This window comes from Salmo salar, chromosome ssa02, assembly GCF_905237065.1.
Source record: "Salmo salar chromosome ssa02, Ssal_v3.1, whole genome shotgun sequence".
Lineage (NCBI taxonomy): Eukaryota > Metazoa > Chordata > Actinopteri > Salmoniformes > Salmonidae > Salmo > Salmo salar.
This window is the reverse complement of record NC_059443.1, coordinates 52434514-52545034: the sequence shown is the minus strand read 5'-3', so window position 1 is coordinate 52545034 and position 110521 is coordinate 52434514. Positions and strand designations below refer to the sequence as shown.

The 110521-nt window shown below is 41.6% G+C and overlaps 4 protein-coding genes, 1 long non-coding RNA gene and 1 other non-coding gene across 10 annotated transcripts; 2 read left to right on the top strand and 4 right to left on the bottom strand.

Moving 5' to 3' along the window:
• Positions 1-15227: 15227 nt before the first annotated feature.
• Positions 15228-19524, top strand: LOC106585998 (ewing's tumor-associated antigen 1). Of its 2 annotated transcripts, none has more exons than XM_014172774.2 (5): positions 15228-15573; positions 15950-16281; positions 16519-16628; positions 16740-18473; positions 18729-19524. In XM_014172774.2, exons 4-5 carry the CDS (start codon positions 16745-16747, stop codon positions 18851-18853), a joined length of 1854 nt encoding a protein of 617 aa, XP_014028249.2. In that variant the 5' UTR covers positions 15228-15573; positions 15950-16281; positions 16519-16628; positions 16740-16744; the 3' UTR covers positions 18854-19524. The 2 variants fall into 2 exon arrangements, with proteins under 2 accessions (XP_014028249.2, XP_014028259.2); XM_014172784.2 differs by having other exon boundaries at positions 15228-15649.
• A 6073-nt stretch (positions 19525-25597) lies between these two features.
• Positions 25598-40287, bottom strand: LOC106586010 (calcineurin subunit B type 1). The gene is made up of 6 exons (XM_014172791.2): positions 40019-40287; positions 33710-33749; positions 28992-29168; positions 28545-28604; positions 28074-28258; positions 25598-27791 (listed from the first exon to the last, which is right to left on the bottom strand). The coding sequence occupies exons 1-6, from the start codon at positions 40019-40021 to the stop codon at positions 27744-27746; spliced, it is 513 nt and encodes a 170-aa protein (XP_014028266.1). The 5' UTR covers positions 40022-40287; the 3' UTR covers positions 25598-27743.
• Positions 40288-40832: 545 nt separating this feature from the next.
• Positions 40833-44847, bottom strand: LOC106586019 (CB1 cannabinoid receptor-interacting protein 1). The gene is made up of 3 exons (XM_014172803.2): positions 44403-44847; positions 43706-43850; positions 40833-41788 (listed from the first exon to the last, which is right to left on the bottom strand). Exons 1-3 carry the CDS (start codon positions 44582-44584, stop codon positions 41624-41626), a joined length of 492 nt encoding a protein of 163 aa, XP_014028278.1. The 5' UTR covers positions 44585-44847; the 3' UTR covers positions 40833-41623.
• Positions 44848-47565: 2718 nt separating this feature from the next.
• Positions 47566-49302, bottom strand: LOC106586031 (uncharacterized). Its single transcript, XR_006761422.1, has 2 exons — positions 48175-49302; positions 47566-47963 (listed from the first exon to the last, which is right to left on the bottom strand). It is a non-coding gene; the product is annotated as an uncharacterized protein (transcript).
• A 45-nt stretch (positions 49303-49347) lies between these two features.
• Positions 49348-81572, top strand: LOC106586040 (uncharacterized). Of its 4 annotated transcripts, none has more exons than XR_006761419.1 (10): positions 49357-49506; positions 49652-49761; positions 58132-58201; positions 64530-64699; positions 67758-67949; positions 68391-68526; positions 70641-70828; positions 76768-77051; positions 77801-77933; positions 78370-81572. It is a non-coding gene; the product is annotated as an uncharacterized lncRNA (long non-coding RNA). The 4 variants fall into 4 exon arrangements; XR_006761420.1 differs by having other exon boundaries at positions 49358-49564; positions 49669-49761; XR_006761421.1 differs by having other exon boundaries at positions 49348-49761; positions 68395-68526.
• A 131-nt stretch (positions 81573-81703) lies between these two features.
• On the bottom strand, positions 81704-89938 carry LOC106586024 (prokineticin receptor 1). Its single transcript, XM_014172817.2, has 3 exons — positions 89592-89938; positions 88280-88763; positions 81704-84838 (listed from the first exon to the last, which is right to left on the bottom strand). Exons 2-3 carry the CDS (start codon positions 88732-88734, stop codon positions 84148-84150), a joined length of 1146 nt encoding a protein of 381 aa, XP_014028292.1. The 5' UTR covers positions 88735-88763; positions 89592-89938; the 3' UTR covers positions 81704-84147.
• Positions 89939-110521: the final 20583 nt, after the last annotated feature.

Below are 110521 nucleotides of genomic sequence, written 5' to 3'. Positions count from 1 at the left end.
TGGAATTTGAGGGGGAAAAAAGAGATTTGCGTAAATCTGCCCCAAACACTTAAATGGAGTGATTAGTTCCTGCTCACGCTCTACTTCTCCCTTTCAATAGATGCACTCTCCCAATCCTCTGGGAGTTCCCTAGATACACCTTATTTCAAAGCTGGTGGCCACAAAAGGAATAATTTATCTTCCTCTTAAAATCAATTACTAATTTGGTTTGAGGACAGAAGGATATTGTGGAATTTTCAGTTGGTTATCGACTTTTATCAAGTGTTGAGATTATGGGAGAATGAGGCTGCCACAAATCTTATTTTTTTGCCACAAATGTAAAAATTTTTAAAGAAAAAAGAAAATAGCACCATAATGTTTATGAAAATGTAACTCTTTCTTGTCAAGATTCCCCCCTCATCTCTCTGCTCCTCATGATTCCACTGCAAGTCTCACATTCCCGAGTGACATGTCTGTCTACTCCGATAAAGCCAATGTGAACTAAGTCCCATGTTTGACTGCCATCTTTAGGGGATTTTGGAAACTGCCTCCATCTAACTGTTTTTCCCAACTAAGGTGGTGTTCCAAATGGCACCCTATTCACTACATAGTACACTATTACATAGTACACTAGTGCACAATATAAAGAATAGGGTGCCATTTAGGACGCTACCTAAATGTGTGATTATAGATAAGTAGCAGATTTCCTCCAGCTGAGGATTCATCATGCCACTTCGTAACCACTTCATTAAATATGCTTAAAGTGCCGTGTAAACAACAAATATAAAATACATAAAGTTTGTGTGGGGCCACTTTAGGGATTATGGTGTGTGGCAATTTCAACTGTTGACTTATTACTCTGTAATAAATGAAGAACTAAGCTAAAATCAATCAACAAAGTAGTGATATACAGTGCCTTCAGAAAGCATTCATACCCCTTGACATTTTCTACATTTTGTTGAGTTACAGCCTGCATTTGAAATTGATTAAATTTAGATGCTGTGTCACTGGCCTACACACAATACCCCATCATAATGTCAAAGTGGAATTATGTTTTTAGAAGTTTTTACAAATTAATTAAAAATGAGTCAGTAAGTAGCACGGCTGACCCATTCTGTTTCACTGACACAACTGACACCCAGTCACTACAAAAATACAGGCGTCCTTCCTAACTCAGTTGCCGGAGATGAAGGAAACCACTCAGGGATTTCACCACTTTAAAACACTTTAAAACAGTTACAGAGTTTAATGGCTGTGATAGGAGAAAATTGAGTATGGATCAACATTGTAGTTACTCCACAATACTAACCTAATTGACAGAGTGAAAAGAAGGAAGCCTGTAGAGTATACAAATATTCTGTTTGTAATAAGGCACTAAAGTAAAGAAATTAACTTAATGTCCTAAATACAAAGCTTTATGTTTGGGGCACATCCAACACAACACATCACTGAGTACCACTCTTCATATTTTCAGGCATGGTGGTGGCTGCATCATGTTATGGGTATGCTTGTCATCGGCAAGGACTAGGGAGTTTCTTTTTAATAAAACGAAACGGAATAGAGCTGAGCACAAGCAAAATCCTAGAGGAAAACCTGGTTCAGTCTGCAATCCAACAGACACTGGGAGACAAATTCTCCTTTCAGGAGGACAATTACCTAAAACACAAGGCCAAATATACAGTGGAGTTGCTTACCAAGACGACATTGAATGTTCCCGAGTGACCTAGTTACAGTTTTGACTTAAACCGGCTTGAAAATCTATGGCATGACTTGAAAATGACCTTCCAGCAATGATCAACAACCAACATCACATTTTAAAAAGAATAATGTGCAAATATTGAACAATCCAGGTGTGCAAAGCTCTTAGAGACTACGCAAAGCTGTAATCACTGTCAAAGGTAAATCTAACATGTATTGAATACTTATGTAAATGAGATATTTCTGTATTTCATTTTCACTACATTTGCAAAAATTTCTAAAAACATGTTTTCACTTTGTTATTATTAAAATCTATTTAATCAATTCTGAATTCAGGCTGTAACACAACAAAATGTGGAATAAGTCGAGGGGTATAAATACTTTTTGAAAGCACTGTATCTAGTCCATCTAATCTATCACAATTAAGGTTCATTTTAATTTAGAGCTATTAACAAAGTAATTTGTCACAAAACGTAAAACAATGAAACCCAGATTTAAACAGAATAAATCAAACGCACACAAATAATGCTAACGGAAATCAAGATGAGGACTGGCGATATCTCAAAGCCAATATGTAAATAGCCTTTGTATTTGATGCAACTAGGATAAGCAGTCACCCTGAAACAATGGATGGAATCAACAGGCCACGACCCCTGGGGCCCTAGGGGCCCGACATGCAGTGACGGATGACTTGGTCTCCTGAGGAGGGTCACTGCTCTGGGTCTCTATGTGTCAGGGTGCTGCAGGGGCCAAGGCATGGCCACCACCTCACCTCAGCCTGGACCTACCAGAGGAAAGAGGAAGAGGAGGAAGAGGAAGATTTCCACTGACCATGTAAATACTTTATCTGGGGAATATTTCATTTAGTTCACTTCAGATAAATTAAATTGTATGAAATTAATTTATGTTAATTTCAATTTCAATTCACTAAAATTCAATTAGATTCCATTGAAATGCATATCACAAGTTCAGAGCAACTGCAAACCAATGAAAGCTACATGACTAGTTTTGACTTCTGAATTCTCCGTATAGTCACATGCAGCGATTTCACAAGTCTTGACTAGTAAGGTCAATATCTCATTACTAATGTTGTAAAGTTCAGAAGTGAACATTCCGTTAAAGGTACAGAAGATTTTGACATAAAAATTCCTTGCAGACTGACATGCAACTATGGCATGCTGGTACAAGCAGCAGAAACTTCCAAAACATTGAGAGATTGTTAGGTTAAAGTTGTTATCGGGTTCCGAGTGATAGAGTGAGTTAGACTGACAATGTTATCTCTGTGAGGACAGATAGAGTGGCTTATATCTGTGCTGGTTGGCTACCCAAGGCAACTAATACCTTTATGCCCTCAAGAAAATAATTTGGTCACTGTTTCAAACATGCACAAAAACAATCAATCACTCTTGTCTGTGTTACATGTACTGGGCCCGTTTTTGGAATTAAATGTAAGGAAGGCTAAACGAAAAATGCAAAAATTATGTTGAATGTGGTGCTACTGCGAAAAAGGTCCCGTACAGTCAGATCACTGTTATATATTTATTAAAAAAAGAAAATGTATCAAATAAAGCATTTTCCTTAATGATGCACTCTCAAATGTTTGTATAATTTCGGACAGTAGGTTTGAAAGTGGTGCTCACGAGCCAAAACGAACCCTGTTTGTTTGTGTACTACAATATTCATTTCGTGCGACGCGTTAAAGCTACATTATGTAACTTTTTGGGCCACCTGACCAAATTCACATAAAAAATCTGAGTTCTAGATCTGTCATTTTTATTAAAAGCAATTCTAAGAAGCGGTAGATCTAACCCTAACCCTAACCCTAACCCCCCAACCTGAATAAACAAGGATGCAGTGATGGATAAAGTACTGTATTGTCATACTTGAGTAAAAGTAAAGATACCTTAATAGAAAATGACTCAAGTAAAAGTGAAAGTCCCCCAGTAAAATAATACTTGAGTAAAAGTCTAAAAGTATTTGTTTTTAAATATACTTAAGTATCAAAAGTAAATATAATTGCTAAGATATACTTAAGTATCAAAAGAAAAGTACAAATTATATTAAGCAAACCAGATTGTGCCATATTATTGTTTTTTATTTATTTACGGAAAGCTAGGGGCACACTCCAACATTCAGACATCATTTACAAACGAAGCATGTGTGTTTAGTGAGTTCACCAGATCAGAGGCAGTAGGGATGACCAGGGATGTTGCCATGATAAGCATGTGAATTGGACCCTTTTCCTGTCCTGCTAAGCATTAAAAATGTAACGAGTACTTTTGGGTGTCAGGGAAAATGTATGGAGTAAAAAGTAAATATAAAAAAAAACATAAATAGTAAAGTAAAGTACAGATACCCCAAAAAACTACTTAAGTAGTACTTTCAAATATTTTTACTTAAGTACTTTACACCACTGCAAGGATGACAAGTTGAGATTAATGAAAGGCTGTTGGTGACAGGGCCAATTCTTACGAATTACTGAGGTATAATAGCGGACGATATTGCCACTCCTATTCACCATATTTTCAATTTGAGCCTACTGGAAAGTGAGTGCCACCAGGCTTGGAAGGAAGCAAAAGTAATTCCGCTACCTAAGATTAGTAAAGCCCCCTTTACTGGCTCAAATAGCTGACCAATCAGCCTATTACCAACCCTTAGTAAACTTTTGGAAAGAATTCTGTTTGACCAGATACAATGCGATTTTACAGTAAACAAATTGACAACAAACTTTAAGCATGCTTACAGGGAAGGACATTCAACAAGCACAACACTTACACAAATGACTGATGATTGGCTGAGAGAAATTGTTGATAAAAAGATTGCTTTACACCCCCTGCTATATTGTGGATAAAGAGTTACCTGTCTAACAGAACACAGAGGGTGTTCTTTAATGGAAGCCTCTCCAAAATGATCCAAGTAGAATCAGGAATTCCCCAAGGCAGTTGTATAGGCCCATTATTTTTTTTAAATCTTTACTAATGACATGCCACTGGCTTTGAGTAAAGCCAGTGTGTCTATGTATGCAGATGACGCAACACTATACGTCAGCTACTACAGAGACTGAAATGACAGCAACACTTAACAAAGAGTTGCAGTTAGTTTCAGAGTGGGTGGCAAGGAATAAGTTAATCCTCAATATTTATTAAACTAAAAGCATTGTATTTGGGACAAATCATTCACTAAACCCTAAACCTCAACTAAATATTGTAATAAATCATGTGGAGATTGAGCAAGTTGAGGTGACTAAACTGCTTGGAGTAACCCTGGATTGTAAACTGTCATGGTGAAAACATATTGATACAACAGTAGCTAAGATGGGGAGAAGTTTGTCCATAATAAAGCGCTGCTCTACCTTCTTAACAGCACTATCAACAAGGCCCTAGTTTTGTCGCACCTAAACTACTGTTCAGTCGTGTGGTCAGGTGCCACGAAAATTGCAATTGGCTCAGAACAGGGCAGCACGGCTGGCCCTTGAATGTACACAGAGAGCTGATATTAATAATATGCATGTCAATCTCTCCTGGCTCATCACTACTTGTATTTCTGCGAGGTATTGATATGTTGAATGCACCGAGCTGTCTGTTTGAACTACTGGCGCACAGCTCGGACACCCATGCATACCCCACAAGACATGCCACAAGAGGTCTCTTCACAGTCCCGAAGTCCAGAACAGACTATGGGAGGCGTACAGTACTACATAGAGCCATGACTACATGGAACTCCATTCCACATCAAGTAACTGATACAAGCAGTAAAATTAAATAAATAAAAAACGGATAAAAATACACCTTATGGAACAGGGGGGACTGTGAAGCAACAAACATAGGCACAGACATATGCATACACACACGATAACATACGCACTATACACACACGTACACATGGATTTTGTACACATGGATTTTGTACCGTTGATATGTGGCAGTAGTGGAGTAGGAGCCTGAGGGGACACGGTGTGTTGTGAAATTGTATAAACTGCCTTAATTTTGCTGGACCCCAGGAAGAGTAGCTGAGGCAGCAGCTAATGGGGATCCATAATAAATACAAATACAAATACAACTATGGTGCTATTCTGACCCTTTTTTGTACTTATTTTGATCAGAGCCCTATGTAGTGCACTACATTTGACTAGGGCCCATAGGGCAAGGGTGAAAATAGTGCATTAGATAATCATGTGCCTTTTCGGACACACCTCAGTGACTCTAGAATAGTGTCCATGGAATAGCTTCAATGTAACGTCATGTCTTCCAATGACTTGGATTAACCATACTCACGCTACACTTACTTTAGCAAACTTTTTTCAGTTGGTTTTCTAATCCTCTGGTAATGCTGTGGTATGGAGGCGTGTCGATACAGGCAGTCAAAACATCATGCAGTGTGCCTCCCAAATGGCACCCTTTTCAAAATATATAGTGCACTACTTGTGACCAGAGCCTATAGGGCTCTGGCCAAATGTAGTGCACTATATAGGGAATAGGGTGCCATTTGGCACACAGGCCACAGTGTGTACATTGTAAACCTATAGTCCTCTCTAACAGATAATAAGTCTCTGAGAGTTGATGGGGTGTATGATGGGATTTTGTCACCCTTTCGCAAGAGCGCAATCGGTAATGCACACGTAACCACTGGCCCAGGAGGTATGGAGATATTTTACTAGTCTCAACGTTGGAAAAAAGTGTCACGGGACGGATAATGAATAGGTTTGCACTGTTTTCCTTTTTGGCGGCTTTTCCGGTTACGCTAAAGGCTAGTGCATTCCAGAATTCTCTCCATAAGGCACTTTCCCTCCACAAGTCCCCCAACGGCCTCTTGTCTGACAGGTCCGTCGTACTCAACAGGCTTTGGGGTGGAGGGAGGGAGAGAGGTGTGTGTATGTGCACGTGTGTATGTGTGTTCATATGTGCACATGTCAGTGTGTGTGTGCGTACTGTTCATGCATGTGTGTGTGTGTGTGTGGTGAACTTTTGATTTGAAGCAACGCTCTTAGGCCCTTCTCCCCGCATTGTGCGTTCGCTCAATAGGAAAGAATGCGAGAGACACAGACAGAGATATATATGCCTTCAAAATGATGGGAGTAGTGAGTGCCCACCCCTCTCTGGCTATAGGCGAAGAGCCCAGAGAGAGGTAAGGGGTTTATATAAACAAAGCAGCTCCTAATTTGGACTCACATAACCAACATTAGTCTGAACATACCCAAATTCCAGCAAGGCATCAATCTAAAGAGCAAGGTTTTCCCCTTCCACTCCTCCAGGTCTTGGTCTGGGTGCGTGACCCAGCCCATCAATAGTCTGCTTTAGAGTAACACATGAGCTCATTCCCACTCTTGAAAAGTGTCCAATATCTTTGTCTCTCTGAAAGTCTAGGACGTTTCCCGGCCGCCCGCAGAATCCAAGTGCGTTCAAATAAAAATGGGATAATTTATTACTCTTAATTACATTCTTGATTTAAGATGGGATTAAATGTTGTACCGCCTTGCGCTAGTGGAGAGGGAAGGTATTGGATAACGGACAGAGGATCAAGGAATCCAGGGAGGCATGGATCATGGTTACCCCCGGGAGAGGAAGGCGGGAGGTCGGGTTACCCCAACGGGAGACATTGACCCAGTAGGCAGGAAGTCGCTGCATTTAAAGGAACAATTACAATGATTTACCCACCAAAGGCAAACATATCAAAGATGGCTGCCATTCCTGTAGGGCATACAGAGGGCAGCGGTACAGAGTGTGGTTTGAAATGAAGAAGTTCTAAAGCTTATAGACAAGTTGGTTGTTTAGCAACAAAACCGACACCTGTGCAACTACGGGGCAAAACGGACAGGGTTGGATTAGATTGTCAGCCAACCCGTCTTTATGAAGAATTTGTATATTACACATGTAATATATAATAGTTTCAGAAACCATTCACAAGCTACCATTATACTTTTTAAGAGTGTTATGGCACACGATGTTGATGTTATGCTTGTCTAGTGTGTGTTACTGTAACCTAAGTTTTAGTGTTTATGCCTATGGAAAAAGGCATTACAGGTTTAAAGAGCTCACATGAAATGTGCAGTTCAAAATGGCCGCCATTCATTGGCACTTCTAAATCACCATCCCTTCCAGTTAATGATTCCTCCTTTGTTTGCACTCCCAGTCTGTCTAGACTCCATTCATTTTTCCTGTTTACCAATACACCTAATGACACCAAATTACAAATAATCAATAGCTAAGAGGAAAACTGGCATGCGGGGAAACTCAAATTAATCTTACTAATGACACTGAGTGCCTTGGCCCAACGCTTGTCCATTTACCTTTAGAGATGGCTCAATTAGGGAAGGTAGTTAGCTCAAAAGCAAGTTGCTTTGTCAATAGAAACCAAATATCCCAGAAGAGTATTCATCTTTTGTCGCCTGCAGTGTAATGTGAGTTAAGAGATGTTTGATATCATATATGCGGAGAATATACTACTCTTGTTTGACGGTACTAATTTAAAGTAGGTGGGACTGGGAGTAGTAGGCCGACATACCGCCAGTGAGTTCAAATAGCCACTCAACATGGGTGAATGAGTGGAGGCAAATAGAAGGGGGCAGTGGTGGGGGGTGACTGTAACACAAGCGCAATATAGAGTGTATATAATAAAGCACTGCATACATAAATAATCACCAGAATCAAGGTAATTAAGCTAAAAGCTCATAGTGCACACACACACATATGGTCTCGCAAGTACCACTGATCAAAGGCACATCACCCCCTTCCCCCATACTCCTCTGGACACCACAACAAAGAGCCATATCGGGGCTCAACGAACAAATGACCTTGGGGCTGATCACGTGCCGCCGAGCGGAGTAGAGAGAGAAATTAAGCCATTAGCCCGGTGGCAGCCAGCCTTGCTGTAAATCAAGCCTTTTTCCAATAAGACTGCCTCGCTTTGTCATCCATCACGGGAGTGGGCGCAGGCGAAGCATGGCGACACAGGAGCTGGGCTGGCCCCGGGATGGAAGAGACATAAACAGTCATAATGACCCCTGTCGAAGTGGGTCACTGCCTGCCGCCGCCGCACCCTCTGCAGGAAATAGAAGCACCGTGGTGGGTTCTGCAATCTCTGATTGCGATATAGAGGTGATATATTGGAAGGAGGAAAGCTTGTGGAGCCTTTGACTGTATCAAACAGGGGGAAAGGCATGTAGTACGTATGGTTTTAGCAAAAGTTTTATGCATATCAAGGTAGATCTTTGCAGCTTTGATGCACTATCCATGTTAAGTTGATCGTATTGCTTGTAATTTATTGGATATGTCATCACATGTAACCTCGTGCCCAGGCTAATTGCTATTCCAGATAGAGATCCGGCTGGTGGATGAGTCGGCACAACATGTACAGTACTATTAGAAACCTAAACCTGTTGCAATAGCATTATGCTGCAAAATGTTTGTAGGCTATAGCAGGACAACACCCCTGTTCTAAAAGTCATTCTTTCTGTAAAGAAAGTTCATTTCCATTAACTTTTTACATCTCTCTGATGGTAGCGCACTTTACATTCATCTCTCAGGGGCGCAAGCAAGTGGAGAAATAGTGTCCATAAAAGTTTCACAGATGGATGAAACAGTCTTATGAAGACCAATATGACATGTGTGGGAAATGTAATATCTCAAAGCTGTGCAGTCAAAATAAAAGCAACTATTGCCAAAGACGGGATAATCTCAGCTTTTCATTGCGGCGCAGTGATTGCAGGCTGGTTCCCGATAGTCCAGTAAAGCTTCTCCATAAATTGAAACAGCCCTTGTCCTGGAACAGCCAAGCAGGCTTCACCTTGCCTCCGAAGGAAGTGTCCCGGGAACCAGATATGAAATTAGTTTGGGAAACAAGTCATGCTGTTGCACAGACACAGTGCTCAGTGGAACCTCTCAGAGTAGATCTGGGTCTGTGTTCATAAAGCAACTCAGAGTAGGAGTGCTGTTCAACACTCAGGTCTCCCCTGTAATTTCATACATGATGATCTAAAAGGCAAAACTGGTGCTAGATTAGCACTCCTTTTCTGAAATGCTTTATGGATACAGGTACTGTAGGTGTTAGAACATCACATCACAGGTGGTCTGGACGTTGAATAATAATGGTGCTTCATGAACATGTTTTAGTGCAGACCCTTGCTATTACAGTGTTTGTTATTTGTAATGAAGCCCTAACAAGCTAATTTGATTGAAATGGGTTCTGTTGCTATACTGTAATGTATCCTAGGGTTTACATGTTAGGAAATGAAACAAAGCCTAAAATAACCAGGTTCTCAATTATCCATCACATGTAGGACCTATGTGCTCTGTTAAGAGTCAAGTTTGGACATTTCCTGCTTGCAGTGGAGGAGTACTGTTTTAGCCAAACTCAAACACAATAAGGAAATTCCTGTGCATGCAATATCCTTTGCTTTAAGCATAGTTTAAGGATGGTTGAAGATCTCACTGGCACCTCTTGACATGACTGACAAATGCTGCCCTTTTCCCTCAGGACACACAACTTTATTGAGTTGTGCTCTGTGTCTCCCATTCATATTTCTCACAATACTAGGAACTGAAATCCATATGACATGCATTACATTGCATTACATTGCATGACATTACAATAGAACACACCAGTCAGTGGCAATAAATGCTGTATTAAACTCAACCTAAACACACGCATATTTTTACAATGAAGCGAATAAGTGGGCACATTTAGGGGTAACTTTTTGGAGCACTTTCAGTTGGATCTGACTGAGCCACTTATTACATAATTTATGGTCCGGTAATGAAACTGTAGTCAAGAGTCAATTGCACACATTAAAGTGTGTGTTGAAGTGGAAATCTAAAGGGGGCTCTGGAAACATTATATTTCAAGTGCAGCGTGCGTAAACGGTACTCCAACGCTCGGGGAGACTTAACAAATGTGTTTATTGATGAAGCTCCGTTTCAAGCGTGGCCAAGGGTTTAGCTGCACATCTCCCACTATTAAAAGTGATTCCTATAGTCAAAGGAAGATATTCAATGCGGTTGTGACATCGTGTCTGCTCGGTTGATTTTTTTTTAGCTTCATCTGGCTTCTTTTCTGAGTCAAGTGCCAACACCCATGTTTCATTAAGTTAACTGTTTTTCGATGAAAAAGTGCTTCATGCTTTCTCAGGCGACATTCTTTCCAGAAATATCCTTGTCTATCAGTAGTTAAGCAATTACTCCACTGTTTTGAATGAGGAAATCTTTATTTCTGATCACTTTGAAAATATTTTTTATTTCTTTCTGGATGACATAATTTCGGGACAAATGTTTCCATGGAAGTAGACATTTTCCAGTTTGGGGGAATTCTGCGATTCTCAAAGGCAGCAAACCGCAAAAGCTGCCTTTGCTAAACTGTATTTTTCTTTCTACAAAGCACCCCATTTCTCATAGCTGTTACATTGCCTAATTTCTCTCATTTTATTCTTCAAATAAATGTGGCCGAAACCCATTGACAGTTTCTTTGTGCCTCGGTTAAAAATACCAGGAAAAACTAAAGTAAACCTGTTGCAGCTCCCCGGAATAAATCTTGTCCACAGAGACTGTTACGTTGATAGACTTTATGAGACAATCGTTACATCCCCACGAGCTTTGGGGGCCCCCAACCAAAAATAAAAATATATTTTTGGGGGGGTTGGAGTTCCCATAGAGGTCAGGCCCCCCAGATAGCATGTGAACACGTCATAAGCAATGAAAGACATTTTTAATTACAGGAAATTAGCTTTAAAACGGCACATTTTTCTCTTAGCCTGATGGCAAAATGTGTAGAATTGCAGGAAATTAGCTCAGATTCTTGAAAGTCGGAACAATCCTTGTCCGGTAGGGAAACTTTACAAATGAGATTTTATTGCATTATTTGAGCTTAAATTTCACGTTTAGGAGAATTTTGTAAGGGAAAAGATTTGTTTGGGAATTTTATAAATGCTATTATTATTCACTTCCATGTCGTCTCTATGCCTGGAAACTCTCCCAAAAGGTGTATGTTAACTGACAAATTATCTTAAATAGTTTCTTGCAATAGCCCTCTGTGACTTTAAAGAATATTTCTCTAAAAACTGTGATTCCTAAAAGACGTGTCCGGATATTTGTGAACTCCGTCAGATTTGTCTAAAATCCTAAATTACACTGAACAAAAATATAAACGCAACATGTAAAGTGTGTTTCATGTTTCATGAGCTGAAATAAAAGATCCCAGAAGTGTTCCATTTGCACAAAAAGCTTATTTCTCTCAAATTATGTGCACAAATTTGTTTACATCCCTGTTAGTGAGCATTTCTCCTTTGCCAAGATAATACAGGTGTGGCATATCAAGAAGCTGAATAAACAGCATGTTTATTACACAGGTGCACCTTGTGCTGGGGACAATAAGGCCACTGTAAAAGTTGCCGTTTTGTCACACAACACAATGCCAAAGATGTCTGAAGTTTTGAGGGAGCATGCAATTGGCATGCTGACTGCAGGAATGTCCACCTGAGCTGTTGCCAGAGAATGTAATGTTCATTTCTCTACCGAAGCCTCCTCCAACGCTGTTTTAGAGAATTTGGCAGTACGTTCAACCAGCCTCACAACCGCAGTCCATGTGTAACCACGCTAGCTCATGACCTCCACATCCGGCTTATTCACTTGCGGGATCGTCTGAGACCAGCATGTAACTGAGGAATATTTCTGTCTGTAATAAAGCCCTTTTGTGGGGAAAAACTCATTCTGATTGACTGGGCCTGGCTCCTCAGTGGGTCGGCCTGGCTCCCAAGTGGGTGAGCCTATGACCTCCAAGGCCCACTCATGGCTGCGCCCCTGCCCAGTCATGTGAAATCCATAGATTAGGGCCTACTGAATGTATTTCAGTTGACTGATTTCCTTTATAAACTGTAACTCAGTAAAATCATTGAAATTGTTGCATGTTGCATTCATATTTGTGTTCAGTATATAATAAGGAATGAGCAGGGTCAGCTATACCATAAGGACCCCTTATTCATGTCCTCATTACATGTTGTATAAGAAGACCACTCATGGTCTGTAAAGTTCTCTACTTTAGATTTTTTTTAAACAAACAATATGGTGGTTTGGGCTTTGCTCAGAGTGGGGCCTTGTCCTCTATGTAGGGTCCTTCAAAGAACCCATATGGTACTACCTAGAACCCTCTATGAAGGGTTCTACCAAGAACCCTTTTAACTTTGGAGGGTACTTCCTAGAACCCTTTATGAACAGTTCCACCAGCCTTATTATCCTTTAAAATGTGATTATTTATGACAATACATTACATATATTATAAGGCCTTTCCTTGAGGGGCCTAGTGATACCCTAACACAGTGGTGTTAGGAATCTCCTGGTTTACAGGCCACACCAGGCCTGCAAGTCACATTATGCTGGCTTGCAAAGTGATGTGTAATTCCATTTGGAATCCAGCCAGAGTTAAGATATCCAACAAGTGGAATTGTTAATCACTCGCAACCTGCATTCAGAATGACTGCCAGGGTAGGAAATATTAAATACAGAGACTACCTCAATTATCTGAACTGGAACAACCATCTCAGTAACGTGTGCAATAAATCCAACAGATTGGATTAGTTTAGAAAACTCTATGTTATTTATCTTTATGTAGCAAAAAATGTATCAACCTATCAATGCACATGCAAAAACACAGATACTACAGTAAAACAAAAAATTTGGAAAATCTCCCTGCAATAGAGCATGCTGGGAAATATTATATATTGTTCTATGTTGAACCCTTCTTGCCTTCCAAAGAATCATCAAAGAACCCTTCCTTGCAAAAACAGTTCTTAGGCTGTTAAAGATTCTAGATAGAACCCTTTGCCTTACAAAGAACCCTTGTCTTCCAAAAAGGGTTATTCTGATCAAAATGGTTCTTGGTAGAACCCTATCCCTCTGCAAAGAACCCTTTTGGAACCTTTTTTCCCTAAGAGTGTAGGACTAAGTAAACAATGATTGAGGAGAGATTACAGAACATCATCTGAGACAGCTCTAAAGAGAACTGCTAACCTGAAAACTATTTTATTAGAGCCTGGGCCATTGACACGGCTCACATTTTAAATGTTTTTTGGGGAAACATGTATTTAGCCTAGCCACTCTAATGGAAAAAACAGGTAGGTACCTTTTTCTCTCTGACAGCACAGCGATGGATTATTTTTCAGTGCATAGAAACACAAAGTTTTCTTTAGCACAGCAGGGTATTCTATTCCAAGGCACCCTCCATGAAATATCGTGCATATCTGTCTTTGGACAGGAGCCAGTTGCTGTGGTATGGCATTTCAAAGTGAAGGGATGTTGATGAATGCTAGGGTTTTCGTCACAGTCCGGAATCACCAAGGGATACATAACTAACTCCACCCTCATTGGAAGCTCAACAGTGTGTAAGCACACAAAATTAGCCTGGAGGAGCCAGCAAATATTTGGCATATTCTATGTGTCCAGAATATCACCCATTGTTGCCTGCAAGGAATGACATTTATCTGTATGCTTACATCTTGCCCTTCGAATTTAAGGCCCAGTGGTTTTTGATGAACCCCCACACCGCCAGTGGCAAAGCACTCAGGCACCAGAGGAGCAGGCGGTGCTGGGGTTCTCTCTGAAATTCCACCAAACTACCACAGCTGTTACTGTGATCTGCAATATGCTCCATTCACACTCAATGACATTCCCCTAATGAACTCACCAATTAGGTGCTTCGACATTAGGTGCCATATAACCACCTATGGCTAGATAAACAAATGAAGTAAGGACAATGTGTTGAGGTGTGGGGCTCTGTACAGTCATGGTATTCCCTCCAAGGCAAATGACATTTTGGTTTTGAATTTTCCAACAAAAGAGGCCACCAAGGCATCTCCTGGCTGCGGGTTTGACGCTTCATACCTAAATTGGAAGTGACGGGCCTATGGCCCCTGCTCTTTCATCTCACTATCATTTGGGTGGAGTGTTCACATTTGGTGTGACAGAGGGTGTTACTGTGACTTTTCACCGTGCTGCAGCAGCAGCAGCAGACATTGCCTCCAGTCTTTTCAGAGAAAGAGCCTGATGAGGTGCCAGGACAAAAATGGGAATACAATTCATACAATACAATTTCTCATAAGTTATTATTTTTTCAAGAACAAAAAGGAATGTCCATTCTGAAAGTCATTGCTTGTAAAAAAAAAAATAGACATAATCCATTTACATTACATTCAAGTTACATTATAAAATCTATCATAATAACAGTAGGCCTAGTTAGTTAAGGCAGCAGGTGGGATGATAGGCTTGATGATAACCTGGCACTGGTTTCAGAGAAAGCTGTGCCATATTAAGATCTAGACCACATAATAAACATGGACTGTGCTATTGAATATATAGATACATAATAATAATAATAATAATAATAAATAAATAACAATTTCATGTATCCTTTATTTAACCAAATTGTACAAAATAATTCCTAACAAAGCTAACATTCCAATTCGGAACAGGAGCTGTTTTAGTTGTATGTTGTCCTTGTATCTCTATGCATGCTTGCATGTGATGCGCAGCAACAACGCAAATTGGATGCCCTCGAAAAAAAAAATTTCTGAAACGGAAGTGGAACTGAATCATGGGAACAACATGGCGGAATGTTTGAATCTCTGATGTTGTTCCAAAACAAGTTGTCTATATCTCGCTATTACACGATGTATCTAAAGACATTCTGGTACCTACATATCTTTATATAAAGTTTCATTATAAATGTCAGTTACTATCCCTGCGAACAATATGACAGAATGGCGAAAATATTGTGATACGTCCGCGTCGGGAATGACAGCTGGTTCAGACGAGAGCCAGCAAGGTGGAGGGAAACCGAAAACAAACCGACTGAGGAGAAGCCTCAAACAAACGCAGGCAACTCCATCTCTCATTGATTCTCCAAAAACCTGTCGAGGTCGGTAGCTTGCAAGCCATGAATGATGTGTTGAATTGATCAGTCACCGATTCAGCTAACTAGCTCTTCCTGTAACGTAAGCAATGAAAACCGCTTATTAGCTGTGCACCGTACCTAGCTAACTAATGTGCAGTGTTGATCTACAAACGTTGCTAGCTAGTTATAACGTTAGTTATTTTCTAGTTAGATGGTCCCTAAAGCCAACTAGCTAGTAGTGGACTAAACTCCGCTCCATGTTGAAGGAAGTTTAGTCCGCTGACTAGCTAGGAGTTAATGGCATGTAGTTAGCTACTTTTTTGTTTTGTTTAGTTAGTTAGCTAACTGTTACCACGTGAGCCAATTACAATTACATAATCATTCACATATCTACCATCAGATTTCAAGAAGCCAACTCGTGTGACAAGATCAAGATACAACAATGTATTCAACAAAGGAGAGTCGCCAATTAATGAATCAGAACTTCAACAGGATATCGTTTGGGATGCAACTTCCCCTTCACCCCTTAGGACAGGCAATTATATTTACATGTCAATATAACTATACGTGTTGCCAGGCTAAGCAGTGATAATCAATTTTTAAAGTTTGCCTCACCTTATCTGTCTTAACTTCTTTTCATGTTCTTTCTTAGTTAGCAAAAGAGGCAAGAAGAACTCTGCAAATGTTGGAATTGTGGACATTTCCGAAATCGTCAACAGAATAGCTCCCAAGGTTGGTAACACTCTGGCTAGCTAGCCACAAGTGTGCCGTCAAATAAATGTATTAAAATGTTCAAACTAGAACAATGTTCATTACTAGACCCAGTGATGTGGTTTTCTCATACTTCATCATATATCCACTCTTTTTCTTTGGGCTCTTTCTTAGTATAGTGCTGTTCAATACTCACAGATACTATGTTATTCTGAAATATTTACTGTAGTAATATTATTATAATTGATCTTATTTAAGCATGGGAGACCTGTAGTTCCAGAGTCATCCTTGCTCCAGTGGATTGGAGACAGTGCTATACCCTGCACCCCAGAGATGCAGCAGCCCAGGGCCAATAAGAAATCCCCAAGGTAATCCCCAAGACAATATAACATACTCCCCCTCTCTCCTGCATTGTACGGTTATTAGAACAGAGCTTGTCACTTGCAAATAGCTAAAAAAATATATTTATTTCCGTACAGGACAAATGGAGTGGAGCGACCTTTTAAAGTTGGCGAAACAGTTTGATTTCAACATGTTTCGGCAAGACGAAGAACGAGTCAATGATATGCACAAGCAGAGTTTGGAGCTTCGGAGGACAGACTCGGAGGACATATTGGATTTAGATGGCAACGAGAACCAGCCTCCGCCCTTACTGAGTAGTGTCACACCTGAAAGCACACAGTCTGCCCTTAAAACAAACAGCATGAGAAACTCCAAAGACCAGATACTACCTGACCATGAGATGGAAGATGATTTGGATTTTTTATTTGATGGACCAACTCAACACATAAGTCTGAACTTAAGTCAGAATTCATTGCCACAGTCCTTGGAGGTGAAGACTGCTCCCACTGTGTCCTCCAAAGTAATTCCTGGAAAATATCCTGATTCCATACATGGCCACACTTCGACTGTCTCTTCATCGCATCCTATCAAAAGAAGCTCAGCAAATAATAACTTTGACGACGACTGGGAAAAGGACATTTTGCTAGATGACTCGCTGGTATTTGAGATGACCCAAAACCCAGACCTCTTTGCCGCTCCTAATCATTGTTCGACCCAAAGAGGGTCGAATGAAACAAAACATGAAAACAACAACCCCTCAGCCATTTCCAAAAATGCTCTTCAAGGAAGTAGAGACATAAAACCAGCTGTGTCTAAAGGACAGAATGAAACTGTGAAAAACAGAAAAACATTCACGCTTGAAGCAAATCCTAATGTACAAGCAAAAAGTATCCTCTCAGAGGCATTACCAAAAGTAGGGAATGTCCCCGACACTGTCAAACCAGCACCACATAGGAACGTACAGCAAAACCAACCAAGTCTCTTTCCAATCAAAGCTCAGTCAATGGAGTCCAGTTACCAACTTAGCCAGCGAACGCAGCACCGGTCTAATGGAATAAAGACTTGGCCGCAGGTGCCTCTTTTTCAAAGTACATCGATCTCAACCAGCTCAAGCACATCAACCTTCACCAACTCTTATTCAATGTGGCCCCTTCAGGTTGAGAATAGCTCTTACCACAAGCCCACAGAGAACAACAATATGAAGGGAACGGGTATCATCAAGGATCTAGCTAGCCACAGCATCTTCCCAGAAGACGACTTGGACTCTCTCTTTGCTTCTGACTCCATCTGGGATGACAAAGACGACGACCTATTGTGCCAAGCATGTGATAGCCTGGAAAGCCAGGTACAGAGCATGGAGGACCCTGTTATCACACGCTCCCAATCCCTGCCCAGTAATCAGACAGAAAGACAGAAGTTTGTCCCTGTCTCTGCACCTTTGAATAGCAGCAGATACGATGTAAATCAAACGACTGAGACCACACAATCCAAATATCCCAACATTTCAGTTTATTCACAATCGGCCCCCTGGAACGGTAGCACTTTCACCCACTCTCTCAATAACAACAAAGTACCTGTTACTGTGGTCTCTGGTTCTAAAAGACCGAGTTACAGTGCCTCAGCTGGAAATGCTAGCGCTAACTCCACGTATAGGCCACAGAACCCTGCAGCGGGAGAAGGGCCATATGAAAGTACTCGGGTCAAAAGCACTTGTGTAGCTGGGAGCACAGCTAATCAACAAGGCACTGGGAGTGGAGCGCGGCCGTCATCATTCCCGTCACCTGTAAATGTGACTGAAACCCGCGCTCAGTTCACCTTTAAGAGACCGTCTGGCTGCGCGTCCAACCCCGTGATCCCTGTGACCAACAAAGGTAAGCTACCTTGAGTTGTCTGAGACGGCAAAGAAATATGTTATGCAGCTGTGAAAAAGGATGGAATCTCAACTTGAAACGTATTGTCGTCAATGCATGTTTTATGAGGTCCATGCATTATTTTATGTGGACGTTCGATTAAAGCATCTTCTATTGCTGTGATAAAATAGTAAGTCATTCATTAGACTTGTACTTCACTGAGAGTCAATGATGGTGTAACCCTTCTCTGACTCATCTGCCTATCATTTTTTTCAGCTTTCGCTTCAACCCAAGCAGCTGGGAAATGTTCTGTGGTGGAGATTGAACTGAAGAAACAGCAGGCCATGGAGAGGAGACGGCAACGGATGCAGACGGCCCACAACCTAAGGGCTCCAACCTGAGGCTGGTACAGTGCACATATACAAGAAGATTCAGAATCATAGTTGGACAGTGTTGGCTTACTCGAAACGTTGACTTGTGCTAGACTGACCATACAGAGCTCTTGAAAGTAGACTTACTATAGAGTTGTTGTAGCCTCGTACTACCATCCTGATCTCGTAGCCAAACAGAACGTAAGCTCGCTAGTCCAGGATGGTTGTACGAGGCTAGAGCTGCTGTGCCTGTCTGTGTTCAACTCATAATTTACGTCACTCAATCCATTCCTGAATAAGATTTTAATAGTTTTAATATAAATGTTCTTATTTACATTAATCTATTAACTGTTAACAAAGGAACTTTTTTGTTGTTGAAACAATAACCTATTTTCAGGGAGTATGCTACCAGTTGTGTTTGCAGAATTGGCTAAGCCTGTCCTGTCACTTTTTCATTATATTGTTCATTATATCAGTTTTGTAAATTAGCATAGCATTACAACATGAGCGGTTTTCTGATATAGAGCACAAGGCGACTCGTGTTTTGTCAGAAAAACGATCATATGTTTGTATATTATGTTTATCTTGTATTTTAAAAAATGTTTTACATTGTTTATATGTTTGTCATTTGCACAATAATGAAACTGCCTGAAAAGATGGCACATAGATATTAAAGTTGCGAAAGGATTCCCACCCACCCCTTTCCAGACAATACTATCTTCTGTACAGCAGTGACATCTAGTGCCCTTTTGTTTCTGTGTCATGTAGGGTCACTCTTTCTTTAGCATACCATCATTTATTTTTGTGGAATACAACAGAGCTACTGTCACAAAGCACAAAATAACCAGTCTGATGCAACAGTCAACACAGTACGATGAGCTCCTTTAGGACCGGCACACATAGTAATAAGTAGTGCTTTCAAGAGATGGTCTACGTCCCAAACGGCACCCTATTCCCTGTGTAGTGCACTACTTTTGACCAGGGCCCATAGGGAACTAAATAGGGAGTAGGGTGCCCTTTAGGATGCACTGATTGTTTAAGCCTTGTTTATACCTGGTGCTAGCATCTATCCTTTCTCTTGATCCTATCCACATTCTGATTGTGCCCACATAGCCGTTGCGTCTACACATGGCAGTAAAATGTGTGTCTTGTCTGTCCACATTGTGACCAGATATCCTGGTTCCTTCCTGTATGCACATTTTTTGACAGATATTCTTTCAAAATAATGTTAATTTATTAATAAATAAACATTATTTTGAAAGAAGACAAATGATGCCATAAGCCAATGGCGCTACCTGCTAATTAATTTAGAGACCTGTATAATGATGATTTCAATAGTTTGATTATCCAGATCTGTATACACTTGATTGATATCCAGATACAATGGGTCCCCGACTACCTCCGGAGTTGGTCAGGAAGATCTGATCAAAATTAGATCACAATGCATCTTTTAATTGCCTACACCTGTCTAAAAATGTGGGGACAATCAGTATGTGGACAAGATAAGAACAAATGATGCATGTTAGAACCAGGTATAAACAGGGCTTTAGAAAGGTTTTAAAGTGGCTTTGCCTTCGACTACACCACACATGCAGTCTGGTAGAGCGTGTGAGTAGAGACCTGAACCCTTTCAGGGTCCTGTAACTTGGGATCTTATGAATCCTTCAGCCATAGTCGAATATCAGTTTGCACCGTGGGAGCCTCAGGATCTGGCCCTGACTGAACAGTCCGCTCGTTTGGATTTGGCCCCACTTCAATCACACCATGTATCACTTTATTACATAGATCCTTTACACTTGGTTATTCGAGGAGCTGTGTTGGTCTGTCTGCAAGCTCTGCTCACCGTCTTGATGGGACAAACCATTGACATTAGAGACAATAAAGGAATCTTACTGTAATGTCTATGGTTAACCCTTCAATCCAGCGCAGACACACACACACACACACCACTCAATACATTAAGGGAATCTTACTGTTAAAATGATGCTCCAGGGATTTTGTATAATTTCACACAGTAATTTTGAAAAGGGTCCCCAAAATGTATTATTTTTTGTTGCAATTCGTATATGTTATAAAGTTGTAAGTACTTAAGATCTGGGACTGCATCTTTAAGTTTATGAAGATTGGCAAACCATTCAACCCAGCACACACACCACTCAGTGCGTTTCAGTTTCATCCGAGGAGTGCTCCGAAGCACCGTGTTCAGCAGCCCAGCCTATGCAGTCAACCCATCCGGACGGACTCGTCAGGTCCCTTCATTAGTAGGCTGGCAGCTGTCTGATGGAGAGATAGGCTTGCTACCCACTCTGGCTGGGGCACATGTAAGGAGAGTCGCGTTATCATCAGACAGGTGTGTAACTGTACCGGTAGTCTGGGTGCACAGCATTGTTGCTGCAAATCAGTGGCACCAAGATGCCAATCTCCTACCTACCGGACTTAATCACAACGCTATTGTCTCACAACGCTGTTTAATTTGAAACAATTATCTGTTTGTAAAGGAATTTGACTAGACCCTCCCTTGCCAAATGTAAATAATAATTCACAGTTCTCTATTGCAATGTTTGTTGTTGTGTTGATATCACCCCCTACACGACACACCTAAGTGGAACAGTTTGTGGTTTTATGGCCCACCTGACACCTAGAGCAAGATGGCCCGAAAGTGTTTACTGACGATAATGTTTCAGGTGAAATTACGTTATCTGAGAATTGCAATGAACTCCCAATGACCCCTTCTTTGCCCCAATTGACAGTGTTCCATTAATTAGTCTCATCCCAATCAGTGAGGACACTGATACTTCTAGGCTTCCTTCATCCCAAATAGCACCCTATTCCCTATAAAGTGCACTGTTTTTGACCAAGGCCCATAGGGCTCTGGTCAAAAGTAGTGCAATATATGGGGAATAGGGTACCATTTGGGGCAGACGTACACACGTTGTACCGGGTGGTTGGGCACGAGGAAGGAGAGGGAATATTCACTTTAGGGTCCTCTGTCTTGATATCCTGTAATCTCTGTCAAATCACATCTTCTTAACATAACTCTTTGTTGCTTTGCCTGAAACAACTGATCAGTCAGTTCACCCATCTCAGGGAAACCTGAAAGCTTGCATGTCATTTGAGCAATATCAAATCTCATTGACATGGGATGCTGATAGTGTTATTATCTCACTGGATTAATATTAGGATGGATGCCGAGACCAAGTTTATTCTTGATAGATGGTAGTTCATTTATTTGGTCTCTTTAAAGCTGCATAGTCAAAGAACTACAGACTTTTGGTACAACATTTGCTGACTAAACTCAACTCCATGGTGCTGGGTTTCTGATTAACTCCACCAATGGAGTTGAGCAGAGACCAGGCTTTGTGGAATTCATCTCAGAATATATTGATTCGGCCAAGGTCAATAGTTTAAAAAAAATGTAAATTACGAAATGCTTACCTTGTACCTATGTTTGAAATCCATACTTTTTTTATTAAACGGTAATCAAATACAAGCGCAGACTTTGCTCGTTTCTGTTTCTCGAGGATGGCAACTTTACACCATCTGTAGAACGTGTGATTTTATGAGTATTTGGAGACAGACCTGCGTTATCGGAGGTTCAACTGTCACATGCATATTCACACTGTTGCCATCCTCGAGAAATAGAAACTAGAAAACGGTCGGTGGTTGTATTTGATTAACGTTTATTTAAAAATAAAGGATTTCAGCAAACAAAAAGGCACGCAACTACAAAGGACAAACATAAGTACAAGGGAGGCGTTTCATAATTTAAGTATTGACCTTTGTGCAAATCGATATAGTCTGAGCTGTATTCCACAAAGCCTGGTCTCTGCTCAACTCCGGTGGTGGAGTCCATCAGAAACTTAGTCGGATAATCAAAAATAAGTATTTTGGATATTAACGACCATGGTTCCCATGCGAGGTGAAGAATCTTGAACGCTCAATCAGTAATTCTTATTACCCAACTTGTTGATTTTATTGTACAGCAAACAAATATACAGGTCATTTGATGAAAATGGCTTTTGAACACCCATAGGGCACAGGCAACTTACGAGCGAACCTCATTAAAAAAGCTGGAAAACCGACATAATCACTAAATAAACTATTGGGTCGCATGACATTTAGTGGAACTAAGTAGCCCAGAGTAAATCAGACCCACATGAAGCTCAGCTGGGAGATCAGTCAGAGAGTGGTTTTCATTAACAGGGAACCTATCACCAAGGGAGTTGGGTTTTTGGAAAGCTATACATTCTCTTTTTAGGGGGGAATTCCATCACACGATTCAAGAATGACAGACATTGATGAAAAAACTACTTTTCTCAAAGGCTAATATTTTTTCCCCAAATTCAATGTCAAAGCTTGAGAGATGTGTCCATTACGATCAACAATTTGTACTTCACCACATTTCAATTGTAATTGACGCCGATCCTGTCAAGCAACTCTCACCAATCTCTTTCTATATTCACACTCCAAAGCCAACCTACAGTAACTCTCTACTGCTCGGCAGTTTGCTTCAGGTTGAGCTATGGGTTCTGGTCTAGAAGTTCTGGTTTAGTCGTTCACACCTCAGAGAAATTGATTATGACATCTGTACAAATGAGGCTGGTTTCCCCCCCATGCTCGTGTAACTGTAGGATCTGGAGTTCATTCCAACTTGTGCTGTCCCTTTTCACATTGTGGCATTTTCAGTAACCTGAGCTACTAAGCCTCCCAGAGGTTTTCCTTACAGTATAAAGGTCCTCAAGATCAACCAGAGGTTCAAATCGAGTACGGTTTCCTTTCGTAAGAATAAAGGTGCAACCGTTGGCGCTTCTTCCACAGGATATTTATCCAAGGCCATCCGGACTGCTGGGAATTACTAAGAACAACTGTGGTCTTTGTCTAATGTTCAATGAAAGCTTTTAGATGCAACATGTTTAAATGTTCAACAAACTGTGTTAGTATGAATAATGCATAAACTACATTTATTGTACCTAAGGTCAATTTTCATTGTATCCTCCATCTGAAGAACCACGCAATGGAATCGACTTCACACTTGTCCCAAAAAAAAAAACAACTCTAGACCTGTTGAAATCAAAGGAAATTCGCCCCCTCAAATAACGTCTGAAATTACCCATTGGTCGTAATTGTATTTGTGTAGGGTTCAGCCATTTGGCGAGATTATTTGGAGGGGCCAAAATGGCATTTTTGAAGTTGGCTCTTGGTGTTTTTCATGTTGGGTTGTGTAAAAATAAATCTGGAGACTCGCTGAAAGTCCAAATCACAAACAGATGAGCAGGTTCCATGAGAATGGCAGTCTTTCGGAGGTCCATGTGTGGCTCGGCTGAGGAATACAAATGGGAATTTTAATTGGCAGTGACGGGCACAACTGGCCACATTCTGCATGAGCTCAATTAGGACCGTTCAGGAAACCGACACGTTATCTGAGGGAAGGGGAATCTAGTTCACTGGTGAAGTATGATGAATGTGTGAGCGCACACATACATGGGTACTTTTGGGGGTGTAAAATAAAGGGTATCTGATTACAATTGATGGTTTTCCAGTGGCCTTGAGCTTGAAATCAAACCCAGCTTCCGATACATTTTCTGCCTCTTCTTTCCCCGTTTTTTTTAATACTAAAAAAGTAGGGTGCAGTGCTTGCATGCAACAGAAGGCAATGTGAATTGAAGATGCAGCACTCAAGATGACACTGCTTTAATCTTTCATTAGTAAGTCTAATTAATTCTGATCTTATTCAGAAAGTGTGTCAAGATATTAAGTCCGAGGCAAGCTCGTGATTAGCCGTTCAGTAACTAATAATCAAATCAAATTTGATTTGTCACATGCACCAAATACAACAGGTGTAGACTTACAGTGAAATGCTTACTTACTAGCCATTAACCGCATTGTTGGTTTAGAAAAATACCTAAAAAGTAAGAAATAAAAGAAATAATTAAAGAGCAGCAGTAAAATAACAATAGCGAGGTTATATACAGGGGGTACCGGTTAGTCGAGGTAATATGTACATCTAGGTAGTTATTAAAGTGACTGCATCGATAACAGAGTAACAGCTGTGTAAGGGGGGGGGGGCAATGCAAATAGTCTCGGTAGCCATTTGATTAGATGTTCAGGAGTCTTATGGCTTGGTGTTAGAAGCTGCGCGGTAGCAGAGACAACAGTCTGACTAGGGTGGCTGGAGTCTCAATCTTTAGGGCCTTCCTCTGACACCGCCTGGTATAGAGGTTCTGGATGGCAGGAAGCTTGGCCCTGGTGATGTACTGGGCCGTACACACTACCCTCTGCACTACTCTGAAGACACGTCTTTTCGCCTCCTAAAAACAAGGCCTGAGAGAAGGAACCATTTTGAGGAGACAAGGAGAGGACACAAGGAAAATATTTGAGAATCGCCCACACTCAATAGCAACATTTTTAGTTCTCTTATGCTGCCATCTAGCGGTCAGTTTAGAGTATAACAATAACATACCCATGACCATCTGTGCATTCTGCTCCTGCTTGGTTGAGTGCATTTTTCAGTACAATAGAATTACGGTTGTCCTATTAATGAAAACAGTGTCATTCATGTGGGGATACTAATCATCAATATAAAACACATTTCCCCCACTTTCATAGGACAAATATCCCTTTGCTGCTGGTCTTTAACAAATCGGCTGGCATTCTATCAAAGCGCATTCACAACTGCCTTAATTCTAATTTAAGCACCACCTTGCAACAGTCATAATGCATAGATACATAATGCACACAGCACATGTATTGTCACACAATTAACAGCCTCTTAACAACTTTCAAATAGTTTATTTCTCTTTTTCATGTATGAAGTTTAAATATTTCCCACAGCAGATGCAGCATGCAGAGATGGATAAGAAGAAAAGTAAAACCTAAGACTGAAACTGTTTTTTTTTGCCTCCATCCTATACCACCCCATAATAAAACACACACACACACCCTATACAGATCCCTTTCCTCCAATAGTGGACACATTTAGCACAAACCTAAAAAAAAACACTAATACTACCATGTTTATAACAAATATCTGTAAAAAAAAAGATATATACAAAAACAATAAAACATCTCGAATGGTTTCCCCCTGAAACAGAGCTGGTAGTCTACTCTGGGGCATAAGTGAAGCTTTGCTGGAATAGAAGTGACAGAGATATCCAAAAGATTATAGTTGTTTAGAATAACAGTTACATGTAGTGGAGTTACTTTTAGTCATTTCCATATTTATTCAACATTTACCAATCATTTTTTTGGCAACATCCATATATGTATACATGTCATTTTCACTTGTTATAATATATTAACATTAAGATTCATATGTAAACATAGAGATTTTCAAAAAATGGATCTACATGCACAAAGAAAAAGAGAACCCTCCATGTCATGCAGCACGCCATTGAAGAAAACAGCGGTGCGAGGCGGGCGCATGCGGCACAGGATCACGCACTCGAACACCCGCCCTTGGTGCATTCAGTTGAGCAAAAAAGCAGAGCCACAAACTTAAAATACGTTTAAATTCCATGAAAATGTATAGATACAAATAAAACCTGTTCTGTCTTGTCCCCTCTCTCTGTGTAAAGAACGTTGGTAGCTTTGTAATAAAATGCCCTTGTTGATTGCATCTTCTCAACAAAACTCAAGAGGAGAAAAAAAGGATGTTCAGGAGGTAGGGAGGAAGAGGGACAGCCCACCTGTGACCTTGCACTATTACGTCAAATCACGGCAAGAGTCCATACAATGTTTGAGAAACCGAATTAAAAAGATGTTCATGAAATAGATGCAAATGACATTGTCAAGAAGGCAAAATGTGTACGTTGAAATTAACGCCTCTCATAAGCCTAACCAACTTAATAACATCCCTCAATGCCCCAACTATAGCCTACTTACTGTAAGTTACCTCAGCTCTGCCTGCAGTTAAGTTGTTAAATGCAACCCCCAAAAAAGCAAGATTTACCATATCACAAGCATTTAAACCAAAAGCACTCATCTCTACTTCTATTTGATAGTCTGTAACCAATCCATATCTGTAACTTAACATGGCTGACAAAGCAATAAATACAAAACACATTAACGAGAATATTCTAATGGGCTGCGATGTCATACCGTCCAGAATGAAGACGTGCTTTTTGTTGGAATAAGAGATTAAGGTGAAAAGTATTCGCATAACCAACCAGTGACTCAAAAAAGACTTGTCCTTGAAGTAAACCGTAAGCTTGTACGTGCAGAAATGTAAATATTATTTTCTCTACTCCACTGCATCTTCAAAGCAAGATGATAGATGTCCCTGACAATATAAACATGTATAGTGCACAATCCCCCTTATTAAAAAAGCTGTCTTACATGATCTTAAAAACTTAGCTGTTCAAAATATTGAGTGAAAGTAGCAGGGAAAGCATTTGCCCTGAAAATGTAATTGGATTGTTTGAATCGTGCAGTATGCACACTGAAATAAGCAATTCTACCGAATGTTGATAGAAGATGTATACCATTATATGTTCTGATTGGCACTTCATGCTCTATTTTTGTGTTGTGTTGAAATCAAGTACATCAAGTTACATCACAGCTAACTACACCCCCCCCCCCCCAAAAAGCCAAGACCAAAATAAATATGAAAAAATCCCAACTGCCTCAAAATGAAAAAGTAACACACTAACCTTCCTCCACCAAACTGAAATACTCGCTCATTGATAAAAAGCTGTCCTTCAGGCTTTTAAAGTGCTACACCGGGTTATTGAGAGAATTCATGTTCAATAACACTTAAAAATGGTTGGCTTCAGAAGGCTCGGGTTGGAAAAAAGGTGGCTTCACAGAGAAAAATACTTCCATTGAAAAATACACAGAGAGCGTTGCTGGATGACTCCTTGAGCAGATCCTCAGAAATGGAGAAGAAAGCGAAAAGGGATTTTGATGGGGCCCGTGAGGTCAGTCACACGTCCACAACCATCTTTTTGTGTATGTCTAATCCTCCCACCACCTAATGGAAGACAGAGGGGCAAGAAACTGTCACGGACGCAACAGACACATTTGAATTTGAACAGAAGTGATGCACCGCGATCATGGGAATATGATTGCAGCATTTCAGATAAGTTGAGTTTTTTTTGCAGAAATCCTTGTTGGAGGATTTCCTTCCTGATTATTTCCCTACTGGTTTCGGAAATCCTTCAAATGGGATTTCTCAAACTTGTGAACATTTTATGGATAGTTTCAGGAACTGTGCAACCCTATCACAGAGTAAAACGTTGTTTTTTCGACTCACCGCACAAAACTCCTCAAAGGATATTCTCCCATCGCCGTCTTTGTCTGCGTTGATGATGGTTTTGTCAACAATCTGCTGAAGCTGGGTGTCCTTTAAGTTGTTTCCCACCATCATCTTGAGGACCTGGAAGAGTTCTCCATTGGATATGTAGCCATCCTTGTCCATGTCATAGATCCTGAAGGCGACTATAGGACAAGGGGAAGACGGAAGATTGGGTCAGACCGCTATTTGAAGAGGTTTTCATTGCAGCGTCATTGGAATGATCTGCCAATATGCATATTTTGAGAGATTTAAAAAAAGAAGAAATTCTGAACATCCAAGAAGGTGGATCGTTTTTCATACAGAAAATCTAAATCACAAACATTTGCTCTATGAGCTCAGCATTGGTGTACCAACAAAGGTGGGTAATCGTTTTAAAATGGAGGAAACTTTACAGTGAAAGCAGTTGAGATTTGTTGGCATTATACTTACAGCGCAATTTCATCTCTTTATCACCTTTGACACTGAACTGGGAGACACCCTCAATGAATTCTGTAAAAGAATGTGAAGCCATTTTGAGTCAACCAACAATTAAAAAGGACAGTAACAAGGACATGAATACACATCGGATCGCTATTTCATTCACTCAGTTGTATAAAAGCCAGAGGGTGCTTGAGGAAAATGCCCAACGGCCCAAAACTGTTAAGGCATTTTCTGATTTAAGTTGGTCAGCATAACATCATATTGCAGGCTAACACTTCCTAGAAAAAATAACATTATACATTTAAGCATTTGGTTGATGATTTCACTTCAAGGTGAAACAGCACCGGTCAATATCCACAAGGATAGCCTACACAAAGACACCAGACTAAAACAGACAACAAAGGCTCTTTTGAAGTTATAATTTAAAAAAGGTGAACAACCCCATATCAGTCTTACCTTTGAAGTCGACTTCCCCATTGCCATCTGTGTCAAATATATCGATAACTCGCTGTACAAGGGGATTCTGTTGGAGTTCCGGTAAGGACATAAACTCTTCCACGCTCAAGGAGCCAGAGTTATCTAGGTCGAGTTTCTTAAATCTCTTTCCTAGCCTCTTAATCTCATCAGCATCAACTGAAATAGAAAAGGAGAGAGCGAGAAGGGTGGCGTTAAAACTGACCTATTCACATACAGGGGGACAAAACTTCCACAGCAGGCTCCATTTTCTAGGGTAGCTACCACCACCACCGTGTTTCGGAAGCACACTTTCAGCACATGGGGAAAAGAAAAACGGGCCGACCTGGGTCACTTACATCTGGTGTTATGGTCCTTTGCTGCCTTTAGAATCGATTCACGCGTCCCCGATTGATTCTTACCCGATTTCTTGCGAGCGCTGGCCATAGCATAGTCGTCCCAAGTTACCGCCCACCTAGTGCAGTTTGATACTGGGGGCCAACATTGAGCTACAGTAGCAGCATACCTCTCGGTTCCCCACTCTAAGCTCTTTCACCGTGTCATGTGACGCCTCCTTTACACACTAATCACTGGACTGATATCCATTAATCGTAACGTGGACACAACAGCATGAGGTGGACTTAAGTGAGACTAAGTGTGAGCCGTAATGGGGGCGGGATTTCACAAAATGAACCTTTCCCCTGCTGCTGATCTGTGCACAATGCTTGATCCAGTTCTCTATGTTTAGCAACCAAAGACGATCAAATATGTATAATTCTACATATATGATAAAGAATATTCCAGTAGTTTATTAATATGATCAACCTCGCACTAGTATTAAGTCACCTACAGAGTCTCACTGTAAATAACAAGCTCTTTTTATCAGTCGTAGTGGCACAATTCATATCTACAAAGTACTTTGCATCAGCTTTATTTGACAGTTACAGGCAATCCGGAGTTTCTCTGACCCGATATGGCTTGGGTTTGCTGAGGCGTTCCTCTGGGCACCTCGACGTGGCAGTTGTGTTTTAGTCAGCAGTGTTGTACCATGATGACAGGCTTAAACAAGTAGGAACCAACTGCTGCCATAACCGAGACCCACCACTAGATGTACCACAAAACAAGTGAGTGGGCTGTCACAAGAACTCCAATATTACTATGGCGGCTATACATTATGGGGTGCTGACAATACAGCACTACTGTGAAAATTGATGCCCTTTTACATCTATTTGTGAGCAACTCTCTGCAAAATGTGTCCCACCAAATTGGACAACATAAAACACGCAGCGCCTTTCTACAGGCATGTGGGGGAGGGTTCTTGAAATCTAACATCCAATCAAAATGTAGCCGCTTAATTAAGAGGCCCATTCTAGGCATTTTGACCGATAGAACATTTTGGATGGCTACGCGAGACTACCTGGCAACAGGTGCTTATGCATTGGTAATTTCATATCTCTACATTAAGAACCTTATTCATTATATGGAAAATTAATTGAAGACAAATCAATATAAGCCGGAAAGTGATGCCGTATGCACTTTGTTCCAGCCCCCAAAATCCCTTCAGTAGTAGTCCAACATGGAGACAAGGAAGGATGCCATTGAAAATAATTTGGATATAGCCAGCCCAATGATGATAAATCAGTTTAACTCAAATTTACTTAAAACTTAATTTCAGCGTTAATGATGGACTAACTCTTATATAAGTTGCTAGACGAACTGAGAAAATATATTTTTTAAATACCTCAATAGCTCCTCCCCTGACACAACCTCTATTGGGGGACACAAAAATGTAGCTGCAGATGCACAGGCCCCAACAACACTGCATTAATTCAATTACACAACAGTATATGCCAGACAGTGCTGGGTACCATTCTGTCCGTGTATACAGTCCAGCGTAGATCAAATAGATGGAGGAAAAAAGTATTTATAGCCACAAGGCAGAGAGAAAACACCCCTTACTCCACACACAGCTAAATGGCTGGTGCTGCCCTCCCCTCGGGAAACCCCTAGCAACAAGGAAACCCAGCTAGCTAACATACAAAAGGGGGGGGAGGGTATTTTGAGAGCTGCAGTCAGACAGCCAGCTGGAGAGGCTTTCAACACAAACTGAGCTGCAGAAAGGAGACAAACGCGTTACATTCACATAGGTTTCATCTCTCTCACAACCAATGACCACGCATAACGCAACAGGAAGTAGGCTAATGCTGAAGCTTGAGAGTTTTGAGACCGTCTTCGTGTCTTCATGAATCAAGCCCCGGGTATGATATTATAGGAACAGTGTTACCACCACAATTGGGTTATCAACAATTTGTTATGTTAGTGTTACTAGCATTCAGGCAGGTGTCAAGATTTAGCCCCATAAGAGTCTAAATAGTTATTTTATAGTAATTCTAGACACTGGTTTGCTCTAGAGACCTGTAAACAAATCATGCCCTACCCCCCAGAGAGATATAACGGCTATGCAAGCTGGCCAATGAGCTAACCAATATCACACCTATAAACAAAACACGCATCTGACAAGAGGCAGATTATGAGGAAGCGGCGGTGACTACATTGCCATCTCACTTAATTCACTGCTGCAGAAACACAACCCCCCCACCCCTACATGTGGGCGAGTCACACCGCTGATCTTACTGAAAAAGCGGCACCCACTGGGGCGCATCAAAGCACTGCAGCTCTCCCAAACAGCCAAATAAACTCTCTCAGCTCTGTCTCTATACAATATATGGGAAGTTAATTTGTCTTGATGTGCTGGTTTGTAGCTCAATTTAGATTGTTTATTATCTTGTTGTTTTTTTTATAGATAATGTGTTTGTGAAGTTTTTTGATTGGAATGTGCCTGTGAGAATGTGTGTGTACAAAACAAGTAAATATAACCTGTCTATAGATGCAGATATTCATAGTTTGATGAACAGATGATGAATTGCTCCAAAGAACACGGTAACCGATACATGGCCGTCTGTGTACAAGCATGCATATTTGTGTGTGTGTTCGCATGCATGCCACGTTCTGCTGCATCACCATGCTTGACTGGTGCTTCTTATGACACGCCCAAAGCTCTCAGCAGATGGTAAAGATTGTCACTTAGAGATATGCACATTATGCTAAGACGGGGGGGGTACAGCTACAGAAAAACGCAAGGTGTTAAGCAGGGAGTCACCATGTTCTCTTGAAGCGAAAAACAGTCTTTGCAGCAGTAGAGTTTTGTCTGTTTAGCCACAGCTTCAGCCTTGCACAGGGAGTCACCTAACCCTCCGAGTAGAAGTTGCCCCTCTGCTAGGATCAGCTTCCCCTTCCCCATATCCAACCTTTACCATTCGGGGTAAAAGACAGAACTGACCAGCATTCTAGGGGTCTACTAACAAACGCCCTGACTAGTGGACCAAGACAGGGATCTGGGTGAGCTACCAGTGTTCAGACCCTGCCAGCTCGGAGCGCACAGCTGATTTAAGGTTGTGCGCCTTCTTGACACGGTGAACAGCTGCCCCGCGCCCTGCTCCCAGGAGTGAGGGGGTGGGTAGAGACTCCCCAAAATATCCCACTGTGGGGAAGTCCATCGGCTGGCTGAGGTTTGAGACCTGTTGTCTCTTGTTTTTAATTGTCCTGTAGGTGCGCAACCCAGGCGTGACTCAGTAAACACAGGTGTGTTTTGATGGTGGTGGTTGTGTCAGCTGGTCCATAAGCATCAAAGTGGCAAGTCTTTATGAAGTGGGACCCCTAAATGAACACCAGAAAGTAGAACCGTCTACTTGCACCCTTGACAAAGTCCTACGTTAGTCTGGTCTCTCTCAAAATGATTGAAAACCTAGCATGTGGCATTTGCTTTTCTAGTCAAACACATTCGGTACAAGACTGGGCGGGGAGAAACAGAGAGAGGGAGATTGTTCTGGGTTTCAAGGCAAGTAAAGTAACAAGTGCCGTCGTAAATCACGGTCCGACGGCCACCCCTGTGACACCTAGCGTAACAGCTCGTTAGGGAGGTGCAGAGGTGGGCCCCCCTGCGCTGTTTTCCCATCCCCCCCCCAGAACACACTCGACAACGGCCAACATTGACGTCTGAGCTCCGGCTCTGCCCGCCACGATCCTCCACAGGAGGGAGTTCCCGAAAAAGTAGAGCCTGAAAGTTGAGTCCTGAAACTCTAATTAGCCCCATTTTCTCTTGAGGGGTGGGTGGATTGATGAGGGTGGAGGGATGGCGCAGCAGGGTGACAAACCAATTAAAAATGGAATATTACTCAGACTAAAAATAAATAAGGCTCTCCCACCAGCCCTGAAACTGACCTTTATGAGGGGGGAGGCATTTTTAGCTGTGGCAGCAAAGTGCTCACGCCTCACAGCAGCGTCTGAGACTGGGTCACACTGTGAAGGGCTGAAGAATGCAGTATAGCTTGTGGTGATGTATATATTGGTCTGCTCAATTCCCCCGACCGGACCAGTTGTTTACCTCTTAAGTGTCCCAGACTTTTGTGAACTGCAACACCTATGGTAGATTCTGGCCTTTGAGTTGACTGGGCGGTCACTCTTTAAACCAGAAACAATGCAATCCCATAGCCTAAACTTTTTACATCAAAATTGTTCTCGGTCAATGTATTTACATGCATAAATTAAGATTAAATTCCAGTCATATCTGAATATTACATACAGGACAGCCCACAGCTGATATTGTTTGAATCACAGCAGCAGTATTGGAAAAGTTGCCGGTGACAATCTCAAATACTTACAGTGTGTACACATCTCCAAGGGATAACTTGCTTCGTTTCCCTAGAAAGAAAGAGGAAAAGAATTGTGAGGATGACGATCCAACCTAATGTCTACTCAGAAATGAAACCATAGCATATAACATTCACCGTTCAAATCTGTATTTTCTTCTTCAAAATAGAGGAATTGTGTTGCTATGATAAGATGGCATTTGCACCAAGGGTCTGAAATATTGCCATTTACCATTGATTACATTGTAACAAGTTGAGTGGTGACAATCTTATGTAAAAGACCCGATTGTGTGCACCACATAAAACAAAACGCCATACCGATTCTTACGTCCGGGGTATACTACCATCAACACTGACGCATGAAAGTGATGACGTGCTAACATGTTGATGTGAGCTTGGTACGTTAATAGGGAAACAAAATTAACACTACAAAGTGGTACAATATCCTGCTACCTGCCCCTAAAACGGCAGGTAGATTTGAAACCCGTTCTCGGTCCATCCCACTCTAGGCATTTTGTTTATCCCTAAGAAGTGGCATTCTCCATTATGCATGAGAACAACAGAATGAACTGGATTCTGCCAGAGCTGGAAATTAGGGCAATCCACTGCCTTACCGCATCTCGGTGGGACATAAAGGAATTGAAAAAGGCTGATAGAGGAAGGCTGTGGCTTCCTTATTAGATAAAAGACATGGGCCATGACTGAACTTCTAGCCAAAAGGGGCATGGACTATCCTAAATGCCTCTAAATAACTATCCATTTAAATCCAAGTTAAAACATTTTAGCGTTTCATCTGAATATCATAGAGCACTTCTGTGGCTCAGTTGGTAAGAGGCATTAGCAACGCCAGGGTCATGGGTTCAGTTCCTGCTTGGGTCACATATACAGTGCATTCGTAAAGTTTTCAGATCCTTTGACTTCATCCACATTTTGTTACGTTACAGCCTTATTCTAAAATGGATTAAATACATTTTTATCCTCATGCACACACACACACACACACACACACACACACACACACACACACACACACACACACACACACACACACACACAACCCCATAATGACAAAGCGAAACCAGGTTTAGACAGATTTGCAAATGTATTAAAAATAAAAAACAGAAATATCTTATTTATACTCAGTTGCATCCGCTTTCCATTGATCATCCTTTAGATGTTTCTAGAACTTGATTGGACTCCACCTGTGGTAAATTCAAATGATTGGACATTTGGAAAGGCACGCACACCTGTCTATATAAGGTCCCACAGCTGACAGTGAATGTCTGAGCAGAAACCAAGCCATGAGGTCGAAGGAATTGTCCGTAGAACTACGAGACAGGATTATGTTGAGGCACAGATCTGGGGAAGGGTACCAAAAACATTATGCAGCATTGAAGCTCCCCAAGAACATGGTGGCCTCCATCATTCTTAAATTGAAGATGGTTGAAACTACCAAGACTCTTCCTAGAGCTGGCCGCCCAGCCAATCTGAGCAATCGGGGGAGAAGGGACTTGGTCATGGAGGTGACCAAGAACCCGATGGTCACTCAGAGAGCTCCACAGTTCCTCTGTGGAGATGGGAGAACCTTCCTGCAGCACTCCACCAATCAGGCCTTTATTGTAGTGGCCAGACAGAAGCCACTCCTCAGTAAAAAAGGCACATGACAGCCTACTTGGAGTTTGCCAAAAGCACATAAAGGACTCTCAGACCATGAGAAACAAGATTCTCTGGTCTGATGAAACCAAGATTGAACTCTTTGGCCTGAATGCCAAGTGTCACGTCTGGAGGAAACCTGGCACCATCCCTACGGTGAAGCATGGTGGTGGCAGCATCATGCTGTAGGGATGTTTTTCAGCGGCAGGGACTAGAAGACTAGTCAGGATCGAGGGGAAGATGAAAGGAGCAATGTACAGAGAGATCCTTGATGAAAACTTACTCCAGAGTGCTCAGGACCTCAGACTGGGGCGAAGGTTCACTTTCCAACAGGACAACAACCCTAAGCACACAGCAAAGACAACACAGGAGTGGCTTCGGGACAAGTCTTTGAATGTCCTTGAGTGGCCCAGCCAGATCCCGGACTTGAACCAGATCGAACATCTCTGGAGAGACCTGAAAATAGCTGTGCAGCGACGCTCCCCATCCAACATGACAGAGCTTGAGAGGATCTACAGAGAAGAATAGGAAACTCCCCAAATACAGGTGTGCCAAGCTTGTAGCGTCATACCCAAGAAGACGAGGCTGTAATCGTTGCCAAAGGTGCTTCAACAAAGTACTGAGTAAAGGTTTTGAATACTTATGTAAATGTCATATCAGTTTTTTTTATTTTTAATACATTTGCAGAAATATCTACAAACCTGTTTTTGCTTTGTCATTATGGGGTATTGTGTGTAGATTGATGAGGAAAAAACGAACAATTTAATCAATTTTAGAATAAGGCTATAATGCAGCAAAATGTGGAAAAAGCCTAGGAGTCTGAATACATTCAGAATGCACTGTATACTAAAAATCTATGCACTGTATGAACAGTAAGTTGCTTTGGATAGAAATGTCTGCCAAACGTTATAATGGCTAGCAAGGCTACCTTGTGTAAATCCACACATCATCCAGAATGTGCTGATGAGGACTCTGTTGCAGAATCTGAATCGGGATTGCAAGCTGAAATTCCTTTTCTCTGTGATGAATACAAAACAGCGAAAGTAGGAGACCTGTTTCGACTCGCTGCTGACCACAAAGCCGGTCATAACCCAAGACTGATCATTGACAACCAGAAAGACATGGCCATGTCTTTCCATCTAGCTAAGCTTTGGATACAATACCCCCCAAAATGTGTTGTGCATATAGGCTCCATATCCCCATCATTTGAAGTCATAAAATAGTCAAGGAAATGTCAATAAAAGTATCATTCAATTTGTTTCATGAACAGTATTTTAGGATTAAGCTCCAACGTCCAGGCAATGTGGCTTTTGTCACTATGACTGGTGTATGTTACTTTTGGTTTGGCGAATATCAACATTTTATTTCACACTTTCTTAATATGATATAGGCTAACCTCAACTCCAAGAATCCCATAGATGTCCATGCTCAAAGTGTTTTAAAAATCACTGGCACAGTAGTGTTGATGCTGCAACAGTCCTGTGCCTCTGACTTCAGGTCACACAGAGCATTAAATTCAAGTGGATTGAGGGGTTTAGGATTACACCATTTACTTGGTGTAAGGTCATGTCTGTGTGGTAACCAAACTGTGGGAGTTCTAGAAGTAAACCTAGTTTTGCAATTATAACAGTGCAAAATGGTGGGAGGGCAGATGGGTTGGATTTAGGCCTAACTCCGCTGCGTAATTTGTACCACAATTGCCAGTCCAAACATATAAAATGAACAATGATCTTGTTACTTTCTTTTCAACATCCTTTCCTTCAGGCAACTAATTTGTCACTAACGATTCATTCTAAAAAATAAATAAATGTCTAGGCCTATTCAACATTGTTACCAGTTAGTACTCAAATTACTACAACTGGGTTTGGAAAGTGAGGAGTATTTTCTTCCAAATCCATCCCCTTTGTTTATCTAAAACATCTGTACTAAGGGTTAAGAAGAGGCAAGCCAGTCTCCCGACACGCATTGTATTGAAAAACTGTCACAGTATATGCCAAGGCTGATAGTAAGCTACACATTTTGCTTTTGAGCACCATGACAGCATTATCTGTCAAGCTCTGAGAACTTAATACATTTTATGAAAATGTGATATATTGCAGCGATGGCCTAATACACTTGACTTCAACAGTTCTCACCGAGGGCCTGCTTACAATTGGAATGTGGTTTCAAAGAGACAGCTTGAGTGTACAATCCATCTCCCGATAGAATCCATTAAAACCAAATCAGCGTCATCCCAAGTCCTGGCTGCCTACAGCGACAGCCTATAGGAGTATATAGTACACTGAACAAAAATATAAACGCAACATGCAACAATTCAAAGATTTTACTGAGTTACAGTTCATATAACGAAATCAGTCAATTGAAATAAATGCATTAGTTCCTAATTTATGGATTTCACATAACTGGGAATACAGATATGCATCTGTTGGTCACAGATACCTTTAAAAAAAAAAAAAAGTAGGGGCGTGGATTAGATAACCAGTTGGTATCTGGTGTGACCACCATTTGCCTCATGGAACACGACACATCTACTTCGCATAGAGTTGATCAAGCTGTTGATTGTGGCCTGTGGAATGTTGTCCCACTCTTCAATGGCTGTGCAAAGTTTCTGGATATTGGCAAGAACTGGAACATGCTGTCATATGTCAATCCAGAGCATCCCAAACATGCTGAATGGGTGACATGTCTGGTGAGTATGCAGGCCATGGAAAAACGGGGACATTTTCAGCTTCCAGGAATTGTGCACAGATCCTTGCGACATGGGGCCGTGCCTTATCATGCTGAAACATGAGGTGATGGCGGCAGATGAACGGCACGACAATGGGCCTCAGGATCACGTCACGGTATCTCTGTGCATTCAAATTGCCATCGATAAAATGTAATTGTGTTTGTAGTCCATAGCTTATGCCTGCCCATACAGGCATGACAGTTTGTGCAGAAATTCTTTGGTCGTGCAAACCCACAGTTTCATCAGCTGTCTGGGTAGCTGGTCTCAGATGATCCCTCAGGTGAAGAATCCGGATGTGGAGGTCCTGGGCTGGCGAGGTTGTGAGGTCGGTTGGAAGTACTGTCAAATTCTCTAAAATTACGTTGGAGGTGGCTTATGGTAGAGAAATTAACATAAAATTATCTGGAAACAGTTCTGGTGGAAATCCCTGCAGTCAGCATGCCAAATGCACACTCCCTCAAAATTTGAGACATCTGTGGCATTGTGTTCTGTGACAAAACTGAACAATTTAGAGTGGCCTTTTATAGTCCCCAGCACAAGGTGCACCTGTGTAAAGATCATGCTGTTTAATCAGCTTCATGACATGCTACACCTGTCAGGTGGATGGATTATCTTGGCAAAGAAGAAATGCTCACTAACAGGGATATAAACACATTTGTGCACAAAATATGAGAGAAATAAGATTTTAGTGGGTATGGTAAATTTCAGGGATCTTTTATTTCAGCTCATGAAACATGTGACCAACACTTTACATGTTGCGTTCATTTTTGTATGAAGCAATTATTCAGATCCTATAGCGTATTTAAGGTTGATACATTTGTGTTCTTTTTCCTGAAACCACTATGCACACTTGGTTTGAGCTAAATGTGGGCGCTTCAGAAATGCATACCGGTCCGGTATGCATGCTTAATAATCAAGTGGCCTACTAACCCCCCAAACATGGGCTATGCATGTACAATTAATGTAGGCCTATGACCGTTGGAAATTGGGAGGAACAGGAAATGGGTCAGTGAACTACAAGATATCAATCTTTTTTAAATGGAACTCTGATGCAAATTGATATGACTGAGGTAGTATGAAACTGTATCTGGCCTTCTGCAATGTATGTCATTTTAAAGCCATTTATTCAGATCCCTGTACTAGGACTGGTAAAAAGAAAATACAAATAATGTTACGAGAGGTAATATAGAAAATGTAAGAAAAGGTGGATCTTTGGGAAGCAATTGTTTCTTCCTGAAAATGTAGTTTAACATGCATAATGTGACTGACTGACTAACTAGAACAGTCCTGTTCTTTTTAATACATTTCCACGAGTAGTTAGCTAGCTGTATTGATTGAGGACCACGTCAACGTACCGTGCAGCTCTCTTAAGTGACAAAACAGGAAAAGTGCCCATTTGCTGTGACTATGTAGTATGTTTCAACTAGTACTGGTCCAGCCTTGTTGGACCTGCGTTATAAAGCCGAATATTGCCGATACAAGTTGACAAGCGCATCTAATGTATGCACAAACTAAGGCGTGACAGCCTATCGATATTGTTAGTGTTGCCTGCTCGCGGTTTCGGAAACGATACGTTTCACTTTTCCCCCACAAGCTCGCGCCATTATTCATGTGCCTATAGCTTAGCTAACTGGCTAGGTTGTAGGTTTAGCTACTTGTCACACATTTGAGAAATCTAAATATGACTTTTCGGGAACACACCAGAATGCGATAAATCAGTTAAACATAACGTTGGCCATATTGTCATATCTGTAAACATGAAATTGTGCGTGCAAAAAAGGTACCGCGATAAACGCTTTCAAGCTCATTTGGTCGGAAGAATAGGAACGTAGTGCAACGAGATGTTGGATAGCCTTGAGTGCTATGCATGCATGCATATGGTGTAAGAATTTGTACACGTTTGGTTCAACACTAGAATAGCTAGCTATCGTTTTCCTTACCATTCTGTCGGTTGGGTTTCTTCACCTGGTGCGCAAGGGAAACACTTTGAAAGGACGACGTTGCACAATCAATTACGACTGTTTCAGGGAAATATTTCTGGCTGTAATAAATATAGACCAGCTTGACTTGCTCTAGCCTTTTCTCTTTACGGATGACGGATTCACTGCAGCAGCTACAGTGGATCCGCAGAGGAGGTTGTGTTGGTGTAGAGAGCGAGCGAGGTTGAAAGGCGAATAGGGGGAGGTGCGGCTATACAGTACATCCGGGTACCCTGTCTATTTCTTTTAATGTATGTATGCCAACCATGTATTGTGACATTTACATAAAATTGTAGCCTATCCATCAATACAGTGTTTAAGTGATGCGTTTAATGCTTTTCGGCGTAGGCCTATTTCCTCATCCAGTTTCTAAACGTAGACCTATGCAGTAATGTTTAAATATGTGGGGAAATCGACCAGTGAATATGAACGCCACACCTACAGGCGTGCCCATAAACATGCATGATTGTAAGATTGATTATGGCAGCTTTCTCTTTCACAGGCATGAATAGCCATACTGTACTAGATTTAAAAGATGAAGCCTAATTTGTCTAACTGATTGGAATAGGATGTGCAAGTGGGCATGTGAATAAGAGGGCTTGCACTGCTAATGAGGACAAGGAAGCAATGTAGTCTGTACACAGGCTTCTGTAATGAGAAATTAATCATAAACGCTTTCAGTGAAATTAGTGTCTTCAATAGGACAATTTAAACAACAGCAACAACAAACTCCTTATTCCAATTATTGGACAATTATGTTAATCAAGTACGCTAGTAACTGGTATGGGTTTATTTACTTCCACTTTTCAATTACATATATAACAGAATTGAACATTTTAGGCAATCTGATATCATTTTGCATCTGAAGAACAAAACCTTTAGGCATAGGATTATTCAGCCATGCATTTACAGACAAAACTGAGACAAAACAATGATGGTGATCCACAACATTACAAGAATAGAAGCCGTTAATAGATTATAGAATATGAATATCTCCATAAATAATATAGAAGTTTTAACAACAAACAAACTGTCTCACCCCTTTATAGGCTAATCACAATTATGCTGTTCAGAAGTAGACAGCTGTTCAAAGGCTTAAACAACACTAGAACTAACACATAGGATAACACAAATATGTACATTTATTCATATAACTCACATCACACACACCTCACACGTAATAAATCGGGTTATATACATTTCACCCGCAACTGTCTTCAATCCTGGTCCAGGAGTGCCACAGCTTCAGCTCGTGTGACCAGAGCTGAGAGTCAACCCAGCGAATGTTGTATAGCTGTGGTTCCCAATGATATTGCTGATAACAACCTGACTACGTGTCTTGATAAAAACCAATCAAGAACAACCCCCGAGATCAGACTGGTAGATAACTGCCCCCCCCTCTCTCTAAAACAGACAATTATGGTGCTCAGTGACTTGAAACACATGCCTTCGGTAAGGCTTTTCCCTCTTAAGTTGATGGTAAAAGAGTCATTGTGTGCAACGCATCTCCTCTGCTTGTTTTTCTTCCGTTACTGGGTATTGGAAGAATGAGTTGATTGGTGTTCCTCAATTGAACGCCTCTTTGTTGATCCACATCAGGCTGCGCGTCTCATTGGGCTTGCATTCGTACTCGATATTGGTGAATTTGTTCCCAAACTGGCATTGGTCTCGCTTGTAGTAGTTATAGTACTTTACTTGCCATATTGTCTCGAATTGGCCCGCCTTTCCAAACTGACACAAAAACACAGAGAAAAGAAAGACATTCCTTGAAGGGACTCAATCATATGATGCTGTAGATTACTTTAAATCAATCAAACTGTATTTACTGTCTATAGCACATTTCTTACAACAAATGCATTTTAAAATGTCTGAAAATAGTTTTGATAAGAGAATTGATGAGTTATTAGTGCTGATAATATCAATATTTTGAGTTAGGTCTAAATATGAGACAATGTACATTTACAGTGAGGGGAAAAAAGTATTTGATCCCCTGCTGATTTTGTACGTTTGCCCACTGACAAAGACATGATCAGTCTACAATTTTAATGGTTGTTTTTTTTTAACAGTGAGAGACAGAATAACAACAAAAGAATCCAGAAAAACGCATATCAAAAATGTTATAAAATGATTTGCATTTTAATGAGGGAAATAAGTATTTGACCCCCTCTCAATCAGAAAGATTTCTGGCTCCCAGGTGTCTTTTATACAGGTAACGAGCTGAGATTAGGAGCACACTCTTAAAGGGAGTGCTCCTAACCGCAGCTTGTTACCTGTAAAAAAGACACCTGTCCACAGAAGCAATCAATCAATCAGATTCCAAACTCTCATACATACCATACCTAGGACAAGACCAAAGAGCTCTCCAAGGATGTCAGGGACAAGATTGTAGACCTACACAAGGCTGGAATGGGCTACAAGACCATCGCCAAGCAGCTTGGTGAGAAGGTGACAACAGTTGGTGCGATTATTCGCAAATGGAAGAAACACAAAAGAACTGTCAATCTCCCTCGGCCTGGGGCTCCATGCAAGATCTCACCTCGTGGAGTTGCAATGATCATGAGAACGGTGAGGAATCAGCCCAGAACTCCACGGGAGGATCTTGTCAATGATCTCAAGGCAGCTGGGACCATAGTCACTAAGTAAACAATTGGTAACACACTATGCAGTGAAGGACTGAAATCCTGCAGCGCCCGCAAGGTCCCCCTGCTAAATGTGCGCATATACATGCCCGTCTGAAGTTTGCCAATGAACATCTGAATGATTCAGAGGACAACTGGGTGAAAGTGTTGTGGTCAGATGAGACCAAAATGGAGCTCTTTGGCATCAACTCAACTCGCCATGTTTGGAGGAGGAGGAATGCTGCCTATGACCCCAAGAACACCATCCCCACCGTCAAACATGGAGGTGGAAACATTATGCTTTGGGGTGTTTTTCTGCTAAGGGGACAGGACAACTTCACCGCATCAAAGGAACGATGGATGGGGCCATGTACCATCAAATCTTGGGTGAGAACCTCCTTCCCTCAGCCAGGGCATTGAAAATGGGTCGTGGATGGGTATTCCAGCATGACAATGACCCAAAACACACGGCCAAGGCAACAAAGGAGTGGCTCAAGAAGAAGCACATTAAGGTCCTGGAGTGGCCTAGCCAGTCTCCAGACCTTAATCCCAGATCTGTGGAGGGAGCTGAAGGTTCGAGTTGCCAAACGTCAGCATCGGAACCTTAATGACTTGGAGAAGATCTGCAAAGAGGAGTGGGACAAAATCCCTCCTGAGATGTGTGCAAACCTGGTGGCCAACTACAAGAAACGTCTGATCTCTGTGATTGCCAACAAGGGTTTTGCCACCAAGTACTAAGTCATTTTTTGCAGAGGGGTCAAATATTTATTTCCCTCATTAAAATGCAAATCATTTTATAACATTTTTTATATATTTTTTTTGTTATTCTGTCTCTCACTGTTCCAATAAACCTACCATTAAAATTATAGACTGATCATTTCTTTGTCAGTGGGCAAATGTACAAAATCAGCAGGGGACCAAATACTTTTTTCCCTCACTGTATATTGCCAGAAGACACCACTTCATTATCAATAACTCAGTTAGTTACTGCTTAGTTATACAATTAGGATGAAGTATTCTACTGGATTACCTCTATGCTGACTTGGACAGGTTGCCTGTCCCCACTCTTAGTGTGAGGCACTCCCTCTGTGTCATAATGTCCATGGTACACCACTGACTCCTCATCTTTGGACTGCTGCTCTAGGGGGATGGTGATACCTCCGATGTTCATGGTGCTGGGAATCATGAAACAAACCCTTTAGTTAGTGGACATCATTCCAAACCCCACCCAATGGGCATGTAGCCTACCATCGGCAGTGAATTGTTGAAACGTGAATCAACACGCAAAAAGGACGCTTTCTGTCATCACCCTCCTTGGTTTGATTAAAAATGCATTCGCACGCTGCGTCAAGGCATCATTTATTAACGCAGGATATCGGGTAGGGGAAAGGGGAAAGGTAGGCTACTGTAGCCTATCCATTGTAGGCTGTAGCCTATGCATTGTAAAATAGCCTGTAAGATATAGGGGGTATACAGACATACATTTGCAGTCAACCCATTTGGAGATACAGTAACATGCAGATACATAGGCCTATACGTCAGAAAAACAACATTTGATCAAACACTCAGGCAGAATATAGCGCCTGCATCAGGCTGCATCCACAGACGCACTGTAATGGGCTATAGTAAGACTGACTGGTGAATTTAATTTGAGTGTATTGTAAACGAATTCAATATTACTAATGCAAATGTCCAGTGCTTTTCTTGATATAGTCTTTTGTACTTACGCGGCATCAGCATTGGCCGGCTTCATAACCACCTCAACCTTATACTTCGACCCTGTAAGCAATTTTATTGTCCTGCTCTGGCCGAATCTGGTCCCATCCACCTTGAAAAACACCGGTCCATCATTCGGTTGAATTTTTAGAGCAATAGAAATATTTATAATCGGTGGAACATCGTCGACCATGATTGAAATATAGCCTATTATGGTCTCGTGGGCAACCTATAATTATTAAAGAGAAAGCGGAATGATGCAGCAATGGTGCATTTCCAACTGCACCAGAGAGAGGATGTTGTGACGTGTACAGCTGGCAAAAAGGGTAAAATCACTAACAATGATGGCTGCATTCCTCCGACACAGTTCCTCACTGAGGATAATCACCATACAGATTAAAATGATCCACATCCTTCTGCCATAGATAGTTCTACAAATAAAGATCTGATCTGAATGCACGTAATTATACACTGAGTGTACAAACCATTAGAAACACCTTACTAATATTGAGTTGCATCCTCTTTTGCCCTCAGAACAGCCTCAATTCGTCGGGGTATGGACTACAAAGCGTCGAAAGCGTTCCACAGGGATGCTGGCCCATGGTGACACCAATGCGTCCCACAGTTGTCAAATTGGCTGGATGTCATTTGGGTGGTGGGCCATTCTTGATACACACGGAAAACTGTTGAGCGTGAAAAACCCAGCAGCGTTGCGGTTCTTGACACACTCAAACCGGTGCACATTGCACCTACCTCCATACCCCGTTCAAAGAAAGAAAGTATTCACACCGCTTGAATTATTCTAAAATGTGTTGTTACCGCCTGAATTTAAAATAGATTACATTGAGATGTTGTGTCACTGGCCTACACACAATACCCCATAATGTCAAAGTGGAATTGTGTTTTTACACATTTTTACAAATTCATTACAAATGAAAAGCGGAAATGTCTTGAGCCAATAAGTATTCAACCCCTTTGTTATGGCAAGCCTAAATAAGTTCAGGAGTAAAAATGTCACATAAGTCACATAATAAGTTGCAATAATACAGTGGCCACCCATCATTCAGGGCAGGTGGACTCCAATCAAGTTGTAGAGACATCTCAAGTATGATCAATGGAGGAAACAGGATGCACGCGAGCTCAATTTCGAGTTTCATAGCAAAAGTTCTGAATATTAATGTAAATAAGTTATATTTCTTATTTTTTATACATTTTCAAACATTTCCCGAAAATTGTTTTCACTTTGTCATTATTGGGGTATTGTGTGTAGATTGATGAGGAAAACAATGAATTGAATATATTTGAGAATAAGGCTGTAATGTAACAATGTGGAAAAAGTCAAGGGGTCTGAATACTTTCAGAATGCACTGTAAATGAAAGAGTGAAAAGAAGGAAGCCTGTACAGAATATACATATTACAAAACATGCAATGTGTTTGCAATAAGGCACTAAAGTAAAACAGCGAAACATGTGGCAAAGAAATTAACTTTATGTCCTGAATACAAAGGGTTATGTTTGGGGCAAATCCAATACAACACATCACTGAGTACTACCGTTCATATTTCCAAGCATGGTGGTGGCTGCATCATGTTATGGGTATACTTGTCATCGACAAGGACTAAGGAGTTTTTTAGGATGAAAATAAATTGAATAGAGCTAGCACAGGCAAAATCATAGAAGAAACCCTGGTTTAGTCTGCTTTCCAACAGACACTCGTAGACAAATATACCCTGGAGTTACAAAGATGACATTGAATGTTCCTGAGTGGCCTAGTTACAATTTTGACTTAAATCTCCTTGAAAATCTATGGCAAGACTTGAACTTGCCTGTCTAGCAATGATGAACAACCAACTTAACAGACCTTGAACAATACCATTTTTTTGTTGCAAATATTGTACAATCCAGGTGTGCATAGCTCTTATGACTTACCCAGAAAGACTCACAGCTGTAATCGCTGCCAAAGGTGATTATAACATGTATTGGGGTGTGAATACTTATGTAAATGGATGATTTTTGTATTTTGAAAAAATACAAAAATAAAATAAACACTAATACATTTCTAAAAACATGTTTTCACTTTGTCATTATGAGGTATTGTGTATAGATGGGTAAGAAAAAAATGAATCCATTTTGAATTCAGGCTGTAACACAACATAATGTGGAACAAGTCAAGGGGTATGAATACTTTCTGACAGCACTGTAAATCTTTGTCATGCCCATTCAACCTCTAAATGGCACACAAACACAATCCATGTCTCAATTGTCTCAAGGCGTAATAATAATGATTCAACTCGTCTCCTAACCTTCATCCACACTGATTGAAGTGTATTTAACAGGTGACATCAATAAGAGATCATAGCTATCACCTGGATTCACATGGTCAGTCTATCTCATGGAAAGAGCTCTGTACACTCAGTGTATTTTGTTTTCAGGGTTTTCTATGGTGTTCCTAGTTGCTATATGCTTGCATGGAGATACTGGCAGGATGTAGGCCCACACACTGTATTAAACTATAAAACAACAATTAACAATGCAGGATGAACTTCCCTAATGTGCGATGTCCGAATATTGTTAGCTATCCCTGTCTGAAGTGCTGACATTGGATCTTGTTAGAGACCTTAGAAAGTCTGTCAATTGGTTCGAGTTGACCCTGTCCAGGCTGCTGAAATAGTGGAACTTTGTTAAAGAACCTTAGAAAGTGTAGCCTGAAGTTCCTTTGCTGTTTAATTTGTGGATGTGGCTTTTGATACAGTGGCAGAGTTTAAATATGGCAATTGACTTTGTCTTTATAATTACGGTACTAACTACAATAATTTAATTAGATTATTAAAGATGTTATGCACCACACCAGATTTGTTTGTGCATCAAAATCATGATGTCTCTCAATGAATGCATGGTGATCCGTGGTGATATAGTCTACAGTGAGTGAGTAATACATGAATTTGCATGGATGTACATAAAGTGAACACATGAACAGTCATGTCAAAATGAATTGAAATAGCAAATATTGGGTTCCAGCCCCATATATCTGATACAGTGCATTATGAGTATTTTGTATACAATATAACTCAAATTAGAAGTCAACCAAAGGCGTTTAAATAGCTCATAAATACTGACAAATAGCAAAAGTACTGCACTTTAATGCTATACTGTAAACAAAAACGTAAACGCAAATGATCTTAATGACCCCACTTTATTCAGTGTAGTGAAGGCACAATTGTATCACTGATTTAGGAATCCATTAAAGGGTATACATATTTTACTGGAGTATAGCCTAACATATATTAATGTATAACAAAAAAGATATACAAGTTTGTGATTTAACCATAATCATATATACAAATGGTATAAAAAGTAAGTATAAAAATAAAATCTAAAGAGTTCACTCATATCTCTTTATAGCATTGCATCTATCTCTCCAGCTCTGCTTCCAGAATCTCGCCCCAAGTCTCCAAATCCAATGAGCACATGTTCCTGTCCAGTAGTTCATCGGCAGAACGAATGTTGCTGTATCGTCCCCTTAACCATTCTCTCTTCAGAAAACCTCTCCTGTAGTTCCGCACCAGCGTGACCTAATAAGAAATAATTAAAGAATGACAAAGGCATTTGTTATTGAGATAAATGATACTCATCCAAAAGAGCATTATTGTAATAATGTTTCGTAAGGGGGGATGTGATGTCTATGATACGTCTATATTTGCAATCTGGCAATGATGTTATAGACAGGCATTCCAGTAGTCTAGCATAATTGAGGTGAAGCTGTTTAAAAACCAACAGACCCACCTTCCACGACAGTCCATACTGTCTGTCCCCATCAACCTTCTGTTGACAGAAAGCTTGCACAGTCAGGCAGTGATTCCTCCAGAGGTGGTCGCTGTCTTCAATGATCTGGTGCCACAGTTTGCAGGTCAACAATGCACTACATAAGCTGTCAATGTCCAGTTCGCTGAAAATCTTCAAGCTCATTTCCGTGGGCATTATTTCAGCAAAGTTGTGTGGGCATGTCTCTTTGGCGGAGGTCAAGATGGGACTTCTTTCACAGACAAAATAGGCAATGGAGTTCCTTTTGGAGACATACTGCATAGTTCAGTGTCCCACACCTTGATTTAACAGTGGCCCTGTTCTGTGAAAAAGTATGATAATGAACAAGTGGTGTAGCAGAGAGGGCAAGCTGCAGCAAAAACAATGCTTATAAAGGCTTAATACCTATACCTAGCTACCTGTCCAATTAATGCAGGTCTAGTGTCAATGGCTCGGGGGTTGTTTCTGTACAGGGCCATAAATAGGTCCGTGCCAATGCAATGGACTTTGGCTGGGGCTTGCTAGCTTTGGGACAGTCTATGGACTCCCGATGTTGTGTCCCAAAGCTATAGTTTGATAGCCATGGTTTTGTGGGCCATTTAGCTAGAAAACGTTGACCAGAGTCTCTATATACTGTATAACGTTATGACTCTGGGTGTACGGTAGCCAGCTGGCCAGGTCCGATTCGATAGTAATTTACTCGACGTGTGAAGCGTGGTATTTCGTTGTGTCGAATTCGACAACTAAAAATATTACGACAAGCTTGATCAGAGTCAGACTAGATATGAACGTTATATTAATCATTGTATTATTAGATAGCTACCTATTCAGATGAAAAGGTGTGAAATAATTCATCGTTTACGACTTCCTAGACAGCTCACGGTTTAAATGTCTCTCTTTCAGTTCAAAATGTCGTTTACCGAACGTTAACTACGACGATGACTGATATCGGACAGCGCATGCGTATATGCTAAACATGGACAGTAATGTTAGCTTGCATAGTTACATTTAAAGAACTACTCGCTACTGGAATCAAAATATTAATGGCTAATTTGTTGGTGTTTTTGATCAATTAAATAGCGCAATCCTCTGTTTTTATCGAACGTCGCTTCCGCACAAAACGACGTGCGCATGCACTACAACAGCCCGGAAGTTAGCTACTGAAGAAATCATTGATCAAGGTTTACCCGTTTCTCAGCCTGAGCACCGTAAATTAGTTCGAGTGCAAGTAAAAAGCATTTGTGGAAATAATTTAGCACTAAGAAGTGTAGATTTCTATGGTTGGTCATAATAACTATCTAAGGGCCAAATGCAGTAAGTTAGAAAGCTTCCTTTACCTCCGAGGGAGAGTCCAAGAATAAGGCAGGCAGCTGTCAGTTTAATGAAGTTTTGCTAACAACAATTTGGAAGAAAACATTTATTCTCAACTAATGACAAGCAATTGGTAATTCATTCAAAGGTATCCACCACCCACAGATGGAGGGGTTCGACCTCGTGCCTGTAGGCGGTGGCAGTCCCATACACCTGCCCGTGGGGGAGACACTGCCGTGAAGGGGTCCATTCCTCGGCGTGAGTAACTTTAGTTGGAAAGTTTTGACTGGTAGAGTTAGCTACGTCTGTAGTCCTCAACCCTGGCCCTGGAGAGCTACAGGATAGGATTTTGTTCCAGACAACCATCGACACTCCTGATTAACCTTATTTGCTAGTATGCATCTTGGTTAGTTGAATCAAGTGTTCTAGTGTTCGACTGGAATAAAAGCCTGCATCCCCTGGCCTGTACCTCTCCAGGACTACGGTTGGTGACAATTGCTCTAGCTCATTGTTATATTGGTTGAATCTGCAATTTATATCCCTGAAATGAATTATGACCTTTCCATTTTATGTAGTACCTCGTACTCAAGTACACTAACTCGGTACCTGTACTCCTTGTAGATAGCCTCGTTATTTTGTGTTACTATATATTTTTAATCTAGTTGTTAATTGAATTACTTTTTAACTGCGTTGTTGGGAAAGGGCTCGTGAGTAAGCATTTCACGGTAAAGTCTACATTTACATTACATTTACATTTAAGTAATTTAGCAGACGCTCTTATCCAGAGCGACTTACAAATTGGTGCATTCACCTTATGATATCCAGTGGAACAACCACAATAGTGCATCTAAATCTTTTAAGGGGGGGGGGGTTAGAAGGATTACTTTATCCTATCCTAGGTATTCCTTAAAGAGGTGGGGTTTCAGGTGTCTCCGGAAGGTGGTGATTGACTCCGCTGTCCTGGCGTCGTGAGGGAGCTTGTTCCACCATTGGGGTGCCTGAGCAGCGAACAGTTTTGACTGGGCTGAGCGGGAACTGTGCTTCCTCAGAGGTAGGGGGGGCCAGCAGGCCAGAGGTGGATGAACGCAGTGCCCTTGTTTGGGTGTAGGGCCTGATCAGAGCCTGAAGGTATGGAGGTGCCGTTCCCTTCACAGCTCCGTAGGCAATCACCATGGTCTTGTAGCGGATGCGAGCTTCAACTGGAAGCCAGTGGAGAGAGCGGAGGAGCGGGGTGACGTGAGAGAACTTGGGAAGGTTGAACACCAGACGGGCTGCGGCGTTCTGGATGAGTTGTAGGGGTTTAATGGCACAGGCAGGGAGCCCAGCCAACAGCGAGTTGCAGTAATCCAGACGGGAGATGACAAGTGCCTGGATTAGGACCTGCGCCGCTTCCTGTGTGAGGCAGGGTCGTACTCTGCGAATGTTGTAGAGCATGAACCTACAGGATCGGGTCACCGCCTTGATGTTAGTGGAGAACGACAGGGTGTTGTCCAGGATCACGCCAAGGTTCTTAGCACTCTGGGAGGAGGACACAAGGGAGTTGTCAACCGTGATGGCGAGATCATGGAACAGGCAGTCCTTCCCCGGGAGGAAGAGCAGCTCCGTCTTGCCGAGGTTCAGCTTGAGCTGGTGATCCGTCATCCACACTGATATGTCTGACAGACATGCAGAGATGCGATTCGCCGGCTGGTTATCAGAAGGGGGAAAGGAGAAGATTAATTGTGTGTCGTCTGCATAGCAATGATAGGAGAGACCATGTGAGGATATGACAGAGCCAAGTGACTTGGTGTATAGCAAGAATAGGAGAGGGCCTAGAACAGAGCCCTGGGGGACACCAGTGGTGAGAGCGCATGGTGCGGAGACAGATTCTCGCCACGCCACCTGGTAGGAGCGACCTGTCAGGTAGGACGCAATCCAAGCGTGGGCCGCGCCGGAGATGCCCAACTCGGAGAGGGTGGAGAGGAGGATCTGATGGTTCACAGTATCAAAGGCAGCAGATAGGTCTAGAAGAATGAGAGCAGAGGAGAGAGAGTTAGCTTTAGCAGTGCGGAGAGCCTCCGTGACACAGAGAAGAGCAGTCTCAGTTGAATGCCCAGTCTTGAAACCTAACTGATTAGGATCAAGAAGGTCATTCTGAGAGAGATAGCAGGAGAGCTGGCCAAGGACGGCACGTTCAAGAGTTTTGGAGAGAAAAGAAAGAAGGGATACTGGTCTGTAGTTGTTGACATCGGAGGGATCGAGTGTAGGTTTTTTCAGAAGGGGTGCAACTCTCGCTCTCTTGAAGACGGAAGGGACGTAGCCAGCGGTCAAGGATGAGTTGATGAGCGAGGTGAGGAAGGGGAGAAGGTCTCCGGAAATGGTCTGGAGAAGAGAGGAGGGGATAGGGTCAAGTGGGCAGGTTGTTGGGCGGCCGGCCGTCACAAGACGCGAGATTTCATCTGGAGAGAGAGGGGAGAAAGAGGTCAAAGCACAGGGTAGGGCAGTGTGAGCAGGACCAGCGGTGTCGTTTGACTTAGCAAACGAGGATCGGATATCGTCAACCTTTTCAAAATGGTTGACGAAGTCATCCGCAGAGAGGGGGGGGGGATTCAGGAGGGAGGAGAAGGTAGCAAAGAGCTTCCTAGGGTTAGAGGCAGATGCTTGGAATTTAGAGTGGTAGAAAGTGGCTTTAGCAGCAGAGACAGAAGAGGAGAATGTAGAGAGGAGGGAGTGAAAGGATGCCAGGTCCGCAGGGAGGCGAGTTTTCCTCCATTTCCGCTCGGCTGCCCGGAGCCCTGTTCTGTGAGCTCGTAGTGAGTCGTCGAGCCACGGAGCAGGAGGGGAGGACCGAGCCGGCCTGGAGGATAGGGGACAGAGAAAATCAAAGGATGCAGAAAGGGAGGAGAGGAGGGTTGAGGAGGCAGAATCAGGAGATAGGTTGGAGAAGGTTTGAGCAGAGGGAAGAGATGATAGGATGGAAGAGGAGAGAGTAGCGGGAGAGAGAGAGCGAAGGTTGGGACGGCGCAATACCATCCGAGTAGGGGCAGAGTGAGAAGTGTTGGATGAGAGCAAGAGGGAAAAGCATACAAGGTAGTGGTCGGAGATTTGGAGGGGAGTTGCAATGAGATTAGTGGAAGAACAGCATCTAGTAAAGATGAGGTCAAGCGTATTGCCTGCCTTGTGAGTAGGGGGGGAAGGTGAGAGGGTGAGGTCAAAAGAGGAGAGGAGTGGAAAGAAGGAGGCAGAGAGGAATGAGTCAAAGGTAGACGTGGGGAGGTTAAAGTCACCCAGAACTGTGAGAGGTGAGCCATCCTCAGGAAAGGAACTTATCAAGGCGTCAAGCTCATTGATGAACTCTCCAAGGGAACCTGGAGGGCGATAAATGATAAGGATGTTAAGCTTGAAAGGGCTGGTAACTGTGACAGCATGGAATTCAAATGAGGAGATAGACAGATGGGTCAGGGGAGAAAGAGAGAATGTCCACTTGGGAGAGATGAGGATTCCAGTGCCACCACCCCGCTGGCTCGATGCTCTAGGGGTATGCGAGAACACGTGGGCAGACGAAGAGAGAGCAGTAGGAGTAGCAGTGTTATCTGTGGTAATCCATGTTTCCGTCAGCGCCATGAAGTCTAGGGACTGGAGGGTAGCATAGGCTGAGATGAACTCAGCCTTGTTGGCTGCAGACCGGCAGTTCGAGATGCTGCCGGAGACCTGGAACTCCACGTGGGTCGTGCGCGCTGGGACCACCAGGTTAGAGTGGCAGCGGCCACGCGGTGTGAAGCGTTTGTATGGCCTGTGCAGAGAGGAGAGAACAGGGATAGACAGACACATAGTTGACAAGCTACAGAAGTGTTGTTTCTTGTATTATTGTCTCTTGTGTCTTTAGAGAACTGTTTCACTTTGATATCCTTTTTCTTCTGTCCTGATTTTCTCTTTCTTTTCTTCTGTTAACTAGATATTCTTTGTTGTTCTTCGTTAGCTAGCTAGCTTCTTCCAAAAGAGTCCCTAGCAACTGCTTAGCAACTGGTAAACAATTCAGCTAGCTAAGATAACTACAATTTTATGAAAAATAGTTATTTTTCAAAAGCCTATCTTTGTTTGTTGCTTGTTTTTTCTCCTATTCAGTCTTGCAGTTTTCTTTTGCTTTTTTCCGATGTACTTCACTCTAAAAACCATGTAAATTTCAGTATTTGTAGGAGCTCATTTTTCAGCTGCTGCTGCTCAAATTGGAGTTCCGGAACACTTGTATATACACTTCTACATTTGTATTCGGTGCATGTGACAAATGAAATTAGATTTATTTGATTTAGGTAGAATTGCATACAATGAAGTGCTCACCAAATTGTGGTATCACCCAATATGACACTAAATGGGATATTACACGCATTGGCACACCACATCACTCAATGGCACAAAACGAAGGTTACTTACAGTTGAAGTCGGAAGTTTTACATACACTTAGGTTGGAGTCATTAAAATTGGTTTTTCAACCACTCCACACATTTCTTGTTAACTAACTATAGTTTTGGCAAGTCGGTTAGGACATCGACTTTGTGCATGACACAAGTAACTTTTCCAACAATTCTTTACAGACAGATTATTTCACTTATAAATCACTGTATCACAATTCCAGTCAGTCAGAAGTTTACATACACTAAGTTGACTGTGCCTTTAAACAGCTTGGACAATTCCAGAAAATGATGTCATGGCTTTAGAAGCTTCTGATTGACTCAAATGATGTCAATTAGCCTATTGGAGGTGTACCTGTGGATGTATTTCAAGGCCTACCTTCAAACTCAGTGCCTCTATGCTTGACATCATGGGAAAATGAAAAGAAATCAGCCAAGACCTCAGAAATTTTCCACAAGTCTGGTTCATCATTGGGAGCAATTTCCAAACACCTAAAGGTACCATGTTCATCTGTACAAACAATAGTACGCAAGTATAACCACCATGGGACCACACAGCTGTCATACCGCTCAGAAAGGAGACACGTTCTGTCTCCTAGAGATGAACGTACTTTGGTGCAAAAAGTGCAAATCAATCCCAGAACAACAGCAAAGGACCTTGTGAAGATGCTGGAGGAAACGGGTACAAAAGTATCTATATCCACAGTAAAACGAGTCCAATATCAACATAACCTGAAAGGCCGCTCAGCAAGGAAGAAGCCACTGCTCCAAAACTGGCATAAAAAAAGCCAGACTACGGTTTGCAACTGCACATGGGGACTTTTTGGAGAAATGTCCTCTGGTCTGATGAAACAAAAATAGAGCTGTTTGGCCATAATGTCCATTGTTATGTTTGGAGGAAAAAGGGGGATGCTTGCAAGCCGAAGAACACCATCTCAACCGTGAAGCATGGGGGTGGCAACATCATGTTGTGGGGGTTCTTTGCTGCAGGAGGGACTGGTGCACTTCACAAAATAACTGACATCATGAGGAAGGAAAATTATGTGGATATATTGAAGCAACATCTCAAGACATCAGTCAGGAAGTTACAGCTTGGTTGCAAATGGGTCTTCCAAATGGACAATGACCCCAAGCATACTTCCAAAGTTGTGGCAAAATGGCTTAAGGACAACAGTCAAGGTATTGGAGTGGCCATCACAAAGCCCTGACCTCAATCGTATACAAAATTTGTGGGCAGAACTGAAAAAGCATGTCCGAGCAAGGAGGCCTACAAACCTGACTCAGTTACATCAGCTCTGTCAGGAGGAATGGGCCAAAATTCACCCAACTTATTATGGGAAGCTTGTGGAAGGCTACTTGAAACATTTCACCCAAGTTAAACAATTTAAAGGCAATGCTACCAAATACTAATTGAATGAATGTACATTTCTGACCCACTGGGAATGTGATGAAAGAAATAAAAGCTGAAATAAATAATTCTCTCTACTATTATTCTGACATTTCACATTATTAAAATAAAGTGGTGATCCTAACTGACCTAAAACAGGGATTTTTTACTAGGATTAAATGTCAGGAATTGTTAAACGGAGTTTAAATGTATTTAGCTAAGGTGTATGTAAACTTCTGACTTCAACTGTATGTAACCACGGTTATGTGAGCTATATGGATCACAACTTTTTTTTTTTTTTTTTTTTTTTTTACATTTGAGTCATTTAGCAGACGCTCTTATCCAGAGCGACTTACAGTAGTGAATACATACATTTCATAATTTTTATTTTTTTGTACTGGCCATAACTAAGGTGTACTGGCCATAACTAAGGTGAGGATCTACCGATTTACTCCCGTGTACACCGGTGTCACGGCTGGGGTCCGCCCCTAAATATAGACCCCCATGGCCTCAACACACATTCTCTACATCATTTTTTAGGTACCTCTAGCACCGTAGGGGATTGGAGTGATCCATATAGCTCCCATAACCGTGGTTACATATGTAACCGTGGTTATGTTTCACTATATTGGATCACTCCAATATATATTGGTATACCCGTACCAGATTTAGTTGGTACTAGAGGGACCTGGCCTACCAGCGGCGAAGTCCCAGCACGAGACCGAAACGCAGGGGCCGTCAATGTGGAAGGGGGGGTCCTGGCACAGTCTGCGGAAGGGGAGGCGTTGCCCAGGACTGCTGAACCAACCGCAGAGGGAGGTGCCACATTTACCCGATAGTACTTTGCAAAGGTGCAAGAGGAAGCCCAGCTGGCCGTAGCACAGATATCAGTGAGGGGGCGGGCACTCCTCTCAGTAGAGCTCAGGACGCTGCCACACCTCTTGTTGAATGTGCCACCGCAGATCCCAGCGCTGGCCTGCCAGCCAGGCGGTATGCTGTCGTGTCCACGATCCAGTGAGAGAGCCTCTGCTTTGATAACCCAGCCCCCAGGACTCTCTCACCATAGCAGACAAAGAGCTGGTCTGTTATTCTCACTGACCGTGTCCACTCCACATAGGCAGCCAGTGCCCGCACAGGGCACAGCATGCCAGAGGGAGGCCCAGACTCCCCCGCCACTGCTGGGAGGTCGTAAGCAGACAGGATAATAGGGATGTTCACATGCCTGTCTGACAGAACCTTCAGGAGGAATGAAGGGTTGGGGCGGAGAGATGTACTCCTCCCACCAGGGTCCATCTGATAGCACTCCGAACTTACTGAATGAGCATGGAGCTCACCCACCCTCTTCATGGAAGTAATCCCTACCAAGAAAGCCACCTTCATAGAGAGGTGTTTCAGGGAGGCAGACTCCAACGGTTCGAAAGGCGGCTTTGCCAAAGCTGCCAAGACCAGATCCCAGCTCACCATTGAGCGGGTCCTAGCTGGACGCAGGCGACGAACCCCCTTCATAAACCTGGAGACCAAGGGATGGCGCCCCACTGGCCTGTCCATCCACCCACCCCACTGGCCTGTCCATCCACCCCACATGGCAGGCAGACATAGCGGCCAAGTACTCTCTGTGTAGAGGCTGCCAAGCCCTCATCCAAGCGAGACTGCAGGTATTGGAGGACATACTGCACCCCACATGACTCGGGCACAATCTCCATACCGGTGCACCAAAAGCAGAACAACCGCCAGCGCAACTGGTTGTAGCCGGTGCTCTTGCGCTCTGCATGGTGTACATTACGCTCTCCTGTAGTCCTAACATGGACCAGTGGTGCCGTTTAGCAGCCAATTCCACAGACTGAGGCGTTGCGGTCTCGGATGCCATAGAGTTCCCCCGGGCCTGAGACAGCATAGACAAATATCCTAACTAGAAACTTGTTTTAAAAAAAAAGAATATACTGAACTGTACCTTGTTATCTTCTCTTATGGAAAGAACTGGATATCGGTGGATGTTTAAAATCCCTAGCCCTACAACATTACGTTCATGCATAATATACCTTACAGTACAAACAATTGTCTTTGTCCAGGCTGTACACAGTTGACGTGTATTTCTGAATTTCCTAGTGCTCTGTTTGTTACATGGTTTTTCTTCCTGTTCTGATTTCCCATTTGATAAAAAAAAAAATAATGTATTTCAAGTCAGTTAAGAACAAATTCTTATTTACAATAACGGCCTACACAGGCCAAACCTGGACGACGCTGAGCCAATTGTGCACCGCACTATGGCACTCCCAATCACGGCCGATTGTGATACAGCCTGGATTAGAACCAGGGTGTCTGTAGTGACGCCTCTAGCACTGAGATGCAGTGCCTTAGACCGACTGGCTCTTAGTGTTTTACTGAAGTGCATTTCAATTTGCAGTGGCAGATGTTCAGACTGCAATCAGGTCAGTCATACATCATAATATGTATGGAATTTGTTCATGAAAATGCTTTTGAAGCATAGTCTTTTGAATCCGAGTCACATATTATCAACATGTACTTGTAACACTATTTCAGCAGCCCAAAACATATTATGCTCTGGATTCAGGACCCTTTAGTATGGAATTGCCCGTCTTCAAATGTGTTATTGATTTGTACTGTCCGGACCACCTACCTGCTGAATGCCCATTCTCTCTCAGTTCTGGGGCTGTATGTATCAAGCGTCTGAGTACGAGTGCTGATCTAGGACCAGGACCTCCCTGTCCATATAATCTTATTCATTATTATCTAAAAGGCAAAACGGGTCCTTCTCAGCACTCCTACTCTGATACACTTTAGACATTTTGCATACGGGCCCTGATCTGAGAGTTTATTCTCTGTGTGTTTCAGGTCAGCGACAAGAGTCTCCAGACACCACGGCCTTCTTGAGAACCTGAATGGGCAGCTGCACATCAAACCTGTAGGCTTAAGTATAATTTTTTTCTTTTTTTTCTTTTCGGAGTAGACTATTCTCTCTCATCTAGGGCTCAAGTGCGTGCTGACCTGACAGCTAAGTGCCAAGGTGTGTTATTGTGCCAAAACGACAATCCTTTGAAATCAGACATCAATAGTATGTTCAAGAAGGTCCCTCTGTAATCACCGTGTTTTCTTTTTATGTGTTGGAAGGGTTCTTGAACCATTTAAGAACCTGTAGATTTGTACCCCAGGGAGACTGTCTTGTGTGATCTTACCACACATTACCTTTATTAGAAATACTTTTATTTAATAGTTTACCGAGTAAGGGAGAAGGGCACAACACTTATAAATTCAATCGTTATTTTTTTTAGTTGTGAAGCGGATTCATTTTCAGTAACGGTTTGGTCCAAAACCCCTCAGGCTGCCTGTAAGAGGACAGATATTCTCTCCATTTTTTCAAAGGTCACAGCCTAAGGATGTAGTAATGCCTTTGGACCGCAACATTGCTGCAGATGAATTAGGTTAAGAAAAAACATGAACAATTGAATTCAAGTAGTTGAAACCTTCTCTTTCATTTGATCATCTTACTGAGAGTTAGGGAATTACCACTCAAGGGCAGCACTTATACAATATTAAAGGGATAGTGACATTTTGGCAATCAAGCTTTCTTTTCTACTTCAGATGAACTTACCCTGAGTCAGGTTCTGGAGCAATTGCTAACTAGAGTTAGCATGCTAGCCCTTTAAAATGAAGAGTGGTGCGAGAAAGACACTTTCTTTAAAATACCACTAATTGTTTACAGCCAGCTGTTGTGCGGAAATAACAAGTATATCCAACTGCACCTCTTGGCCACCAACACCAGAGTCATAACTGAAGAATGCCATTCTTATTCTGTAGTTTACCAATAAAATGGTCTGACGGTGAAGTGGGCATACTCGGGATTCATATCCTGAAAGAAAAAAAAATCATTAATTATTTTTTTAGCAAAAATAGATCAGATCTTGCTACCGTGGAAAGGAAAATACCTGTCTATTTGTGTAAAAATCACCCTGATTTAACAGTTCGTCCTTTATTTGAAGGGGGAGATCAAGCTGATCCTAACTGTTTATAGGCATATTTCTATTTTGCCCTGTTTATTTTGCTGCTTTTTTTAATTGACTTGGCCAAAGCTTATGATACGGTAGAGACAATTCCATTCTTCTGTGCCGGCTAAGGAGTGTTGGTGTCTGTCTCTGAGGGGTCTTTGGTCTGGTTTGCTAACTACCTCTCTCAAAGAGTGCAGTGTATAAAGTCAGAACATCTGCTGTCTCAGCCATTGCCTATCACTAAGGGTGTACACCAAGTACTATTTAATGAAGCTGCCAGTTGAGGACTTGAGACATCTGTTTCTCAAACTAGACACTCCAATGTACTTGTCCTCGTGCTCAGTTGTGCACCGGGGCCTCCCACTCCTCTTTCTATTCTAGTTAGAGACAGTTTGCGCTTTTTCTGTGAAGTGAGTAGTACACAGCGTTGTACGATATCTTCAGTTTCTTGGCAATTTCTCGCATGGAATAACCTTCATTTCTCAGAACAAGAATAGACTGATGAGTTTCAGAAGAAAGTTTGTGGTTTCTGGCCATTTTGAGCCTGTAATCGAACCCACAAATACTGATGCTCCAGATACCCAACTAGTCTAAAGAAGGCCAGTTTTATTGCTTCTTTAATCAGAACAACAGTTTTCAGCTGTGCTAACATAATTGCAAAAAGATTTTCTAATGATCAATTAGTCTTAAAATGATCAACTTGGATTAGCTAACACAACGTGCCATTGGAACACAGGAGTGATGGTTGCTGGTAATGGGCCTCTGTACGCCTATGTAGATATTCCATTACATTTGTTTTTGCTGTTTCCAGCTACAATAGTCATTTTACAACATTAACAATGTCTACACTGTTTCTGATCAATTTGATGTTATTTTAATGGCCAAAAAATGTGCTTTTCTTTCAAAAAATAGGACATTTCTAAGTGATCCCAAACTTTTGAACGGTAGTGCATATATTGATAGCTTGCCCCTCTCTGGATTTTGTGTTAAACACTCTACAACAAAGCTTTCTTAGTGTCCAAAAAGCTTTCTCTGCCCTTAGCATTGTTCTGAACACCTCCAAAACAAAGGTAATGTGGTTTGGTAAGAAGAATGCCCGTCTCCCCACAGGTGTGATTACTACCTCTGAGGGTTTAGAGCTTGAGGTAGTCACCTCATACAAGTACTTGGGAGTATGGCTAGACACTGTACACTGTTCTTCTCTCAGCACATATCAAAGCTGCAGGCTAAAGTTAAATCTAGACTTGGTTTCCTCTAACGTAATCGCTCCTCTTTCACCCCAGCTGCCAAACTAACCCTTATTCAGATGACCATCCTACCCATGCTATATTACGGAGATTTAATTTATAGATCGGCAGGTAAGGGTGCTCTCGAGCGGCTAGATGTTCTTTACCATTCAGCCATCAGATTTGCCACCAATACTCATTATAGGACACATCGCTACACTCTATACTCTTCTGTAAACTGGTCATCTCTGTATACCCGTCACAAGACCCACTGGTTGATGCTTATTTATAAAACCCTCTTAGACCTCACTCCCCCTTACCTGAGATATCTACCGCAACCCTCATCCTCCACATACAACACCCGTTCTGCCAGTCACAAGTATTTCGCTGCACTACAAGCATTTCACTACAAACAAGCATTTCGCTACACTCGCAACAACATATGCTAACCATGTGTATGTGACCAATAAAATTTGATTTGATTTGTTTAAGGTCCCCAAAACGCACACATCCCTGGGTCGCTTGTCTTTTCTGTTCGCTGCAGCTAGCGACTGGAACGAACTGCAATAAATAAATCTCTTCATTCAAAGACTCAAACACGGACACTCTTACTGACAGTTGTGGCTGCTTTGCGTGATGTATTGTTGTCTCTACCTTCTTGCCCTTTGTGCTGTTGTCTGTGCCCAATAATGTGTGTACCCTGCTTTGTGCTGCTGCCATGTTGTGTTGCTGCCATGTTGTTGTTGTGTTGCTACCATGCTGTATTGTCATGTGTTGCTGCCATGCTGTGTTGTCTTAGGTCTCTCTCTGTGTTGTGTTGTCTCTCTTGTCGTGATATGTGTTTTGTCCTATATTTTTATTTTAAATCCCAGCCCCCGTCCCCGCAGAAGGCCTTTAGCCTTTTGGTAGGTCGTCATTGGAAATAAGATTTTGTTCTTAACTGACTTGCCGAGTTAAATAAAGGTTAAATTAATTATTTAGTCATATCTCATATCTATTTGCTTATGGCCATTCCTACACCTAACGACTTGTTTTTTTAAATGTTTATTATATGAGCAAAAAATATAGCATTTTATTTGGAACGGCAAGCTAGACAAAATTAAACGGGCCAATCTCAAAAATATTGCTATTTTTAAAACACGCCATAGAAAGTTGGTTGCAATTTCAGTTTAATCCAACAGAAAAGACAGAACAAATATTACAGCAGATATTATGGTTAAACTCAAATGTACTAATTGATAAAAAAATATATATTTTTGATAAACAATATTTACAAATATATCTCACAGTTAGGACTGGTGGAGTTGTGTCACACATGCAGCTAACAAAAATATATGGAAATGTCTGCTTTACTCAAAATTGCAACCAACTAATTGCAGCATTACCGCAAAAAGGGCAGAGGCCAGTGGAAAGGGGAGAAAGTAAGGAACTTGTCTGTTGGCCCTGCATTAAAGACCAAAATTGTCTAAAGAAAATTTAAGATAAATAAAAAACTATACAAGTTTCATTTAATGACCAAAAGATTGACAGCTGTGCCATACAAGTTTGGACACCTACTCATTCCAGTGTTTTTATTTTTTACTATTTTCTACATTGTAGAATAATAGTGAAGACATCAACACTATGAAATAAATACATATGGAATCATGTAGTAACCAAAAAAGTGTTAAACAAATTGAAATGTATCTTAGATTCTTCAAAGTAACCACCCGTTGCCTTGACAGCTTTGCACACGCTTGGCATTCTCTCAACCAGCTCCATGAGGTTGTCACCTGGAATGCATTTCATTTAACAGTTGTGCCGTGTTAATTAAAAGTTAATTTGTGGAATTTCTTTCCTCAAAGCTTTTGAGCCAGTCAGTTGTGTTGTGGCAAGGTAGGGGGTATACAGGAGAGAGCTGTATTTGGTAAAAGACCAAGTCCATATTATGGCAAGAAACTGATGATGAAACTGGCTCTCATGAGGACTGCCACAGGAAAGGAAGATCCAGAGTTACCTCTTCTGCAGAGGATAAGTTCATTACAGTTACCAGCCTCAGAAATTGCAGCCCAAATAAATGCTTCACAGAGTTCAAGTAACACACATCTCAATATCAACTGTTCAGAGGAGTCTGCTTGAATGGTCAAAATTTTGCAAGGAAACCTCTGTTAAAGGACACCAATAATAAGAAGAGACTTGCTTGAACCAAGAAACCCCAGCAATGGACATTAGACCGGTGGAAATATGTCCTTTGGTCTGATGAGTCCAAATGTGAGATTCTTGGTTCCAACTGCCGTGTCTTTCTGATGCAGAGTAGATGAACGGAGGATCTCCGCATGTGTGGTTCCCACCGTGGAGCATGGAGGAGGAGGTGTGATGGTGTGGGGGTGCTTTGCTGGTGACACTGTCTGTGATTTATTTAGAATTCAAGGCACACTTAACCAGCACGGCTATCACAGCCTTCTGCAGCGATACGCCGTCCCATCTGGTTTGCACTTAGTCCCACTGTCATTTGTTTTTCAACAGGACATTGACCCAACACACCTCCAGGCTGTGTAACGGCTGTTTGACCAAGAAGGAGAGTGATGGAGTGCTGCATCAGATGACCTGGCCTCCACAATCACCCGATCTCAACCCAATTGAGATGGTTTGGGATGAGTTGGACCGCAGAGTGAAGGAAAACAGCCAACAAGTGCTCAGAATATGTGGGAACTTCTTCAATGCCGTGGGAAAGCATTCAAGGTGAAGCTGGTTGAGAGAATGCCAAGAGTGTGCAAAGCTGTCGTCAAGGCAAAGGGTGACAACTTAGAAGAATCATCTAATTTGTTTAACACTTTTTTGGTTACTACATGATTCCAAATGTGTTATTTCATAGTTTTGATGTCTTCACTATTATTCTACAACGTAGAAAATAGTACAAATAAAGAAGAATCCTTTAATGAGTTGGTGTGTTCCCACATATGCTGGGCACGGTTGGAACCAAACATCTCAAATTTGGACTCGTCAGACCAAAGGACAGATTTCCACCGGTCTAATGTCCATTGCTGGTGTTTCTTGACACAAGCAAGTCTCTTCTTCTTATTGGTGTCCTTTTAGTTGTGGTTTCTTTGCAGCAATTTGACCAGGAACGCCTGATTTCACACAGTCACCTCTGAACAGTTGATATTGAGATTTCTGTTACTAGAACTCTGTGAAGCATTTATTTGGGCTGCAATGTCTGAGGCTTTGTAACTCTAATGAACTTATCCTCTGCAGCAGAGGTAACTCTGGGTCTTCCTTTCCTGTGGCGGTCCTCATGAGAGCCAGTTTCATCATAGCGCTTGATGGTTTGTGCGACTGCACTTGAAGAAACTTTTAAAGTTCTTGAAATGTTCCGGATTGACTGACCTTCATGTCTTAAAGTAATGATGGACTGTCGTTTCTTTTTGCTTATTTGAGCTGTTCTTGCCGTAATATGGACTTGGTCCACCCCTACCTTGTTATAACTCAGCTGATTGATTGGCTCAAACACATTAAGAAGGAAATAAACTGATTGATTGGCTCAAACGCATTAAGGAAAGACATTCCACAAATTAACTTTTAACAAGGCACACCTGTTAATTGAAATGCATTCCAGGTGACTACCTCATGAAGCTGGTTGAGAGAATGCCAAGAGTGTGCAAAGCTGTCAAGGCAAAGGGTGGCTACTTTGAAGAATCTCAAATATAAAATATATTTTCATTTGTTGAACACTTTTTTGGTTACTACATGATTTCATAGTTTTGATGTCTTCACAATTATTCTACAATGTAGAAAACAGTAAAAATAAAAACCCTTGAATGAGTAGGTGTGTCCAAACGTTTGACTGGTACTGTATATTTTATATATATTTACAATTTTTTTGTGGGGGATTGGTAATGATGCAGACAATTACATTGATGGAAGCCACAATCTATCTGCAATATTAAAGCCGATCTACCCGCCCAAAAAGTATCCAACTGCACCTCATGGCCACCAACTTCAAAGTCATAACTGAGAGAATGCCATTCTTATTATTTTCCAGTCCCAGATGCATGTGAACCCCTGCTTTTGTCAATCCTCACTGGATGACCACCCACAACCCCTGGACAGGAACCAGTGGTATAAACTTGGACAGGGAGACGTCATCTCCCTTCTTCTTGGGAAATGCATCTACAAGGTGGTGACCATGGGTGGAGAAGATGGAACACCCAGGTAACTCAACTCCTCATGTCAGCCCTGTAGTTTCCCCTCAAGGTCTAACTATCAAATTGGCTTAAACATGGAAGATGTATAGTTTATATTTTCTTGACACCCAGCAAGTGCTGTGAAAGCAGTGTCATGACAGCATTTCATTACTCTGCCAAGATGTTGGCTCCTTTTCTTATCATGAGAGAAAAGCAGGTAACATTGTACTCTGCCTTAAACTGTACTAGTTTTGTTTGGTGCATGAAACCAATAAATAATGAAATCCAAAAATGACGTTTGGTTTGCACACGCACACAGAAGTGGCTTTTTAAATGTTTTCATATTTCTATACATACTTGCTCTTTTTGTACTACAAGAAGCACACTTTCTACAGGGCTAACAACCTCTAATGAATGCCTCTGTCTAATTATTGTTTGCAGTTTTGCACTTTACCTTTGTATGCTATAGTTAGCCAGTTGTCCGGGTAACCATGAGCGTTAAAGCGCATTAAATGATCCTCAGTCTCCTTTTCAAGTTTCTGGTTATCCTGAGAAATGGCTGACTACAGCATACAACAAAGTTATACAGATGTAGGATCTTAATTTGATTACCCTTTTGCAGGAAAATTTGAACTTGTATTGAGGTTTAAAATGGCTTCAGATGTTTGTAATTCCCACTTTGAAATGTCAGACTTGATTTTCCCTCATAAAAATGTATCAATCCCTACAAAAATGTTGATTAATTATAATTCACATTTCCTGTTGTTGCAGGATTATTTTCCTGCAGTAGCAAACTGTCTCAAATTAAGATCCTGCATCTGTAATGCTAAAAATAATTATTAGAGAGTTCTCAGAAAAACAGTTTTCTCTGTGAATTAGTACTCACCTTATATGATGGGAGTCGTGGTATCAAATCTATAGTCAACAAATATTGGCATGTAATATCATCTGATTCCTTTTTAAATTCTGCTTTTGAACATCACCCTCTTTTTACCTATAAAGGTCTCATAATGTAGCTAACATCTTTTGAAATCAAGTCATGTATTACTTCAAACTTATGAACTCCTGCTTATGCCTCAGGTTTAAACCCTCTGGAATAAAAATGCAAGGAGTTAGCCTTTCCCATAGGGAAAACGTGTCGCTATGGTGGCATGACATCGTCTCCGGTAGCAAAACATTTTGTGGAGAATAATTAGTTGCTGAACATTGTTATAGAAAATGTCGTATTTGCAGAGGGAGTCGACTCCTTAAAATTAGATTTGGGTATGTCATTTAGGCAAAAATTGAAAAAAGGGGGCTATCCCTTTAATGAAGAGTTTGATATCTTGCCGTTTCTATAATGTTTAATTTGTATACATGCAAACATCATTTTCTATTCACCGGTCAATATGCACATTGTGATTTATGAAACAGACGTACCCGCAAAACACCAGTCTTAACGTCAACAGTGAAGAGGCAACTCCGGGATGCTGGCCTTCTAGACAGAGTTGTAAAGAAAAAAACATATCTTAGACTGGCCAATAAAAATAAAGGATTAAGATGGGCAAAAGAACACAGACACTGGACAGAGGAACTCGGCCTAGAAGGCCAGCATCCCGGAGTCACCTCTTCACTGTTGACATTGAGACTGGTGTTTTGTGGGTACTTTTTAATGAAGCTGCCAGTTGAGGACTTGTGAGATGTCTGTTTCTCAATCTAGACACTCTAATGTACTTGTCCTCTTGCTCAGTTGTGCACCTGGGCCTCCCACTCCTCTTTCTATTCTTGTTAGAGACAGTTTGCGCTGTTCTGTGAAGGGAGTAGTACACAGCATTGAATGATATCTTCAGTTTCTTGGAAATTTCTCTCATGGAATAGCCTTCATTTCTCTGAACAAGAATAGACTGTCGAGTTTGAGAAGAAATCTCTTTGTTTCTGGCCATTTTGAAGCCTGTAATCGAACTCTCAAATGCTCTAGATACTCAACTAATCTAAAGAAGGCCAGTTTTATTGCATCTTTAATCAGTACAACAGTTTTCAGCTGTGCTAACATAATTGCAGAAGGGTTTTCTAATGATCAATTAGTCTTTTTAAAATGATTAACTTGGATTAGCTAACACAACGTGCCATTGGAACACAGGAGTGATGGTTGCTGATAATGGGCCTCTGTATGCCTATGTAGATATTCCATTAAAAAACTGCCGTTTCCAGCTACAATAGTCATTTACAACATTAACAATGTCTACACTGTATTTCTGATCATTTTGATGTTATTTTAATGGACAATTTTTTTTGTTGCTTTTCTTTAAAAAAACAAGGAAATATAATGTGTGTGTGTGTGTGTGTAGATGTATGTATAAATATATAATATTATGGGTATGTGAGACAAGGAAGATGTACCTGTCCATAGTTGTTTATTAGGAACGGAAATTGTATTACTTATCGAATGTTGTGAAACAAACAACAATTGTGTCTGTCATTGTCTGTTGTCATTACAATCGCCACCTAACCTTATGGTATTCCCCTTTCCCTCTTCAAAAGGACCACAATGGAAATAAGCTGTTAAGCTTTATTTTGTTATCCTTGATGAGTTTCTTAAATTGTATGTGGAGGCGTCACCAGCTGGAGCGCCCAATTATTACAAATTGTCAAATTAAATTCAATCAATCAATCCTGACCAGCCTTAGACAGATTTGGAAAGATAAGGATTGTTCTCTGGCACTGTCATCAGACGATCGCTTAACTAATTGATTTGCAAATTACAACATTAATTTGCATTCATCTAAATGTTGTGCCTTTCATCTCCCAAAAACAGGCTAGACTGAGTGGACTGAATTGGAACAAATACCAGCGTCTTTTATCTCTTTTTATGTTAAACCAATATCTAAGCAACATTAACTTATGTTGTATTTTTGAAATAGTCTTTAGTCTCTGAATTTTTACCCTTCAGGTTTTTTTTCATGTTATGTTTTTGTTTGAAGCTTATATCAAAAGGATCCAAACCAGACACTCGAGTCAATTTAGCTACGGTCTACTGCCTACACTAAAGAAGCAACGTGCATGACTCATGTAGCTCGTGTTTGCAACAAGTTGTCTCTCCCTTGCAGAAACAGCCAAGCTTTTCAAGATGAAGACGAGGCTGTTATTAAGTCTCTTACTGCCTCTCCTGAACCAAGCGACGAACCCGCTTACCCCACTCGACAGGGCAAGGGGTGGACACCAAGCTCCCATGTACAAGAATCTAGACTGGAAGGTAGTGTGGACCAGAAGGAGCCAGATGAACAGTTACCTCAAACCAGGTCAGGAAATCTGTAGTGTTAGCAAAAGTTTTATCTTGAGATGTAACCTACTGTTGGCAATTTTCCTGGGATCCCAATGCTGACACCAATTACGCTTCATATTCCACTGCTGACACCAGTTACGCTTCATATTCCACTGCTGACACCAGTTACGCTTCATATTCCACTGCTGACACCAGTTACGCTTCATATTCCACTGCTGACACCAGTTACGCTTCATATTCCACTGCTGACACCAGTTACGCTTCATATTCCACTGCTGACACCAGTTACGCTTGTGATCCCTTACCTAGCACCATTAACCATTGGAATCGCACTTGTAACAGCAATTTCCCATGGAATCACATTCGTGACTCCAATTAATATGTATATTTATATATGTCTTCTGTGAATGCGGTGGTACCAATAAACCTGGTTTGCGTTGTGGTTGTGTACTCCCAGACAGAAGCTGGGGGAGCTGAAGCAGAAAATGACAAGAACGAGCTGAAACTCGAACCAAAGAAAAGAGTGTTACCTGCTTGGATGACGGTACCCATTGCAGCTCCCAAGAACCCCACCACCACCACCACCACCAAAGGTATCACTCCTATTTAGGGCTGTGACATAATGGAATTTTGGGTAACAATTCATTGTCATGCATATGACAGCAATTAACGTTATAATTGTTATCATTACAAATTTAAGAAAAGATTCCTCATCAAATGAAGGATGCTAGGTTGGAGTGGATTTTCACATTTTACTATTGACACAAGCTTAGTGCATGAGAGAGATGGAATAACCTAGTTGTCAACTGCTGTTGCTATTTCTGAAAAGGTCTAACTAGTCAGAGACATCCACCATTTTTATAGAAGATTGATATGTTTATTCTCCCTCTTGATTCGCGCACTGGGTGAACTGCGCCGGAAGCAGTAAGCTGTGCGCCACTGTTTTCAAGGAGCGGTATTGAACTGTAGTTCTATGTCATATGTGAGAACAAAGCTGGAAAAGCATGAGAAATAGCGGGTCTGTGCTCAAATCATTTCAAAACAATATGTTGACTTGCAAAAAAAGAAAATCAAATGCATTAAGTGATGAATATTGTTGATATTTAACTTGCCAGCTTTATAAGTCTCCATGTTAGGAATCCTACTTAAGTGAGTAATAATATAAGGGGCTCTTAACAGGATGCACTGCATTGGTTTTAAACTCTAACTTATATTCAATGAAACTTGAGGTCAATTGCTTGTTACTATACATATAGCCACCATTTAACTACATGGAGTTAGGAGGTGTGTTGGAGAGGACATTTACCTATAGCCTATTCTATTGGCAATCACTACTCACTAGTTGATAAATGGGAAACTTTGGAATGTCTAATCTTGAGTCGGGAAGGGATCTTGAGAGCTAGGCCTACATTACCTCAACTGTCGCTGTCATGTGTCATTTTGTACGTCGACAAGTGAAATACTTGGAAACAACCTACCACTCTTGAAGATGTCAATATCCTCTTCGGGAAAACAGATTTCAGTTGCGGCGTGCTGCCAAACCTTACTGTTTTGGCATGCTTATTGATAGCCGATGCCTCTGAGCAAGCCTTTTGACAGGGACAATCAATATATATTTTCGGTTACATCAATCAGTGGTCAACAGCACATACCCTTTTTCAGATACCTCATTTCCTATCTTGAACTTGATCTAGGATCAGTTTTCCCTTTTCAATCATAATGAAAAGGATTACATGGACAGGGGGGACCTTTATCCTAGATCAGCACTCCTGAGACGCTTTGCGAACATGGGCCCAGGTCTGGGAGTTAAGTGAATAATTAAACTGCAGGGAGAAACTGAAACCAGCGCACACTACAGCCTCTGGGCCCAGTTTTTGAAAAGTGATGTATCTAGATTTTGCCTGTAGATTTTACATGCAGAAAAATAGAATGGGAGTCCCCATTTCAAGTCAGTGATTCGTCCGTTCTATTAATTCTCCTTCTATGCATTTAATCCTATCCAACAGGCTAAGTCCAGATAGACAACTTTTGAAAAACTAAACTGGGCCCTGAGGATCAGAGCTTCCCATCTCTGCTGTTGTCATTGTGATTTGCACCTGGCGTCCCTTTATCAAGGATGGGCAACTCCAGTCCTCGGCAGCCTGAATGGCGCCACGCATTTTCACCAGCCCTAGCTAAAACACCTCAATAAGCTCCATTTATTCTAAACTGGAGACCATGATTATTGGAATCAGCTAGGAGAATCACCAATCAGCCCCCCAAGGACTGGAGTTGCCCATCCCTGCTTTACATGACCAGAGAGGTAGAGGCGAAGCGAGAGGATTTACTCAGCCAAAAATCTGTCTGCGTCAGATGAAACCCATTTTTGTTTTGGAGGTCTATGAGAGATGTCAAATTACATGAGGTTTATTTGATCGAATAGAAGTTTCGTAATGTTTAGGCTGTTACAAATGTACTGCTATAAGTGGATGCACTTGGCATTCCGGCAACTTTGAGAAAAACAACTCAGTTGTGCCTGTTGATTACACGGGTATCTGCCCTCTCATTGGCTAGAATGTTCCCACTTGATCTTGCTGCCTCTCGCCTGCCTTTCATCTGTAAGAAGATATATTTCCATTGTTATAGCAGTCACTCAACTATCTTGTCAATATAATAGATAATCTTTGACAATCTTTGATCCGTTAACCCAGAATCCTCCTCGTTTTAGGAGCTGGAAATTGAGGCAGAGGAACCGCAACCCCATCCATAAGCACCAACCAGGGCACGCCCAAACCGTCCAGGGACGCAGCGCCCTTGTCAAGGGAGGAGGAATCTGAACACAGCGAGCCGGAGCCAACGCCCAGGAAGAGGATGAGGAGGAAGAGTGATGAGGACGATGTGGTCCAGTCTAAAACAGTTGAGTGTATACTAACTATTGTGTGTGTGTGCGCGTGCGAGTACGTATGAACGTACGTTTGGATAAACCTACTCATTCAAGGGATTTTGGAGCCTGGTAGTGTGTTGGGTCATTGTCCTGTTGAAAAAAACAAATGATAGTCCCACTAAGCACAAACCAGATGGGATGGCGTATCGCTGCAGAATGCAGTGGTAGCGATGCTGGTTAAGTGTGTCTTGAATTCTAAATAATTCACTGACAGTGTCACCAGCAAAGCACCATCACACCTCCTCCTCCATGCTTCACGGTGGGAACCACACATGCGGAGATCATCCGTTCACCTACTCTGCGTCTCTCAAAAACACGGCAGTTGGAACCAAAAATCTCACATTTGGACTCAGACCAAAGGACAGATTTTCACCAGTGTTATGTCCATTTCTTGTGTTTCTTGGCTCAAGCAAGTCTCTTCTTCTTATTGGTGTCCTTTAGTAGTGGTTTCTTTGCAGCAATTTGACCATGAAGGCCTGACTCACGCAGTCTCCTCTGAACAGTTGATGTTGTGATGTGTCTGTTACTTGAACTGTTCTTGCCATAATATGGACTTGGCCTTATACCAAATAGGGCTATCTTCTATATACCACTACTACCTTGTCACAACACAACTGATTGGCTCAAACACATTAAGAAGGAAATAAATTCCACAAATTAACTTTTAACAAGGCACACCTGTTAATTGAAATGGATTCCAGGTGACTACCTCATGAAGCTGGTTGAGAGAATGCCAAGAGTGTGCAAAGCTGTTATCAAGGCAAAGGGTGGCTACTTTGACGAATCTAGAATATTAAATATATTTTGAGTTTGTTCAACACTTTTTTGATTACTACATGATTCCGTATGTGTTATTTCATAGTTTTGATATCTTCACTATTATTCTACAATGTATAAAATTGTAAAATTAAAGAAAAACCCTAGAATGAGTAAGTGTGTCCAAACTTTTGACTGGTACTGTATATATTGGGGCGGCAGGTAGCCTAGTGGTTAAAGCGTTGGACTTGTAACCGAACTTTTGAAATTCCTCAAGAAGACATCACTGAATCATCTGAGTGCATTTACAGATGCTGGCGCATGATAAAACTAAATGAGATGCTATGAGAGTATTTCCTGTACCTTGTCAGATCTTCTACTCCATGACCCCCTCCCCAGTTGCCCCATCATAAAGACTTATTGTTCTGTGATGACCTGATAACACAACAAAGCACATGTTGGCAGCTATTCTGCTAAAACAACTATTCATAGGTGTTCTGGTAGTTGGGTTAGATAAGGATCTTTAAAAGGCTTATCGGACTGGGTAGTCATTAACTGAGCATTTTCCTCCGTAATGTACTCGTGCCATGTAGCCCTAAAATGTCAAGGTTACTCAAGAATGGAATGGTAGCTATTTTAGCATGAAGTACCAGAGGGGCTGGTAGCTTTTTTTCATGTGTCATCAACACAGAGGCATTATAACCTTGCAATTTATCATCCATTAATTTTTATGTGACAGTGGCGGTCGGTGCCGTTTTAAGATGAGGGAGGACAAAAAATGTTTTATGAGCATGGCCTTATTTCTATCAGAGCATATTGGATGACTGTCATTCATATTCCATTCACCCAGCTCAATGTAACATTGAAAGGTTTAGGCTACAACGTGATATTAGAGTTTCCCCTATACCCATCATGAGGTTGCAACAACTTACTTAGCTTATGAATGAAAGTTTACAATGTACAGTACCAGTCAAATGTTTGGAAACACCTACTAATTCAAGGGTTTTTCTTTATTTTGACTATTTTTTACATTGTAAAATAATAGTGAAGACCTCAAAACTATGAAATAACACACATGGGATCATGTAGTAACCAAAAGAGTGTTCAACAAATCAAAATGTATTTTATGTTTTAGATTCTTAAAAGTAGCCACCCTTTGCCTTCACAGCTTTGCACACTCTTGGCATTCTCTCAAACAGCTTCATGAGAAATGCTTTTCCAACAGTCTTGAAGGAGTTCCCACATATGCTGGGCACTTGTTGGCTGCTTTTCCTTCTCTGCGGTCCAACTCATCCCAACCATCTCAATTGGGTTGAGGTCTGGTGATTGGGGAGGCCAAGTCATCTGATGCAGCACTCAATCACTCTCCTTTTTGGTCAAATAGCCCTTACACAGCCTGGAGGTGTGTTTTGGGTCATTTTCCTGTTGAAAAATACCAGCAAATACCCCCACACCATCACAGCTCCTCCTCCTTGCTTCATGGTGGGAATCACACATGCGGAGGTCATCTGTTCACCTACTCTGCTTCTCACAAAGACACAGAGGTTGGAACCAAAATCTCAAATTGTGACTTATCAGACCAAAGGACAGATTTCCATCGGTCTAATGTCCATTGCTCATGTTTCTTGGCCCGAGCAAGTCTCTTCTTATTGGTATCCTTTAGTAGTGATTTCTTTGCAGCAATTTGACCATGAAGGCCCGATTCAAGCAGACTCCTCTGAACAGTTGATGTTGAGATGTCTGTTACTTGAACTCTGAAGCATGTATTTGGGCTGCAATTTCTGAGGCTGGTAACTCTAATGAACTTATCCTCTGCAGCAGCGGTAACTCTGGATCTTCCTTTCCTGTGGTGGTCCTCATGAGAGCCAGTTTCATCATAGCGCTTGATGGTTTTTGCGACTGCACTTGAAGAAACTCTCAAAGTTCTTGGAATTTTCCGGATTGACTGACATTCATGTCAATGGACTGTCATTTCTCTTTGCTTATTTGAGTTTGCCATAATATGGACTTGGTATTTTACCAAATAGGGCTATCTTCTGTATACCACCCCTACTTGTCACAACACAATTGATTGGCTCAAACGCATTAAGAAGGAAAGACATACCACAAATTATTTAACAAGGCACACCTGTTAATTGAAATGCATTCCAGGTGACTACCTCATGAAGCTGGTTGAGAGAATGCCAAGAGTGTGCAAAGCTAAACACACACACACACATTAGTATAAACTCAACTGTTTTAGACTGGACCACATTGTGTACACTTAGCAAGCAGTTTAGCAGTTACACTGGTGGGCCGCAGTGGCAATAAATGAATAAAACCAAAAGTATACTTGTAAGAGTTCTTGTGTTGGATAGCGCCTCTCTTTGACTCAACTACTCATCACATTTTATGCACTGCAGAGCTTGCTAGCTGTAGCTTAGGCTTTCAGTACTAGATACATTTTCTGATCCGTTGATTGGGTGGACAACATGTCAGTTCATGTCGAAAGAGCTCTGATAGGTTGGAGGACATCATCCGGAAGTTGTCATAATTACTGTGTAAGTCTATGGAAGGGGGTGAGAACCACAAGCCTCCTAGGTTTTGTATTGGAGTCAATGTACCCAGAGGAGGACGGAAACTAGCTGTCTTCCAGCTACGCTATGGAGCTACCCTACAGAGTGCTGTTGAGGCTTCTGTAGACCTTCATTGCAAAACAGTGTTTTAATACGTTATTTGGTGAAGTGAATATACAGTTGAAGTTGTAAGTTTACATACACTTAGGTTGGAGTCATTAAAACTCATTTTTCAACCACTCCACAAATTTCTTGTTAACAAACTATAGTTTTGGCAAGTCGGTTAGGACATCTACTTTGTGCATGACACAAGTCATTTTTCCAACAATTGTTTACAGACAGATTATTTCACTTATAATTCACTGTATCACAATTCCAGTGGGCCAGAAGTTTACACACACTAAGTTGACTGTGCCTTTAAACAGCTTGGACAATTCCAGAAAATGATGTCATGGCGTTAGAAGCTTCTGATAGGCTAATTGACATAATTTGAGTCAATTGGAGGTGTACCTGTGGATGTATTTCAAGGCCTACCTTCACTCAGTGCCTCTTTGCTTGACATCATAGGAAAATCAAAAGAAATCAGCCAAGACCTCAGAAAATAAATTGTAGACCTCCACAAGTCTGGTTCATCCTTGGGAGCAATTTCCAAACGCCTGAAGGTACCACGTTCATCTGTACAAACACCATGGGACCACGCAGCCGTCACACCGCTCAGGAAGGAGACACGTTCAGTCTTCTAGAGATGAACGTACTTTGAGGCGAATAGTGCAAATCAATCTCAGAACAACAGCAAAGGACCTTGTGAAGATGCTGGAGGAAACGTGTACAAAGTATCTATATCCACAGTAAAACAAGTCCTATATCGACATAACCTGAAAGGCTGCTCGGCAAGGAAGAAACCACTGCTCCAAAACCGGCATAAAAAAGCCAGACTATGGTTTGCAACTGCACATGGGGATAAAGATCGTACTTTTTGGAGAAATGTCCTCTGGTCTGATGAAACAAGAATAGAACTGTTTGGCCATAATGACCATCGTTATGTTTGGAGGAAAAAGGGGGAGGCTTGCAAGCCGAAGAAGCACGGGGTGGCAGCATCATGTTGTGGGAGTGCTTTGCTGCAGGAGGGACTGGTGCACTTCACAAAATAGATGGCATCATGAGGGAGGAAAAATATGTGGATATATTGAAGCAATATCTCAAGACATCAGTCAGGAAGTTAAAGCTTGGTCACAAATGGGTCTTCCAAATGGACAATGACCCCAAGCATACTTCCAAAGTTGTGGCAAAATTGCTTAAGGACAACAAAGTCAAGGTATTGGAGTGGCCATCACAAAGCCCTGACCTCAATCCTATAGAACATTTGTGGGCAGAACTGAAAAAGCGTGTGTGAGCGAGGAGGCCTACAAACCTGACTCGGTTACACCAGCTCAGTCAGGAGGAATGGGCCAAAATTCACCCAACTTATTGTGGGAAGCTTGTGGAAGGCTACTGTTAATGGAATTTTTATATCTTAATGATAATAATTAGCAATCAATAAGCCTTGACTAATCCCCAGGGTTTGTAAGACACTGGCTTTAGAATAATTAGGAAAGGACTCAGCTTTCTGCAAAAGGTTTGTACAAGGTTAATTCAGAGAACGTTCTGAGGTCCAAATAACAAAACATCATTATATACCAGGCTCCTCATTTACGCACACTCCTCCACACAAACCATAGTTAACCTACGCACATACATACACACAAATGTTAGATGTATGTTTCACTCCCCGGATTTCTCACAACCGTTAATCACTATCCAGCGCTGCCCGTTCCTTTCCCCCGAGATTAGAGAAACCTTGGAGATACCTCCCGGTTTTCTCCAAAGTCTCCAAGTTTCTAGGTCGGGTAAAACAGAGGTCTACTGTTCTCTTCTATCCAGCTACTAAAACACCCCTGCTTAAAACACACACACACACACACACACACACACATTTTGTCCCGGCCTTCTACTAGACCTTATGGGACTAACCTTTCAGTACATTAATTATTCATTATCCATGCTACATAACTACTAATTAATAATGGGTTATTGATTCATTTACCTTTTTATTAGATAATTCTCTTATCAGTTACCCAAAATGTTTGACCCAAGTTAAACTATTTTAAAGGCATTGCTACCAAATACAAATTGAGTGTATGTAAACTTCTGACCCACTGGGAATGTGATGAAAGAAATAAAAACTGAAATAAATAATTCTCTCTACTATTATTCTGACATTTCACATTCTTAAAATAAAGTGGTGATACTAACTGACCTAAGACAGGGAATTTTTTACTAGGAATAAATGTCAGGAATTGTGGAAAACTGAGTTTAAATGCATTTGGCTGTAAACTTCCGACTTCAACTGTATTTAGTGTATATATATAATTTTTTTTATTTTTAATTATAAATGGAAATAGTTAAACATTTTAAAAAGTTTTCAGAAATTTACTGAGGAGAATGGTCCTCCCCTTCCTCCTCTGAGGAGCCTCCACTGTTGTGTAGTGTTGTCTGTAATGTGCAGTATTGTGTGTTGTTGGGTAATGTACAGTTACAGTATATGGTATATCACTCCTCAGGCATTTAAAGCCAGACAGGAGGTGAAGCCTAGTGAAGTAGAGAGCGAGGAGTCGGACCACTCTGACATGGAGGAGGAGAATGATGAAGAGGAGAAGCTTCCGCAGTGAAAGGCAGCAGCACTTCTACGAGCAGAGCGGAGGTCAGCGAGTCCGAGGACAGAGGGAGACAGCCTCAGAAAGGTCAGAAGGTCGACAAGGGGCCTCGGGTCAAGTGAAGTTTCAGGCCCCGCCCAGTCCAAAGCTTGGCTCAGGACGACCTGCCCCTTTGGAAAGGACTGTTACAGGTAAATCCCTACATAACATTGTCTGAACAACAACTGTTAGAAATGCACTTCTGAGAACATGAATTTAGGCCGGCAAAATGTTCCAACAAATAATTTTATTCAAAAACTTTCCATATTATATGGATATTTTTATTTTATGTTGCTCCGGGTACTAAAGATGAGAAGTGCACTTTAGCTATTATGCATGTTAATAAACAAACGTATTCTATTAAAATTGGTTCCATGGCAGCTTTTCCTGATATCAAAGAACTGAACATGTACAATATGTTTTTCCCCCCAGATAGTTTATCTCATTTAAGGTTTTGTTTGTTTTCAAACCGCTGATATTTAACGAACAGCTACGTGAAGCCTGGGATAAGCGACGGTATTCTCCAAGACGAGATGTGTGTTCCAAATTGCACCATATTCCTTTTATAGTGCACTCCTTTTGACCAGGGCCGACTATGGCTCTGGTCAAAAGTAGTGCATTGCATGTGTATATATAGGGAGTAGTGTGCCATTTGGGACGTACACAAGGATTAGCCTAGATAGCGACTCAGGGTCCAAAACTAAATGGCAGAGAGCAGGTTCAAATTTTGATTCTCTTTGAGGAAAATGAAATGAGCAAAGAGAATGTGCTAGCTCAAAAGCTAAATGCTCTTCAAAGAATACCAATCAATACGGGATTGACCATAACTTTCAGTGAGTTTCAATGTTTTAATAGTGAGCTTTCGATGATTTTCTTCTCAAAATTGTTATTTCTATCAAAGGAAAAAACCCAGTCCACTTCCAAGAATGCAGTCACCCCGGCGACAGCGACTACGAGGACGATTCCGCGAAAGACGAAAAGGCAGAGGAGGACGCGGACCAACCTGAGTGTCCGTATGGCACAGACTGCTACAGGTAGGATGCACACCACAATGTAGTCAGCATTACAGGATATAAGAGACTGGTAATCGTGTCTCAAGACCATTATTGTCAGTAATGGCAAACATCAGGAAAAAAGTAGCCTAATAGCTCCTACAATTTCAACAGGAAAAGAGAATATAACCTGTTATTATAGCCAGTTCTCCCTTGTAAGAGGTATTATGACCTCAATGGAACTTTCTGGATACAGGAAGGTTAAATAAAATAATTAAGGCAGTAATCAGGACTCAAATGACAGGAGAGTGTCTGAGTGGACTCAATTTGTTGGCCTCCATTTTAACCTTGAGCAGTTGACATCAGCGACCAAAGTGCTTGAGCAACAGGAGAGGCTGACATTTTAGCCTCATTGGCATTTGACAATACTAGTAGTCCTTGGTAGTAAATCAAACAATTTTCCATGTTTTCTTTCCAGGAAAAACCCTCTTCACTGGAAGGAATACAAACACACACACCAAGTGGTATGTTAATTTATACCTGAGAGAGAAAGACATGCTAACCTCTCACCGCCCCTCAAATGTTTCTTAGGTTCCATTTTTGGTTCCTCTTCAATGCAGAATATAATCAGCCGTTCATCCATTGAATCCAACTGGTATGCAGAGCAAAGATATAAGAGAAACCTTTGATCTCAAGCAATGCTATAAAGACATTTATTGTGCAGATGCCCAACAATCTTATCTGGGCTATTGAATTCAGTTTGTTTTTATCTTTCCAGATTTAGTCAGACAGCGATATGTATGCATATCCATCCACTGTAGCACTAGTGAATACACTGTACAAACCTATAATCCACATTCCCCTCCAGAGTTTAAAGAAGCAGAAACGATTAAACCAATTGCCCTCCGTTTCTCTGATGTGACGTCAGCAGGATCTATAAACTCATTCGGAAACATTGACTTTCTGTAAGGGAGGTGTGTAACTCAATTTGTATTGCCTCTCAGCTTACAGACTCATAGTGATATTGAACATAGCTGCCATTACTAGAAACCTGGAGTAGGATGAAGTTGCCCCTAGACACTGATCTTGTGTCAGTTTAGCATTTTCCCCACTAATGGTTAAGGTAAGGATTGGGGAAGGGGATGCTAATCGTAGATCACGTGTGGGCAAGCTTTTTGTCTCGAGGGCCACATCAGGATTTAGAAATTCATTGGAGGGCCGCACAGATGTTGTTTTTTTAAACAATTTGTTTGTCAAAATCCGTTTCATTATAATTTATATTTATAATGCCCCCCCACCACCACCATCAAACCTCCTGTGGGCCATAGTTTTCCCACCCCTGTTCTAGATCATTACTAAGGGAAACTTCATCCCGGAGCGTAGGTCACAGGTTGGGTAAGCTACTTTCTAAATGTAATCCATTAGTTACTAGTTACCTGACGAGTTACTTTTGGATTACTTTCCCCTTAAAAGGCATTAGAAGAAGACTTGTGGTCGGACTCGCTCAGGTGGAACAAACTTAAACTCGCCCCTTTTTTTCAATGCTGAATTGAATGATACCTATTTGAATCCTGTTATGAGTGAATGTAATAAAATGCTGGGCTGTTTTTGTGGAACGTAGCATGTAGTATTGATAAAGACACAACCAATGTCTTGTGCTAGCGTCAATGGAATGAAACAGCACGTTAATAATACTATAAATGGCCATTAATAATTCTATACAATCCCTTCTGCAACGAGAAAGCCGGTATCATACAACAACGATGATGATGAGTTTGGGGACGATGACAGCTTCATCAATGATGAGAGCAAGGACATAAGTGAAGACTCTGACTATGAGCCACCTGACTCAGACGACAGTGGCAAGGAGGACCTCAAAAGACTCAAAGAAGCCAAGGCCTTCACAAATCTGAAATGAACTATTGGCCTGAACTTGACTAATCTCCCCTTGCCTGTTTTAAACTAAGCATGCTATTTAAGCAGGGTTGAAGTGCATTTGGGTATACCTTTTTTCCTCTTCAAACACACTTGGAATCCAGCAGGTCTAGAATCTCAAATAATATTAGTCTCCCTGTGCTGGGAAAATAGTCGCAATTTACCCCATCAGTTGCGAAGAATCAATAATGGGATTCTTGACTGATTTTAAATTGTTTGTGTATGATGATGTCATATTGCTGACTTTACCTTTTTTAAAGTAGTTTAATTTATGTGTAATACTTTCTTGGATAGTAATTCATCACTAGCATTTTTGAGGTGTAGGTATTCTTGATTATTGGTTTGTTTGATTAGTATGGACAAGCAGCTAAAAAAATTATCGGTGCCTTCAGAAAGTTTTCACACCCCTTGATTTTTTTCAATTTTTTTTGTTATAAAGTGCAATTAAATTGTCATTTTTTTTGGTCAACTATCTACACAAAATGTTTTGTAATTTCAAAGAAAAATGCCAGGTGTCCTATTTATTAAGGAAAGTAATCATTAAATGTTAAACACCTTTGGGTGTGAATTGTTTTGGGTAAGAGCTTTGCACACCAGTATTGTGCAATATTAGCCCATGATTCTTAAAAAAATTATTCAAGCTCTGTCAAGTTGGTTGTTGATCATTGTTTGTTGGAAAGCAGACTGAACCAGGTTTTCCTCTAGGATTTTGCCTGTGCTTAGCTCTGTTCTCTTTATTTTTATCCTGAAAAGCTCCCTAGTCCTTGTAGACGATAAGCATATCCAAAATGTGATGCAGCCACCACCATGCTTGAAAATACAAGGAGTGGTACTCTGTGATGTGTTGAATTTGCCCCAAACATAACAATTTGTATTCAGGACAAAAGTTTTTTTTCTTTGCCACATTATTCACAGTATTACTTTAATGTCTTTTTGCAAACAGGATGCATGTTTTGTATTCCATACAGGCTTCCTCGTCATTTAGGTTAGTATTATCAAGTAACTACACTGTCTTAATGGCCTCATGGTGAAATCCCTGAGTGGTTTCCTTCCTCTCCAGCAACTGACTTAGGAAAGACGCATGTGTCTCCCTAGTGACTGGGGTATATTGATACATCATCCAAAACCTAATGAATAACTTCACCATGCTCAATATTCAACATCTGCTTTTTTTTATTTTTACTCATTTACCAATCAGTGACCTTCTTTGCGAGGAATTGAGAAACCTCCCTGGTCTTTGTGGTTGAATCTGTGCTTGAATTTCACAACTGAGGTACGTTACAGATGATTACATATGTGAGACGGGCTAGTCATTCAAAAATCACGTTAACCGCTATTATTGCAGACAGTGAGTCCATACAGTTTATGTGATTTGCTAAGCAAATATTTCCTCCTGAACTTATTTACGCTTGCTATCACAAAGCGGTTGAATACTTATTGACTCAAGCCATTCCAGCCATTTTTGTTTTCATTTGTAAAACATTCTTAAAAACCCACTTTGACATTATGGGGTATTGTGTGTAGATCAGTGACACAAAATGTAGTTCTTTAATCCATTTTTAAATTCAGGCTGTAACACAACAAAATGTGGAGGAAGTCCAAGGGATGTGAATACTTTCTGAAGGCATTATAAATAATGTATCATACCAGTAGTTATGTGTTTAATTTACAGTAGTTTGTCATGATTTGTATGCTCGATGCCAGTATCATGTTTTTCTACAGTAAATATGCTTTTATAGAACAATATTCATTGTCTGTCTCAATGTAGAAAGATTTGTAAAAATACACAAGATGGGAATGCAGTTGTACATGAGTTTGAACATCTTTGTTGTATGCTGACCGATGATCCCTCACTTGGTTCTTAACCTGACACATTCACTTCCTTATTCATGGTTCCAATTACATGATCACCTCTGGGCTCATGAGAACCCAGAATGTAATCGTGTTTAATTATACATGGGGTTTCTTTTGAGAGCTAATTTATTTATTTTCTCGTCCAGTTTGACCACTCATTTTGTGATCCAATTCACATGCATTCATAAACAAAACAGCCTGACGGCCTCGTGTTTTTCATCCGGGTAGCGGTTTTAATAACATCTCCCTCACAATTCACCCTCTTTTGTGGACAGCGTAACAAAAACAGGTCAACACAGCTCCATACATTGTAAAAAATATATTCTTAAATGTTCAGAAGGTGAAAATACTGAAATGATCCTTCATGGCATGTTCTCTTTTCACATTTTCTGGAACCTGCTGGAAAAACATACACAATGTGGAGGCAGGCTGTTGGATTTCTATGACTAATTTGAGCCTAGAAGTGGTAAGGGTTCTGACTTGAATTACTGCGAATGCCAAGCGCATGTCTCAAACAAGTACAAGCTAACTGGAGAAGACCCTCCTGTTGGTCTCGTAGCATAACAAGCAAGGCAACAACAAAAAATAATTATGCTATTACAAATGTAAGAGCCCCCATGTATGGCGCTATCATATGAAAACGTTAACAGCAATTTTGTAAAAGAGAAAGAAAAACTTGTAGGTAACAAAAGTGACATGCTTTCCGTAATTGATTTACTCCTAAAATATCGTTTTGATTAAACCTAATGGTTTATAGTTATCGTCATCCTTGAGATCCCAAAAGGTAGCAGCGAGAACTCAAAAGTTGCCTAAGGAATTTCAACGCCAATATGAACCTGGTGGTTTGAAGACTTCAAATCACCTTTTTATTTCGCCCTCTACTTGAACAGATTATCATTAGGGAATTTCTTTCTGCCATTTATTTGACATTACAGATTAAAACTGAGGTGAACTTAATTGATAGCGAGAGAAGCAGCGACGACATCACCAAATATCCTCCCATGCTTTTGAAGCTGATCTGGGACCAGCACCAACTTGGAGTGGTTATTTCCCCCCCAATCTCACTCCTATCACATGCTAGGCTTTACAGTGTGACCCCTCCGATAGCCATTGTCATATCAAATTGTATTTGTCACATGCGCCGAATACAACGAGTGTAGACTTTACAGTGAAATGTTTACTTGGTATTATGCCAATTTGGTAGCTGGCTTGGTAGACTGATACTTTAATTATGGGATTGTGTTATTTATTAATGGTGCTCCACTACACTGTATTCTCCACTTGGTCTTATGATTACCTGCACTAAGAGCACTGTCGTGTAGGTGCTGGTGGGGAATGGCATGTTAGAAAATGTCAAAGTAAAGTAATGTGTCTGGATTTGTGAATGGAATGTTACTCTCAAAACACATGATTGAATATGTATGGTAAATAAAGTGTCAAACAAGAAAGCATCTCTTAATTAATTTATCCATCTTGATTAATTTATCCATCCTGATCTATCCTAACTCTTAATTGTCTAGCTAGCCCCATAGCACAATAGATTTCTTTGATTCGATAAATCTGCTAGTTTCGGTTGGATTATATTTATATTAAAAGAAGAATAAGAGCACTCTTATTATTATTTAAAAACGATGTTGTATATTTCATATACAAATGTGTATTATAAAACACTACAAACTGATCAATTATTTATTGTAAGACATAGAGACTTGAAATAACCTGTTTGTTTAGTAACCTCCAGGATTACATCAAATCAATCCTCTATGAATAAATACAGGCAAAATCCTTTCAAAGTCTAATGCCCTCCTCGTGAGTAATTCCACATTGTGAAGAAGTTCTAATTCCATTAAACGTTCAAGTTTTTTCAAAATGGCCTCCATGGTATAGTAGCAGTGACAATGTGAGGCATTGTGCCAGTATGAACTAAGTTATGAACTTGGCAGGACATTGTCACTCTGTGTTAGGGCTGCACAATTAATACAATTCACATCAAAATTCTTCCCACATACAAAGCCCTGCCCCCTGTCACTCGGAACAGTGCAGTTCTTCCTCCTCGCTGTTAGATTCACTCTAAGGTTGCATGCTGTTCTGTTAGGTCAAATGCACGCAAAGCATTGTTCCAAACAAGAACAATGCTGCTTTCCACTTTGCTTCTTAATATAAATAATTTTATTTTATTTATATAATTCACCAAGTGTTTTGATCTACTGTATATCGCAAGTCAAATTGCAATCGCAATATTTGGTCAGAAAAATCCCTGTTAAGATTTTTTGCCTTGATCATGCAGCCCTACTCTGTGTCAGCAGTCTGGACCTCTTGTCCATCGCCAAACCGTTCCCTTGACTCAATCTTATATCTCACCCTTTTGGATCTTAAAAAGCGGGAGAAGTGTGCAACATCCCAGAATCCACTTGGTCTACTGCTGGTTCTACCTTTCGATAGAGATGATCATCTCAGGATCAGGCCTTTATCTCAGGCGTGTGCGCTCAACATCCTCTGTCACACGTAAAGACGAGGTGTGCTCATCCACCGTCTTTCCCGCTGCACATTTGACAGACTTCCAGCGCAGCCTGGTCACTGTCTGCATGCACTTGGCGTTGTTGCGGACGCTCACGAAGCACAGCGTGTTGATGACCCCGTTGCTCATGGCGACGCACTCGATAATGTAGAAGGCCACCAGGGAGTTCCTGTCCCTGGAGATCAGGGTGGGGTGGAAGTCCCGTACCAGTGTGAAGCCGTAGTACGGTGCCCAGCAGAGCACGTAGGCAGCCAGCACCAGAATCAGCACCACCACCATCCTCCGCCGTCTGTGCAGCCGCTTCCGGATCTGCTCTGTCTGGAAGCCAGGCACGCTCTTGAACCACAGCTCCCGCAAGATCCTGGCGTAGCACACGGCCATGATGGCCACGGGCCCGGCGAACTCCAGGGCGAAGATGAAGAGGAAGTAGGAGCGGTAGTAGAGCTGGTGGTCCACAGGCCAGATCTGGGCGCAGAAGGTCTTGTGGCTCTGACTGGAGATGCGTGGGTATGTGGTCTCGGAAGCAAAGTAGGCAGAGGGGATGGAGATGACTAGGGGTACGATCCACACGCCCAGGATCAGGCTGTAGGCCGTCTGGTACTTCATGCGAGGCTTCATAGGGTGGACGATGGCCATGTACCTGGGAACACAAGGAAAAGACAGACAATGCAAAGAAACCAGTTGGAGGGTTTGAGTTATGAGTGTCAAGGTGTTTTATGTCAAGCTTTATATGCCAGGGAGTTGGAAAGACCAAGGGATCTCTCTGAGGTTATTGAATGTTCTTGGAAGTTCTTGGACGATCTTGGAAAATCTGTCACAATGTGGAAGAACTTAATTGTTGGGACTGTTAACTAGGGTAAATTTATTAATATCCAGAACCTGAAGTTATACTATGGAGCTTACCGTCTCTTGGCTTCCTAGCAAACTCTGCACATGGCAATAATGGGGAATTTGGAAATGCTTTAGCATCTTGGGATGACGGGAGATTAGCCATCTTGATAAATAGCTATTTTTACATAGTTGGGCATGTCAGCAATGATTTATGGGAGCACGTAGCCTTGTCCAAGTAACTTCCTCCCATATGATCCTAAAAGGGCAGTGTGATAGGACTAACTAAAAGCAGGTGATGGATTTTCGGTGGGCAACCCATTGGTGTTGCTCAATTGCTCTTACTTCACTGGGAATGTTATGTTACCACAGAACATGGCTATCTGTCATTGTTATAAAACAAATACTTTGCTATATCATATCTTAGTTACCCTGGATAAAGATGTATATTCCTATTCGTGCATTAAATGTGCTTTCTGTGATGACAGTAAGGTGATTTTCTTATCTAGGTTAAGTTTGTGGAACCTTCTTTTGGTCATGATTAATCTGACTTCATTATTTTGGAGGGAACTTAACAGCATGATGGCACTTGCAAAACTTCATTTCGACTGGCTTTTGGTCTAGTTTGGAGTGAAATGAAAATAAGTAAATTGATGTGATGAAAGCAGATTAACTGTCACACTCATGTTCAAAGGTTTTCAGCCTATGTTTGCTTGCATGTATCGTGAGCAGTAACAGGACCCAGAACAGCTTCTTCCCCCAAGCCAGAAGACTGCTAAATAGTTAAATAGTTAACCAAATAGCTAGCAGGCCTATCTGCATTGACCTTTTTTTGCACTAACCTTTTTGACTCATCACATACGCTGATGCTACCATTTTATTATCTGTCACTTTATTCCTAGTTATATGTACATGTACATAAGGAAAGGATTCAGACCCCTTACCTTTTTCCACATGTTATTCTAAAATTTATTAAATCAATTGTTTCCCTCATCAATCTACATACAATACCCCATAATGACAAAGCGAGGACAAGTTTTTAGAAATGTTTGCTAATTTATTAAAGCTAAAAAACAGAAATAACCTATTTACATAAGTATTCAGACCCTTTGCTATGAGACTTGAAATTGAGCTCAGGTGCATCCTGTTTCCATTGATCATCCTTGAGATGTTTCTAGAACTTGATTGGAGTCCACCTGTGGTAAATTCAAATTTGGAAAGGCACACGCATGTCATGATTTGGAAAGGCACACACATGTCTATATACAGTAAGGTCCCACAGTTGACAGTGCATGTCAGAGCAAAAACCAAGCCATGATGTCTGAGACAGGATTGTGTCGAGGCACAGATCTAGGGAAGGGTACCAAAAAATGTCTGCAGCATTGAAGGTCCTCAAGAACACAGTGGCCTCCATCTTCTTCAATGGAAGAAGTTTGGAACCACCAAGACTCTTTCTAGAGCTGGCTGCCTGGTCAAACTGAGCAATCAGGGAGAAGGGCCTTGGTCAGGGAAGTGACCAAGAGCCCGATGGTCACTCTGACAGAGCTCCAGAGTTCCTCTGTGGAGTTAGGAGAACCTTCCAGAAGGACAACCATCTCTGCAGCAATCCACCAATCAAGCCTAAAGACTCAGACAATGAGAAACACAATTCTCTGGTCTGATGAAACCAAGATTTAACTCCTTGGCCTAAATGCCAAGTGTCACATCTGGAGGAAACCTGGCACCATCCCTATGGTGAAGCATGGTGGTGGCAGCATCATGCTGTGGGGATGTTTTTTAGCAGCAGGGACTGGGAGACTAGTCATGATCGAGGGGAAGAGGAACGGAGCAAAGTACAGAGAGATCCTTGATGGAAACCTGCTCCAGAGCACTCAGGAACTCAGACTGGTGTGAAGGTTCAACTTCCAACAGGACAACGACCCTAAGCACACAGCCAAGACAATGCAGGAGTGGCTTCGGGACAAGTCTTTGAATGTCCTTGAGTGGCCCAGCCAGAGCCTGGACTTGAACCCGATCGAACATCTCTGGAGAGACCTGAAAATAGCTATGCAGCGACGCTCCCCATCCAACATGACAGAGCTTGAGAGGATCTGCAGAAAATAATGGGAGAAACTCCCCAAATACAGGTGTGCCAAGCTTGTAGCGTCATACCCAAAAGGACTCGAGGCTGTAATCACTGCCAAAGGTGCTTCAACAAGGTACTGAGTAAAGGGTCTGAATACTCATGTAAATGTGATATTTCATAAATGTTTTATACGTTTGCAAAAATGTCACAAAAACCTGTTTGCGCTTTTTCATTATGGGGTATTGTGTGTAGATTGATGAGGGAAAACATTTTTTAATCCATTTTAGAATAAGGCTGTAACATAACAAAATGTGGAAAAAGTCAAGGGGTCTAAATACTTCCCAAATGCACTTTATCTACATCAATTACCTCGTACCCCTGCACATCGACTCGGTACTGGTACCCATATAGCCAAGCTATCGTTACTCTTGTATATTATTGCTTTTATTATTACATGTTTTACTTTTCTATTATTCCTCTGTTTTCCATCTCTCTGCATTGCTTGGAAGTGCCCATAAGTAAGGGAAAGGGGGATACCTAGTCAGTAGTCCAACTGAATGCCTTCGACAAAGCATGTGACATACAAGGTTTGATTTGATGTTGCACGCATGTATTTTTACGTAAACAGTTTACAACCACCTAAAAAATAGGACTCTCATTGCCATGCACACATCACGCATACACACATAGAGAGGCTCATGAGGGAGCACAAACATGGCAAATATCATCCTGTCACACCCACGGTTGAAGATGAGCACCGCTGCACACATCAGTGTTGACCTGAGGATATGAGAGCACTGAACATGTGTGTGGGTTGACTTTGTAACTATTCAGGGTTACAACATAGGATATGTTGTTATTATTAATAATAATAATAATTGATTGCATTTACATATTTCCATATGCTCAAAGTGCATATATACTGTCTTATTACATGTTGCTAGGAAAGTAGGTAAAATATGTGCGTCACCTGAGATGTTTATAGCTGTACATTATAGGTTTTATGAGAAATATAAAAAGCTCACAACGAGGAGATATGGACTTGAAATTGACAGCAACAAAAAATCAGATGAAGATTTAGTTGACAGAATGGTATTGGTGGGATTAATTTTCTGTTGTGTGAATATGGATAAACTGTTTGCTATGTTCTGTGACGGAGAGGGATGAACCTGCAACCGCCTCACCCACCTGTCCACTGCGATTGCCAGCAGCGCGTTGGTGGACACATACAGGGACACCGTGCGTAAATAGTTGATTGAGGCGCACAGGACAAGCCCATGGTCCCATGACAGCTGCTTCACCACATAGTAATCCAACAGAAACGGACAGCACACTACAGCCACCAGAATATCCGACACGGCCAAGTTAGCAATGAGGAGATTGGTGAGGTTACGGAGTTTTTTGTAGCGCGCCAGAGAGGCAATGAACAGACAGTTGCCAATGCCACAGACTAATATGATACAGACCAGGACCATGGCTATGACAATGGTGGCCACAAAAAACGCACAGCCCTGCGTTGTATCGGGTATCTCCTCCCGTGGAACTCCATAGTCCAGTTCGTAGCTGGCACTGAAAGAGTCAGGACAATTCTCCGGCAGGTCTTGCGTCATGGAGAAGCTGCTGTTATTGTGACATTCACCCATGTTGGATTAACATATTCAACCAAGGTTAACTGCAAGGCAAATCACAACGATGTTATTTTGGTTTAATAAAAACAAATGTGAAATTCAATTGGTTTGCATTCTAGCCTGCCTACATAAGGGGAAAATGTCAGTAAAATTACGATTCAATCATAAACACCAACTAAACCTTTAGGGTAATTTATGTTTCCCCAGGAGATATGCCCTATATGCTAAAATTATAACTACATCCATAATTTACACATAATGACATTTTCTAACTTTGCAGTAAAAAAGTAGGAAGAAAATGATGCCTTGGTTTGGATTTTAATACCGCTTCCATTCACTGCCCCCCTTTGAATGTGTGTAGAAAGTTTAGCCTAGAGATCTTACAATGACATAGTGGCACAACATTTTAGGTGGCACAGTATTTTAACATCAGTGATATAATAAATCCGTTGCAAGGGAGAACATGATGATGTGCAACATAACATTTCTCAGATGTTGAGGAAAGCAAATTTGGATGGACTGACATTTTAAAGACCACACAATCGTTTGTTCCTTAATTTGCTTGAGTTTTAAACCACGAGGTAGGCCGATGCTGTGCTCCTTGTGTCAGACGGAATCAAAATGTTTTAGAGTGATCCCAATTCCAATGTATCTAAATTAGGTTACCAGTTGCTTTTCCATATTTATTTCACCATAATCGATCTGAATACGGAAAAAAGTATTTGCAGACTAAATTACTTAAAATACGTTTTGTTATTTACATAAAGTAGCCTATTTGATCCGTTCAAATGATATGTTCAAACTTTGAGCGTCAACAAAACTGTGAAAGTGCTAAAATAGTTGAGACAGGAGAAATATTCTATCAGACTTACCAAAACTCCAGCTAGAAGTGACTTTTCTTTTCATATTAAAGCACCGCGTATTCTATGGAAAAATACAATTGAGGCAGCGCAGATGCGCTCTTTCCATTCCTACAAGGAGAATGGTCTCAAACTGGAATCGGCGGTTGGGTATCTTCTCCGTTGTTGTCGATTGTAACCCTCCTTGCCCCCTCTAGTGGCAATGACATGCTATTCAGTCAGTGCGCGCACCAGTGTCAACTCCACTCTCCAACCACCGTGCACTGAGTGTACAAAACATTAGCAACACCGTCCAATTATTGGGTTGCACCCCTAGACGTTTTCACTTCACAATAACAGCACTTACAGTTGACCGGGGCAGGTCTAGCAGAGCAGAAATTTGACCAACAGACTTGTTGGAAAGGTGCCATCCTATGACGGTGCCACGTTGAAAGTCATCGAGTTCTTCAGTATGGTTTATTCTACTGCCAATGTTCGTTTATAAAGATTGCATGGCTGTATGCCCGATTTTATACGCCTTTCAATAAACGGGTGTGGCAGAAATAGCCGGATCCACTCATTTCAATGGATGTCCACATACTTGTGAATATATAGGGTGTCCTTGTCCTCTCCTAGGTTGATTTAGGGGGCATCTTATAGAAAAAAATTAAATAAATAATTTAAATCAGTCATAACCATAGTAAGTCACACAATTAGACATCAAAATCACTCAATCATCCTAACATAATACAACATGCAATGGTCTTATTTAGCAAATAAGTGTTCAATTTCAACTTAACCATGATCATATATGTAATTTGTGTCTTTTCAGGTCTTAAGGTAAGTAAAACTGTATGAGCTAATACACTTTGTCATTACCACCACATTCTGTCCTTACCATTACAGTCCTTTATGTGCTGGTAATGAGGTGCGGTGGGAATGACATTTTTATAGTATTTGGTCATAAATAGCAGGGATTCTAGCATACTAACTCCAGTTGAACAGCTAGCATACAATGTATCCCAAATACACATAATTAAAACATACTTTCTAAAATCTAACATAATTTGATGAAATTATAGCCAATTTGCTAATGACATACAATAAAAATATTATCTCAAGTAATATTTACCTTTATTTTTCAATAATTTCCTGGCATCAAAATTGGAATTCCCCTCCATGACATCCATGTGCTCCACTGTCACTATTCCTATCCAGGGTAGCCAAGTACACAAACTTTTGAAAAAAGGTTATTATCATGTAATTTGCTTGTCTTGGTGATAATAACACAACACTTAGAAAGGACTGTGTTTTGTATTAAAAAAGTATCAAATGGCTTATGCACATCTAATATGTATATAGTTTCCATTTACTATACTTTTTCTTTTAAACTGGTGCATGAAATATTTTGTATTTATCAAGACTTTTGCATGTGTAATACATAGAAGAATGTCAAAAGTATGTGTGTGAGACAGGACAAAAACAGTGCAAAACAGTTGAAATCCAGACATGAAATGCTTTAGAAAATGACATTTTAGAAACATTTTGAAAGCTTAAAAATAAAGGTTACGGTTATTTTAGTCTGTACTAAATGGATGTACAGTCATTAAAAAAAAAAACGAAATTAACATTTTATCTTAAAAATCTAACCCTGAGACACAGGTATTTGCTAAATCACCCATTATATAATTGTATTAAATGGCATTTACTCATCTCGAAAGCGCGTTCAAATAACTACAAAATACTAGTTTTTTGGTGTGTATTATGACCTTGGAAATAGTATATGGCAATGGAGCAGGCTACGGTTTAACAGGAACTGTCTTCAACCATATGTTTAATCAACCTTCTTGATGTGTTCACACAAGTGATACTTCTATCTGTAAGTGAAAACAGCAAGATGAATGATTTCCCTGGTATTTGAATTACGCTTCCGGCAGTAGAACAGTCTATACAAACAACCATGGTTAGTGTCATCTGGACAAATGGACGGAATGTTCTGCATGGAAATAAATCACATCCTTCATGTGCAATGAACAAAAATATAAACATAACATGCAACAATTTCAAAGATTTTACAGAGTTACAGTTCACGCAAGGAAATCTGTCAATTGAAATAAATTCATTAGGCCCTAATCAATGCATGTCACATGACTGTGAATACAGATATGCATCTGTTAGTCACAGATACCTTAAAAAAAAGGTATGGGTGTGGATCCAGTTGTATCTGGTGTGACCACAATTTGCCTCATGCACACTGTCGTACACGTCGATCCAGATCATCTGAAACATGCTCTATGGGTGACATTTCTGTTGAGTATCCAGGCCATGGAAGAATTGGGACATTTTTAGCTACCAGGAATTGTGCACAGATCCTCGCGACATGGGGTTGTGCGTTATCATGCTGAAACAAGAGGTGATGGCGACGGATGAATGTAACGACAATGGGCCTCAGGATCTCGTCACGGTATCTCTGTGCATTGAAATTGCCATCAATAAATGCAATTGTGTTTATTGTCCGAAGCTTATGCATGCCCATACCATAACTCCACCGCCACCAAGGGGTCTGTGGTTGTGAGTCCGGTTGGACATACTGCCAAATTCTCTTAAACGATGTTGGAGGCAGCTTATGGTAGAGAAATTAATATTCAATTTTCTGGCAACAGCTCTGGTGGACATTCCTGCAGTCAGCATGCCAATTGCATGCTCCCTCAAAACTTGAGACATCTGTGGCATTGTGTTGTGTGACAAAACTGCACATTTAAGAGTGGCCTTTTATTGTCCCCAGCACAAGGTGCGCCTGGGTAAAGATCATGCTGTTTAATCAGCTTTTTGAAATGCCACACCTGTCAGGTGGATGGATTATCTTGGCAAAGGAGAAATGCTCACTAAAAGGGATGTAAACATTTCTGGGATCTTTTATTTCGGGTCAGGAAACATGGGACCAACACCTTACATGTGTTTATATTTATAAATGACATCCGGCCTAATTTAAGTGCACATAGCCTTAACACAAATAGATGGATCCAAGGCACAAGGGATGTGTTCTGTCTGAAGTGGAGTCTCATTCAGAGAGGTTCAAGGCCATGGTACAATGGGGGAAGGAGGGGTGTGTGTAGGGAGGATGGGTGGTGCTGGTGGTGAAAGGAAGACTATTGCTCTCTTTCTCTTTCCCTTCTCTCTCCTTCTCTCCCTTCTCTTTTTTTCTCTCTGCTAGGTCAGAGAAGGATAAAGGAGGGTGGTGAAAAGTACATTTACTGTTCTTTTCTCTCTCCCTCTTTATTTTTTTCTCTCCCTCCCTCCTGCTTCTCTCTCGCTTCTCTTTCTCTCTCACCTTCTCTCTCCCTCTGTCTCTCTCTCGCTCTCTCTCTCAATTTAGAAGTGTTTAGAAGTGTTGAAGTGTGGCTCAGTTGGTAGAGCATGGTGTTTGCAACGCCAGGGTTGTGGGTTCAATTCCCAAGGGGGCCAGTACAAAAAAAATAACAAAAATAAATAAATGCGTGAAATGAAATGTATGCATTATCTACGGTAAGTAGCTCTGGATAAGAGCGTCTGCTAAACGACGTAAATGTAGAAACATATTTTATTCTTATTTACAATAAAAGTGACTCCAAAATAACACAATACATTATTTACCATGAATTTATATTGGGCACAAAATAATCTGAAACACAACCAAAACAAACAGGAAATGCATCCAATAAGTTTGTAGAGTCACAAGCTTGATGTAATCATTGTGTGCTAAGAATATGGGACCAAATACTAAACGTTTGCCTGCTTTAACCACATACAGTATAAATTAATTTGTCCCAATACTTTTGCTCCCCTTAAATGGGGGGACTACGTACAACAAGTGCTCTAATTTCTAAATGGTTCACCCGAAATGGATGAAAATACCCTAAAATTAAAGCTGACAATCTGCACTTATAGTCATTGTGTCATTTCAAATCCAAAGTATTGGAATACAGAGCTAAAACAACAAAACATGTGTCACTGTCCCAATACTTTTGGAGCTCACTGTATATACCTCTCAAACTCAATTCGGGGCCTTGAAGCCAGTTCCACTGCATTTTTTTCATTGTTACCTTCAAATCGGGGACTGATTTTAGACCTGGAACACCAGGTGGGTGCAGCAATCAGGTAGAACCGAAAACCAGCAAGCTCCAGACTCCGTAGGGTAAGAGTTGAATACCTCTGCCCCACACACACACACACACACACACACACACACACACACACACACACACACACACACACACACACACACACACACACACACACACACACACACACAGCTCAGGCTCTGTGGTGGTGAGAAGTAACAACAGACATACTCCTCATATTGCAGATGGCCTGTGGGTACCTTGATACAAAAATAAATTTCTGCATAAACAACAATCATCCACCGCATTCACTTTTATTGTGAACAGCTGTGTAAACCCACCAAAACATAATGACTCCCGCCGAAGTTGGTCCCTCTCCTTGTTCGGGCGGCGTTCGGCGGTCGACGTCACTGGCCTTCTAGCCGTCGCCGATCCACCTTTCATTTTCCATTGGTTTTGTCTTGTCTTCCTCACACCTGGTTCCAATTCCATCAATTACATGTTGTGTATTGTCCCCCCCATGTCCTTGTCTGGAATTGTTTCTTGTAGTGCTTGTACACATTATGCTGGTGGATACCGGGTTTTGTTTGACCCATTCATTGATTGTTCTGTTTATGGTGGTTTTTATGTTTATTAAACGACACCGTTGTAAATCAGTTTTCTCTGCCGCCAGTACGCACCACGTTACAACTTCAGAGAGGAGGCAAGAGTGTAGTAGTACATTAAAGGCCCACTGATATTTACAGCCGTTTTCGATAATTTAAATCGGTGTTTTATTTTCATCCTGGTCCTGTGGACATAAAGGGATGCACATTTCTGCTTTTGCCCTAGCGCTACACAGCTGATTCAAGTGATCATCTTTTCATCAAGCTTTGATGATTTGAATCAGCTTTAATATTTAATTGTTTGCATAATTTCTAATCCCCCTTATATCCATGTCCCCATTTGACCTAGACTTCAAACTTTGTATACGTACCTTTCCTCATGCTGAACAAATTTGCCTCAAGGACACGTAAGGTCCGTCAGGATAGATTTTATTCCATCTTGGACATTTTGGAAACCCTTTGAAAAATTTCTCATGAACTATAATTCCAAATAACTTGTAGGCACATCTCTTAACTTTAAAAAGTTAAGGGATTGGTTAAGAGATGGCTGAGTTATTGATAAATAAGGAAATCACATTTTACTTGTCCATTTAAATCCTTTGTAAATCTACTCCACAATGGCCTATCAATTTGAAACATTTTAGGGTAATCAAAAACATTACCATGATGAAAATTGTAAAGTTTGGCATTGACATCTTAAGAGATAAGGAAACTATACAATAACCTTTTTTTGACTAACGTTAAAGCTTAAAATAATCATATAAAATCTTCTCATGAACTAAAAGCCAGATTCACTCTAAAGTTGGTATTTGGACTCATCACAATAGTCCCTAAAGAGTTTGAGAAAATAACGTTGACACATTCAAAGATTGCTACACTACCAGTAGATGCATATTAGTACATACGCTAAAATACTAAAACATGCAAAAAAGACATGCAAAAAAAAAATTAACCACAGGACCAATGGTACATGGCTTAACTTTTAGAATAGCTAAGGGATTGGTCAATGTTGCTGAGTTATTGACAAATTTAAAATCTGATTTTAGGTCTATCAACTTGAAACTTGGCATCACTATTATGGATGTCCCTAGAAGGAACCAGACTGGATTTGGTAATGATATCTCAAAAAACAAGGAAACTATTAACTAATTCTTTGCATGTGTAACTCTGATGCTCAAAATCATCTGCAATCATCTTCTCATGAACCATATGCAGGATTCACTCAAGATTTTGTATTTAGACTTATTGCATACGTCTTTAATGGTTTTGAGAAAATAGTTGCTGCATTCAAATATGGCCGCACTTTACCTATAGATGCACATATGCTAATGATAAAAATACTTTACAAATGACCTTCTCATGAACCATGAGTCAGATTGACTCCAGATTTGGTATATAGACTTAATGAATTAGTCTCTAATGAATATGAGAATGATTAGTTGCTGCAATCATAGTCAGCCACACTACACCACATTTTTTGAACCATTATTTAACTAGGCAAGTCAGTTAAGAACACATTTTTATTTACAATGACAGCTGAGGAACAGTGGGTTAAACCACTGCATTGTTCAGGGCCAGAAATGCTTTGATCAGGGGCAGAATGACAGATTTTTACCTTGTCAGCTCAGGAATTTGATCTAGCAACCTTTCAGTTACTGGCCCAATGCTCTAACCACTAGGCTACCTGCCGCCCCTAATGCCAATACCAATACCAATTACCCCAACGAAGATGTTCTATATCACACTAGGGCTATAAGAACTTAACCAATGGACATGGGGCCATGACATTTGGTATGTAAACCTTATGTATATGTCCTTTAGAAGCTTTGTGAATATAAAGACCAGTTGGTGGCACTACAGCTTTCATTGGCACCAGTGGCACCACAGGATACTAGAGCAATAACTTTTGATCAAGTGGACTTTGTCTCATGCAAATGAATGTGAGATTTAAATTATGCAGGTGACCAATGTGAAATATCGTATTTAGTATATCTGTATAATCACATATTATTGCCCTACTATGTGGTCTGAATGTGGTGAAAAGTGGATATTTTATTCAGGGAAATTAGAAACCGGAAATCCTACCGCTTGCGCAGTCAGCGTATTACAGCTGTGAAAGTATTTTGGAACGCTAATGTGGAGTGTACCAACTGAGATTAAATCATTTACACAAACAGATTTTGAGAAAATAAAGTAAATAGATCAATACACTAACACTGAAAATATTTCACAAAACTTAACATAAACCATTAGTCAAATTTACCCCAGAATTGGTACATAAACTCAATACATGAAGTAATGATATTAACCCTTTAAACTTGTGGGAATTGCCCTATGGTATAAAGATAACTTTATCCCATTTACTCAACAATATGAAAGCAGATCTAATTAAATGGAACAATCTTCCCATAAATCTTACAGGTACAATAAACCTCTTCAGAATGGCATGGTTCCTAAAATACCAATTACCCCACCGAAGATGTTCTATAAAACGGTATACTTGGCCATAACAGACTTTATGGGCAAATAAAACTCATAGAATAAAAAGGACATTTTTAAATCTTCCTAAGTCTGAGGGTGGTTTTAACCTTCCAGAATTGGAATTGTATGAACTCGCCACCCAAGGATTTTACTTGTGACAGTTAAATGCAATAAAGAGTAACAAAGGGTACATATTGAATTTGCGCATGCTCATCCCCAGAATCTTTTCAGGTGTCTATTTTCAGAGGATATATCTAAAATGTCACGCCCTGATCTGTTTCACCTGTCTTTGTGATTGTCTCCACCCATCTCCAGGTGTCACCCGTTTTCCCCATTATTCCCAGGGTATTTATTCCTGTGTTCTCTGTTTGTCTGTTGTAAGTTTGTCTTGTCAAGTCAACCAGCGTGTTTTTCTGTGCTCCTGCTTTTTCTAGAGCATTGGACTAGTAACCAAAAGGTTGCAAGTTCAAATCCCCAAGCTGACAAGGTACAAATCTGTTGTTCTGCCCCTGAGCAAGGCAGTTAACCCACTCTTCCTAGGCTGTCACTGAAAATAAGAATTTGTTTTTAACTGACTTTCCTAGTTAAATAAAGGAAAAATAAAATATATATGGACCCCAAAAATATATGGGGGATTAGAAATGATGCAGACAATTACATTGACTGAAACAAAAATCTATCCACAACATTAAAAATGAGCCTTCCCTGTAGCTCAGTTGGTAGAGCATGGTGTTTGCAACGCCAGGGTTGTGGGTTCGATTCCCACGGGGGGCCAGCAAAAAAAATGTATGAAATTGTATGAAATGTATGCATTCACTACTGTAAGTCGCTCTGGATAAGAGCGTCTGCTAAATGACTAAAATGTAAAATGTAAAAAAAAAATATAATAAAAATTAAAAAAAATTGCAGAGAGCCTATCCAACTGACAATCTCTTACAAAAAAATATAAACTATTGGAACCAAGACTTAAAAATAACTGATATTTGCACAAGATGGAGGGAATGTTGGAACATAACTAAAAAATGACAGTTACTGAAAATGTACGCTTATCCTGTATAAATTAATGTATTATACGAAAGACAAAATTCACAAATTCTACATCACAACGGCAGAGTCGTCTTAAGTGTAAAACAATTACTCAGTGACTCAATAATCCATGCAACGTAAATGTACTTTTAATCCGTCTGTCTGCATTTTTCAAGACATGGCATATGAGGGTGCAGTGAGATACCAGATGGGTTGGAAGATACTTTTCTCGTCAATCATCTTGAAAAATCGTATACTTAAAATATGGAAATCAACCAATCCATCGTTAACACAATGGAAAGGTTTATTATCTAAATGTTGAAAGTGCGTGGGCAACAGAGATAAACAAATTGGTGCAGTTTGAGGCAATGTGGCGGAGAGTGATGCGAGCGCTGGAGATGGTGGTGTGAGCAGGTGTGTCTGGGCAGGTGTGACGTCGTTGATGTTTGTGTGTGTCTGTATGCTGTCGTTTGTATGTGTATGTTTTGTATGGTCAAAATAAAAAATCATGCATCTTAATTTGCTATATCATTGTTGTACAGTTTTCAATAGGTCACCAGACGATGCAGACAGGTCCCAGAACAGCCTGTTTTAATGGCGGACCATCCTGGCCTTTACCCTGACTGCCGTCTATTCATTGCAGAATGCAATGATTATCTACTGTATAGGGCAGACTTACACAGTAAGTCATACTTACTCTTAGGCCTCTGAGATGCCGTGGCACATGGTAAAATCTCCAGTATAATCACTCAGTATAATCTCAAAGTCTATTTTGATGATACTGAAGAATTTTTTCCAATGACTTGAATTACACATTTGGAATATAATTGTTGTTGAAAGGTTTTCATTCTTCATAAATTCTCATCAGTTATTTACATAACACAATAAACCAATTGTAAACACGATTATAATGAAAGTCAGAATCATGGCATGTAAGTGTCTTTTCAAGTTATTGTTTTACAACCTCAAAGGAGGTGGAGAGAGAGAGAGAGAGAGACACAGCTGCTTGTGAGCTCTCACATTTTTCAACATGTTTTTTACAAAAAGATAGATTTGGAGTTGGGTTTTTCAGCAGGAACATCTACTGGATGCTACGCTTCACAGCATAACCTTCAATCCAGATCAAAACTCCAAACCTACAACCTAATTTTGGGCAAAATAACCTGGAAGGATTAATACACCATCCAACCTGGAACTGAGACAGACCAGATATCAAATCAAAATCAAATTTATTTATATAGCCCTTCGTACATCAGCTGATATCTCAAAGTGCTGTACAGAAACCCAGCCTAAAACCCCAAACAGCAAGCAAAGCATGTGAAAGAAGCACGGTGGCTAGGAAAAACTCCCTTGGAAAAACTCCCTAGAAAGGCCAAAAACCTAGGAAGAAACCTAGAGAGGAACCAGGCTATGAGGGGTGGCCAGTCCTCTTCTGGCTGTGCAGGGTGGATATTATAACAGAACATGGTCAAGATGTTAAAATGTTCATAAATGACCAGCATGGTCAAATAATAATAATCATAGTAGTTGTCGAGGGTGCAACAAGCATGTCCGGTGAACAGGTCAGGGTTCCATAGCCGCAGGCAGAACAGTTGAAACTGGAGCAGCAGCACGGCCAGGTGGACTGGGGACAGCAAGGAGTCATCATACCAGGTAGTCCTGAGAGATGGTCCTAGGGCTCAGGTCCTCCGAGAGAAAGACAGAAAGAGAGAAAGAGAGAATTAGAGAGAGCATATTTAAATTCACACAGGATACCGGATAAGACAAGAGAAATACTCCAGATGTAACAGACTGACCCTAGCCCCCCGACACAAAAACTACTGCAGCATAAATACTGGAGGCTGAGACAGGAGGGATCAGAAGACACTGTGGCCCCATCCGATGATACCCCCGGACAGGGCCAAACAGGCAGGATATAACCCCACCCACTTTGCCAAAGCACAGCCCCCACACCACTAGAGGGATGTCTCCAACCACCAACTTACCGTCCTAAGACAAGGCCGAGTATAGCCCACAACGATCTCCGCCATGGCACAACCCAAGGGGGGGCGCCAACCCAGACAGGAAGACCACGTCAGTGACTCAACCCACTCAAGTGACGCACCCCTCCCATGGACGGCATGGAAGAACACCAGTAAGCCAGTGACTCAGCCCCTGTAAAAGGGTTAGAGGCAGAGAATCCCAGTGGAAAGAGGGGAACCGGCAAGGCAGAGACAGCAAGGGCGGTTCGTTGCTCCAGCCTTTCCGTTCACCTTCACACTCCTGGGCCAGACTATACTTAATCATAGGACCTACTGAAGAGATAAGTCTTCAGTAAAGACTTAAAGGTTGAGACTGAGTCTGCGTCTCTCACATTGGTAGGCAGACCATTCCATAAAAATGGAGCTCTATAGGAGAAAGCCCTACCTCCAGCCGTTTGCTTAGAAATTCTAGGGACAATTAGGAGGCCTGCGTCTTGTGACCGTAGCGTACGTGTAGGTATGTACGGCAGGACCAAATCGGAAAGATAGGTAGGAGCAAGCCCATGTAATGCTTTGTAGGTTAGCAGTAAAACCTTGAAATCAGCCCTTGCCTTAACAGGAAGCCAGTGTAGGGAGGCTAGCACTGGAGTAATATGATCAAATTTTTTGGTTCTAGTCAGGATTCTAGCAGCCGTATTTAGCACTAACTGAAGTTTGTTTAGTGCTTTATCCGGGTAGCCGGAAAGTAGAGCATTGCAGTAGTCCAGCCTAGAAGTAACAAAAGCATGGATGCATTTTTCTGCGTAATTTTTGGACAGAAAGTTCCTGATTTTTGCAATGTTACGTAGATGGAAAAAAGCTGTCCTTGAAACAGTCTTGATATGTTCTTCAAAAGAGAGATCAGGGTCCAGAGTAACGCCGAGGTCCTTCACAGTTTTATTTGAGATGACTGTACAACCATCCAGATTAATTGTCAGATTCAACAGAAGATCTCTTTGTTTCTTGGGACCTAGAACAAGCATCTCTGTTTTGTCCGAGTTTAAAAGTAGAAAGTTTGCAGCCATCCACTTCTTTATGTCTGAAACACAGGCTTCTAGCGAGGGCAATTTTGGGGCTTCACCATGTTTCATTGAAATGTACAGCTGTGTGTCGTCCGCATAGCAGTGAAATTTAACATTATGTTTTCGAATGACATCCCCAAGAGGTAAAATATATAGTGAAAACAATAGTGGTCCTAAAACGGAACCTTGAGGAACACCGAAATTTACAATTGATTTGTCAGAGGACAAACCATTCACAGAGACAAACTGATATCTTTCCGACAGATAAGATCTAAACCAAGATCTAAAACCTGACTCTGAAGGGGAGGGTCCGGGTGGGCCTTCTTACGGCGGCGGCTCAGGTGCGGGACGTGGCCTCCGCTCCACCCTCGGCGTCGCCCACTTAGGTAGCACCCCTGGCCGGGCCGGAGGACTGGTGGGCGACCTTGGTTGTGCCCGGCTGGCGGGCGGCGATGGCTGCGCCCGGCTGGCGGGCGGCGATGGCTGCGCCCGGCTGGCGACGATGGCTGCGCTCGGCTGGCGGGCGACGATGGCTGCGCCCGGCTGGTGGGCGACCCTGGCTGCGCCCGGCTGGCGGGCGGCTCTGGCGGCTCCGGACAGGCGGGCGGCTCTGGCGGCTCCGGACAGGCGGGCGGCTATAGCGGCTCCGGACAGGCGGGCAGCTCTGACGGCTCCGGACTGGCGGGCGGCTCTGACGGCTCTGGACTGGCGGGCGGCTCTGGCAGCTCCGGACTGGCGGGCGGCTCTGGCGGCTCCGGACTGGCAGGCGGCTCTGACGGCTCCGGACTGGCGGGCGGCTCTGGCGGCTCCGGACTGGCGGCTCTGGCGGCTCCGGAATGGCGGCTCTGGCGGCTCCGGACTGGCGGGCGGCTCTGGCGGCTCCGGACTGGCGAGACCCACTGGAGGCCTGCTTCGTTGAGCAGGCACAGGACTGACCAGGATGGGGAGACCCACTGGAGGCCTGGTCCGTGGAGGCGGCACAGGAGAGACCAGAATGGGGAGACCCACTGGTGGCCTGGTCCTAGGAGGAGGCACAGGACGGACCAGGATGGGGGGACCCACTGGAGGCCTGGTCCTAGGAGGAGGCACAGGATAAACCGGACTGTGGGGGAGCACTGGAGTTCTAGTATGGACGCTCTTTACCCACACCAGGCTGAATGCCCACTTTGGCCCGGCACGGGCGGAGCGCAGGCATTGGGCAAACTGGGCCCTCCCAGCGCTCTGGAGACACCGTGCGCAGCGCCGGCGCAGGATAACCTGGACCGAGGAGGCGCACTGGAGACCAGACGCGCTGAGCGGGCACCATCCGCCCTGGCTCGATGCCTGCACTCGCATGGCACTTGTGGGGGGTGGCCTATAGCGCACCGGGCTGTGCACGCGCACTGGAGACACCGTGCGCTTTACTGCATAACACGGTGCCTGACCAGTACTGCGCTGCCTGCCGTAAGCACGGGGAGTTGGCCCAGAATTCCTTCCTGGTTCCGCCACACTCCCCGTGTGCCCCCCCCCCAAATTTGGGGGCTGCCTCTCGTGCCTGTTGCGCTCCCTCACTTCGTACTAGCGCCTCTCAGCTCTCGCCGCCTCTATCTCCCACTGCGGGCGGCGATAATCCCCAGTTTGAGCCCATGGTCCTTTCCCGTCCAGGATTTCCTCCCAAGTCCACGAATCCTGAACGCTCCTCTCCTGGCGCTTCTCCTTCCTCCGCTGCTTGGTCCGTTGTTGGTGGGTAATTCTGTAACGGCTGTCGGGAGAGAGAGAGAGTAGACCAAGGCGCAGCGGAGTTAGTGTTCATCATGATTTTAATTAACGTAAGAACACTATACAAAACTGAACAAAAACACGACAGCAAAACAGTCCTGTTCGGAAATAATCTAACAGAAACAATTACCCACAAAACCCCAACGGAAAAACAGGCACTTATGTGTGACTCCCAATCAGCAACAACCAACAACAGCTGTGCCTGATTGGAAGCCACACGGCCAAAATCAATGAAACAGACAACATAGAAAATGAACATAGAATGCCCACCCAATGGTAACACCCTGGCCTAACCAAAATAAAGAACAAAAACCCCTCTCTATGGCCAGGGCGTTACACCGTGGGACAGACTATGTTTATTCCCAAACTCAGGATTGTTCCCACACTCAGGACTCTCTATTGGTTACACTGACTTTTTGCCTCCCATCCTATTCTAACCACCTCTCGCCGGCTTTGTATTCATGTTACCTGATGAAATTGCTGTATAATATTATCTTGTTGCCATCTAATGCACATTCAAATGTCATAAATCAACACTGCAGAGCTCTCCCTGTCCTGTGCCGTGCCTTGATTGTATTACTCTTGATGATATCTGGAGATGTGCACGTACACCCTGGCCCATCTACTGTTGCTAGCCCCAATTCTGCTCTGATATCTGTTTCACTGATTTCTGCTCTCGTAAAAGCCTGGGTTTTTGCACATTAACACTAGAAGCTTATTACCTAAAATGGATCAATTGAAAGTGTGAGTTCACAGCTCCAATCCAGATGTGTTGGTCATTACTGAGACATGGTTTAAGAAAGATTGTTTTGAATACTGATGTTAACCTTTCTGGTTAGAACCTTTTTCGGCAAGACAGATCTTCCAAAGGTGGTGGAGTGGCAATCATTACCAAGGGAACACCTTCAGTGCTTGGTTGTCTCCACCAAGTCTGTCCCCAAACAATTTGATTTGCTGGTTTTAAGCATTAAACTTTCAAATAGCTCTTTGTTGACTGTTGCTGGGTGTTATCGTCCTCCATCAGCACCGGCCTGTACCCTACCTGCCCTCAACTCTGTCCTGGCCCCTTATACTAAGTCTGAATTTGTCCTGCTAGGTGACCTAAACTGGGACATGCTTAAACCACCTGACCAAGTTCTAAAGCAATGGGACTCCCTAAATCTTTCTCAGATTATTGCCAATCCCACAAGGTATGACTCCAGAAAAGGCTACTTTCCTCGATGTTACAGTATCCTCACAAATAATCCTGATAGGTTTCAGTCTGGTGTTTTCTGTAATGACCTTAGTGATCACTGTTTTACAGCCTGTGTTCGTAATGGCTGCTCAGTGAAACGACCTGTCCTGATTTGTCATAGACGCTTGCTAAAGAACTTCAATGAGCAAGCCTTCCTTCATGACCTGGCCTCTGTAAATTGGTATAGAATCAGCCTGATCCCCTCTGTCAAAGACACTTGGACCTTCTTTTTTTATATTTTCAGTGATATTGTTAACAAACACGCCCCCATAAAGAAAATGAGAATTAAAAACAGGTTCAGCCCCTGGTTCGACCGTGATCTTGTTAATTCACCTCAAGAATTGCATTTGGCGAAAGGCACACGCTCAGGCTGACTGGCTCTCGTTCACGCAAATGAGAAATAAGTGCACTCAGGCTATCCAGAAGGCCAAAGTTAGTTACTTTAAGGAGCAGTTCTCTCTCTATGGGTCTAACACCAAGAAGTTCTGGAAAATGGTTAAAGACCTCACAGCTGCCCATGTCCTTTAAAGTTGATGATTTGGTTGTTACTGAAAAGAAGCACATTGCTGAGCTTTTTAATCACCATTTCATTAAGTCAGGATTCCTATTTGACTCAGCCATGCCTCCTTGACCGTCCAACATTTCCTCATCACCCACCCCTTCTAATGCGACTAGCCCCGATGCTCCTCCCTCTTTTCCCCCTGCCCCGCTACAAAGTTTCTCCCTGCAGGCGGTCACTGAGTCCGAGGTGCTAAAGGAGCTCCTTAAACTTGACCCCAAAAAAACATCTGGGCCAGATGGTTTAGACCCTTTCTTCTTTAAGGTTGCTGCCCCTATAATCGCCAAGCCTATCTCTGACCTTTTTAACCTGTCTCTCCTCTCTGGGGAGGTTCCCATTGCTTGGAAGGCAGCCACGGTTCATCCTTTATTTAAAGGGGGAGATCAAGCTAATCCTAACTGTTATAGGCCTATTTCTATTTTGCCCTGTTTATCAAAAGTGTTGGAAAATCTTGTCAATAATCATCTGACTGGCTTTCTTAATGTCTATAGTATTTTCTCTGGTATACAATCTGGATTCCGCTGAGGTTATGGATGTGTCACTGCAACATTAAAGGTCCTCAATCATGTCACCATTGCCCATGATTCTAACCAATGTTGTGCTGCTATTTTTATTGACTTGGCCAAAGCTTTTGACATGGTAGACCATTCCATTCTTGTGGGCCAGCTAAGGAGTATTGGTGTCTCTGAGGGGTCTTTGGGCTGGTTTGCTAACTACCTCTCTCAAAGAGTGCAGTGTATAAAGTCAGAACATCTGCTGTCTCAGCCACTGCCTGTCACCAAGGGTGTACCTCAAGGCTCGATCCTAGGCCCCACGCTCTTCTCAATTTACATCAACAACATAGCTCAGGCAGTAGGAAGCTTTCTCATCCATTTATATGCAGATGATACAGTCTTATACTCAGCTGGCCTTTCCCCAGATTTTGTGTTAAACACTCTACAACAAAGCTTTCTTAGTGTCCAAAAAGCTTTCTCTGCCCTTAACCTTGTTCTGAACACCTCCAAAACAAAGGTAATGTGGTTTGGTAAGAAGAATGCCCCTCTCCCCACAGGTGTGATTACTAACTCTGATGGTTTAGAGCTTGAGGTAGTTACCTCATGCAAGTACTTGGGAGTATGGCTAGATGGTACACTGTCCTTCTCTCAGCATATATCAAAGCTGCAGGCTAAAGTTAAATCTAGACTTGGTTTCCTCTGTCATAATCGCTCCTCTTTCACCCCAGTTGCCAAACTAACCCTGATTCAGATGACCATCCTAACCATGCTAGATTACGGAGACATAATTTATAGATCGAAAGGTAAGGGTGTTCTCGAGCGGCTAGATGTTCTTTACCATTCGGCCATCAGATTTGCCACCAATGCTCCTTATAGGACACATCACTGCACTCTATACTCTTCTGTAAACTGGTCATCTCTGTATACCCATCGCAAGACCCATTGGTTGATGCTTATTTATGAAACCCTCTTAGGCCTCACTCCCCCTTACCTGAGATATCTACTGCAGCCCTCATCCTCCACATACAACACTCATTCTGCCAGTCACATTCTGTTAAAGGTCCCCAAAGCACACACATCCCTGGGTCACTCGTCTTTTCAGTTCATCTAGCGACTGGAACGAGCTGCACAAACACTCAAACTGGACAGTTTTATCTCAATCTCTTCATTCAAAGACTCAATCATGGACACTCTTACTGACAGCTGTGGCTGCTTTGCGTGATGTATTGTTGTCTCTACCTTCTTGCCCTTTGTGCTGTTGTCTGTGCCCAATAATGTTTGAACCCTGTTTTGTGCTCCTACCATGTTGTGCTGCTGCCATGTTGTGTTGCTACCATGTTGTTTTCATGTTGTGTTGCTACCATGCTGTGTTACCATGTGTTGCTGCCATGCTATGTTGTTGTCTTAGGTCTCTCTTTATGTACTGTTGTGTTGTATCTCTTGTCGTGATATGTGTTTTGTCCTATATTTTTTATATAATTTATTTTTAGTTTTAATCACAGCCCCCGTCCCTGCAGGAGGCCTTTTGCCTTTTGGTAGGCCGTCATTGTAAATAAGAATTTGTTCTTAACTGACTTGCCTAGTCAAACTCTGGAAGGCTGTGAGAGGAAAAAAGATCATGGTGAAAGTAATAGGGTGTTAGCTAAACATAATCGGATAGGAGGTATAGTGCAGCAACAGAGAAGTCATTGATGGTATAAAGTACAAAAAAGTTGTGTTTTTCTTTACAATTGTCATCACCAGCTACTCGAACACTGACTTTACTATACACAACTGTAATCTCATCCCCTGACAGGAAAAGTGGAAGTTACACTATTACACACGTATTGCACACACAATTACACATTCGCTTCTCACCTAGAACTTGTTTGGCGTAATCTGTTGTGATATGTAATGGTTGGGGTGAAAATCTACCAGAGAATAGATCTCTAGGATGAATGGTGACCACTGCCCCTACACACACTACTAATGTGTCTTCAAATAGTCATACAGTCAAACACAGATAGATGTAGGCCCTACCTATTGACAATTCCTACTAATTGGTTATAGGGCATGGTTTAACCACTACACTCTGAAAAAAAGTAATAGGACATGGGGGATGTGCTGCCAGGACTTGGTGTGGGTGAGGAGTTGGGTTGCAGAGTTTGGAACTATTTGGAGTTTCAATTATGCTATTTAGGCCTACATAGCATTTGAAAATTCATCAACAGCTATTATTTCAATTCAAGCCTGGATTCAACAAAAAATAGACAACACATACAGGCCTATGGTTTCAAGCTCTGGTAGATTTGAAATGTAATGATATTTAATGAATCATTAGTTAATAATTTAGTTAATAATTGATATGTTGGAGTCACGTCTCCATCTCAACCAAACATCAAAGTTAAAGAATATGACGAAATAAAATCAAACTTTTTTTCGAGTGCATTTATTTTGGTTTGATTTAGTCCTATTCTTTAACTTTGATTTTTGATTGAGATGGCGAGGTGAATCCAACACATAAATTGTTAATTTGTAAACAAACTGGAATTAAAGCCAGACTAAGTCAGTGACACAGATGGAACTATCCATGCAGAAAATGTTGATATTTAGTTGTGTTGACAACCAAAAACAATTCAATATCACTTTTCAAATACATTAAATAGACTATTAAGTTGTCAAGTTTACAAATTATTTTTCATTTCACCTTTATTTAACTAGGCAAGTCAGTTAAGAACAAATTGTTATTTACAATGACGGCCTAGGAACAGTGGGTTAACTGCCTTGTTCAGGGGCAGAACGACAGATTTTTACTTTGTCATTGTCACGGTTGTCATAAGATGAAGCGAACCAAAGTGCAGCGTGATTATCGTTCCACATATTTTATTGAACTGTGAAACTATGCAATACATACAAATAAACTGAATGAAAAAATAAATAAAAATGTGACGAAGAGTTACAACATACACTTACTCACAAACAATCTCCCACAAACCCAGGTGGGAAAAACACTTACTTAAGTATGATCTCCAATTAGAGACAACGATGACCAGCTGCCTCTAATTGGAGATCATCCCAAACAAAACCCAACATAGAAATACAAAACTGGAACATAACATAGAAAATCGAAACTAGAAAAAAAACCTGTCACGCCCTGACCTACTCTACCATAGAAAAGAACAGCTTTCTATGGTCAGGACGTGACAGTCATGTTGGATTCATGTCTCCAAATCAACCAAAAAATTTAAAGAATGACCAAAGAATGTCTTATATTTCAATCTTATGTTATGCAAAATGTAATATTGGTATGCAAACTCAAAACATCAGGTGTGGGGGTGGGGTGGGGGAGCAATTGCAAATAATCTGGGTAGACATTTGATTAGATGTTCATGAGTCTCATGGCTTGGGGGTAGAAGCTGTTTAGAAGCCTTTTGGACCTAGACTTGGCGCTCCAGTACCGCTTGCCATGCGGTAGCAGAGAGAACAGTCTATGACTCGGGTGGCTGGAGTCTTTGACAATTTGTAGGGCCTTCCTCTAAAACCAACTGGTATAGAGGTCCTGGACGGTAGGAAGCTTGGCCCTGGTGATGTACTGGGCCATACGCACTACTCTGCCTTGCCATACTGCCTGCCATACCAGGCAGTGATGCAACCCGTCAGGATGCTCTCGATGGTGCAGCTGTAGAACCTTTTGAGGATCTGAGGACCCATGCCAAATCTTTTCAGTCTCCTGAGGGGGAATAGGTTTTGTCGTGCCCTCTTCACGACTATCTTGGTGTGTTGGACCATGTTAGTTTGTTGGTGATGTGGACGCCAAGGAACTTGAAGCTGTCAAACTGCTTCACTACAGCCTCAGTCGATGAGAATGGGGGCATGCTCGGTCCTCCTTTTCCTGTACTCCACAATCATCTCTGTTGTCCTGATCACGTTGAGGGAGAGGTTGTTGTCCTTGCACCACATGGTCAGGTCTCTGACCTCCTCCCTATAGGGTGTCTCGTTGTTGGTCAGGCCTACCACTGTTGTGTCATCGGCGAACTTAATGATGGTGTTGAAGTCGTGCCTGGCCGTGCAGTCATGAGTGAACAGGGAGTACATCCCTGATGGGCTCCCGTGTTGAGGATCAGCATGGCGGATGTGTTGTTACCTACCCTTACCACCTGGGGGCGGCCCGTCAGGATGTCCAGGATCCAGTTGCAGAGGGAGGTGTTGTGTCCCAGGGTCCTTAGCTTAGTGATGAGCTTTGAGGGCACTATGGTGTTGAACGCTGAGCTGTAGTCAATGAATAGCATTCTCACATAAGTGTTTATTTTATCCAGGTGGGAAAGGGCAGTGTGGAGTGCAATAGAGATTGCATCATCTGTGGATCTGTTGGGATGGTATGCAAATTGGAGTGGGTCTTGGGTTTCTGGCATAATGGTGTTGATGTGAGCCATGAACAGCCTTTCAAAGCACTTCATGGCTACAGACGTGAGTGCTACAGGTCGGTTGTCCTTTAGGCAGGTTACCTTAGAGTTCTTGGGCACAGGAACTATGGTGGTCTGCTTGAAACATGTTGATATTACAGACTCAGACAGGGAAAGGTTGAAAATGTCAGTGAAGACACTTGCCAGTTGGTCAGCGCATGCTCGGAGTACACGTCCTGGTAATCCGTCTGGCCCTGCGGCCTTGTGAATGTTGACATGTTTAAAGGGCTTATTCACATCAGCTGGGGAGAGCGTGATCACACAGTTGTCTGGAACAGCTGATGCTCTCATGCATGTTTCAGTGTTACTTGCCTCGAAGTGAGCATAGAAGTCAGTTAGCTCGTCTGGTAGGCTCGTGTCACTCTTGGCTGTGCTTCCCTTTGTAGTCTGTAATAGTTTGCAAGCCTTGCCACATCCGACGCACGTCGGAGCCGGTGTAGTGAGCATGTATACCGTGTGTGAGATGTATACTTTTGTTTCAAAGTAGATTTGTTTAAGACTATCAAGAAACACTCCGTGTGACCCTGATTTAGCCCACTGCAGTAAAGGATTTTAAACGAGTGGATCAGAAGGAACTAAATCCTAAATGTTGATATTTGGTCAACCAAACACAATTCAATATTACTTTTGTAATACAGTAAATAGCCTAAGGCTATCTTACAAACTAATGTAACATTCAACCTTAAAATGAGTAACACATCCATGGCCAAATTTTGAGGTTACTCTAACTACTGAACAAAAATAGAAACGCAACATGTAACAATTTAAATATTTTACTAAGGTATAGTTTATATATGGTAATCAGTCAATTGAAATATATTCATTAGGCCCTAATCTCTGGATTTCACATGACTGGACAGGGGCTAAGTCAATCAGAATGGGTTTTTCCCCAGAAAAGGGCTTTATTACAGACAGAAATCCTCCACAGTTTCATCAGCTCTCCGGGTGACTGTTCTCAGACGATCCTGCAGGTGAGGAAGCCGGATGTGGAGGTCCTGGGCTGACGTGGTTACACGTGGTCTGTGGTTTTTAGTCCGGTTGGACGTACTGACAAATTCTCTAAAATGACATTGGTAGAGCTTATGGTAGAGAAATTAACATTCAATTCTCTGGCAATAGCTCTGGTGGACATTCCTGCTGTCAGCAAGCCTCAAAACTTGAGGCATCTGTGGCATTGTGTTGTGTGACAAAACTGCACATTTTAGAGTGGCCTTTTATTGTCCCCAGCACAAGGCGCACCTG

Coding starts and splice junctions, on each gene's coding strand:
- LOC106585998 (XM_014172774.2), top strand. CDS start 16,745: ATGGAGTGGAGCGACCTTTTAAAGTTGGCGAAACAGTTTGATTTCAAC. Junction 18,474..18,728: donor GATCCCTGTGACCAACAAAG/GTAAGCTACCTT, acceptor CATTTTTTTCAG/CTTTCGCTTCAACCCAAGCA.
- LOC106586010 (XM_014172791.2), bottom strand. Junction 28,259..28,544: donor TAAAGAGATGAAATTGCGCT/GTAAGTATAATG, acceptor CTTGTCCTATAG/TCGCCTTCAGGATCTATGAC. Junction 27,792..28,073: donor CCTTTGAGGAGTTTTGTGCG/GTGAGTCGAAAA, acceptor GTCTTCCATTAG/GTGGTGGGAGGATTAGACAT.
- LOC106586019 (XM_014172803.2), bottom strand. CDS start 44,584: ATGGTCGACGATGTTCCACCGATTATAAATATTTCTATTGCTCTAAAA. Junction 43,851..44,402: donor CCGGCCAATGCTGATGCCGC/GTAAGTACAAAA, acceptor CATGATTCCCAG/CACCATGAACATCGGAGGTA. Junction 41,789..43,705: donor CTGTCCAAGTCAGCATAGAG/GTAATCCAGTAG, acceptor TTTTTGTGTCAG/TTTGGAAAGGCGGGCCAATT.
- LOC106586024 (XM_014172817.2), bottom strand. CDS start 88,734: ATGGGTGAATGTCACAATAACAGCAGCTTCTCCATGACGCAAGACCTG. Junction 84,839..88,279: donor CTGGCAATCGCAGTGGACAG/GTGGGTGAGGCG, acceptor TTGTGTTCCCAG/GTACATGGCCATCGTCCACC.